Genomic DNA, 128484 nt, shown 5'->3' on the forward strand with positions numbered 1-128484 from the left:
ACCCCAGTCAGGCACATGCCTGGGCTGCGGGCCAGGTCCCCCCCGGCTGGGGGCTTGCGGAAGGCAGCTAACTGATGTATCTCTCGCATACATCAATGTTTCTCTTCCTCCCTTCCCCTCTCTCTAAAATCAAGTGAATAAAATCTTTTAAAAACCCCAACATTTTACAAAAGGGAAGGAAGTGGGTAGATATGCATTTGAACGCAGGTCCGTCCAACCACTTGCCCCAAACCACATCCTTTATTACCCCTGCTAACAGCGATGGAGCGGCTTGGCCAGGCCTCTGGAAGGCAGAGGTGGGGCCAGACCCAGCGCCTCTCGGGGCTCCAGGTACATCCTGGTGGTGAGGCCGGGGCTGTGGTTTCAGTGCCTTTGGGAGGTTGTGATCAGCAGTTCGGACCTGGCTTCTCACAGGCTCTCCCCAGCACCCCTGGAGTGGGTTTGCTCCCAGGCACGGTGTTGGGCCAGCAATTGTGTTGGCTGCTTTGCCTGCCTCCGGCTGGGTTCTGGGAGCACTTGCCCGAGGCCCCCTGCACTGACAGGAACAGCATGCCTGCCTCCGGCCCGGGAGTGGCCAGGATTCCTGGCACAGAGCTTTCCTGTACATGATCTCACTTTATCCTCAGAGTGACTAGGAATGGTCTTCCGGGTGAGGTGAGGAAGTTCAGTCCTGATGAAGACCACCACCCACAGCCTGGTACAGCTGGAGGGTGGCAAAGCCCCTCTGATGGTGGCTCCCAGCGGGGTGTCCTGTGCCAGGCATTTCTGGGTATGTCGGGTGTAGGTGCCGAGGCACTGTTTGGGGGCTCAGACAGACATGAAACTGAACCCCAGGGCTCTTTCTGAGCAATGAGCTCTTGTTCGAATGTTACGTTTTTCTAATCTGGAACAACAGGAGTCCCTTCTGGAAAGTGTGGCTGCAGACGTAAATGATACGAGTTTATCACAGAGGCTGCTGGTATTGGCAAGGCTCATCCCGAGAGCTGCAGCACCCTGGATACACTGTGTCCTGTCTACCAACCGCTTGTTCAAGAGTTCAAATGTTCACCTCTTCCTTGCCCAGCTGACAAAGCCACCGCCTTCTCCTCCCCTGTAAATACCCCTTAAGGACAGGCCCGGGGGGTGCCCCACTCCAGGCTGCTCCAGGGCCCCTGGCAGGGCAGACTCAGCCCAGGCCAGGCCCCTCCCCGCTTAACCAGAGCTCGAGTCTGAGTTGACCACCCCCATCACAGGGCCATTCTGAGAATTAACTAATCCATCACGTGGAGACCTTTGAAGAGCGCCAACATGGCTGATGCTATTGTCGGCCGACTGGAAACGGAGTTCACTGGTTCCCCGGCTTCCAAGACACTGCAGCGGAGCCTTGCCGCTGGACAGCCTCTCCCGCGGACAGATCTCAGCCTGCGCAGGTTGCCTTGGGCTCACCGGCGGTCTGCGCGCCCGCCTGCTGCTGGGCCTTTTTGATCTCTCTTTGTTTCTCGAAGGGACTGGGAGGGTGAGAAGATAAAGGGATCAGGATTCCAGGCACCAGAGCTTTTGTTTGTGTTTCTAATAGAATTGAATACATTACACCGTCCCTCTTGGCTTCAGCCTAGAGACTCAAAAACACAGTTCTGAGATTATACCTTTTGGATTTTGTTTTGTAAATCTCCAAGGTCCCTGGGAGCCTACAGGGGAGTCTTCTACTCTCTGATGTGTGATCTCCCCAATTGAAAAAAAGCAAAACAAAACATAGAAATTCAGTTAGTTCACCACTGGATTTTTATTGAGTCCCTACTGTGTGCTCAGCAGTATGCTAGGAGCTCAGAAGGCTCCTGTGGGAGAAAGAAACCGCCGTAGGTGCGGAGCTACTGAATCCCAGCCTCTGTGAGGCACTTCGATTGCATCATTTCACTTAATTCTCACAATTAGGAAATAGATACTGTTATCCCATTTCATAGGTGAGAAAAGAGACTCAGTTTTCCAAGGTCATGTGTAGGAGGAGCAGGAGCCAGAATTCCCATCCTGGGCAGTCTGACTGAACCATCTGGGTACAGAATATTGGGCAAGAGAAAATGACACAAAGTAGCAGATCATCAAGTCTCAGCTAGTTAGGAGAAGGTGGGGTTTGGGGAGGGAGGGCCCGATAGTCAGGAGGACTTCCTGGAGGAGGCAGCCCAGAGGTGCATTATAAGGACCTGAGGCTCAGGCAGAGGTGGAGGAAGGTGTACCGTGTGATGCTGCTCCTGGGGAAGAATGAATGGAAGGCAGATAGTGGGGACAGCAGGCCCTGAGGTCAGCTGAGTGGGGCCTGGGGCTGAGCAGCGTAAAGCCTGGCAGAACTGCCTGGACCTGGTGAGGTGGCCAACCTCTAGGAGCCAGGGAGGGATGAAAGAAACAGCAATGTCTGGAGAGGATGACTCTGCAGTGCTGGCTGGAAGGAGTGGAGGGGTGGCCTGGAGATGGCAGGGGCCAAGCAGGCGCCTTGGTAAGGGTCCACCCAAGGGGAGTCTAGTCCTCCTGGATGAGGGGGTGGCAGGGGAAGCAGAGACAGAAGCTTCAGGCTTTGGTGGAGGATGCCTTTGAGTGACAAAGGACAAGGAGGAGCACATTCATTACAGATGGCTTTGAAATCCTCAAGTCACATCGTGCCTGTGTTCCCTGCTGTTCAAGGTCGTCTGTGCAAGATTAAGTCCAAATCCCTCAGGCTGTCACTTAAGGCACCTCACAAACTGGCCTCAGGCTGCCTTTTTGGGCTCCTCACCCACACTCTCCTAGATCAGTGCTCCACTCTCCACCACCCGAGTGACTCCCTCCCAGCCTCCACAGCTGCCCACCCTGCTCCACCTCGCCCCACCCTGGTCGCCACAAGCCCACCAGCCAGCCAGCCCCTCTGGGGTGTGCCAAACGGGGCTGTGACAGTCCTTGTGCAGTGGATCGGCTTTGATAGCTCTTCCAACAGTCTGGGGTAATTAGCATTTTATTGTCATTTAACTTTTGTGGTTGGTATCTCCCTAATGCCGCCGTCCTGTCGGGCCAATTTTTCTTTTCATAATAGTTGTCTCAGCTAGGGACGTCAGCACCTGTCTTAGTTTCCTCATCTGCAAAACGGAGCCAGTAATGTTGTCTCCCAGGGCCAGGCCCACAGGAGCCTTCCGTGACTGTTCCAGTTCCTCTCTCCAGCATTGGGGCGGGGGGGGGGGCAGTCCCAGGGATCAGGGGAAGGTGGAGGCCCCAGGACAGGAAAAGGGAGGGCCCGAGATCCCTCTAGTGAGCTACCGGAACGTCTCTTCTACCCATTTGGATCTCTGCATTTCTAAGGGGGACGGCTAGCATCACACTAAGATCTTCTAGAAGGGGTGAGCACAGAAGCCACCTTTAAAAAGCCACAGATGGATTTCTTCAGCAAGTGGAGAAATCTTGCGCTACATATTTAGGACGGCCTTCCTGGACCCGCAATACCCCGCACCCCGCGCCCGCGGGGCTGGAACCCCTCGCAGCACGTGCAGCGCCGCTCCCGAATGTTTACAAAGCGCGGTTCGCTGACCTCCTCTCCTTGAGCACCTATCATGACTCCGCGAGCTCCCTCTCGTCCCCTCCACTTGGCAGAAGACACCGAGGTCCTGGGGGGACAGGACGTGCCTGAAGGGGTCACGGGCTGCGCCCTGCAGCGGGGTCTGCACTCCCTGCGGACGGGGGCGGGACGGGCAGAAAGGGAGGCCCGGGCCACGGGCTGCTCCCGCATCGGCTCTGGAGCCTGGGAGCGCGCGTGGGGAGCGAAGAGCTGAGGCTCTCCGCTACGGCCGGGGCGGGGGAGCAGTCCTCCCCCCGGTCCTCCCTGCCGCTCCGGAGCCACCCCGGCGCGCCCTCGCGGGCGGGTGCGCGCTCCGAGTTCCGCCCGCGATTTCAGAGGCGCGCGCGCCCCCGCCCTCCGTCCCGCGCGCTCCCCGGGCCCGAGGCGCGCGCCCGATCCGCGCTCGCCCCGCCCCCCGCCCCGCCCCGAGCCCGGTCCCGTCGCCGGACCCGAGAGAGAGCACGGGCGCCATCTTAGTTGCTGCCACTGCTCCCAGCGAAGCGCTTCCTCTGCGGACGGGAGGGCGCTCGCGGCCCGAGCGCGCGGCCCAGCGTCGCGGCGGCGGCTCCTCCGCGGACCCTGGTGCTCGCCGCGGCACGAAGCAGCCGGCTCTGGGCCGCCGGAGCCCCGCTCGGCGCCCCGCGCGCCTTCCTGCCGCTCCCGCCTCGGGCCGGCCGTGGCGCCGGGAGCCCGAGAGATGCTGCGCCGCCCTGCGCTCGCGCTAGCCCCGGCCGCCTGGCTGCTGCTGGCCGGGCTGCTGCGCGGCAACGAGGTCGGGGCCGCGCGAGGTAAGTGTCGGGGCCGGGGTCCGGCGCAAGGCCGAGTGCCGGGAGCCGGGTCGGGACGCGGGGGTCCGGGCCAGGCGTCCCGCTCAGGGTCTGGGCGCCTGAGACCGGGGGCGCGCACTGCAGGCGCCGCGGGAAGCCGAACTCTGTCCCGGGTGGGGCACTTGGGCCCCGGCAGCCCCCATCGCAGCCGCGGGTGGCGGCGGCGCGGATTTGGAGGAGGCGCAGACGGGCCGAAGGGTCGGTCCATCTTCCTGGGCAGCGCCCGCGGGCTGGGGCCGCACCCCCAGGGGAGATGCTGTGTACGTGTGTATGTGCTCAGAATGTGCACCGGACGCGGGGTGTATGCACAGATTTTGGTGTGTGCTTGCTTATATAAGAGCCCACTCCTCCGCATCCGTTCCCAAGTTCCCGAGTCTGCACCGCGGACACCGCGTCTTCGCCGCTTTCCTACTCCTCCCAGGGTCCTTTCAGCAAAGGAGCAGAAGCTGGAACTTCTTGCTCCCCTCCGACCTTTTCACCCAAAGGTGAGATTGTGATGAGGTTTACGACCGCGGTCTCACCCTGTGTTTTAGAAGTCTTCGTCCCCTGCGCCCCCGACGCCGTGGTGCACCTTTTCCTGACGGCACTTTAGATCGTGCAAGGTCCCCGATGGTCGCAACAGAAACGAGAGAGCCCTCTTTGATTCCTTAGGGCCGAAATTATTTCGTGGTTACTTGCCAGGAATTATTTCTTAGTGAATTGATGATTTTGTTGTTTCAACCTTCATCCACTTTTAAACGTTACCTGGTTTCTGGTGTTGACTGATCTTGCCAAGGGAAAGCTTACGCATTGCAGATACACGCTTCCGTGTGGGTCTTGGAATCGCAGCCACTTTCCTTGGCCTTGGAGCGAAGTAATCCAGTTGTGGTCTACAGAATACTTGAATCTATTCTTTTGATTCTTTTTAATAATTTTCTTTTCGGGGAGGAAGACTGATGCAAATCCAGATTAATTGGTTCTATTTCACTTTAGCAAGCTTTTAAAAAATTCTCCTTTTCTCTTCCTCTGCATGACACAGGGAGAGAATTACGGTGTGAGCAGATGAAGGGGTAGGAGAGGCAAATGCGTCTCTGGTGACACGTTTCTTTCTCCACAGGACAAGGAGCTTTGGATCCTTCATTTCATTGCCAACGTTCTGTTGACTGTCACGTTCAGACCTTAGTTACTAAATATCTGATTGCTGGCAATTCGGTTTTTAAAAGTTACATTCAACTGGCTTAAGTTTGAAATGTTATTTTTCACATGTGAAGTGGGGGTCTGAAAGGCTAATATATTCAAGCAAAAATGTCAAAATTTTGCTTCTCTTGGGAAGAACACGTTTTTAAAATATGTGCTTGTATTGGTTACTGTGGGGATAGTTCAAGTGTATTTAGTTTAGTCAGTGATAACTTTTCCTGTTAAAATCCGTATTTCCCCCCCCTTTTTTGTTCATTCACCTACATTTGCTGTTAATTATTGAATTAGCAAATGGGCTAATTAGCCCATTGGCATTATTGAGATACTTACTCAGTGTACATTTCAGTGTCAGATATCTTCACTGTGACACATGAACAGGAATTGTACGTGAAAGACGATGAGTCCTTTGTAATTTGCTAACTTTCTCTAAGCTTTTCTTGGGGCACTGATAGTGCTTAGGAATTCTTAGTCTTCAAAATAAAAACACATTTTCCAACACCAGTTATTCTGTTGCTTTTGTTAATTTTTTTTCAGCTTGCAGATTGGAAAGTGCCTCGTGATTATTGCATGAAATAATAAAACAATTTCATTTTGAAATGTCACAAGTGAGTTTTCTGTGTAAATATACAGCTTGTGGAGATGCATTCTGTGGGTTTATTTTAAGATATGATCACTTCACATGGTTTCTTTCACTGCTGTGAGACAGCATGACATCAGGAACCTGCCATTTGTGCCCTGGCTGCCTCCAGTGAATATGAATGGAGTAAAGATCCCATGGGAATTGTTACCAAGAATGTTAGATTTTGTTATCTAAATTACATTTTGACTGTTAATTAGTTGTTTTATGGAAGAACGCTATATTTTCACTTTAATTGTAGCTGTAGTTCTCAAAAAATGTAAAATAAACCAAAATATTAGGAGAGATGTCTTTGGTGTATTTGAGGCTGCCTTCTCTCTCTCTAGTTCATCAATTAAGGAGAAAGAGAAAATTGAAATAGAGAAAATAGAAAGCTTCTATGAACATTAAAAAAAAACAAAACACCCAAGTGCCATCGTGGAACGCGCTGCAACGCCAAATAAATAACACCACGGTTTGTGGGGGCGCTGCTCTGCGAGGCCTCTTCTCCTGTCCTGTTTGGTGTGTTGTCTCCCCACCCCCCACCCGAGTCCTCCTTCCTGCCCCACTGTACCTCTTTGCCCCAGCACTACTCTGACACCCATCCTGATTACTTCATTTATCCTCCGTCTTTCCAGAACGCCTGCCCCAGGGTGGGAGGGCGTTTGGCTCTGGTTTGTTTTGTGGGCAGATGTATCCTGCTTTCACCTGACAGATGCGTACCATACACTGAAAAAAGCATTGCAGACTGTAAACAACTCAGATTCTGCAACATGGGTATCAAAATTCATTAGTAGATGGTTTTTCAGGGACCCTTCTGTCGATTGCAGTGTTGGGGATATTATATCCCCATAAAAACCTGCAGCAGCTTTCGAAGGCTGTAGCTTTGTGGCTGCCACTTTTAGTCCATTTAAAACAACACTGTAATTCTCAGCCTTTTTAGAAAATGGTTTCTTTGTTACCTTGTTCTTCAGCAGCAACTTTCAGGAAAAAAATCACTTGAATATAGATTTCAGTATTATGCTTAATCTAACATTTTTATTAAAATAAATGCCATTTATTTCACACAGGAGGCCTGTAACTGCTGAAGACATAATAAAATATTAATAGTTTTGAATGTGCTCTGATTTAAGAGCTGTGACTGATTTTTTTGAATATTTTATTCATTTTTAGAGAGAGGGGAAGGGAAGGGAAGGAGAAAGAGTGGGAGAGAAACATCCGTGTGTGGTTGTCTCTCATGTGTCCCCTATTGTAGACCTGGTCTGCAACCCAGACACATGCCCTGACTAGGAATCGAACCAGTGACCCTTTGCTTCACAGGCCCGTGCTCAATCCACTGAGCTATACCAGCTAGGGCAAGAGCTGTGACTGATTGACTAGAGTCTTCAGTTAAACAGTCTTCTGCGTAAATGCTGCTTTTAGGAGGAAAAATATAACACCAAGCAGTTGCATAAGAATTCATTTTCAAAGGGAAGTTTTAGGAGTGTGTCAGTACTGTTTATTTTTGAGCAAAAACAAATTTCAGTTTTAGATATGATGAATATGGCCAAAAGGAAATTTTAATGATGTGATTTTATATATAGTTTATTTATCTTTAGAGGGGAAGGGAAGGAGAGAAATATCAATGTATGGTTGTCCCTAGTGCATCCCCTGCTGGGAACTGGCTCACAACCCAGGCATGTGCCCTGACTGGGAATCGAACTGCGATCCTCTGGTTCATAGGCCTGTGCTCAATCCACTGAGCTACACCAGCCAGGGCATGATAATGTTATTTTTGCCTTGAAATTAGAAAATTCTGTAATTCCATTAACTACTTTTGGGACTTAAGGTTAAGTTTATTAAACCAACTTTTAATGTTTAAAATGAAGAACCTGAGGGATGTTAAAATTTCAAGAAGCAAGAAAGGATTGAAATATATGTATTTTAAAGATCTTATTTCTTTGTCTTAGAGGGGAAGGGAAGGAGAGAGAGAGAGAGAAATATCAATGAATGGTTGCCTCTCATTCGTCCCCTGCCAGGAACCGGGAACTGGCCTGCAACCCAGGCATGTGCCCTGACTGGGAATCGAACTGTGATCCTCTGGTTCACAGGCCCGTATTCAATCCACTGAGCTACACCAGCCAGGGCTGGTTCTTTGATTTTTTATTCTTTAATTTACTCTTTGTTACTCATCCAATCTTCATTCATAGTATAAAACACTTAGAAATGTGTCTTTAGCCCTGGCTGGTCTGGCTTAGTGGATTGAATGTTGGCCTGCAAACCAAAGGGTCGCCGGTTCAATTCCCAGTCAGGGCGCATGCCTGGGTTGCAGGCCAGGTCCCCAGTAGGGGGCACTAAAAAGGCAACCACACATTAATGTTTCTCTTCCTCTCTTTCTTCCCCCTCCATCCCCTCTCTAAAAATAAAATAAATAGAATCTTTTAAAAAGAAAGACATATGTCTTTAGATTCTAAGTGAATTTTAAAACTCAGTAGAAATGAATGTCATCTTTGTTTAATACCTACTTAAAGTCTAACAAAGCCATATTCATTCTCTGCTCTTCCTAATGCTGCAGAATTTTTAAAATATAATATAGTACTATCATTTTAAGGACCACCAAGGAAAAAAATGGAATGTCATAGACTTAAATCGAAGTATGTAAGATTTGTATAAGCTTGTCTATGAAGTGGCCTTTAAAGTGCATAATTTATTTCATCTTAAATGCAGAATCCAGCCACATTTAATTTTGCATATTTCAGATGTCGTTAATGATGAGTGTTGATGGCACCAGCTGCATGGTTCGTGGCGCCAAGGGTGCAGGGCCCCGTTGTTCAGAACTTGGGGGTTTCAGGAGGCAGCAGCATTACACGGAGCCACGGGGCTGTCACACCTGGTAGGCCGGCCCTGGGTATGGACGGACTTAATCCTGCAGGGTATTTGCAGTCAGAATGTGGGCCTGGCCCTGAGGTTTTAGCCAGAGCCCTTGGTCCTGGGGGTGGGGGCCCTTCTGGTGAGCCAGCTGATGCCCAGCCCCCTGGGGGCACCCCCCTCACTGGAAGACTCGTATTCTGTGGTGGCCTCAGGGTGGAGGCTGCATCCTCATCTCTGTGCCCTAGCAGCTAATGAGGAAGGAACAGGCAGCGCAGATTCACAGGGGACCGTGCCAGCTGACCCCGTGGGGAGGCAGAGGCTGGCTGCGGAACAGGCTGACTTTTGATTGGGGGATTAAAGCCTTGGCATGGAGCAGGCTATGTTCACCTTTAAAATGCCCTAACTCAAGCCAGTTTCCTATTGCTCATGGAATTAGTAACAAGGATAACAGAACTAATTAAAGTTCTCGATAATCCCCAATTTTTTTTGTCATGCATCTGAAATGTTTATCAGAAGAGCTAGTAAGCAAAATACACTGGCTTGAATTTCATTTTCTCCCTGGTGCCCGTTCACTTTGGCCCTGGTTACTGAAGGAACCGTGCAGGACTGGTCAGTGGGCAGCGGCCATTCTCAGTGTCCAAGCACCAGTTGCCAGTGCCGTGTGGGTGGTAGGCCACCGACCTGGTCTGCAGCCTGGGTTAGAAAGCCCCGAATCGGATTTATGGTTCTGACCTTGCTTCGGAGTGGTTTGTAGCTGTCTGTTCATATCTGCCCAGGATTCCTCAATAAAGCATTTTCATTTGGCAGAAGTTTAAATTGCTAAGTGTATGAAGTCTTGTCTTGCTTAATTAAAAGAAGCAACTAATAAGCACCTTCTAAATATTCAAAGCCTAGGATAGAAAATTACATAAGTGCTTCTTTATATGAAACCTGACATTTTTAAACCTTTAATTACTGGAGGAACAAGTACCAATGAGATAGTTTCTTAATAAAGCTTTCTCCCTAACGATGACTTGTATTAATAAGAACTAACATTAATACTTGTTTGATGAAATGCCAGTGAGTAATACATACTTGCTTTTTCAGTTGATAAACTTTCTTAACCCCACTTATTTCTGGAATTATTATTTCTGAGCATACTATTAGTATTTCTTGAGGTTTTTTTTTTTTTTTTTGACTACTTTAAGAGAGTAATGCATACAGGACGCCTTCATTGAACGTTTTCCTTAGTAGGTGTGTGCGGACATGGTTTCTGGTGCTGATGGGCAGAGCGAGGCCAGAGGGCAGCGAGACGGCAAACACTGGCCACGAGGCCAGATTTTGGTTGGTTGGGCCTGAAGGGAGAAGGCTAGAAGGGTTTCCCGAGGCTTCTGTGTGTGGAGCAGCTCAGCTGAGTGGTGCAGGGGGTTGAAAAGGGGCTGGGGCACAAGCCTCGTCTTGACATAGCACAGCCTTGGCTGTGCCTTCTTATCTGTGGGAGACCCAGCATAGAGGGACAGGTAAACTGAGGCAGGCTGGTGCAGTGGGCAGGGGTGGAACCCCGCCACCTGAGAAGCGCTCCACGGCGGCTAACAGAGTAACCCGGCCCAGCCCTGGTCCTATCGAGGCCTGTTCTCCCGAACGCCCATCGCCTGGGTGGAGTGCGCTCACCCTGATGAGATGGCGATACCACCTCTGCTCAGCTGCCCTAACCCGGCTTTGTCGTGATGACTTGTTTCCTGGGACCCATTTCGGGTTCCCAGGGGACCTGAAAACGCAATTCATATCGATCTATTAAGAATTCAGCTTGGAACTCAAATTGTGTTTTCCCCTGGAAACATTGTTATAAATTGTTTAGGCTCTGAAAGTGATTGTGGGAAACCTACTTAACCCTTAACAAGTGAAAATCAGGCAAATTTGTAATAAACCACAGTACACACCCCATCACTCTGTTAATAATTATACACACCCACAATGAAGTGCTCATTACAGTTTTGGGGTAAGTAGGCCTCGAAGTAGAAAAGCGGCTTTAGAAGATTTGGGGGCACCGGCCACTGTCTGGCACTCCTTGGCTCACGCCTGCAACGAAGGGGCAGGGAGAGCGGGGTTGGGAAGGAGGGAGGAGCCCGTGATTTGGCCTCCGAGTAGCCCAGCCTGAGAGGGGAGGGGCAGTGTGGCGTGTTCACCGTGATCTTGAACAGGAAGGAAGCAGGAGGGAGCAGACGGGGCCAGGTGCCCAGGTGCAGGGAAGTGGGGGCGGGAGGCTGTGCGGCCACCACACGGGGACTGTCCGTCTGGACGGGTCACCCTTTCGCTGAGTACTTCCTCAGGTGCGTTATTCAAGGAACGGCTTGTGGTCCAACGTACTTCATGCTTTTCATCAGAGGAAATCTCACTAGGAATTGCTGTCTAAAACTTGGTTGAATTGTTAAGCTTCTAAGTCTGTGTCCGAGTTGCTCCTCGTGGAGAGGCATCTTGCTGAGGCAGACGGAGGAAGTGTGGTTTGCCCTGCCTTTTGCACCTCGACTGGGTTCACTGAAAGTCGTCTGTGCTAAATGGTGGCACATAGTGATAGTGACTTCACATGGTCACGGGAAGGGCCGTCTGACCGCAGGCCTCCTCTTCGATTGGGTGTCGCAAAGGGTGATGGGTCACTCTCTGAGGCAGTGTTTCCCCACGCGTGGTGCACGGACAGGAGTTACCTGGCGGAAGGGGTCTTGCAGGCACCTGATTTGAGACGCATGCTGAGACAGGTTCCCTTACCCCAGGACTCCGGCGCCTGTGGCGCACAGACGTGCGAGCTGGAGGATTGCCGAGCGGCGGGTAGCCGGCATCTCTGCAACTCACCCAACCCTGGACTCTTCCCACAGTGTCTCGGGCATCCGTGTGCCACGGAACACAGCCCGGGAAGTGCCCCTCCAGGCGTCTCCCTACCTCTTCACCGTGGAAACGGGGAAGTACAACTTAGAGCAAAAATGAGGGCGTTCAGGTGGCCTGGAATACTGCCTCTCGGAGACCACCAGTCTTAACATGTTTGTGTGTGTCTAGATGTTTTTCCAGGGTAGAACAAGAAAAACGTGTCCACGCAGTCAGTTTTAAACAGAAAGAATTCCTTTTATACAGGGCGTTTGTAACGTTCTCGGTGTCATGCACTAATCTTTTGTCCCGGGTGTGGTGGGTGTGATGCTCCATGAGAGGGATGTGGTGGGTTCTGCCGGGCCCCCAGATGGTTTGGTTCCGGGACCCCTGTGCTGTTGGGAGTCACTGAGGGCCTCTGCGAGCTTTGCCTGCGAGGGCTCGGTTAGAGATTAAGCTGAGGCCCTGTTAAAATAGTCATTAGCTTATGTAAAATAGCAGTGATAAGCCCATTCGATGGTAACAGCGTGCTTTAGATGAAAAATAACTGTATTTTCAAAAACAGAAAGCAGTGTAGTAAGAAGACTGTCCTTGTCTTACGTCCCTGCTAAGGTTTAGGGGAAGACAGTGGGGTTCTGTGTTTGGCCTGTTGCACTTCATCTTAGCTAAAAGCCCGAGACACGATCTGTTGTTCGGTTGGAGTAGATGAAGAAAGTTCGGCCTCATACAGATAGGCAGCAGGAAAAGGGAGGGCTCTGTGGACCCCCAGTGGGGCCTTGGGGACCCCCAGAGTCCTCAGACCACACTGGTAGCTGTTGCTGTTGGGCAGAGTAGGTCAGGGGCCGTGTCGTGAGTGATTGGCTTCTAGATGGAGGCTGAAGTAGCAAAAGAAAGCCTGCGTGTGATTTGCTGAAGAAGAAGAGGAGGAGGAAGAAATCTGAGTCCACGACACGTGTCCCAGCTCCCAGTCTAGACCTGGGTCCGCCCCCACGTGCAGCGTACCTCTGCTGCCACCAGGGTGGGGCCCTCGAGGGGGGCAGTGTCCTCCCTGTGTGTCTGCGGGTTATCACTTTTGATTTCCTTCTTCATTTTATTAAAGGGTACATTGTTAGTGGGGAAGAAGGCAGGAGTGGATGAAAAAGCATAGCACATTAAAATCAGGTTTATTTGAGTTTATTCTTTGGTAGCATACACTTCCTGTAGCAGTATTTTCTGTAGCATGAGATCTAGAAAAAAATCAAGCTTTTCCTTTCTTTTCTTTTTTCTTAAGATTACCATCTTTGCTCCCCCCCTTCATAAGATGGCCCTTGTGAGACCTTTGAATGGCCAATTTCATCATAGAGATGCTTTTGGTAACTTCCACAACAAGGGGGAGCCCATACTGCTGTTTGCTTAGTTTTCTCAGAACCGGTGTGAGTCGTGCCTGGGCTGGCACCTGTCCTGTTTGTCTGCGTGGGGAAGGCCTGTGTGTGTCCGTCTGCTCTGCGGCGGTTTGCCGGGGACCCAGCCCTTGGCCCCCTGCGTCCCGCAGCTCCGGTCTCCCCTGGGGAGGCCGCCTCATAACAGCCCTTCTCCCCTTTTGGGGGTGAATCCTTCCCATGCTTTTAGAATCTGGCAGTTTGTCTTCCCCTTAAATAATCTCTGGTTACTTACATGTCATTGCATTAGAACAAGTACTTTTCAAATCCCTAAACTTTAAAAATCTGCTAATCTATCTTTAGAAAACCAGCTTCTGAATGACCTGGCTAGAATTTTAGGAGTGGAAGGGATTTTAGATCCCATTTAGCTCAATAAGCCCATTTACCAAAGAGGAAATGATGAAGTAGTTATTATTGTCAGTATGATATTTTCGTAGCTCAGAATATGGAAAGCAGGAATGCAGCAGAGACCAGCTGAGAGTGTCTTTAACTCTGTGTCTTCTGTAACAAATAATGTTCAGAAACGATAACTTTGGGTGTCTTGTTACAAACCTTTCACACACAGTTGAGTCAGGAAAGATTATAACATCAGAGAGGCGTTTTAAAAGTTCTGGAAAAGGAAACATTGTATTAACATACATGCTTTTTAATCTCGTAGCACTTTTTACCGGGCTGTCTCAGAAAGTGGCACACTGCTCGAGTCCCAGTTTTCCAGATCTGGCAAGAGCTTACCGAAGAGCTAGTGCCGCTCAGGGGTTCCCTCTGCAGGGAGTCTGCGCTCCCTGAGTGCCCTCTGCTGGAGCGCCTCTCATGCGGGACCCCATTCACCTTGCAGGGCGGCCTTCGGTGTCCCCATAGACTCCAGGCTGGCACCGTGGGAGCTGGGTGGGATGGTTAAGAACATGGACTCTGGAGCTGAACCGAGGGTTCAAATCTCAGTTCTGTGTGCTGGTGAACAGGCTACTTAATCTGTGCCTCAGTCTCCCCATCTGTGAAAGGAGAACAGTAGCTGTCTTGTAGGGTTGTCAGGAGGGGCAAACCACTTTTGTAAGTGTTTAGAGCATTATAGTAAACATTATGTGTTTGCTGTTTTATGAACTCAATTCCACACAATCCCCCCCTTTTAGATATTTGAGGTACAATTCACGTTGCACAAAATGGACATAGTTTTTTAAAAATGTAATAAACTTTGTTTTTTTAGAGTGGTTTTAGGGTCATAGCAGAATTGGGTGGAAAGCAGAGTTTCTGTGCATCCCGGCCCCCACACAGGCACAGCCTCCCCCCGCGGGTGACACCCGGCACCGTAGTGGTGCGCCCGTCACGGCTGAGGACCTGCCTCGGCGGCGGTGTCACCGCCGCCCACGGTTCACCTCCACCTCCACTCCTCGTGTCGGACGCTCTCCGGGCTCGGACAGACGTGTGGCGTGCACCCCGCTGCGGTCTCCCACAAGCACTTCCACTGCNGCAGAATTGGGTGGAAAGCAGAGTTTCCGTGCACCCCGGCCCCCACACAGGCACAGCCTCCCCCCGCGGGTGACACCCGGCACCGTAGTGGTGCGCCCGTCACGGCTGAGGACCTGCCTCGGCGGCGGTGTCACCGCCGCCCACGGTTCACCTCCACCTCCACTCCTCGTGTCGGACGCTCTCCGGGCTCGGACAGACGTGTGGCGTGCACCCCGCTGCGGTCTCCCACAAGCACTTCCACTGCCCGAAAACCCCTCTGGTGGCGTCTGCTCACCCCGCCCTCCCCTCTGACCCCTGGCGACCACCGAGCCTTTTACTGTCTCCGTAGTTTCACCTTTTCCAGAACGTCATGCTGTCGGAAGCAGACAGCACATAGCTGGTCAGGCGGCTTCTTCCACTCGGCGGTCTGCGTTCAGGTTCCTGCCGCGGCTCCTCAGGGCTTGACCACTCCTTTCTTTCCATCACTGAGGAACATCCACTGTCTGGGTGGACGGCAGGGTAGCGCTTCGCCTCTGGGAGGTCGTCTTAGTTCCTCCCGGGCGTTGGCAGTATGAGCAGAGCTGCTATAAACATCCATATGCGGATTTCGTGTGGACATACGTTTTCCACCCATGTGGATAAATACAAGGAGCATGATTGCTGGGTTGCATGATAAGAGTCTGTAAGAAACTGCTAAACTGTCTCCTAAAGTGGCTGTGCCGTTCTGCGTTCCCAGGTACCAGCCGTCATTCCACACCTTCCCAGCCTCTGGGGCCGTCCGGGTTTCGGGTTTGGGCTGTTCTGGTAGGGGTGCATGGTATTGCTTTAATGTGCATTTCCCTAAGGACATACAATGTTGAACATTCTTCCATCTGTACTCAAATCTCCCTTTTTCTTTGTCTTTTTTTAAATTCTGGCTCAAGGACATGCTTATTGATTTCAGAGGGAGGGGAAGGGAAGGGAAAAGAGAAGGAGAGAAACATTAATGTGAGAGAGAAACATTGATTGGTGGTCTTTTCGTACATGCCCCAACTGGGAACCGACTTGCAACCCAGGCATGTGCCCTAACCAGGAATTGAACTTGAAACCCGTCAGTTTGCCAAACAACGTCCAATAAACGGAGCCACACTGGCCAGGGCTGTGTATCTCCTTTGATGAGGTGTCTGGTTGCTTTCTGATTGTTGAGTTCTTTGTACGTTTTGGATGACAGTTGTTTATTGGATGTATCTTTTGCAAATATTTTTCTCCCGTTTTATGGTTATCTTCTAATTCACAGGTGGCAAACACAGGCCTGCAGGCTGAGCCCAGCCCTCTACCTTGTTTTATCTGCCTGGCATCTTGTTTCTACCCGCAGCCGTGCCGAGCCCCGTGCCCCTAGTGAAGGAGTAGTTACATTTATACTGTCTTAAATTACATTCGGCCCTTTGAAGGCAGCTGACGTGGCCCCTGGTGAAAACGAGTGTGACACCCCTGCTCTAATTCCTTCTGTAGAGCAGAAATTTTTAGTGTTAATTAAGTCCAGTGTGTCATTTATTTCTTTCACAGATGTGTGCCTTTGGTGTTGCAGGTGAAGTGTCATCACCACACCTGTGGTCAGCTAGGCTGCACCCTAGTCCATCTTCTAGGGTTTGTGTAGTTTGCATTTCACATTTAGGCCTGTGTCCGTTTGGAGCTGATTTTTGTGAGCGGTGCGCGGGCTGTGTCCAGGCCGTCTTTGCACGTGGCTGTCTTTGCATGTGGCCGTCTTTGCACGTGGCCGTCCAGCGTCCAGCACTGCTTGTTGAAGAGACTTTGCTCCTCCTGTCAAAGTCAGTCAACTGCACTTCTTTCTGTGGGTCTGTTTCTGGCCGCTCTGCTCCACTCCAGTGAACTGTGTGTCAGTGCCTCACCGATGACTGCAGCTTCATATAAATTTTGTTCTTGTCCTTTGATACGGAGTTGGAGTTGGCTATTCTGGGTCTTTCGTCTCTAACCCCCCCCACCCCACCCCCCCCNCCCCCCCCCCCCCCCCCCGATCTGCCTGCTGGCCTCAGTCTTTCTCCTGGTGAGCTCCCAGGTTCAGGTAGCGCCTTTTAGATGGGCCGGGGTTTCACTTTCACAGAGTCTCGGTCGCCTGGGGCTGCCACCCCTGCTCTAAGCTTCTGGCCGCCTCATCGGACAGAAGTTGTTTCCCCCGACCCCCCAGGCCCTCCTGCCATGTTGGGGTGGAACCAAGCTTCCCACCTCCTGACCTGAGGCCGTGCCCTAGTGCAGGTCTCGACTTGTCTGTGCTGCTCGTTGTCTCGCCGCCCTTGACCCGCCACTCCATTCCGCCAGGTGGATTTGAGTCCCGACCCCACATCCTGCCTGTTCGTGTCCCCTCCGTTTTGATGTGCAGGTGGAGGAGACCCATCCAAGGCCGAGGCTCCGAAAGGGCAGAAGAGATGCTCCAGGTTGCAGGGCCCAGTATTCGGGGCCCTTTCGGGTGGTCCTTAAATCGATGTAGGTCTCCCGTCCATTTTCCCCCAGCCTCCCTCTCCCTGCCTCGTCGTCACAGGACAGGCAGCGGCACCGCAGTTCAGTGCGCTGCTGATGGAGTCTCACGTGAGCTGTGCTGCGTCGGCTTCTGACCCAGGTGCTGGCGCTTCATAAGTGGCGTGGACGCAGCTTCAGCTTCCCTGTGACTTTCCCAGTTAACCCTCAGGAAAGGAAATGTTTGGGTGTCCTGTTCTCGTGGAGCTGTCACCAGCCTCTGTGATTTCTTCTAAAGGCACGAAAACCAGTCTGGAATTTTGTCCACGGTCAGCGTCAAAATCATGAGTGCCCTTCTCCTTTCCATTCAGAACCTGGCATTAGATGCCTGGCACAGTCCTTGAAGATCGGCCACAGTGCAGGCTGGCAGCTCTGTCCACGTTTTTTCAGTGCCCCGGGGTTCAAACACCCAGAATAACTTCAGAAAATGTGTGCTTTTCTTCTGTCTTCTCATCGTCCCAGCCCTGGACTTCTCCCTCATTGTCATGTTAATTCTCCTCTGTCTTACGTAAGTGTGCTTTCTTAGAAGAAGATTTTATACCCTGGCTGGTGTAGCTCAGTGGATTGAGCGTCGGCTGCAAACCAGAGGGTCACTGGTTCAATTCCCAGTCAGGGCACGTTCCTGTGTTGCGGGCCAGGTCCCCAGTAGGGGCCATGTGAGAGCAAACACACATTGATGTTTCTTTCCCTCTCTTTCTTCTTCCCTTCCCCTCTCTTTTAAAATAAATACATAAATAAATATTTTTAAAAAGATTTATTTATTTATTAACAGAGGGAAAGGGAGGGAGAAAGAAAAGAGAGAAACATCAATGTGTGGTTGCCTCTTGCACACACCCCCTCTTGGGGGCCTGGCCCACAACCCCAGCCTGTGCCCTGACTGGGAATCGAACCAGGGACCCTCTGATTTGCAGGCCGGCACTCAATCCACTGAGCTGCACCAGTCAGGGCTTCTTGAGAGATTCAGTGGCAAAGTAAGAGTGAGCTGTTTCATTTTCATTTGTGTTTATTATAAAAAAAAGTTACAACACTTACCTTATCAGTAGTGTAGGAACTATGTAAATGCATTTGTTTTGCTATTATTCATATTGTAAGAATGTAGGTAATAAAGAAAAAACAGGAGCAAGGACATAGGAGTGCTTTTTCTGACTGGCTGCCGTGGATTTATTAGACAGTTCTCGTGAGCACGTGGCAGCTCTTTGGGTGGCAGCTGCCAGGAACCTCGCGGTGAATATCACCAGGTCTCGAGTGCTGTGTGGCCTTTTCTGAACTAAAGATGATAAAGTTGTCCATTGTGGATGAAGGTCGGCAGACTAAAAACACACACAGAACTTGGAAATTACCACTGGACTATTAGGTTACAATTCAGGACAGCGCCCTGGCCTATTTTAACTCAAGACCAGTGTGTTGATAAAGAAAGAAAAGGGCAAACCTGGCCTGTGTTTTCTGATAACGTTGCAAAATAGGAAATTTCCAGAAACTGTGGCATGTACGTTTTTGCCTAACTGGATTTCTAACTGACTTGCATTGTAAGAGTTTGTTGATAAGTGGACATGTACAGATCAGCAAATTGTCGTGTTCTATTGTGGTTTAGTTCTGTAAAAAACTGCATGAAAACACGTGTACTCTGAATAAATTCCATGCATTCAAGATATGAACTGAGAGGCGTTGAAGGACGAAGTTCCAAAAATACTTCCTTCGCCAGCTTGCAGGGTGCTTGGTTTCTCCTCTTATTTTCTACTTTTACATGGAGTCATTGAAGTCCTTTGTAAAATGCAAGCGTGGGTCCCTTAGGTCGCTCTCCTTCTTCAGTACCCAACTCAGATTGAGCACGGGGCGGGCCAGTCTTAGCGGGGCTGCGAGGAACTGGAAAGGGAGCAGCTGGGAGTGGACTGGGTGCAGAGGAAGGGGCCCGGGAAGCCTGGAGGCCGGTGTGGACTCCAGCTGAGGCTCTGGGAACCTGGTGGCAGCAGGCACAGAGAGGCAGCCAGGTGACGCTGAAGATCCAGCTCGCAGCTTTGCTTTGCTTTGCCTGTGAGCTGTCCTAGGCATTACGTTGCAGACAATGCATGGTCGTGCATGCGACGGTTTCCCTTAAGGGGGCTCTTGTCCTGAAGCAAAAGCCAGGGGCCGGTGGCTGCAGCTGTGCAGCTGAGTCATTAGGAGCGTGAAGCCCAACACGGGCCCCTTCCCGGTGAAGGAGCGCTGCAGGGGCCGCGGCGCGCACACGGGAGGCGGGGAGGTGTGGAAGGGAGCAGCGGTGAAGGTGGCCCGGTTTCTCTTACAGGGGCCTCTCCTGAGGCCTCTGTTTGTGAGCCTTCGGTGACACGTTTGTTCTCCGCGGGCGAGTGTGTCAGGTCTGAAGAACCTTCCGCTCCCGCCTGCCCAGCCCAGCCCAGGTCAGTCTGACCGGCTCAGACTACAGGGTGTGGCCCAGGAGGTGTCCCTGAGGGAAGATGTCTAGAACGTTCTGCTCGCATCCCAGTGACAGACCACTGCTGTGGCAGGTGGATTGGGGCACGTTCTTTGCCCCCTGTGGCGTGATCTGTTAGGATACCAGTTTTAATAATTTTAGTGACGTTTCTCTGGTTGCCTGCGTCTCCTTACACAAACATCTGAATGAGGAGGACACATTCTCCAACTCCATCCCTTTCTCTCCTCTCCCGCTTCACTCCTCCCAGAACTCAACTGTAGGACCCGCCGTCTCAGTGTGCCCACAGGAGCAGCCGCCGCCTGCAGACACAGAACTGTACTCACACTCGGGACCCTCGGGCCTCACCCCAGCGCCCATCCAGTGCCCGTCCACAGTGGGAAGATCCCCCAGGTTCCCTGGGGACCTGCAAACACCACCATCCTCCTGCGGCACCTCTGGGATGTTGTGGGATTCAGACCAAGAGCCGCCTGTTTCCAGGGGTAGTGTCACTAGGGGCTCCCTGGCCGAGTCTGTGTCCCTGGCAGGGGGGCCAGGCTGGCCACAGCGTATTTGTTACCGGGCCTTGGAGAAACCCTGTGAGCTGGGGAGCACCTCCACTGGGACGCCTCCTTCCCAGCGTTGCAGCCAGAGCCTCAGGAAGAGCCCTCTCTTCCTGAGTGTAAGGACCGTCTTCCCTGTGCACCTAGAAGTCCCCACGGAGCCTCTAGAAGAGTCATGCAAGAGCTTCTGCCTTGGAAGTCTTGCAGCTGGACCCACGCTCCCTCCCGTATTAGCAACTGCCCGTCACATCTGTGACTTTAAAGAGAGGCTCTCAGGGGACATGTGAGATTCACAGAACTCAGGAGGCCAAAGTAAATAAGGAGCACAGAGGCCATGAGACTCGCTGGCTGTGTTTCCCCGTGGTGCTCGGCCTGTTAATTTTATGGGGTAGCTCTTCATACTGAGTCAAACAATTGAGTTAGAGAGTGGCTGACTTCTGCCCTTCAGTGCTAGTCAGATGTTTTCATTTGCTCGCTAGAAAAGCTTGTGAATGTGACATTAAGTTGCTTTGGAAAATTTAAGAGTAACTTTGTATAAAATGAGATAATGGGTAACCAAAGGGTAGCCTCTTTAAATGTAAACATTTAAGAAAACATTTGTTGGAGGCTCCTGTTAAAATTTCACATTTTTCCTGACAATAATGAATAAAATAGGCTCACTGTCCTTGATGGCTTAGGATCAGGTGTTAGACTCTCGACCTTGCCCTCCGTAGGTCGCCGCACCGGGGCTTGTCTGCAGTGGGAGACCCTCAGTGTGGGTCCACCCGCTTGCCCACCCAGCCATCTCTCCGCGGGTGTGGTTTCCTTCGGTCTTTCTCTAACAGTGAAGTAACAGTGTTTAACTGTGCAGCTCCGACCACCCATGGAGTTAACTAGTGGAGCAAGGTGGTGGGAAGCAACCCTCTCGGAAGTCGTTTTACTTTTGTTCCCCGTAAAAGCCTGCCATCCTCACTCCCGCTCACCCGTCCCCATTGCTGTACACCGTCACCTCAGCTCACCTGCTCCTCTCCGTTACCCTGACCCTTTCTGTGTCACTAGCCTTCAGTCCTCTAAAAATGCAACAGTGTCGCACCTTATTTGTGTTTCCTCCCTGGTGTGTTCCCCAGGGGCACTGGTGAGAAATTCTCCTCTGTGAACTGTTAGGGTGTTGTGGCCAAACACCATGAGATACGAGTGAAAATTGGGAACCACGCGTGAAAGAAGCCTGGGTTTACAGCTTGATTTCCGGTTCCGCCGAGGAGCCAGATGAAGATGCCCGATTCCTGGGCATCGGCTAACAGTTCACTGTCGGAAATCGTGAGTCTGCCTGGACCGGTGTCCGCAGGGGTCCGAAGGCCCTGAAACTGCTTGCCCAGGGTTTTGTGTTCTCACATTTTGCCCTTCGGAGAGGGTTCAGGAAGAGGTGACGAGCTTTGCTTCCGGGGGTCCCGCCACTTCGTCACAAGGCTCCAGCGATCTGCCCTTCTGGTGTGGGGATGCTGTATTTAAGCCAGATTTAATCTCAGAAATGCTAATTCCATGTGTTTATATTTTAATCCTAATTTTTAAAGGCACACTTGTGATAATCACGCCCTGATTTCTGAAAAGTAGCACTGTGACCTGCCGTCTCTCGGCTGGCTGTGGGGCTGCCCCTTTTGGGCCAGTCTGACTGGTGAGCGAGGCCAACACACTGGGCTGGGGGGCTCAGGGCTCACGAGTGTGTGTTGTGTGTGACGTCCAGTATACAAAACTGGGTATGTGCAAGCCAACTGGATTTTCAGGTCAAAACAATTGAAATATAGTGAGAAAAAAGTTTTAAGTGACAGTCTCAATAGAGCTGTTGAATAAGGAGTCATCGATAAAATACTACGAAATCTAGTCTTACGTTGTTTAAAAAAAAGAACCGCACACCACGACCAAGTAGGATCTTGTCCACGTGCATGTGACTGTTTCAACGTCCGAAGTCAGCTGTCCACCGAATGAAGGTTTTTAAAGGTCGCACAATCCTAGTGACCCATGCAGAAGTAGCATTTGACAAAGTCTGACACCCGTTCACAATGAAAGCTCCTGCCAGTTAGGAGTAGAGGGGAACCCTCCGAACTCCATCCAGAGCAGCTGCGACAGCCCCGTGTGATCGAGAGGGGGCGTCGTGGAAACCACTGGCGTGTTGTTCTTTAAGGCCAGTTGACGGTCTGGAGGTTTTTTTTTTTCAGGACAGCAGAATTCAGCTTGAAATAGCCCTCCCCACCCCCCACACAGGTGTGTTGAGTTAAACTACTTGCTATACCAAAGTGATCGGATAAGTGTGAATCTTGGTGAGATAGTTGTTGCTGTTAAATAGTTGTGGTTTAGGCGACAGTGCCATTCAGGTTAGTTTTAAAGAGTCTTTATCTCTCAGACCATGGAGGGGTGAAGTCGCGTGATGCCTGGAGTGTGTTTCAAATGGCCGAGCCTTGTGGCAGGAATGGGAGCAAGTGGCTCCAACAGCATTGGCCCTGTGCTGACAACTGTAGCGGCTGTACCCTGGGCACACGGGGCCTATTGCTCTATTCTGCCTACTGTTGTGTCTTACATGATACAGACAGATGAAACTACTCAGTGTAACATTGTGGTCACACCCATGGAGTGGCCTCTGTTGAAACCCAGAAAATGCCGCGTCGGGAAGGTGTGGAGACACGGGGATCTGTGCTCGGCTGGTGGGGTGGGAAAATGGGGCCATCGCCGTGGAAGGAAGACGCTGTTGGCAGTTCCTCCAAGGACTGAAAATGGCCCTGCCAAGGGATCCAGCGATTCCACTTCTGAGTGCAGACCCAAAAGAGCTGCAAATGGAGGCTCAGACAGACATTCGCACACCCCTGTTTGTGACAGCATTATGCACAGCAGGCAGGAGGTGGCCGAAACCCCAGTGCCCTCGGCAGGTGAATGGGTAGACAAGATGTGACCCACACACACGCCATGGAGTAAAAGGTGACACATGCCATGGCCTGAAGGGACCTTGAGGACGTTGTCCTGAGTGAAGCGAGCCAGTCACGAAAGGTACCCCCTTACCAGCTGTGGCTGACTACAAGTTCCCTTTTTTGTTAAAAAAAAAGCCAGGTGTTTTGCTTGTCTGCTTTTTGTGTTGCACTTACCAGCATCACTGTGTGATTCCACCTCTCTCTTCTGCGGAACAGAAGGAGTAAAATTAGCCTCTCCAGGGTCTGGGCCGAGAGGGAGTTCCGTCAGCTGTGGTTTGTGTTGAAGAAGATGATGGGGAGGTTGTCATGGGAACGCCTCCTGAGTCTCCCCAACTCCAGTCAGCCTGCTCTGACAGTTTTTCCTAAAACATGGCTCCTGCTTAAGATGAATTTATCAACACAGATTTGTCGAGCACCTGTGTGGCCAGCACAGCGTGGGCTCTTCACTCACATCGATAATCCTCAAAACAGGGATGTGGGCAGAAGTCCCATTCCCGACTTACAGTGTGGAAGTAGGCTGCATCCTGCGCTCAGGAACCCAACCCTAGTTAGAGGGAGCTGGAGACGGTTCATCAACGCGCTGGGTTCCTGCCTCCCCTACAATGTGCTCTCCGGCTCTTCCATCAGCTGCTTGCTGTCTGTTGAATTGAGGGGCCTCACCCTAAATTAAAGCCCCGCTCTAGCTACACCTTCTTGTACGTACATTTATCCCAGTGTTGTTAGTCCCAGAACGAGCCATAGATTTTTCTATGGCTTTTCTTTGTACCTTTGTATGTTTTTCTGCCTACAAACATGCCCTTGGAAGGATATTCCCTTTTAGCTCATCCTTGGGAGACCTCCACTTGGGCTTGTGATGGTTCCGAGGTGAGCTCATCTATTTCCTGCTCTCCCAGGAACATTCCAGAAATGCACTTCCCCACCCGGTGCATGTGGGTGGAGCCATGGACCTGGTTCTGGCCCACGAGTGGGGAGCCAGGGTGAGTTGTGTCCCTTCTGGGTGGAAAGTCTAGCTCCCACTGGGAGGGACTCCCTACTGGGAGGGCTCGCTCCTTCCCCGGCAAGGGGCTTGGCTGCTTGCCTGCGTCTGAGGTGGAGGCCGTGTGCCTGCTGTCCCCCCGTCTCTGTGTCTGCCACACTTCTGCACCCTGTGACCACAGCCACATCGTTTCAGGGTGTGGGTGGCCGTCAACACGTTTGTGTTCTCTGGAGATGGGGACTTGCGGTACGTGCTCCGGGAAGACTGCTGGGTCCTTCAGCCTCTGAACATACCGGAGGTTCATGGCCATGGGGGCCAAGAGGACCTTTGATGTGAAGCTCCCTTGAAGGCTCAGCAATGGTCTGGTCTAAATAGGAATTTGTGACTGGGGACAGTGCTTAGAGTCCAAAGAACATATGTCTTTTTATATTTTTATTTTGGAACTAATATGAATAATTTACTCATTTTAGATGTTTTTTGAGAAAAAAGAATCGGCTGGATATTTTATACTTACATGGTTTAAGACATTTTTATATGCATATTACCTAGCACGAGGGATCTGCTAACACAATTACCTTTTGTTCCTTTAGCAAGTTAGGAACTAGGTTTTTAAATTAGAGCCCGGGCATTCGCAGCAGGTAATCCAAGGTACTTATCGCCACCTAGTGGCAATGCTTCTTAATTGCATATTCTTTTGGTGGACCAAGGTTAACCATTGAATCTGCGAACAAAATATGTAATGTTATCTGAGATGTACTGGTAAAATGCCTACAGTCTCTTAAAACATATAGCTGTCATTATTTATGATGTTGTTGTTATTCGGTCAATACTACCAATGTAGATGTTCTGGAATGAGAAGGTACGCACCAGATTCGTTTTTGGAAAGAGTGGATTTCTCTTTGTAAATGAACTTAGGAGATGGGAACTCTGGTGCCGGGTTGGTGCTGTGGCTGCCACACTTGGAACCACCTTGTTGAGGGTCCGCGACTGGCGTGACCTGGGCAAGGTATCAACCTCTCTTTTGCCCAGAGTTGAGATATGCTAGGAAGGTGTACATTTTTATGTTTACAGTTAACCCAGCCTTGGCTGGTGTGGCTCAGTGGATTGAGTGCCAGCCTGTGAACCACAGTGTTACTGGTTCAATTCCCAGTCAGGGCACATGCCTGGGTTGTGGGCCAGGCCCCCAGTTGGGGACGCATGAGAGGCAACCACGCATTGACATTTCTCTCTCTCTCTGATCCTGTCTGTCTAGGAATAAATAAATAAAATCTTTTTTTAAAAAGTTAATCTTGAAGTTGACTATGGTATTCTTTGCACTTTGTTATTAAACCAGTGGCAATTTCGTAACCACAAAAACCTGGCCGTCCCTTAGACGTGCACCGGGACGTGGCCTGGGTCTGCAGGGGGTCGGGTTGATTGTGGCCCGGCCAGTTCCTGGGTTCAGTTAAGACTGTGCCGTTCAAGGCCATGTCAGCTTTTCTGTGATCCGCTACTTGACGGCGTGAGCCAGACTTTCAGCTCGGGTGACCTGATCCTGGACCTACAGCTGGCAGTCTCTTGCCTTTATTTGTGGGTTCTTTTGGAAGGTTATAGAAACATCAGTCACTTGTTTCCATAAATATTTGATACTGCCAATTGATTGTGATGAAATATTGAAAATACCATTATTAAATATTTACAAGTTCAGTCTTTGGAACTGGCCAGATCTCTTTATGCTACTGCCAGCCCAAAGGAGCAGTTTAGGAAATTTGAATTGTAAAATTAGAATACTGGGGGGAAAATAGAAGAACTGGGAGTGTCACTATAAAATGGTTTTTTGCTTTGAACCGGTCAGTGATTTTCGGCTGGAGCCTTCCCGGTCGAGTGGCAGGAGCGCATGTTCTACCGCCGCCTCTCTATGCTCTCTGCAGTTTGCCTGGTGTTCGGACTGGGACTCACAGGGTGGAGTACTCTTCCCTTCTATTTGCTATGCTTATAATTCTATTAGTAAAGTCTTAACTGTGAAAATAAATTGGAATGGACTGTTGCCCTCAGTGGTACATTATTAGCAGTTAATTAAATTAATAGCTTCTGTGTTTTGAAAGGAGAGATCGGTGACGGACAGTGGAGGTTTGGGACGCTTTCCTTACAATGGCCCCGTTACCTGCATCACCCCTGCAGGGCGACAGCGTCCCAGCCCGAGTTACAGCACCAGGTCAGCGGGCTTTCTGGAGCGGACAGGGTGTCAGCCACAAGGAAAAGCATTCAACCTGACTGTTGTTTTCTGTGCTCAGTGGCCCTCGAAGCCTGAAGGCTGCAGCCAGCTCGGGGCCCATGCACAGCACTGCACCCATGTTTCTGGACGAGAAGGGCAGATGCACCATAGCTTCTGACCTCCCTTCTTTGTCAAGCGCCTCATCCCAGGAGCGGCCTGTGTGCAGGGAACTGTTCTCCAAAGGCACTTCAGATCTCGGCCTCTGTGGTCTGGGTTTGGGGGCGCAGCAGGTTCCTCTGTAATCTCAGCACAGACCCCAGGGCCTGCTGTGCATGGGCCCCCAGATTCTCTCGTCTCCTTTGCTCAGGACATCCACCTGCCAGAAACAAGAAATTACACCTTGCCAGTGTTTAAACCACTGAATCATAGCTGTGTTCCAGTTCTCAGCCCAAACCGTCGACTCCATGAGAGAACTTACAAACCAGGACACTGATTCCATTTGTGCTGCGTGTGCGGTTCCCTCTGCACTTGCTCATTGGCCAGATAGTTCTGAGCGATGAGACACTAAGCAGCAGACGATGAAAGGTCGCCCCCTCCTGGAATCTGTTTGCGTCTGAGGGGAGGGGGAGAAGGTCACGACACAGCACCTTGTGGCGTTTACTGTGTGTGACACTGTCCCCTGCCTGTCATGTGTGGTAGGTTTAACCACACAGCAGCCTGTGAGGTGGGCGCTACTCCTGTCCTCAGTGTGCAGGAAATGGAGGCTGTGGCCAAAGCCAGGTCCCAGGCCGAGGCCCCAGGCCGGCTCCACTGCCTGGTCTGTGCCCTGGTGGCCAGGAGCAGAGGAGTGTGTGGGCAGCAGAAAGGAGGGGGAGGTGGGGGCCAGAGCTGCAGGCACTGACCTAGTTGGATGAGGGTGTATTTGAACAGAGACCTCAAGCAAGGTGACGAGTCCCTGAGACCCTGGCAGGGGACTCGAGAGGTCAAAGCTATTTTAATAATATTAAGATGGGACTTCCGGCCAAGATGAAGGTGTAGGTAGACACGCTGTGCCTCCTCAAACAACCAAAATTAAAGACAAAAATTTAGAAACAAAAAAAAAAACCCCACCAAAACAGACAGAAAATTGAACTGTACAGAAGTCTGACAGCAACGAACCATTCATCCAGACCGGTGAGAGGGGTAGAGTCGGTGGCCGGCAGAGAGGGGTTGCAGCAGGAAAAAGCGGTGGCTGGTGACCCGGGTGCGTGCGGCTGCGGTTGGCAGAACCCAGTCTTGGGGTAGCAATGAGCAGGCCCAGTGAGGCATGCAAGGTGGCTGGCTGACCAAGGTCACACATTCACACACAAATAAACCAGGCCAAAAATGGGCAGTGAGACAGACTGCGCAGCCCAGGGCCCCAGCGACAAGAAATCAAGCCTAAAAGCACCAATTGAAAAACACTTGTGGTGGTTGAGTTGCCGGGAGAGATTCCTAGCTTCATAGGAGAGTTTGTTGGAGAGATCAACAGGGTCCTAGAATGTACACAAGCCCACCCACCCAGGAACCAGAAACAGAAGGGCCCAATTTGCTTGTGGGAAGCGGCAGAGGGGACCGAAATCCAAGAGAGAGCGGAGCAAATGCCTTTGCCCCTCTCTGACCCCGCCCCCACATACAGCATCACAACCCAGCGACTGGGTCGCCCTGCCCTGGTGAACACCTAAGGTGCCACCAAAAAAAAAAAAGGCTCAAACAGAAGAACAGATCAAAGTCCCAGAGCCAATACGTCTAAGCGACCAAGAGATAGCCAACCTATCAGATGCATAGTTCAAAGCACTGGTGATCAGGATGCTCACAGAACTGGTTGATTGTGTTTGCAAATTAGATGAACAAATGAAGGCTACACTAAGTGAAATGAAGGAAAAATGCACAGGGAACCAATAGTGATGGAAAGAAAACTGGGACTCAAATCAATGAAGAGGACCAGAAGGAAGAAAGAAACAACCAAACGGGAAAGAAGGAATAAACAAGAATTCAAAAAAATGAGGAGAGGCTTAGGAACCTCCAGAACATCTTTAAACATTCCAGCATCTGAATTATAGAGGTACTAGAAGGGGAAGAGGAAGAGCAATAAGTGGAAAAGTTATTTGAATAAATAACAAAGGAGAACTTCCCCAATCTGGCAAAGGAAATAGACTTCCAGGAAGTCCAGGAAGCTCAGAGAGTCCTAAAGAAGGTGGACCCAAAGAGGAACACACCAAGGCACATCATAATTACATTAGCCAAGATTAAAATGAAGGAGAGAATTCTAGAAGCAGCAAGAGATAAAGGGACAGTCACCTACAAAGGTGACTGTCAGACTGCCCATCAGACTGCCAGCTGATTTCTCAAAAAAGAGACCTTGCAGGCAAGAAGGGGCTGGAAAGAAGTATTCTAAGTCATGAAAGGCAAGGACCTACAGCCAAGATTGCTCTATCCAGCAAAGCTTTCATTTAGAATGGGAGGACAGATAAAGTGCTTCTCAGATAAAATCAAATTCAAGTTCTCATCACCAAGCCCTTATTATATGAAATGTTAAAGGGACTTATCTAAGAAAAAGAAGATAAAAAATATGAACAGTGAAAAGACAGCAAACTCACAGATATTAACAACCACACTGAAAACAAAAGCAAACTAAGAGGACAGCTAGATCAGGAGCGGAGCCACAGAAATGGAGATCACATGGAGGGTTAGCAACAGGGGAGTAGGAGGAGGAGAAGGTACAGAGAATAAGTAGCATAGACGGTAGGTAGAAAATAGACAGGGGAGGGTAAGAACAGTGTGGGAAATGTAGAAGCTAAGTTGTGACCCATGGATATGAACTAAAGGTGGGGGTGTGAGTGGAGGGGAATGAAGGGGGGAATGGGACAACTGTAATGGCATAATAAAATATGTTTAAAAATATTAAGATGGTAACCTAATATTATTCTTCCTAAGGACAGGTAGGTAGATAGGCAGGTCAGTCCCACATGAATGAAAGCTGCTGCGCCCTCATTAACTCTGGTGTGAACGGCGTGCATGAGGCACAAATTTGAGGACACCGTTTGGGGTAGACCCTTGAGGCTGCTGTGTGAAGAGTCATCGGGAGGGCCAGGGTGGGGGTGGTCACTTGGCCGAGCCGCAGGCATGGGAGAAGTGGCTGCGTCTGGTTTTGTGTGGTTTTCAGTGCGTGTGACCAAGTTTCCCCGCTGTGACTGTGTTAATTGTGCAGCTCAGTGGTGTTAACTTCATTCACTCACATTGTATTCAGCTTGCCCCCAGGCCCCTTCTCCTCCCGTAAACAGGTTCTGCGCCTGGCGAACTTGTCCCGGGGGTCTGGGCTGACCTTGGACGTGGAGGCCCAGGGCCCGCTGTGGGTGCGGCGTGGCGTGCACGGATGGCCGGCCGACGCATCCTTCATTGGAGAGCTGGTGGTTTGTTGCCCATCCAGGCACCAGCCCCCGTGCATGGCCCCGTCCAGCCGCCATGCCCACGAGTGCATGGCCCCTCTGAGCTGCAAGGAGTGAATGCAGGTGGCATTCTCCCGTCATTCTCTAACGGTTGTCATGGAGGCAGAGAAGTAGTGCCTCGCCACGGTGACACGCCGTGCCAGAGATGGATGCGCATTTCCATTTAGCTTCAGAGGCTTCTGAACTGATTTGCACTCAACAGCAGAGAGTTGGGGCAGTTTGTTCAGCAGATGGGCACTGGCTACCTGGGGGTGAGGTTCCAAACCTGTCCCCCCCCCATCTGCTCAGCTGAAAACATCTCAAGGTGTAACATGAGGTGGCAGCACTGGAGGTGACAGAGTTCCAGCTGTGACATGGAGCCCAGAAGGCGCTGGGGGAGCTGGGCGCTCAGGGTGGACGTGGTGGCTTTAATGGGGATGGGGACAGAGCCAGGCCCGGGCAGAACAGGAGAGGCTGGAACTCCAAACTGATGGTACCAGGCAAGCTCCTGCCAGAACCGCACAGGTCTTGCCTTGGAAACAGAAGCGACAGGTATAGTGCCTGTCGGGGAGACATTGCCTCTCCAGTTATGCCTGGCCGGCCCTTTGGGAGGGCGAGGCCTAGTTTGCACACTAGGAAATGGAAGTTGGGGGTCTGTTAGGAGCTGAAGAAAGAGGGAGCCAGGTCTGACCCCCCCAGTCAGCCTGACTCTGGGTCAGGTGTCTTCGGAAATGGACTTTCGGGGTCTTGTTTTGATGCCTCACGTTTGTGATCTTACATTCCTCAGCCTCCTCAGTTTTGCATCTTTGCTGTGCATTTTTGTTTGTGATGCTGAGTTTAAATATCATACTGTCAGGGAGACGTAATGTCCTTCTTGGTGACTTTCCTGTGCCCGAGTGTGTCTGCCGGCCATCAGCTCTTTCCCTGGAATCTGTGGAGTGGAGTCCGGCTCCTCCCGGACTCGGGTGGTCTCTCTGTTACTTGCTCCAGAATGTGGGGCCTCGTCCCACTGGGGTCTGGACACCAGACTCCACAACAGAAGATACAAGAGCTGCCTCCCGACCAGCGGGAGTTGTGCTGTCTTAGCAGGTGTGTGTCTTCAGAAATAGCCGTTCTGACCTGCCGCACTCCCCTTTCTGTCTTAAAACACAGCTAACAAGCACAAGCCGTGGCTTGAGCCCACCTATCACGGCATAGTGACCGAAAACGACAACACCGTGCTCCTCGACCCCCCACTGATTGCCCTGGACAAAGATGCTCCGCTGCGGTTCGCAGGTAGGCACGGGCTTGTCATTTGCTCCTGGTGCCCTGGGCGGGGCGGGCTGGGCGGGAGGCATCAGGGTCGTTTCTCAGCCTTTCTCAGGGTGGCTTCGTGGCCATGGGCGGTTTGTGGCTCCCGGGCACCGTGCTTCCCTGTTTGTTTTAATAGTTGGGGCCACCTGGCCAGCAGCCTGTCCCTGTGATTGAAAGCAGGGTGTTTCATCGCATCATCATATCCCTCATCCTGACGTCGTTGGAGACCTAACTCTGGGCCAGTGCGTCTCAGACGTCACATGCACTCGTTGCACCTGAGGGTTGTGTCGTTGCGGATTTAGATGCAGAGGGGCGGGGGCGGGCGGGACCAGAGATTCTGTTGTTCTAACCTTCGGGGGCTGCGGGGCTGCGGGGACTGTGGGGACTGTGGGCACTGTGGGGACTCCAGGCTCATGAGAGGCGAGCACCTGGGTGATTACAGCTCAAGGTCTCCCTTGCACGACGACCTCGGTTTCAGTTACCTGCAAAGATGTATTTGAAAATGTCAAGCAGTCTTTATAGAGAAATCCTTTAGCTTAGATTTTACTTTTTTTTATTTTAAGATTTTTTAAAAAGATTTTGTTTGTTTATTTTTAGAGGGAAGGGAAAGAAAGAGAGGGAGAGAAACATTAATGCGTGGTTGCCTGTCACGTGCCCCCTACTGGGGACCTGGCCCGCAGGACCCAGGCACGTGCCCTGACTGGGAATTGAACCAGCGACCCTCTGATTCACAGGCCCACACTCAATCTACTGAGCTACGCCAGCCAGGGCAGATTTTACTTTCAATAAATTTTTAAAGTGGAGGTATTTCATAATATTGAAATCTGATGGTAGCGACAGGTCTGGGGCCACTTGGAGATTCGCTGCCCCACTGATGCGTGATAGCACATTGCCCATCAGAGCGGCTCTCGCTTTAGTTGTGCCCATAGCAGCTTCCCCGATGGGCAGGGAACTGGGCCCTGTCCCCACTTCTTTGCCTCAGAGTCACGGTTGACATTGTGAAGTTGACTTTTTTAAAAAGTATTTATTACTTTTTTTAGAGAGGGGGGAGGGAGCGAGAAAGTGAGGGAGAGAAACATTGATTGGTTGCCTGTTGCACACACCCCGACTGGGGACCAAAGCTGTGACCCAGGCGTGCGCCCGAGTCCACCGGGAGTCGAACCTGAGACCCTTAGCTTTGCGGGAAGACGCTTAACCAGCCAAGCCACACCCGTCAGGGTGTGAGTTGATTTTTAGAGAGCGGTTGTTACATGATAGTTTCCCAGGACAAAACTTCTCGTGTTACTGTGTGCTGTTTGCCTAGGGACCAATAAGAAAAATTCAATTAACCCATATAGATCAGATGGCCCATTAATTTTACTGCGTGTAAATGGAGGGAAATGAGTGTGTTTCTGAAGAGCTGTTTAAGCAATAAATTCGTTCTTCATTCCCTTGAAGTGCCACAGCCCGTTGTCAGGGAACCAGCAGGGAACGAGCTTGAGCTGCAGGGGCAGCGGTTCCACCTGGCCGTGGGTTTTTGGAGAGAGCTCCAATCGGGCAGGCCGTGGAGCGCTCTGGGCCGGGAGCACACCTGTGGTTGTCCCGCAGCCGAGGGGGTTTCCTGATGTTCCCTCCTTCCTCCAAATGTGAGGTCGTTTTTAGCATTGCATGTGGGTTTCCACTGCAACAAACCAGATTTCTGAGTGTTTGTGTGTATACCCCCTGCCCCCCCACACTCACACCATGTCCTGAGTTTAGTCGTCACCTATGTTCCTCTCTGTGGGAGGGACAGTGTTGTGTGAGTCACTTGACTAGGATTATCAGCTTATGTTTGGGAGCAACATACACATTCCCTGCATTTTGGGCATTTTCGGGTCTGTGGTCCTGGGGTTTGTGCCAAGGCCAGTGCCTGGGACTGGTGGATACCCCATGGATGTTGTCCAAGGAACGAACAAGTGGCTCAAGATCATACAGCTCACAGGTGGGGAGGGGGGCCCGTCCTGCCCAGGCGGTCCAACTCCAGCCTCGATTCGGAGGTTTGCTGGGTCAGCTCTCGTGATGTCATCTTCAAAACATCACAGACATCCATCCTGGCTGGCAGTCTCACCCCATCCTGGGGGTGTGTGGCCAACCACCGGAGACTGCTTGTCAGACTTCTGGAATAAATACATGGGTGATGTTGGCCGCTTAGTCACCTAAGTACGTTGCAGACTGTCACTCATCAGCCCAGCGTGGTGAAGGCACGGGGCCTCATCCAGATTGTTTTCTCGGGGTGAAATAGGAGAACAGAGTCTTGGTATTTGTCAAGTAGTTTAGGAAATTAAAATGACTAGATTTCTTTTTAAGATTTTATTTATTTTCAGAGAGAGGGGAGGGAGGGAGAAAGAGGGAGAGAAACACTGACGTGTGAGAGAAACATTATTTGGTTGCTTCTCACACGTCCCCAGCCAGGGACCTGGTCTGCAGCCCAGGCCTGCGCCCGGACTGGGAATGGAACAGGTGAGCTTTTGGTTCACAGGCCGGTGCTCAATCCACTGAGCCACACCAGCCAGGGAAAAATGACTAGAATTCTTATTCAGCCCTTTCCCTTAATCGCCAAAAGCCTGGGTGGAGGTGGGTAGGAAAGTGTGTTGTGTATGTTTGACGGGGAGTGAAAAGCCTGAAGCCCTTCCAGGGGCCGTGTTGCCACCTGTTTTGACCACCGTCCCTTCCTTGTTGCCCGTGTCAGATGCCGAGCACTCCGCCTTGTCATGCCCCCTTTTTAGGCTCTTCTTTTCGGAAGGTGGTTTTATCCCAGCATCCTTTTCTGCTTTCCTAGACCGAGTACAGAGACTTTCTTTGTAAGATTAGCTCAACAGTTGCAGTAGAAATAAACTCCAAGAAATCCCAGGGCACGACTGGGAACGTCATTCTCGTTGCCATTCACTTAGAACTAACTCCCGTCTAGGACCCTTTTCCCCAAGTGCTTTGTAGTGTGTGTGGCTGGGGCCCTGTGGGTAGCCAGTGGGGCCCACGCCTGCACACCACCGTCACCCCCAGTGTTGGCTTTTCCGTGGGCAGCACCAATGCTGGGTACAGATCCCCGGGGCTCATATACCTAGTGCGGATTCTGGGTCGGGGCTAAGAAACCCAGAGCAGCCTGCAGCCTGCCCGCACCAGGGCCCTGCCAGGCAGCACTGGTTAGAAACACAGACGGCGGGGCGTCCTGGTGAACCACACATGCTTCCCAGGCAGCTCTTGGCGCTGAACTTGGAGAGCCAGTGCTGCAGTCAGTGAGGAGCCGGGGGCGTTGTAGCCCCTGGGTTGTGGCGCGGAGGCTGTGAGTGTGCACCCCACAGGGGTGTGTGCTTTGCTACCATGAGGCTTCCATGCTCGAGAGACTGTGCTGCTGAGAGCCATCTGTGAGCTGTCCCCAAACCAGCGTGGACCAGTCACCAGGAATAAGCCTTAGCCTGAGGTCCAGCTGGCGAGTGTGGGCGCCAAGGCTGAGTAAAGGGGAGTGGGTTGGGGATGAGGGCCGGCTTAGAAGGGACTGGTGTCCTGGCTGCTTGCTGCTCAGCGGGTGTCGGTTCTCCCTGGATCCAGATTGGTGGGTCTGTGACCCAGGCCGCGCCAACCAGGAACGTTCTCCCTGGATGTGAGTGTTGAACAGAGAGACGGGCGCTGAGGCCGGCCGAGGTTGCATCTCGTCTGTCTGGGCCAGATTGCTTGGGGCCTGTGGTGGCCCCTAGATCCTGGTTGCTGGAGCTGCCTCCGGTTCTGGCTGTTTCCAGGCCCCTCCTCTGGCCTGCAGTCAATTCCACCAGTTCGGGGTGGCCTTTCCGTGATGTCCCTTTGGCCCGGGTGAGCTGAAATGCCTCTCTATTTGCAGCCAGAGCACCTAATGCCTGAGCCGGCCCAGGGACCTTTTCTAGGAGTGCAGCACGGGGCAGGGCATCCTGAGGGCGACTGTAGGCTTGGTGGCAGAGGCTCCCCTTGCTTTTGGAGAAGAGCAGTGTAGTTGGAGGTCATTTTCAGGTTTGGAAGAGGCTTAGAAAGGTGCCAAACCAGCCTGAAGCCCAGGCTTCTCAGAGGGACAGGCGAGGAAAGTGAGGCTAGACCCTGTCAACCGAGAGCCCTGGACGTGACTTTGGGTGTCAAGAAGTCAAATCTGTGCCGTGTTGGGTTCATCGTGATTACGGTTTTATGTTTTGCTTTTTGAAACGTTGTAGCGAAGTTCCTCTGACTGTGAGTGTCTCCGGTGACCCTAGGAGGGAATGAGGGGAAAGATGGGAAAGGTTTGGTCCGTTCCAGGGCTCCACGTAGCTGGAGAGGTCGTCCGGGAGCCCTGGGGGGTGTTCCCCATATGGTGGGAGAGGGCTCTAGGTGGGCTTTCCTAGCAGAGCAGGCACCAGTGGTCCACACTGAGTGGGAAGGGCCGGGCAGGAAGAGAGCAGAGTGACGGGTGGCGTTGAGTCTAGGTGGGGGCTGAGGACGCACCCCCACAGGCAGGGAGTCGCCGAGCCATGACCCCGTGTCACTGATACGTGTGGCTGCACGCACAGAAGCGGCCTGCGTATGTGACTGTGGGTCGGGGATGGGAGAGAGAGGGAAGAGGGATGAGTCAGTGACAGCTGTGAAGTTTGAAAATCAACTCCTAGGACAAGGGGGCGATACTGACAGAAATGGGCCTCTGCTCTGGGGGAGGAGGAGCAGAGCTTGTCGTTGGAGAGGCCAGAGGAACTGCCTAGGAACGCGTCCGAGGAACCGTTGGGAAGGCCGTCGGCCGTGCACTCAGGTTGAAGAACTCACCTTTCCCCATCAGAGGTGCCCAGTGAATTCCGCACAATGAGACATTTGATGTCTGCCTTCGGACTGTTCTAGAAGCAAGACATTGGACAGGCGAAGCAGACTCCGACCCCGCCTTCCTCCCAACCTCTCTCTCTGTGCCTCATCCCCCCGAGCGGCCACTGGCCAAAGGCCAGGGTGCCGCTCCTGGCGCTCTCCCTCCCCCGACCTGGTTGGGTACGAAACCCTGCTCCTCCCCACAAAGGTCCCCTATCGTCTCTGAGGAGCTGCCTCGGTTCAGCTGCCTCGGGCTTCGCCTCACCCCCTGCCCTGGCTGCGCTTGGAGTCACTTCCTGCTTTCACGTCGGGGGCCTGGGTGGGGTGACGAGATGGGCCCTCGACAGGGGTGCTCTTGGCCGGTTTGCAGGTGACGGCGCAGTGGCTCCTAAGGGCCCAGCCTGCCTGGGGATGGAACCAGTGCCTGTGGACGTGAGGCCCCCGAACCTGTGGTGCAGCCCATCTGCCGAGCCAGCCTCCGTGTGGTCAGGGACGTGTGGGGAAAAACACCAGTGTGTTCCCACCGTTCTCATCATTAAACGGACCCAGGCTTCCAGAGAGTCGTCTGGAAATACATACAATGAGGGTCCATATAATGTATATTCTTCTTTTAAGTCCTCACTCAGATGTTTTAGAAGTTGATTTTTAGAGAGGGGGGTAGGGAGAGAGGTAAAGAGAGAAACATCGATGTGAAAGAGAAGACTCTGGATTACCTCCCATTTGTGCCCCACTGGGAGTGGAACCCCCAACCTGGTGGCGTATAGAATGACACTCCAGCCAACCGAGCCACTTGGCCAGGGCCAAAAAGTTTGTGTTCTCATACTTGATGGCACGTTTGAGGCACCATTCCTTCCAAAGTTGTAGTACAGATGCAGGTCCCAAACTACGGGACAGATCCCCCTCCTCCCTCCAGACCTTTCTCCCCAAGGTTCTCCCAGTTGGGCCCAAGGCAGCTTCACCCTCGCGGTTTTTCACTCACCACCCCACAGCCTGGGCCTGACGTTCAACACACGGCCCTCAACATGCGGCCCGGATCTGATCTCATCTGCACCTCCGTTCTGGCCTGCAGCGTCTTGTGCTGGGCTCCCCCCAGTGGCCGTCTTGGCCGTCTGGGAGGCTGATTCTCAGCACGGCGGCCAGGTGGGGTCTTTCAGGATGTAAGATGAGTGTGTGCTTTTTTGCCCAGAACTCCCCAGTCATTTCCTGCTCAGCTGGAGGACAGATGCAGTTCTTGCAGCAGCTGGGGCAGGGTCAGCTCAGGTCTCCGACCTCGCCCCTGCCCTCCCCTTGGCTTGGCCGGGCCTCCTCCTTCAGCCCCGCTGCCTCCAGGCCTTCGCACTCCCTGTCCCCTCTCCAAAATTCTACGCTGGTGACCGTGTTTCCTTAGTTTCTCCTCGTTTCTACTCGGGTGCCATCTTTTCCGTCAGCCCTTCCTGGAACACCCGAAGTGCAAAAGCCAAGCGTGCTGCCTCCTCCCCACATTCCACGTCTTCCCCTTCCCCTCCCAGGACTAGACCTCAAAGGAGAGACGTGGGGAGTCTAGTCTTTCAGCGAAGGGTTCCCTCCTCAAAGAAACACCTCAAGGCCACTGCCTGAGTGACGAGTGTCATTAGCCCCTCACTTGGCAACAGCGGCACCACCATGGCGCGCAGTGGCCCTTGTCAGGAGAGCCCTCTCGGGTCACGCGACTGCCTCACCGTGCCCTTCTCAGAGCAGTCACCTCTGAGGTGACACTGAGGTTTTCTCCGAGTCGGAGATGAGCGACTTGACTTATTTTGAGATGTGTCGTGCAGTGCTGTTCGGGCGCGTAAGCGCAACACAGTGAACCAGCACGTTCTGGGGGCCCGTCGGGCCAGTCCGCACCCAGCCGTTCGCTCGTAGGTGTGTCTCCAGAGCTGTGCTCAGCAGACTTCTGGGGGGGGCAGTAGGGGTTCTGGGCTCTGAGGCCCCCACGGTCTCTTTAGCAGCGAGAGACGCCCTTTGCCACCGTCTTGGGGAAGCAGCCTCGACAGCACATAACCCAGCAGCATCGGGGTTCCAGGGAAACTTTGCTCACGGACCCTGAGATTTGTACTTCGTATAATTTTTCTGTGCCACCATGTAATATTTAAAAAATAAAAGTAATTGTTAGCATGCAGGTTGTTCAAAAATGTGACATGGGTGGAGCTGGCCTGCAGGCCCTGGGCAGCCGGCCCAACGAGGGTGGCGCTGTCCATCTGCCCAACCACAGTCCCGGGCCACAGCGCCTGCTGCGACGGTGGGGAGGTCCGGTGTCTGCATCCTCCCCGCGGGAGTTCCTGGGCACGTGTGGCTGCTGAGAGGCAGCCAGAGCGACGAAGGAACTGGATTTTTAGTATTTAATGTTAACGTGAGTTTTAATTAATTAGACACAGCCCCATGTGGCTGGTGGCTTCGGCGGTGGCCGGCACAGATTCAGAGAGACACTGCGGGTGCAGCAGGACCATGAGCAGAGTGACCCATCACGGCTCGTTCACAGACAGCAGAGACTGGCACTGTGGTGTTGTCACAGGGGGGCGGGGTGGCCGTGGCCACAGCAGATGCCATTGAGGGTCATTCCCACTCAGGTTCATTCCCACTCAGGTCACAGAGAAGCAACTGCACCATTGTTGGCTGGGATTCAGGATGACGACTGGTCTTAGACACACAGGTTGGGTGAGAAGGCAGGACGCAAAAATTTTATACCAGGTGATTGTGTTTTTCAAGCAACACTATTCAGGATATACAAATATATGGTAAAACTATTTTTTTAAAAAAGCTAAGGGATTCAGGCTGTGATGCCTCTGGTGGGGAGAAGGTGCCCTGGGCGGCCACACTGAGGGGGGGCAGCCAGGCTCCTGACCGCTGTGCAGCCCCGCCCCTTGGGAGTGGTCCTGGGCCAGGCGAGCAGGGCCCGGCGGGCACGGCAGGCTGGTGTTTCCACGCAGTAACGACGGGGGCCGTTGTGGCGTTGCTGCCGTTGGCGTTGAGTCTGGTTTCAGTTCCTCCTTATGCAGATGTTCTGTTGGAAGAGCTGTTTCTGCGTGTTGCCTGGGTCCCGTTAGAGCCAAGATTAGATTTGAAAACACTAAAATTTATTCAGCTTGAGAACAAATGATTAAAATGAAACCCATTGCTCCAACTGTTTGTATCATTAATCTGATGATGAACTGAATGTTACCAGCCTCTAACCACGAGAACTGATACTGAAAAGGAAAACCTGAAAACTGTGAAGAACAAATGGGTGCCCGTCCAGATTATTATCACTAAAGTGTTCGTTTAACGCCCTAACACACCTGAGGGGTCACCAAACCATAGCAGCGTCTCGAGGGCAGGTCCGTGTGGTTTCGGAAGTCTCGGGGCAGGCGGCGGTAAGTAGGAGCGGGAGGGGTTTTGCAGCTGGAGGTCCAGGTGTGCGGCCGCAGTGCCAGCGGGTGGCTCTGGAGCCGACTGTTGGATTGTGCCCAGCTTCTCCGTGTGACGCGTGCACCTGTGACTTCTCTCCTATTGTTCTGTCTGCATCACTGACACGGGTTTGTCTTTTCTCCTTTTAGAGAGTTTTGAGGTGACAGTCACCGCAGAAGGTGATAAGGGGTTCTTTCTATCCCTCTTATGAATATTAACCCACTAACTTTGTCTGTAAAATTGGGAATCAGCTCGTAAACAGAAGAAGCTGTCATGCTCTTTTGCCCCCTTTTGTTCTCCTCCTTCATTTCTATTTTTAAATATATTGATAGAAATTGTATGTAACCAAACCCCTGGCTAGAAATATCTGGAAATCAGACATCCATTTGAACTATATGGATAAGGTTGTACATTGTTTCTTAATTGAACTGAAGAGATTCATTCAGTAACCATTTTCTCTCAGCTATAAATAAATCTGGAAGAGTTCCATCGTATTTTTATGTGGAATACATTTTGTGAAGTTTTCTGTGCACATCAGAATGCTTTTACACTCGTTCTCCCACGGGCAAGAGCAGAAACTCAGATTTCCCCTCCTCGCGGAGCCGGCGAGCCAGTGTAGAGGCAGGCACGTTCCCAGGCAGGCTCCCTTCCCGGGTCTGGCAGGGTCGAGTCTGAGACGAGGGCAGTCCAGCAGATCCCTCCTCGTACAGGACACCGCATCTTCCTGGTAGATAGACGCTAGCTGTTGAAATGGATGCCTGAAAAGTTGGTATTTCTACCTCTTGTTCAGTAGTTTGCTTTGATTCCCTAATTTTAGCCAGGCTCATTGCACAGGAAGACTTGTTTCTCCCGATTTTTTTTGACAGACTTTCTCTAATTTTGGTGCTGAACTTGTATCTCACGCTGCTTCTTCTCTCGACACCTAACTGTGCACTTTGTAGCCCCTGCTCTGGTCCAAACCAGAATAGCCGCCCGGCTCTCCACAGTGGCTGGGGCAGTCTCTCGGCGTGGCCAGGCCTGGGCTGCGTGCTAACGAGCTCACTTTGACCCTGGAGCTGTCCTAAGTTCTCCTGTGAAATGCCTGTCTATACTTCCTCTTTCTCTCTTTTGTGCTCCTGCATGAATGGATGCAAAGTTAAACAAGTTGCTTGGAAAGCCAAAATGTGCTTCTTTTTACTAAAGCCCCAGAACTGACCCTGTTACAAAGCCCAGCGCCCCCGCATTGTCCACAGACCCTCTGAACCCCTGGCTGCCGAATGGTTGTCCTTGGTTTTCTTTGGGGGACAGAGGGCGGGAACCAACTCTGCAGACAGGGCCTGTGGCAGCCATTCTAACCTGCTCTGCTCCGGCTCCCCAGGTGAGATTTGCGGGTTTAAAATCCACGGGCAGAATGTCCCCTTCGATGCAGTGGTGGTGGACAAGTCCACGGGCGAGGGACTGCTTCGCTCCAGAGAGAAGCTGGACTGTGAGCTGCAGAAAGACTACACGTTCTCCATCCAGGCCTACGACTGCGGGAGGGGGCCTGGCAGTGGCGCGAACGTGAAGAAGTCCCACAAGTAAGTAAGCCAGCTGGGTGGAGGGCCGGCGTGAGGATGGTCCCAGCGACCCTGAGGCGCCGTCCCCAGGGCCTCGAGTGCTCTTGAAATAGAAGATAGCTCTGCCCAGCCCATCCTTCTGCCCAGGAAGCAGTTGGACTGGAGACCCTCGTCTCCGGCTGCCAGCCAGGCCCGGGCACGTAGCAGTTGCCGGGTAACTGAATTCGAGTAGTTTTATCCCACCAGATGCACTAGTCAAGGAACCCAGGCCCCACAGTGAGAATACGAGAAGCCTGCTTTGTCCCTAGGAACATATTTTCTAGTTACGTTTATCTTTTGTCTGTAAATGCTGGGGGCGCGAAATTCGCGGGAGCTGGTGGAGGAAAGCGGAGGGTGGTGCCCCACCAGATGCTTGGGTCCGGCCGCCGGGGAGGACCGCCGGCGAAATGGGGGCGGCTCTGGGCAAGGCAGGGTCAGGAGCGCCCGTCTGCCCCTGCCCTGCCCTTTGGCATCAGGCAGATTTAACTTTGTCAAGTCTCAGTTTGTACGGGGACTTGGGAAAGAGGGGCACGTGGGTGAGACGATGTCACGTTGCCATTGTGAGGGTCTGGGTGGCCGGCGGCGGGGGGCAGAGGGTCTCGGTGAGCATTGGGGTGCCGAGTGCCAGTGAGACACTGCTCGTACCTTGTACGCACCGCACCGCTGTCCTTGCCAAAGGTCTGCCTTCAGTCAGGGACCTTGTCCAGTGCACACCACGCCCTGACCAGCAGCCCCTGAGGCCAGCAGTTTTCTGTCTCGGGAGCCTGGTCCGATGATGCCTTCGTTTTCTCACCCCCGAGCTGGGGGGTGGAACCGGGCAGGGCAGCGCTGAGGTCCCGAGTCGTTGGATCGGCACTGGCCGAGTCCCCGCCATGGGTCCCTGGCAGTCTCTGTCCCTGGAGGCAGGACAGGACTGGTTCCTGTCTCTCTTCTCTCTTCCTCACCCCTTCTCTTGGCTCTAGTGCTTCCAAAGTCTGCAACAAAGTCTTTCCACCTTCGTGACCAGGCAGCTCGCAGGTGTTCGGTGTCGTTTATCTCCCTGCTTTGCGGCATGTCCCACGTTGTCAGGAAACCCCGAGATTCTCTGACTTCATGTGGCTGCGCTCTTACCTGCTGCCTTATTCCTAGGACCTCGGAGAATCGACCCAAATTCCTCTTTTAACGTCTGTCATCTCCACGTTCAATTAAAAACAGCAAATTGTTTAATTTTATCTTCATCATAAGTTTTAATGAAAGGTATACCAGAAAAACGGCAGATTTTTGGGGGGCCCCTTGTCGTCCTCCAGAGCCACGGTCCACATCCAGGTGAGCGACGTGAACGAGTACGCACCTGTGTTCAAGGAGAAATCCTACCAGGCGACCACGGTGGAGGGCAGGCGGCGTGAGAGTGTCCTGAGGGTGGAGGCCGTGGACGCAGACTGCTCGCCTCAGTTCAGCCAGATCTGCAGCTACGAGATTGTCACTCCGAACGTGCCGTTCACCATCGACAAGGACGGTGAGGACAGGGCCCAGGGCCTCTAACCCAGGGCGGTCCGGGTAGGCCGTCCTGCAGATGGGCAACTCGGGCCAGCCGGGCAGCTAGGACAGAATGCCCCCGGCTGGGCACCTCCAACAACAGACGCTTACAGCTCATAGTTCTGGGGCCTGGGGAGGCCGAGATCCGGGTGCCGGCCCCTTCAGGGTCCCTCGAGGGCCGCCTCCTGGCTCTCTGCGTCCTCACGTGGCAGGGAGACAGGCCACTTCGGTCTCCAGCTCTCCTAATGAGGACACTAGTGCCGGTGTGGGCCTCCCCTCACCGCTTCACCTACACCTAAGTTCCTCTGCGGCCCCACTGCCTCAGACCGTCACTCTGAGGGTGAGGGCCACAGCACCTGAGCATGGGGCCCAGGAGTACTACGCCCAGAGCGGGGCCTGACGGGGAGTGTGTTTCACGGTCAAGTTGCCCTCTGCCCCTGGAGGCCTGTGTGTTCGGGTGGGATGGTCCATCTCCCCTTCCCATCAAACTAAGAATTCCTGCCTCACCTGTTGCTTCTCCCCGCCTCGCCCTCCGTCAGGGTGCATCCGGCGAGGGCAGGCCTTTCCTTGGTCCTGCTCTCTGGTCTCTCTTAGACTTAGGTCCTCTGCCTGTTCTTGAAGGTGAAGGTTTATGCCAGTCCCCCATCCTCCTCAGCAATGGGACAGCATCTAGAGTGTGACTCCGTGAGGGTACAGCTTCACGGTGATACAGTCTCCATCATTAACACACAGTCCAGGGTCTTTGCTAAAGAGATTTTTGTCTTTGCTAAAATCGTGTTCATGGTCAAAAGCAGGCTTCTCTTCCAGTAGGTGGGGGTAGGAAATCTCTGTCCAGTAAAGTGAATCTTCTAGCAAGAAGTATTTAATACAGCTTGATCTTGTATTTACTACTTGAAGAACTTGAATTATTTTGCCTTTTTTATTCTTTTATTATGTACATCTTAAAATAAATATAGAAACAGAAAACACCTGTAAGAGTAAGTGGAGCCGGACCGTGTGGGCCCTTGGAGATGGGGCCGGTGTTGTGTGTGCCTGGGAAGGCAGCTTGCTGCTGCCCCAGGTGCAGGCTGGTTCCCCGGCCAGGGCGCACTTCGTGTTTTGGCAGAGGACAGCGGCGGTGTGGGCCAGCACGGGCTGGGGTTCTCACGGTTGTTTCCCCCCGGGAAGGTTATATAAAGAACACGGAGAAGCTGAAGTTCGGGAAGGAGCACGAGTACAAGCTGACGGTCACCGCCTATGACTGTGGGAAGAAGAGAGCAGCCGAGGATGTGCTAGTGAAGATCAGCGTTACGCCCACCTGCACCCCTGGCTGGCACGGTGAGCTCCGTCCTCATCTTTGTGCTCGCCCTGTTCTCAGAACCCATGCAGCACAGCCACCTAACGCGTGCATTTCCTCCGTCCCTCCCATGGACTTGTGGGCTCTGCAGGATGGAGCGACAGGGTGGAGTACGAGCCGGGCACGGGCGCGCTGGCCCTCTTCCCCAGCCTGCGTCTGGAGACGTGCGATGAGTCGGTGGTCTCCGTGCAGGCGACGGTGGAGCTGGAGACCAGCCACATAGGGAAGGGCTGTGACCGCGACACATACTCGGAGAAGTCCCTGCACCGGCTCTGCGGTAAGGAGGCCTGCAGTCCTCGGGGAAGTGTGTGCGCGTGCCGGTGCGTGGTCATTAACCAGGACAGACTCCAGTATTCGGATGTGGCCGCTGCTGCGGCACTGGGGAAGTTTCACACCGGCTGGGTTTCAGGGGGTACACGGCCCCATGAAAGTCTTCAAAACGTTATGTGTATGTGGCCCTGGCTGGTGTGGCTCAGCAGGTTGAGCGCCGGCCTGTGAACTAAAAGGTCGCAGGTTCGATTCCTAGTCAGGGCACGTGCATGGGTTGCGGGCCAGGTCCCCAGCTGGGGGCATGTGAGAAGCAGCCAGTCAATGTTTTTCTCTTACATATCGATGTTTCTCTGCTTTTCTTCCTCCCTCCCTTCCTTTCTCTCTAAAAAAGTAAAATAAAATCTTTTTTTTAAAAGAACCACTGATTTGAAGACAGTATTTCTGAGATACACCGAGAATCATCAAAATAAAAATTATCTACATGGAGGGAGTTTTAAATGAAACAAGATGTCTTTTAAGGACTGAAGGGAAAACTGTGGGATTTGTCTGTAGCCGGAAATCATTATGTTGTGAGGAAGTGAAAGGGGCAAAGCACATTCTCTGTGGGCTCGTCCCGGCGATGAGCACGCTCGGGTGTCTCCTGACGCCCGATCTTCTGGACGTGGTCCAGATCTGGGTGAGTGCACACCTGGCCCATGTGAGTAAGGTCTGGTGTGTTTGCCGTTTTAGGTGTAATGTAGAAAACTTACTTTCTCATAATGCCATTTTTATGATATTAAATGGACATTTTCTTGGCAGAGCAGTGTAAGGGCAGGAAGAGCGGGAAGAACTCCATGTCCCAGTGCTCACTGTGACAGTCCTTCCTCCTGGGCTGTCTCACGTAATCTTCCCACCAGGCCTGCAGAGGAGGTGGTGTCGGCCTGTTTTTACCGAGGGGCCAGTGGAGACCGGGGGAGGCTGAGTCACTCACCCAAGGCCACACTTGGAGGAAGCAGCAGAGCTGGGATCTGGGTCAAGGTCGGATGTTACTTGAGAGACCAGGTCGTTCTAGCTAACACACCACTCCTGGGAATCGAGATGTCAAGGACCAGCAACTAGGACAGCTCACAAAGTTTTCTGCAGACAAAAAAAATTTTTTATCCTCACCCAAGGACATGCTTATTGATTCTAGAGAGAGGGGAAGGGAGGGGGAGAAACATCGATGTGAGAGAGAAACATCAGTCAGTGGCCTCTCATACGTGCCCCAACTGGGGAACGACCTGCAACCCAGGCACATGCCCTGACTGGGAATCAAACCTGTGATCTTTTGGTTTACAGAACAATGCCCAACCAACTGAGCCACACCAGCCAGGGGTGACAAGTTTTTTTAAAAAGTGTGCTTTGCATTATGTAAGAGAGTTGTAAATTTTTTGTGTTTTTAAAAAAGATTCTATTTATCTTTAGAGGGGAAGGGAAGGAGAGAGGGAGAGAAATATCAATGTATGCTTGCCTCTCATGTGTCCCCCGCTGGGAACTAGCCTGCAACCCAGGCATGTGCCCTGACTGGGAATCGAACCTCGATCCTCTGGTTCACAGGCCCGCACTGAGCCCACTGAGCTACACCAGCCAGGGGCTGTGCTTTTCTTTTTGGCATAGTAATCGCATTTCTTGGAATTTGTTCTGCGGGAATAACCACGCAGACATGCAAAGGTGCTCCTCAAGGCAAGGTTTGTCCTGGCAGAGAGGGCAGGAGGGCCTCAGCCCCCGGGGGGGAAGCTCAGTAAGCAAGGGTGGGTTGGCGTGGCGAGGTGGGCGTGTTCAGCTGTGCTGTGGAAGAGTGTGCGTGGAGCGTGTGTGCGCATGTGCCCAGGGCTCCCCTTGTGTAATGTGTGTGTTCCTAAAGGACTGGAAGTGCTCACACGCAGGTGTTAATCTCAGATTACAGGTAACACTTCTTTTTCTCTTCCTAGCTTTTTAAAAAAACTCATGCTTATTATTTAGGAGTTTTCCTGGTTAAAAAAAAAACCTTCTTTTGTGAAAAGTGAAGTGGATCTTGCAAACTGTGAGCTCGAAGACAAGGACCGTGTGTGGGCATGATTGTGCAAGGCTGCTGTGCCCTCCACGCTCTTCGCACACCGCCTACCGAGTGTCACTGTGCTGTTTCAGGTGCCGAGGCCGGCACTACCGAGCTTCTCCCGTCCCCGAGCGGCCCCCTGAACTGGACCGTCGGCCTGCCCACTGACAACGGCCATGACAGTGACCAGGTCTTTGAGTTCAATGGCACACAGGCCGTCAGGGTCCCCGACGGCGTCGTTTCCATCGACCCAAAAGAGCCGTTCACAGTCTCTGTGTGGATGAGGCACGGGCCCTCTGGCAGGAGGAAGGAGACGATTCTGTGCAGCTCGGACAGGACAGGTTGGCACTGCTTGGAGGGGTGGGTGCTTCTGCTGCCCCTGCCGTGGTCGATGGAGGGGGGCACCTCCTTCCCTCAAAGGCTCCCAGGGCCTCACAGTGCGTTGTTCTGTGTTCTGCACCAGGGCGCCCTGCCCTTGACCTATCGTCCTGATCTTTGGGCTTTTGAGTAAAAAACCCAAGCGTATTTGTTTCTAACTCTGCATTGGCCCAGCTAGGGAGTTTGTTAATGCTGATAAAGCCATGTCTTCAAAATCCATTGAAGATTTTAGTTCTCCTTTAAGGTCTTAAGTTGGCAATTTACTAGTTGCATTTCTCTTTGCAGATATGAACCGGCACCATTATTCCCTGTTTGTCCACGGCTGCCGATTCGTTTTCCTCCTCCGTCAGGACCCTTCGGGAGAGAAGATGTACACACCTGCAGAATTCCACTGGAAGTTGACTCAGGTGAGTGAGGACGAGACTCCCCGATTCTGCTCTTCTCAGAGAGACGAACGACGTGGGGTGACCTTGCACAGGCCTGGTGGCTTCTGGGCAGCATATACTTTTTTTTTTTACTTTTTAAAAGTTGCTGACACTATTACAGATGCCCCCAACTCCCCCCTGTTTTCTCCCCTCCACCACCCCTGCGCCGGGCAAAATATACTTGTGATTTTATGGTTTCTGTGTCTGTGGGTCTTAGGATAGCAAACTAAATCCATTGAACTTCTTCCCACTGAAAGCTTAAGGCATTTTTTTTTTATGTATATGTCTTTTATACATAAAACACTCCTATAAAAAGTTGTATATTTACATTCAAAAGACTGTTACAACTTCCTGAAGAAGCAGCCTTTGCTTAAAAACTGGGATTGAGGCCCTTGCATTCACTGACTCGTTATTCAAGGCTTCCCAGACGGGGCCCAGGAGCCCCAAGGGCCTTGGCCAGTGCAGGGGTGGCGCCGAGGGGTGGCTGATAGTTTCCAGGAACCAGCGATCTGGACCTCCTTCGGACAGCACGGGCGCCGCGAGCTCGAGGGAGGTCGCAGTTTTAATACCCCGCACGTGACGTGCCTTTTGACAAAGTCATGTCTTTGCAACACGGCCTTCCCAGCAGTTGCTGTGAGGAAAAGCAAGTATCACATGAACAAAATGGATTTGTTACAGGAAGTGAGGGGACGCGGAAGACGGAGAAAGCCTTTTCATTAACGTCTCAGTGGATTGTTTCTTGTCTTGGTTTGGGGTGGGGACAAGAAGGAAACCTTTGGCCTTAGCTTAGTTTTTCTGCCTCATGGAGCAAGTGGGCAAGAACAAACCTGTGCCTGCAGTTGACGTCTGGACAGTGACGTCTGGAACGGTCCCAAGGTGGACAAACAAGAGCGTGAATGAGAAAGGAAAGCCCGTGGTCATGGAGAGCGGGAGGGACCCATCCGGTTGGCTGAATTCGTCTCTCACGGAGGAAATTTCTGTTTACCTGGGCCGTTTCTTTCTTAGAAACTTTCGTCCTAAAATTTTTCAAGAAACTAAAGAAAGGTATGGCTCAGAAGAAAGTTGTTTCACCCCACAGGTAAACACTGCAGGTGCAGTTCCTTGGTAGCAACCGTAGTCTGCACTTGTGAATTTAGTGCGGTCCCAGTTTTTAGAGCTTCATTGTGGGAAGTGCTGGGCACGTCAGACGGGGATGGACGAGGGTGAGGAGCGGCCCGCACACCATGGCGGCTGCCAGCTCTCGGCCGGGCTCGTCTCATTGTCCCCTGCCCCCTGCTAGCAGCTGTCCTCGCCCCCCAGACAGCTGCTTAGTGGATTCCGAGCGAACCCCAGCACGACATTGGACTCCATGTAGAGGTAGCAAACTGTGTGTCTCCGAATGATGAGCATAATCACAGTACTTTTTCGTACCTTAAAAGTCTAAACAATGCTTTCAGATAGAGAAACAAATATGATTTCACTGTTTGTATGATCTAAAAATATATAAACAAACAATAAACTCATAAAGAGAACATTTTGATGGTTGCCAGATGGGAGGGAGATGGATACAAAAGGGGAAGGAATGAAGACGTGCAAGTCGCCACTTGGAAAAACAGTCACGGGTGGGGAGTACAGCAGAGAGGATGACGGTCGCTGGTGCTGAAATGACCATGTGCTGTGAGGTCGGTGCTGGGCCTACTGGGGCGACCACTTCCCAAGTTAATGCTTTGTGTCGATGTCTAATCACTGTGTTATACACCTGAAACTAGCACAGTACAGAATGCCAGCTGTCACTGAGAAATTAAAAATCATTAAAGAAAATTAACAGCTCACCCTGGCTGGTGTGGCTCAGTGGGTTGATCGCCGGCCTACAAACTGAAAGGTTGCTGGTTCGATTCCCAGTCAGGGCACATGCCTGGGTTGCTAGCCAGGCCCCCAGTTGGGGGTGTGCAAGAGAGAACCTATCCATGTTTCTGTTCCTCTCTGTCTCCCCTCCCCCTCTCTCTAAAACCAAATAAATAATTAAAAAATTAATAGCTCCCTAATCATTGGATATCCAGTGTTCAAATTTCAGACCATCTTTTATGTGGTTTTGTGTTTATAATTTGTTGGTTTGAATCGGTATCCAGATAAGGGGTCACACATTGTGATTGGTTGATATGCCTTTGGAGTTGATTTTAATTTACAGAATTTTCTTTTCCTTCTTGGAATTTATTTGGTGACAGAATCGGGCTTTTGTCCTGTAGTTGCCAACAGTTTGGGTTTGGCAAAGTGCATCCCTGCGGTGCTGTTTATCATGCCCTCTGCCCGTGTGCCTGTACCATGATGGCGGGACCTGACAGCCAACAGGACTTGGCTGGCGTGTCCCTGGCCTGTGACATCTGTGTGTGGTCGCTGCTCTTCCTGCAGTGTAAGCAGGCGGATGCTCAGTGCCACCAGCTCCCTGGCACTTTATGTCTCTGGTCCTGGGCTTGCAGAAGGTGTGTTCCCAGGACGGGGTCACAGGGACAAGAATTCCTGAGTTCTTACATGTCATCTGAATAGTTTGTCCGTGGCTTTTACACTAAAGGTCAGTTTAGCTAGGTATAAAATCTCTGGCTCACATTTAAGATGTCAAAGAACAGAAAGCCTTTCTGTTGTCTTCTGACATAAAATGTCGGTATGATTGAGCGCAGGCCTGCGAACTACACGATCACTGATTCCCAGTCAGGGCACATGCCTGGGTTGCAGGCCAGTTCCCAGTGGGGGACTCACGAGAGGCAACCACACATTGATATTTCTCTCCTTCCCTCTAAAGATAAATAAATAAATAAAATCTTTTTAAAAAAGAAGCCAAAATAGATACTGGTTGATGTCTTCTCCTGTTTAAAAAAAAATGTTTTAAAAATGTCGCTATGAAGATCTGGCAACAGTCTGATTTTCTTTCCCTTATAAACGCTTGGTCTTTTGTTTGCATGACCACAGGTAGTCTTTCTTTCCTAAGTCAGTTTTATGCATGTGTCTTGGTGTTTCATGCATGTGTTTTGGGTCTGTTTTCCCAGACATGTGGTATGTTCTTATTGTACCTACTTGGAGACATTTTGGTCTTTCAAGAAAGCTGTCGTTACTGTTAAAGTTTCAGTTTTCTCTTCCATTGTGGCGGTTTGCTTCTCCCCTTTTATTGGTGCCCTTGACCTGCTTTCTCTGTCTGCCCCTTTCTGTTTGAGTCATTCCTGGGTGTTGTCAGCTCATTTCTGACCTGCTCTACTTAGGAACTATGTTCATTTATATTTTGTGTCATTTCCTTCACGTCTTTTATTTATACTTTTTTAATGATTTTATTTCTTTATTATTAGAGAAAGGTGAAGGGAGGGAAAAAGGGAGAAAAACACTGATCAGTTGCCTCTTGCACGCCCCCAGCCGAGCCGCCCAGTCCAGGCTTCCTGAGGTTTTAGGGCTCTGACTATGCCGTCCTTTCATCTCTGTGGGCCTGCCTTCCAGGTGCGCTTCCGTTATCCAAATGGAACGGGGCCTCGGGGCTCACAGACCCCTGTCCTCACCGACAGCTGGGAGGTACACTGGAGACGCGCATTCACGACAGGAAAGGAACTCAGGGCGCCGTCCGTGTTCACACCCCTGTTTATGTGGACCATCAGCTTGGAATTGGGAAGAAAATGCATGTAGTGCCGTGTGCTACCTTCTGAGAATGGAGGTGTTTGTGGTTCGATTCAGAAAAGGAAAGAAAAGGCCAGCTGGCAGGCCGCAGCAGAGAGCCCGCAGCTCGGGGTGGGGCGGCCCTGTCCTGCGATGAGTGGGTGGTGTGCCCTCTGGCCTGAAATGCCCTTTTGGGTGGGATGTATTTTGCTGTTAGATATCCTTTTTTAGAAGTCTTTTCCTTTCTAGGGAGACGCGTGTTCCTTATGGGCGACTTGCTCTCCATGTCTGGCTGTCCTGCCATCATCGGTCTCTGGACCGTCAGGTTCCTAACCCTCCCTCCGCCTCCCATAGGTCTGCGACGAGGAATGGCATCACTATGTCCTCAACGTGGAAATCCCGACGGTCACTCTCTATGTGGACGGGGTTTCCCACGAGCCCTTCTCTGTGACTGAGGATCGCCCACTTCATCCATCCAAGATCGACACTCAGCTCGTGGTCGGGGCTTGCTGGCAAGGTACCTGTCATGGACACCGCTCCCCACACCCCCAGGCTCAGGGATTAAACGATGCCCGTCTCCTCAGTGCCTCCCCCTCCTTCCCTTTACCTTGTCTCTGTTCCTGGGCAGAGCCATTCTAGGGACATGGCCAAAGCGTTGGGGGGGGGCTACGGCGGAGGGCGTAGCGCTTGACAGCCCAGTGCGGACCTCTCTGGCAGGTTGGGGGCGGTCCGTGGGCCTGTCTGCTGAAAGACCAGGGACGGCTGCCATGACAGTGACAGCTCCCAGAGCGACAGTGACATTCACGTGTGCTTTTTAAGTTCTGGTTCCCCTGCACATTTATCTCATTAACTCTTATCTGGAGTCTGCAGGTAGAAACTACTTCTGTTCCTGTTTCACAGTGGAGGACGCAAGGCTCCGAAAAGCAGTGAGCCTTGTTCCTGGCTGGGCCACAGCGGCCAGCATGCCCAGGGCCTGAGCCCTGACCGCCCAGAGCAGGGGTTTTAGCCTCTGCGCCTCTGAGCTCTCCCCAGGATAATTCCTTACTAATTGATAAAATAAAATATGTAGGGTTTCAAGGTAACCAATTAAATTGCAGTATAGTTAGCACAGTTCGGACAGACTGCATGTGAAGTGGTAACACCTGTGCTGCTTTGGCAACGAATGAAGAGCAGGCACCCTGATGGGTGGGGCTCAGCGGGTTGGGCATCGTCCTGCATGTGAAAGTGAAAGGTCGCCAGTTCAATTCCTGGTCAGGGCACAGGCCTGGGTTGTGGGTTTAGTACCCGGTCGGGGCCCATGTGAGGGGTAACGGGACAGTGTTTCTCTCACATTGATGTTTCTCTCTCTTTGTCTGTCTCTTCTCTTCTCTCTAAAAACATAAATAATAAAATCTTAAAAAAAAAGAAAACAAAATCAAAGAGCAGTCTTTAGCAGCCAGTCTACTACCTGCCATGACATCAGAGCAGCAAGGGACTCTGTGGCGATTCTGGTGACGTCTGCAACAGTGTGACATGATAGGAAAATATCGGCAACCTCTCTTGGTGACAAAGTCACAGTTTCTGCTAATACCATTGTGGGCTGTGGCTGACCATTTACAATCAACGGAAAACTAAATTTCAGAAGTTAGTGGAGCCCTGGCTAGCGTAGCTCAGTGGATTGAGCATGGGCCTGCGAACCAGATGATCGCGGTTCGATTCCCAGTCAGGGCACATGCCTGGGTTGCAGGCCAGTTCCCAGCAGGGGACCCATGAGAGGCAACCATACATTGATAAAAAGAAAATTTTAAAAATAAGTTAGTGGAAATAAGCATGTAATTTTTCCCATCCAAGTTCAGGGACCCCTTAGTCCACTCTCGAGGTCCATGGGCCCCATGTTCGCCTTTGCACTTTACCTGTGGTGGGTCACTTCAGGGTGCCACCATCACTACAGGGACCTGCTCAATAGATCTTCTATTTCCTCTCTATTGGGAACATTGCACCATGGATCAGATGAAAATTTGTGAAAGAGCCGTAATTCCTAAGACAGCTTTGCTTCTTTTAGGAGAATTTGAATTTCATAGTTTTCCTGTAGATCTTTTGAAATTTTATTTTATTTTTGACTTTTAGAGAGAAGGGAGGGAGAAAGAGAGAGAGAGAAATCAGTCAGTTACCTTGAGTGTGCCCAACCAGGGGACTGAACCTGCAACCCCAACATGTGCCCTGACCAGGAATCGAACCGGAGGCCTTTTGGTTTGTGGGACGAAGTCCAACAACTGAGTCACTCTAGCTGGGCTCCTGAAGATCCTTTCAAAGTGACAGTGATTTAGAGTGATTCTCTTCGGCTGATTTCCGCATTTCATTTTGGTGACAGTTCATCTGTGAGGAAGTAGAATGTAGAGACCAAGGGATGAGGGAGGAATTATTAGGGATGAAGGAACATTTCAGTTGCTGTTCTTACATTTTCAGTTCAAATTTGCTTCCCAAATTGAAAAAATTTTCTAATATTACTTTTAAAGTGAAAATATAAGTGCAAGCCTAAATGTTGTTTTACGTTGGTGGCTCAGGTTAAAATAGACCCTGTGGCCCACCCTGCCTGCCTTGGTCCCCATCCACGTCACAGTGCTTCTGCCATCGAAGGGCAGTTTCCACCTCAGTCCTCAACATCCTCAGGCAGAAAAATCGGCCTCAGTCCCCAGACCAAACACAAACGTGGTTGGCAGGGAGGAAGGTCTGTGTCCTCCCTTTCGGAGGATTTGAAGCCCTTGTCCTTTGAGACGCCGCGTGGAGAACCTGGGCCAGGGGTGGCATTGTCCCAGGAGCCTGCAGTGCTCCGGGCCTCCCTGGCTCCCACCGCCCAGCCCCCAGCACCTTCCCAGCCCACGCCCACAGGGGCAGGGCCTGTGGGGGGGCAGGGCCCTGAGGGCTGGCTCCCTCCGCAGGATGCTTAGGCCCCCAGACCCAGAGCTCCTGGAGCTGTGGCTGGTTGGAGCCCCCGGCTGGCCACACGGGGTGGCCTGTCTCTCGGGGGAATTCCTGAACCTCGGACTCCCCCTTCCTGGCAGGAGAAGGGGGTTGAAAATGCCTTCTTTTCCCTGTCACTTAGAGGTCGAAGTCTAGACTGACGTGAACTTTGTTTTGAGCTTTCAAAAAAGACATGCTTTTTCAAGCTTGCTGTCCTCCAGCCTGTGGCCACGTACTTGTCCCCGTCAGGAAGGACATTGCTGGGGGTCCGGGCCGGGAGGTCCCCGCACCTGGTCCCTCTGTGCGGTAGTGCGAGCACCTCCCTGGGATGTCTGGCTGGGGGCCAGGGTTGAGGAGACGAGTTAACGCACCTGCTTTGATTCATTTTATTTCAAATCCAACCTGCATTCGGCCAGGAGGACATGAGCAGGTGGGGCAGAGGAGGTGAGGTGGTGAAGACCCTCCTGGGGAAGCTCAAGGACAGGCTTGCTTCCAGGTGGAGCGTGTCCCCTAGCGGGACACAAGGGGAACTTTTCTCTCTGTGTTCTGTAGTTGGTAGCTTTTCAGGACTAACGTTCAAGGTCCAATTCAAAAAGCCTAATAACCTCGTGGTCCTTCTCTGTTGTCTTTGTCTTGCTTCCCTACAGAGAACTCAGGAGTCGAAAGTGACAATGAAACCGAGCCTCTGCCTGTGGCCTCGGCAGGTCGCTGGATTTTTCCCTACGGGTCACTGTTGCGCTTTCTTTACATATGAGACCCCGGTTCATCCCATGTTTTGCATGAAAGGCCCAAATTGCATTTTGGTCCCTGACACCATCTCAGCTGCTGCTTTGCATTAGTCACCCCCATCCCCATTGCTTCATGGGATTTCCCTTTCCTGTCTGTCCCGATCCCGACCGAAGTGAGCAAGTGACACCTCGCTGCGGTGCGCTGTCGTGACTTTATTTCTCTCATAGAGTTTTACCCTACGCCCACTGCCTGAGGCTCGCTGCCGAAATCTCCTGGGCTGGGGCGGGGGCATCCCCTGATGCTCAGGTGGCTGAACCACGAGGCAGGAGAAGATTCGGTCCCAGATACTCTTAACATGACTGCCGCTAAATTTGAAACGTGTTTCTTAGAAGTCTCCATCCATAGGGGTGATTTGTAGTGTCTAGTGTCCTCCTCAGGAGTGAGAGCTGATGCCCAAATTCCGCCTCGTACCCCTCGTCAGCGTGAGGGCAGGGTGCAGTTTCACGTGGGCTGCGGCCTGTCAGGGCCCTGTTCCGGGTTTCTGTGCCCCTTCTAACACCTCACGTCCCAGGCACCCTCCGTAGTAGGCGATGGGCATGACAGCTGGGTGGGGGTTTGGGAGCGTCCCCCCTTTCTCTGGCCAGTCATGCTATGTAGGTTCCCCCCAAGTTTGTGCACCTCCCTGGTCATGCTCGGGAAAAGCAGCCCAGGGTGTGAACCAGCTGGCTGATAAGACAGGAGCTGAAGAGGCTGTATGTTATGTCACTTGTGCCCCATGGTGACAGGTGTGGGCTAGGCCATTCTCGCCAGTGAGTGGCTAAATGTGTGTGGACACTCGTGGGACCTCTTGGCTTGCAGGCTTTGGGTGAGGGACCCCCGAGTCCTCTTCCCTCCAGGCCACATGCATGATCACAGACAATTTAATTTCTTCATTGCGCTCCCACGTAGACTTCCAGGCTAACGGGGTCAGTGTGAACTAACCTGCATGTCCATCCATCGAGCTGTCACCCCCAGTAACACTGGGTTGAGGAGTGAAGCGGGGCTCTGGGCTGCACCCCTAACCACCTGCCTTCTCCCTCCTGCCGTGTTCCAAAGGTGGTGACCTGCACATGACCCAGTTTTTCCGAGGTGACCTGGCTGGCCTGACGATCCGTTCGGGGAAGCTCACAGACAAGAAGGTGATCGACTGTCTGTATACCTGCAAGGAGGGGCTGGACCTGCCGGTCCCTGAAGATGGTGGCAGAGGCGTAAAGGTAACGCTGGCATCCACTGTGCAGCATTCGAGGAGCCGGGCTGCGGGCTTGGGGTTGACCTGTGACTTCTCCTGAGCTGCCTTCACTCCCGAAACCTCTGACACAGAATGCGTGGGGTTTTCCTTTCACGCCAGCCCGTCCCCCAGCTCTCTGGACACCAGCCCTTCAGGAGCCCCACAGTTCAGTTCTGATGCCACCCCGATCCAGCTTCAGACCCCGCAGGTCGAGGGCTCAGTCCCACCATGCCGCGGTCACTTCAGGGGGCAGCTGCAAGAATCCGGGCCCTGGGTTACCTGCTCTTCTGTAGGACTTGGCTGTGAAGTCGGGATTCCCGTGATCTTCACACTCTCCCTCTTTTTAGGAGCAACAATTTACTAGAACTGCTCAGAAAACACTTCACTTACTACCACCAGTTTGTTATAAAGGAGAGCCCTCAGGAAAAACTGAATGGAGGAGACGCACAGGACAGGGCACGGGCTCGGGGGCTGGCGCTTCGTCGCCCTGTCTAGGCACACTGCCCTCCCAGCCCCGCCCATCTTCACCAGCTGGACCGCCCAAGTGCTGTGGTTCAGGGTTTTTACGGAGGTCTCATGTCGGTGTGATTGGTTAAGTTATTGGCCATTGGTGATCAGCTCCACCTCCAGCCCCTCTCCTTGTCCCCGTAGCTCAGGGATGGGGCTGGGAGTTCTAACGCTGGTCACAGGGTTGGTTCCTCTGGCAACCAGCTCCCACCCTAAAACTGTCTAGGAACCCCCCCCGCCCCCCCCAAGAGTCCCCTCATTCACCCAACTCTGGGGCGGGTGCAAGGGACTTACTGTGAGTAGTAAAAGAAGCTGGCCGCCCCGTCACTCAGGAAATTCCCTGGGCTGTAGGAGCTCTGGGCCGGAAGCCAGGGGCCGGGACCGAAGGCGCCTTTCTTACACCGCAGATACGTTTGCACCTCCCAGTTGCCGTCGCAGGAAGAGGGCCTCGGCCCCAGAATTACGTGCATTTTCTTCTCTGTGTCACAACTCAGACCAATCCCCAGCTCACGTCCTCTTTGCCAAAGTGTTTGTGATTCCAGCCTCTCGCAGTCGGAACCTTACCCCTCCCCTCTCCCCGTTGGGCACGATTTTAGGTCCACGCCAACCCCAGCCAGTCGGTGTTGACCTTGGAGGGAGAGGACGTGGGGGAGGTGGAGAAGGCCCTGCAGCACGTCGCCTACCTGAACTCCCGGCAGTTCCCCACCCCCGGGGTCCGGAGGCTCAGACTCTCCAGCGTGGTCAGGTACGTGGGGTCCTGCACGGTGAGCCCGTCTGTGCTCACTGACCCCTGGGAGAAAACGTGTGCATTTAGCTTTCTCAGGCAGCCCCGCCTCCCGCTGAGGAAAAGTGAGCCAGAAAGTTAGAATGATGTTTGTTAATGCTGCTCGGCAGCACGTCTCAGGAGTGGCTGCTGTCCTGTGTGTTGGTGGTGTCCCTTGCATGTGCCACCCCCACGTGCCTCTCAGAGCCCCGGCCTTCCGATCCCTCCCCTGTCGGCAGGTGTGGCAACGAGGCCGCCTGCATCGCAGTCCCCCCGGTCGATGGCTCCGTGGTGGTTTTGCAGCCGGAGGAGCCCAAGATCAGCCTGAGCGGTGTCCACCACTTTGCGCGAGCAGCGTCCGAGTTCGAGAGCTCGGAGGGGGTTTTCCTCTTCCCTGAGCTGCGGATCATCAGCACCATCACGAGAGAGGTGGAGCCTGACGGGGAGGGGGACGAGGACCCCACAGGTAACAGCCCCTCTGCCTGGGATGGCCACCTTGCCTTGGCTCAGCCCGGCAGCAGATAGAGACCTCTGCTGTTGCCCACATCCTAGGCCCTCCCCTCGGGCAGTTTGGGAGGTTTGAGTGTTTGGATACTTCTGGAATCTGTCCCAAGGGCAGAGCTCATTACGATGTTTAAAAACCCACCGGGAGGGTCCTTCTGCTTTCTAGCGTGGAATCCAAATCGCACTGCACCCTGAGCAGGTGGTGAGGGTGGGTGCTGCTGCAGGGGGCGCTGTCAGTCTGCTGTGCCTGGGCCATCCCTCTGCTGGCTGGTCACCCTGACAGGACAGGCCTTCCTGGTGGCTGGTCCTCCTCGACACACAAAGTACCCCCTTCCTTGGAAGTGCCTCTCCTGTGCCCCTGTCATTGGTCCTGCAAGGACTCTGAGTTGGAGGGTGGACCTGCAAACCGAGTATCGTGACCCCGTGTTGGGCCCCACAGCCGCTGCGATTTCTGGTTGGGTGGTTTTTGCAGTTCAAGAGTCCCTGGTGTCTGAGGAGATTGTGCATGACCTGGACACCTGCGAGGTGACGGTGGAGGGGGAGGAGCTGAACCCCGAGCAGGAGAGCCTGGAGGTGGACGCGGCCCGCCTGCAGCCCAAGGGCATGGAAGTGAGCCACTCCGACTTAGGCGTGACCTTCACAGGTGAGTGGTTGCAGCACCCCGTGGGGTGAGTGGGGTGGGCTGGCGGGAGCCTGAGCCGTTCCTCTGCCCTTGCCTTGTGCCCCAGGACCTGGATCATGTCCTGGAGAAGGTGGTGGGAAAGGGGCCCGTTCCCAGGGTCACATGAGGAAGTGCAGGCACTCCCTGCCTTCTGTCCTGTGCTTGGGAGGGGGCACAGGTCAGGCAAGTGGCATGTCCCCTTCAGAGGGAAAATACCCTGCATACCTGGCGTCCACTCCTGCAATTGGAAAGCCAGAATGCGTGGCCGCTGGCTCTGCTGGCCCCTGGCCCCTGGCCCCGGACTCCAGCCTGCCTCTGCCCGGGCCCTGCCTGTGTTCCCAGCTTCAGCCTCCGGCCCTGTTCTCACCCCCACCCTGCAGGCGTGGACACCATGGCCAGCTATGAGGAGGCCTTGCGCCTCCTGCGCTATCGCAACTGGCACTCCAGGTCCTTGCTCGACCGGAAGTTCAAGCTCATCTGCTCCGAGCTGAATGGACGCTACGTCAGCAACGAGTTTCAGGTGGAGGTGAGTGCCAGGCTCTGGTGGTAAAGGGCCGCCTTCCTGGCCCCAGCTGTGGCAAATGCCGGTTTTTTTTAGCATCTGTGGTAGCAATGACTTGGGCTTACCCCATAGTATAGCCTTACCCAGCTGGGGCTGCTGCTGGTTAGACCGACGCAGAGTCGAGACACAGGTCACATGGGGTGGCTAGGGTGCTCCCCCGACATGGGCTGCCTCAGCCTGAGGCAGGGGGTCTTTGGAGGGAGGCGGTGTGGAGTGCAAGGCAGTAAATGCCCAGGGAGAGGGCTGCTGGCACAGGGGCCAGCACTGGGCAGGCCTGCTATCACCAAGCCTGGTGGTGGTGACTCAAGCCATAGTGGCCCAAGGATCTTGCCCTCCTCCGAGTCTTCTAGGACCTACAGAGCAGCCCTTATCACTTGGGGCTTCTGCCGTCTGGACAAACAGACCCAGAGTCATTCTGACACTCAACGGCTCACATCCACCGGGTCTCCTGGCGACAGGAGGTTCGGCTCCTGTGAAGGAGAATCAGTGAGTGTTTTGTCTGAGCCAGAGGGCAACAAAGTAAATGGTTACGATGGGCGCTCTCCCTCTCACACGCGGCTGTGAGTCCGGGGAAGAGCAGCCACTGCCTCGGCCACAGCTGCTCAGACGACCCGTGGGGAGGGCCCAGAGCTGTCCCCTGGTTCCTCCCCAGCCTGCTGTGTGTAGGTTCTCTGATAAAATCCAGTAAAGATGAACTATTCTAACAGCAGTGTATTCCTCAGGTGTGCGACAGTGTCGCATTGTCACAACAGTTTCTAGGTGTTTGCCCTTGGTTGTTTCTGTCCTCCCCTCATCCGCTCACCAGTGTGGTGCCCCCATCACACCAGCCCCTGGCCAGCCAGCCCGGCGCGCAGACACCTGCAGGCTGCCGCTCTCTCCCTGCCGCAGGTGAACGTGATCCACACGGCCAACCCCGCGGAGCACGCCAGCCACATGGCTGCACAGCCGCAGTTCGTCCACCCCGAGCACCGCTCCTTCGTCGACCTCTCCGGGCACAACCTGGCCAACCCCCACCCGTTCGCAGGTAGGACTGGGGCCCCCCTCTCCCTGCGGCAGCCAGAGCAGCGAGAGCAGCCGCTGCTGGTCTGGCCACCCAGGAGATGGAAGCACTGGCCGGGCGTGAGTCCAGCTGCAGCCCCAGGGTTTGAAAGCCATACTAAGTTTTCATAACGTTTCCTCGGGCTCTCCGGGGTCTGACGAAGTTTCCAGTGTCTGTGGAGGAAGCCTGGCCCTCTGGGCTAGGGTTCGCCATCATGGCCCCCTGCTGTGTGTCTCGTTGCAGTTGTCCCCAGCACAGCCACCGTCGTCATTGTGGTGTGCGTCAGCTTCCTGGTGTTCATGATCATTCTGGGTGTGTTCCGGATCCGGGCTGCTCACCAGCGTGCTGTGCGGGACCAGGACGCTGGCAAGGAGAACGAGATGGACTGGGACGACTCCGCCCTGACCATCACCGTGAACCCCATGGAGGTAGGCGCAGTGGGCAGCCCCACGCATGAGCGCCCCGCTGGCCAGGCCTGAGCTGGGCTCACCTCAGGAGCAGCGTGGCCACGGCACATGTGATCTGCGCGGTGGCTCTCTGAGGTACAGGTGTCCAGTTTCCCAGGTGGGTAAACTGAGGCCCAGGGAGGCCTTGCTCGAGGTTATGCCACCCAGTGCGTGTAGAGATGCTCCGTCCCCGTGTGCAGTCCCTGCAGAGGGTGACCGGAGCTCTCATCCTTGTCTTGTCTGTGACGGGGCGGCTCCAGTGCAGTCCAGCCCGTCCTGCTGTGGAGTGAAGGAGGGACACACGGTCCCTCCTTCCGGCTTCCTGGACATGAACCCACGTTGGACAGTTGGGTCCTGAGCTGGGGTGGAGGCCAGCAGCCAGACTTCTGTGGCTTTCTCTTTGTCAGACCTACGAGGACCAACACAGTGAGGAAGAGGAAGAGGAGGAGGAGGAGGAAGAGAGTGAGGAAGGTGAGGAGGATGATGTCACCAGCGCAGAGTCGGAGAGCAGCGAGGAGGAGGAGGGGGAGCACGGAGACCCTCGAACCGGGAACAGGCAGCAGCAGCTGGAGTGGGACGACTCCACCCTCAGCTACTGAGCCCCGGCTTCGCCCTCTCCCTGCATCACGCGGCTCTGCTGGCATCTCCACACCAGTCCTGAGGGTCCACGGTGTACAAAGTCCTTCTGGCCAGTAGGTCTGCCGGCCGTCCCCGTCGCCCGTGCTTGGTGTGCAGGACCCCAGGCTCCCTCCCTGCCCCTCCCCCGCCTGGATCTCTGTCACGTGAGGAGCTGACACACGTGCCCTCCTCCTGTCACCTCGCTCTGCGTGGCCACTCACACCTCCAGAAACACCAAGTGACTGGATTCAGTGACAAAGGGTTAAAATCTCTCATTCCCACCTGGTAATCCTTCTGTTCATCTTTTTTTTTTTTAATTTTGTTTTTCCAAACTAGTGCATGTATAAAATGGCAGAACTGGGGTTAATATGTAGATGACAAACTGACTTTTTAATATTTTGTAAATAAATTGGGATTCCTCACGTCCTCTGTGCTAGTTAACCCAGGACCAGAGTGCAAAGTGCGAGACACTGAGTGTGGAGACCCCCTTCCCCCTGTGGGGCTCCTGCTCCCCCTGACAAGGAGAAAGGGGCCTGCCCCCCTCAGGCACCCAGGACTGTCCCCGCCTCAGGTCTCCGTTCCCCAGGTGGGGCCAGGCCAGTTGCGAGCAAGGATTTGGTGCACTGCTTGGTGGGAGGGGACCCTGTGTAGAGGCTGGAAATGGCCGAGGCCGTCTTTGGGATTCCCTGTCTCATGTGGCAGAGGGCTGGGCAGTGGGGCCCCTGGCCCTCTGTGCTCAGAGCGCCTGTGCGGGAATCTGGACTCGCACGCGGTCCTGGGGCTCACACTTGGATGCGCTTTCACACTCCCAGGCCTTAGAGACAGCGTGGGCCGTGGCCCCAGCCAGACTCCGACTCCCGGCAGCAGCCTGTGCCCTGCTCTCCCGCCCGGGGCCCGAGGGAGGTGGGGGAGGGGGCTTCTTGGAGGAGGGGGCCCTGCTGCTGCTGCTGCTGCTCCTCCTCTGGGAGGGAGAGGGGGTGAGTCAGGAGCTAAAGCCCCTGTAGCACTTTGTTCTTAATTTACATGTAAAGTTCTAGATTTCTAAAATGGGGGAGAGATAATTTTGAACTGTTCTGTAACCCGCTGCCGCTGTCCCGTGTCCTTGTGGCGGTCCCTCCCTCTGTGCGCTGTCACTGTAGCCGCTCCGTGTAGACCACGGACAGACGCCAGTGCGGAAGCTAGCGCCCTCGCTGTCGCCGCTGCCGTGGCCCTGCCCCCCCCCTACTGTGTAACTGACGACAGGCCAGACAGTGTCTCCGCTGCAATAAAGTTCTGGTTCTAACTCCAGCGGGACAGTGTGTGTTTTTTCGTGGGCGTTCCCGTCTCCTCCGAGAACAGGCTGTAAAAGACTTTATTCCTTGTCACCTTTCGCCTCTCGTTGCAAGGTTTCACCGCGTGCCAGCCTCTAGCCCGCATCTGCTGTGCTGGACTCACCTTCCCCACCAGGAACATGTCTTGATTTTAAAAAGTAGACGGTTTTCTTCTCACCAGGCACACAGGCTGTGCACCCAAATTAGACGTTGCCATGTAAACGTGAAGGGAACACACAGACCCCTTTAAATAAATAAGAGACACACGGCTTTTCTATATCCAAACAGGTGACTGGGCCTAAGGAGTGCAGCACGTAGCTGGGAACTGGTGTGGTCAGGGTGCTCTGCGGCATACTGATCACTCCCAGGCTGCTCCTCTCACGGCAGCTGCTGGTGGCAAAAGGAAGTTGGCCCTGGGCTGTTGGGCCTTACAAGGCCTTTGTGAGATCAGCAGTCTCACCTCGTGGGTCCCTGTGGGTTCTCCAGGCCCGGGTTCCTGACCCCATCCCCACGACCAGCTTCAGAAGGCTGGCAGCTGCTCAGATCTGCCCAAGGCTACCTGTCAAGCGAAATACCAATGGGGTGTTTCCTCCACACCCCTAACACCCTGGGACCTGATTGCTTGCAGCAGGTTCTTGAAGGTGAGAGTCCTGAAAGAGCGCAAGTCCTTCCTTAAAACCTGCTTTAAAAGGAAGCTCCCAGCCCTGGCTGGTGTAGCTCAGTGGATTGAGCTCAGGCCTGCGAACCAGAGGATCGCGGTTCGATTCCCAGTCAGGGCACATGCCTGGGTTGCAGGCCAACTCCCAGCAGGGGACACACCAAAGGCAACCATACATTGATGTTTCTCTCCCTCTCTCCTTCCCATCTAAAGATAAATAAATAAAATCTAATAAAAGGAAGCTCCCAGCCCTGGCCAGTGTAGTCCAGTGGATTGAGCGTGGGCTGTGAAACATGAGGGTTGTGGGTTTGATACCCAGTCAGCACACATGCCTAGCTGGTGGGCCAGGTCCCCATTGGGGACCATGTGAGAGGCAACCACACATTGATGTTACTCTCCCTCTTCCTCCCTTGCCCTCTCTAGAAATAAATAAAATCTTTTTAAAAAGGAGGAAGCTCACAGATAATTGCACTAAGTACTCTGATCTGCTTTCCCCTTGACCCATGACCAGAATGAGCTAAATCAAGCTCAGATTTTTTTAATACGTCTTGAGGACCAGCATGTGTCACCATACTTTACCAGGCTGAGGCTGTTCTCCCCAGCCGTAGAGGTTCAATGTTTGGATACGTTGTTTCTTACCCGCAAACAAAAATCACTTTACAGCAGAGAGTTGAGGATTCCCGTACCCAAGAGTCACTTAAAAAGTGGAAAGCAAGCATCCCTGAATCGAGAGGACAGAGAACTCAGTCCAGAGAGCGCGTGGGTGGAGGGGTGAACGGAGGCGTGGGCGCCGAGTCTGCACAGCAGGCACCAGGTAATCGACGTGGGCGCCGAGCCCCGTGGAGCCCCGTGCAGCCCCCGGAGCCCTGGGAAGAAGGCGGCTCCCCGGTGGGGTTGAGAGTCTTCCGGGTCTACATTCACCTGCTGGGGTAGCCGCGTTATGACCCTCTACCGTGTGGTCCCGGGGCCCTACTTACAGTGTCTCCTCACTCAAGCCCAGGGCTCTGATGGGGGCACTGATGACAGCGCCCCTCCCCTGCACAAAGGATGCATTTCCGTTTATGGCTATTTAGTTCCTGAAACATTTCAAGTCATTAATAAATAACCAGTGTAAACAAAAGGCGGCTGTGAGAGTTCTTTCCCTTCGCGTGCAGCTTGGGCTCGCGGAGCCCAGTTTCCCAGGCCGACGGTCTGCTCGCGTCCGGTCCGGGGCGCGCGGGGCGGGGTCCGGTGCCGCGTGGAGACGCTGCTACTGCCTGTTGTCTTTGGACACGTTGTGGGCCAGCCAATTCACTTTGGTCTTCCAGCTCTCGCGGAGGGCTTCGTTGAACTTCACGCGAAAGTGCTTCAGAGCCTCCTCCTCCGTCTTCCCCAGCGCCAGCGAGTCCTGAGGCCGAACCACGAAAGCACTGAGGCGCCAGGGCTCCGCTCCCCGAGGCAAGCCCGCCCGCCTCCCCGGACTTGCTCCCTCTCTGCGCGGTTCAAGCACCCCCCTGAAAGGACCGTGGGAAGACAGAGCCACCGACGTCTCCCTTGGGAAGAGAGCTCTTTACGCTAAATAGCTCCCAGACCAACCCGCGAAATCCGGTGCTCACCCGTAACAGAACCGGGCTACCTCCGGCCGCGCCCCCCTGCGCCCACCGCCGGGCCCCGACGCCGCGTGGGGGCCCCCATGCTCTGGAGGAGGGGCCCCTGGGCTCCCCGGGCTGCGGCTGGCACGCCCGCCCCGGCCTTCACCTTGAGGTACTGGATGTCTTTGGAGCAGCTGAGCTCGGGCAGGCCCGCCGCGCGCATCAGGGCGAAGAGGTGCAGGAAGAGCGGCCCGTGGCGTCTCAGGATGGTGTAGGCTCTCTCGCAGTAGCCGCGGAACCTGCGGGTGACGCGGACCCTGGGTCCTCCCAGCCGCGCCCCCACCAGGCCCCGGGAGACAGCGCCCCAGCCAGCCTCCTCCCGCCCGTCTCCGCAACCTCCGCCCCCGGCCCCCTCCAGGCCGGCCGACAGCGCCCCCTCTGCACCCGGTCCGCGGCGCCGGGGCCCAGGGGCATTCGGGGCGTCCGAGGCACCCTCACCTTTCAAATTTCTCACTATTACTAGTCTTTCCCTGCTGAATCACGTGGACAAAGTCATAGGTGAGGATGAACGGGACTCGCTCACGGTTGATTCCAAACTTGGTCTTGAAGTTCCCCAGAAAATGGCCAAAATCAATGTGGAACAGCTAAGGGAAGGGAAGGGAAGGGAAAGGCAAAGGCTGAGGAGTGGGAGAGGCTTGGAGCGGCTCCGCCCAGAGCTGGGCGCCGAGCGGAAAAGCCGAGGGCGGGGCCAGAAGGCAGGCACCGCCCCTACCTGCCCGTTCTCGCGGATCATGATGTTGTCGCTGTGCCGATCGCCGATGCCCAGCACGTACGTGGCCACACAATAGCCGGCGCAGGACAGGGTGAACTCCTCAATGGCTCTGTCCAGGGCCTCCCTGGGTAGGGGGAGGGGGGATTAGAGACCACCGCCTTCCACGCCTTGCAGCTCTGAGCCTTCCCCGCTACAATGAGAGGCCACCCGCAGAGCGAGGCGTGGCTGCCTGCCAGCCAGCCAGTACCAGGGCCCCAAACAGGCCGTCCTCCAGCCCAATCCAGCTACCAGACGCCAGCGACCGTGTATGGGATCCCAGCAGAAGACCCATTCGGCTGCGCCAGCTCCAGTGGCAGATTCTGAGCCGATAATAAGTGAGGATGTTTTTAAGTCCCTAAGTTCAGGGTGGCTGCTTGCATGGGGGAACAGAGACATACTTCAGGAAGCCACAGAGACTGTCACAGGCCGCTCCTTCACCTTTGACTCCCACACCTCACCTCTATGAACGCAGGAGGCATCTGTCCCCCAGGCCTTCTGAAACCTACCCGGGGTTCTTGGACTTGAGCCAGTTGAGCAGGGCGTCCTTGTTGAAAGCGGCTGTGGCTGCCATGTTGCTCTTGTTCAGCTGGATGTTGGCGATGGTGTCGGAGTGCAGCACCACCTCGATGAGGCCCGTGCGGTCCCCGGTGGAGAGGCAGCCGTAAGGGGTCATCCTAGCCAGGTGGGAGGAGGGGCAGGCCATGGTCAAGGGCTGTCCCTGGGGCCGCTCGACCCCCGAAGAGCTCCAGAAACCCAAACTAGCCACAGGAGATGCTACTCAAGGAGCAGAAGAGGAGGAAGACGAGCAGCAGCTGGGGAGGAGGGGCCTGGGGAAGGCTGCTCCCTGTGGTCAGCACCAGCACCCAAGAGGCGGAGAGAAAGGGTGAACACGTGTTCGCTCAGAGGGAAACACCCATGGGGCTCGGGAGACGAGGGGGCAGGAGCCAGGGATGCTCAGAATGAAGGGAACGACGGAGAGACAGGTGCTAAGGCCCGGCTGGCCTCCATCCCCATCCTGTGGCCCTACTGCCCTCTTGGGCCCTAGTGCTAAAGCGATCCCTGCTCTTCTCAGAACAGCCATTGCCCCTGAGGTGGTACTGTCAGCCTTGGCAGAGAACCCCTCAAGGGGACAGGGTCCCAGGCGGGGGGGCCAGCACAGATGGCCAACAGGGGGCTCCTCACCTCAGGTCCAACCCCTCCTGCTTCCAGAGCACGTCCATGAGCTGGATCATCTGCAGGGTCAGCATGTCCTGGCGGAGGTCTGCACCGCCGGCCCCCGGAAGGACAGAGCATGAGTTTCTAGCAGGTCCTGCACCCCCAGCTATGCCCAGGCCCCAACGTTCCTGCACTTCTCCTCAGCTCGCCCTCCAGGGACCCCGAGGGCTGCATGGTGGGGGGAGGCCCGGCCTGCCTGCTCACCGTCCCCGTTCTTAAACATGATGCCCACACTGCCGTTGCTGCCTGCCTCCTCATTGCAGTACATGACCCACAGCGGCTTCATCTTGGAGTCCATGAAGGTGCACTGCTCCACGCTGTCAGGCAGAGGGCAGTCAGCCGGGTCCCCGCGCCGGGCCTCGGGGGGGGAGGGGGTGGCAAGGTGGGGAGGCCCGAGCTGGGGCTCACCAGACTTCAGCCAGCAGGATGCTGGGGTCCAGTGGGGACTGCAGGTGGGAGAGGGCCTCCAGGTAGGTCTCCTGACGCATGCACAGGTGCATCAGCTCCTTGGCCTGGGGCTTGGGGGTCTTCTGGGAGCTCACTTTGACAAAGTCGTTCAGGGCCTTCAGCTTGCTCAGCGCTTCCCCCTGGCCAGGAAAGTGGGAGGGCAGCATGGGCAGGCCAGGAGGGAATCAGGCCAGGCCGGCCCAGGAGATTCTACTGGGGCCTGGCTGACCCTGCCCCAGAGTGGAGCCCAACCTGGGGCGAGGGCATGGGGTCCTGAGCCTCACCTGCTTCATCAGCACCCTCATGTGGTGGGTGCTGCCCCTGCAGTAGGCCTCCATGATGAGGCCGAAGCGCAGGGCCACCGACGGCACATGCATCTCGGAGCTGCAGGGAGGGAGATGTGGCTGAGTCCTTCCTGGCAGGGCCACAAAGCCCCTCTCAGCCCAGTCAGGATACCCAGGCCAGCAGGGGAGATGAGGTCAGCAGGCAAGCGGACCCCTTTTCCCATGGCCTTCCAGGAAGACCAGCTGAGTCCAGCTACCGGAGGTGCCAGAAGAGGAAGTGGCCGATCTTGCGGTTGGCCAGGGCCCGGTCCAGCAGGAACTTGGTCAGCTCGCAGTCGAGGTAGGACTCGTACTTGAGCACCTGCACCAGCTGCAGCAGGTACTGGAAAAGCTCATCATCCCTGCAGGGGCGGGAGGCTGGCTGGGGCCTGGAGCTTCGTGGCTCAGGGCAGGGGTCTGCAGCCGGCCAGGGGGCAGGGCAGGGGATAGAGGCCAGCTTCCCCTGAGCAAGCTCCAGGGAAGGTTCAGTCCCCACCCTGCACCCGCTGCCAGGCAGTCAGGGCAAAGCCACCCTCCCAAGGAGGAGCAGGCGCCCGTGGGACTCACGTCAGTTTCCGCAGGGACTTGATAGCAAAGGAGCCCACATGCCGGTCGGGGAAGCTGGAGTCCAGCAGCTCCAGGGCGCTCAGCACAGGCAGCTCCGGCCAGGAGCACAGCAGGTAGAGCATCTGGGGGAGCTGGTGGTCAGGGGGGAGGCTCTGTCCCCCCCGGCTGCCCTTCCTTCTGGGCCCTAACCGCCCGCCCACCTGGGCCACGTCCTCGTGCTTGTTCCACTTGGTGACCAGCAGCAGCCGGGCCAGCGCCTCGGGGAAGTGCTCCTGGACCTCGTGGCGCATCTTCCACACCAGGTCCTTCTCATGCTCGTACAGTTCCCCAGACCCACGCCGCTCCAGGATCTCCCGAAGCTGCAGCTGCTGGAGGTGCAGGCGGATGAGGCTGCAGCCAGCTGCCCACCAGGCTCCGGGCTCTGCACCCCGCACCCACCACCCATGGCTCCCGCTCACCTCCTCCTCGGTGAAGCGCCCGTGTTCCCCGTGCCGCCCCAGCTCCAGGATCTACAACGAGCATGCCTGCTCTCAGTGGTACCCCTGGGCCTGGGCCAGCCCGCGGGGCCTGGGGGCAGGTGACCACAATGCTGACTCCTGGGCTGGTAACTCTCCGTGGTGGGGACTGTCCTGTGGTGTCGGAGGCCTCCCTGGCCTCCACCCCGGGAAGCTGGGAGCATCCCTCCCACTAGTGACAACCAAAACCGTCTTGGGATATTGCCTGAGGTCCCCTGGGGGCAAAGTGGCCTCAGGGTGGGAACCACTATGCTAGGGCACAGGAGGGTTCCAGAAAGTCGAGGGAACCTCTGAATGTGTGGGGTGGCCCAGCCCTCACCCAGGGCAATGCCCAGGGCCCACCTTCTGGGGAGCCCCGGAGGCCGGGTCAGGAAAATTCACTGAATTCACCCCACAGCCTCTGAGCAGGGTGGGCCCGGACCCCAAGTGGGGAGGGGCCTCACCAACCTTGTCCAGGGCAGGGTAGTACACAGGGTAGGGAGCCACCTCCGGGAGACAGATGACAAGGGCGGCGGCGCTCTCGGTGTTGGGGTTGCTGCATACGGTCCCTGTGGGGTTCAGCAGCTCCCCTTTCTCGTCTGGACACAAGGACAGATGGGGTTACCTGGGGAACGGCCCCCATTCAGGCAACCCCCCACACTCCTCCCTCTCCTAGTCTGGGCCGACCTGGGACGGAGGGCCACATGTAGAGGCAGTATTCACCGGTCTTGAGCTGGTCCTTGTAGTCAAACAGGGTGAGATTGGCCCAGGCGATGGGGCAGTCCTAGGGGGGGCACATGGGCAGTCAGGGCCGGCGCCCGGGTCTCCCCTTGCTCATCTGCCAGGTGGGCCCGGCCTCTAGGCCGGCTCCCCTGCCTGCTCTCAGACTCTCTGGGAGGAGGCCAGCAGGTCAGACCCCCCTGGGCTCCCTTCTGTTCCCCACCCCCAGCTTCTGGAGGAACCCCTAAACCAACCACCTCCACCCCAGAAAGCTGGCTGAGCTCAGCAATGGGGGAGTCAGCACGGCTCAGTGGCCAGTCACATCCTGGGGCCTGTGACGCAGGGCTCCACCACTGCTCATTCCCGCCCGGCCAGCCGCTGACTCAGGCCGCCCTGCTGCCTGTGGGAGAGCGTCTCCTTCCACCCCCTGCAGCTGCCTCCCGGTTCCCACAAGGACCGAGGGCCTGAGCCAGTACTCTGCATCAAGCCCAGGAACCGAGAAGGGCACACAGCAGGGGCAGTGGCTGGGCTGGGAGGGGTGAAAGGATGGGGTTCTCCGGCGGAGTGGCCCTGGGGCTGCAGGACGAGCCCGGGCCGGGCAGGGAGTGCACGGGCCCACCCACCGCCTTCTTGGACTTCTTCTTGGTGGAGCGAGCCTTCTTGGCCTTCTCGATCACGGCGTACAGTGCGAAGCAGAGGCGGGCCATGCGCGGCAGGTCACAGATGTTGATGTCAAACTCCAGGCGCTGCTTCCACACGGGCTCCGAGCACACGCTCACCTCCGAGCTGGACACCGTCTTGCACAGCGTCTCGTTGCCGTGAAAGAGCCCGGCCTGCACCACCAGCTGGTGGAGGTGAGGACATGTTGGTGACAGGTGACAGGTGCCAGGGGCCCGGCCCCCTCTGCTCGCCCCTCCCGAGTCTCCCACCCATCTATGGCCAGAGTCTCCTCCTGAAATGTCTGCACTCCACGTGGGTCTGAAGCCCACGTGCCACGTGAAAGGAGGAGGGACAGAAGAGGGATGGCTGGCTGCCTGGGTGGGACGCGTGGCCATGGGGTCGGGGGAGCGAGAGGGAAAGGTGCCGTGGGCTTTGCATGGGGACTGGTCTTGGCTCCCCAGTGACTCTGTGGGACCCCAGGGTGTGATGCTTCCTGCTCTGGCCTCAGTGTCCCCAGCTGGGCTCAGGACGTCCAGGGGCCTTTCAAGCCTTAACACCCGGGGTCTCCCTCCACCGCTCAGAGTCCTGTGGCTGCTGTGGCTGGGGAAGGATCTAACGCCTCAGGGACTCTGGGCCCCGCCTCCGCCTGCTCTGCCGCAACAGAAAGCGGCCTGCACCCAAACCTCCGTGACTCCGAGGGGAGCCCAGACCTGCCTGCTCACGAAGTTAGTTCAAAAGACTGCTCCCCAGAGACCCAACCCCTGTGGACCCAGGTTTCAGACCCTGCAGACGGGACGATGAAACCGGCACCTAGCAGGCTGTCCCAAGGACCAAGGGCTCGCCCCCAGGGGGCCGGGCACGGACCTCCTCCACCCCACCCCGCCCCCTGGGAACCCCAAAAGGCCCTGAGTCCAACTCGAATGGCTCCTCTTCCAACGCCTGTCACCTCCCTGACTGTGGTTTCCACATCCCTGGGCTGAGCCCGGCCCCACAGTCTCCACCAGAGTCAAGTACCCAGAACTCGCTGGGCCCAGTTTCTACGAATCGGCCTCTCTGGCCCCCAACCCGCTCCCCTCCCCCCTTCCTGTTTTGAAGCAGCTCACAACCACGCTGGGCAGGGATGCTGGGTAATGTGGTCAGCCACACTCGTGTGACCCCTGCTGCTTCCTCTGCCATCCCTCCAAGGCCACAGCCACCTTGTTTGTGCAAAAAACACCTGCCCCCGCAGCCCCAGCCCGGGAACCCCTACCTTCATCCTCTCGTCGGCGTTCACTTTGCTGCCCTGAATCAGCTCGATGCAGAAGGGCCGCTCCAGGGACCACAGGGACACAGAGGAGGGCTGGGTGGGGAGGAGAAGCAGGGCCTCGACAGTGAAGGGACCCAGAGGCTGGAGGGGCTCATGGGGGTGGGTGGGAGGGCTGTAGGGTTGGGATGAGGCTCAGGTAGGCACCTACAGCCAACTCTATCCTTTACCGGGAAACCGAAAACCTGCCAGGCAGGGGGTCTAGGGGCCCCACCCGCCCTGAGCCCTGCAGGGCATGGAGTTCTGCCTGGAGTGCAGGGAGCAGGAGGCGTGTGAGGAGGAAGGCAGCGGGGAGCCAGGCCTGGGGGCTGCCCCAGGAAGCTCAGACAGGCCCCCCCCAGCACAACCAGTCATGTTGGCTGCCCAAGGTGAAAGCCTCAACTCTCAACACTGACCACCAAGGGGCATGAGACCAGGGCCCCCAGAACCCACTGCCAGCCTGGGGCATCGCCCACTAGGCTCTAGGGCCGCACAGCAGGTGGGGTGAAGGGACGGACAGGAGGGTAAGTGGGAGGCCCAGCTCACCTTTTTCATGGGGATGGGGGGTGGTTTGGTACGTGGCTTCTGGACTTGGGGGGCGGGGTTGCTCTGCTCGTCCCGCATGGCGAGGATGGAGGAGGAGTGCACCATGGTCAGGTGAGGGGTCAGCCCGCTGTGCAGGCAGCTGCAGATGTACTGAGATGTGGGGGCAGAGTGAGTGGCTGACGGGCAGTCCCCGCCTGTCCCCAGATCGCTGGCTGTCTGGGGACGCCCCCTGCTGACAGCTGCCTCTCCTGCTGGCTCTTCCTGGCCTCACCCACCTCCTGAAGATGGAGCCTTCCTTTTGTTCACAGGGAGGGTCAGCCAGGCCACAGCAAAAGGACACTCTTTCTGTGACCCCCCCCAAAGGCCGGACTGATCAGGTTCAAGCAGGCCAGGAAACCAGCTCCCCTAACCCTCCCCCAGGCCTCTGTGTGGGCTGTAGGGCACCCGGGAGCCCAGGGCTGCTCAGCCCTCAGCCCTCACCTGGAACTGGCAGAGGGGGTAGCTGCCGTACAGGTACTCGTGCTTCCCGTTCACCTGCAGGGTGTAGTCCTCGGGCTGCTCCACCAGCGGCTGCCGAAACACCGTGGCCTTCTTCCGGAGGGCACAGGCCATCAGGGCCAGGGGCACGTCCTTGGTAGACACCTGGAAGGTGAAGCTTTCCTAGGGGGAGGAGGGAGGGTCAGGCCTCCGCCCTGTGAAGGGACCACGGGGTCCCAGGGCACGGGGGTGGAGTGGCCTATTTGCCATATTAGGCCTGCCCTATCCCTCAAACAGGACTTCCAGGAGGCCAGGGTCTGATGCAGGCACAGGGCTGTGCCCAGGGTACATTTGGTGAATGAACAGACCAATGACCAAAGCCATTTTTCTGCCTCACTAAACTCGCCTGGCGGGGGGATGTTTGGCTGAGCCCCAGGGATGCATGGATATCCCACAAATGCCATCTGATGCAACAGGGCAGAGAGTGAATTTGGGGGGCTGTAGGGTGACTGGGGAGTTTCACAGGGGCAGCATCCCCCCCCATGAACCTGTGGCCCCAGCAGGAGCCATGGCTCACCTCACTGCCCTCGAACTTGACGTTGACCAGGAGGGCCCGGTTGGGGACCCGCAGGGTGCCTGCCCCCCAGGTCCGAGCCGAGGGCTCCAGCTGCAGGGGGAAGCAGTACTGCAGCCAGGCCTCCCAGCCCAGCTGCTGCCGGCGGGCGGCGGCCTCCTCGCAGAACTGTCGCATCTTGACTCGAAAGTCATTCACTTCCGGGTCGCACAAAGAATCGAACTCGTGCAGGCCTGAGAGGCAGGGAGGAGCTGGATCAGCCTGGGGGGTCGGGGGCTGGGCCCCAGGGGGACAAGGCATCCTGGAGCGCATGGCCCTCTCTGGCTGGGTACCTTTGCCAATGAGGAGGCTGATCTGTGAGTTGATGAGCTTCTTCACCCTGTCGCCCTCTCGGGCCACCAGGCGCAGGACCGGCAGGAAGGGCTGGATGTCACAGAGCCGCCGCTGCTCGTCCTCCAGCTCCTGCTGCTCCGCGGTCTGGTTGACGCAGGTGAACACGTAGGCCTCGGGGCCACTGAGCATGTGGAAGAGCGGCTCATACTGCGCGCGGTGCCACAGCGCCTGAGAGGACAGCCACCGGTCAGCCCCTCCAGCCTGGGAGGGCGGGGCCCGCCCTGCACAACCCCTACAGGAAGGCAATAAAGGCAAGATGCCAAGACCACCGCCCTCTCCAGACCCCTGGGGCTCTGACCATGCAGGGCACTAGGAGTGCCCCTCACCGCCCTGCTGTGAAGGGCACCAGGTATGCCCTCACACCTGGAGCTGAGTGGTGGGTCCCAGTCTCCCCTGTAGGTTATTGGGTCTGAGAGGTGGCCAGCCGGATGGGACCCTCAGGCACCCCCAGCTAATCACCCTGGGGCTCATCGCCCCAATTTGTAAACGCTGCAGCCAGTTCAGAAACATCTCACTCACCGGGGAGCCACCCAACAGGCCAGCTTCCATGCCATGGTGTCCACCACCAGTCTCGGGGAGGACCACAAGGAAAGAACAGCCTGAGTTTTCACGTGGGGCGGTGGGCAGCCATGGCCCACAGCACAAACAGCTGGCACAGGGGTGGGACCCGGGTCTAGCCACAGAGCACTCCAGGACACATGAGTGAGAGGAAAACAGCCAGAGCTGTACAACAGCAGAGGCAATTCCGACCCGTTGCATAAATCAGCAATAATAAACATTAATTACATAGATCAGGGTTCGGCGAAACACCAGGTTACCGGAAGACAGCCATGCCTCCCATTTCCATACTGTCTAAGGAAGCCTTCGCTGCACAAGGCAGAGTCGATAGTTGCAACAACGGGCAAAACTTAGAACGCCGACCCTCTGGCTGCATAAATAACATATGAAGCAACTGTAGGAGAATTGGATTGGGAGGGGAAGGCTGCTGGGACCCACGCGTTTGAAGTTTGTGCCGTGTTCGAACCTGCATAACACGCGTGTATAGCTCTGTATGCAGAAAGATAAGGTTAATCTTAAAACGCTATCTACCTAAAGTTAACAACATGAAAAAGATGTCATCATGTTAACTATGAAATAAAAGGACATAAAAGTTCATAAACAGGATTTATCACACAAAAAATACTACACTGTACAGAAAACAGAAAACAAGACAGCGAAAAGTGCTGACTGCGGTCCTCTGGCACAGCTGGGTCACCGATTGTTGTTTCCTCCTTTTTCTTAGGTTGCTAAATTCCAATGTGTCCATATTACTTTTGAAATAGAAAAAAGAAATGTAATTTTTAAAGAAATCTCCCAGAAAGAGAAGGTAAAAAAAAAAAACACAAAAACTCACGGAAGGTCCATTGTTTGTCTCTCTTTTTTCCCTCCTCCTAAGCATAGCTTTTAAAATTCGGAGCTAAGGCCTCGCACTGTGGCACGACCCATTAAATTTCGCACACTGCACGTGGAACAAGCTGGTCACTGCCAAATACCATCCAGGTGTCTAATCTCTTGACTTAGTCATTTACCCTGGAAATTATTCAACAATGTGGAGAGCAAGGCCCATAAAATGAAATTGGTCCAGTCAAGATGGCGTCAAGTCTACGAAACCCAGTGGGGTCACTCAGGTCAACTAAAACGCATGTCAGTCAGCTGTGACACCTTGGTGCAAGAGGTAAAACACCTAAGTCAGGGCAGACACCTCTGGCAAGGAGACACACCTAAGGTCCCTGCCCACGTGGTCAGCACAGCCGTGTCCGCAGAGTGGGACCACCCATGCACAGGCTCCTGGGGACATTGCATACTTGGCATCAAGGGGGCCAAGACGTTTGCTGAAAAGACCCAGAAGGGTGGAGTCCACACGCTCAAGGTATAACTGAGGCACACTCCAGACCACTGCTGAGACCGCCGAGCTCCGCACGCCCGAGTGCCGCTCTGTGCCGGTCTCCCTTGGCATTGGCTGCCGGAGGCTCTGCCCTGCTGGACTGAGCCCTCGTCTGCCCTGCTGCCCACCCAGCTCCAGAGATCCTTCCTTGCAAGATGCTGACAGCTCCCTTGCCCACTGTGCTGTCTCCCGGACCTGCAGACTGAGACTCTGGGACTCGGGTTCACTGCCCTCATTGATTGCTGTTTTGTGTGTGTGTGTGTGATTTTCTCTTGGATTGTTAGAGTGTGAGCAGGATATTCATGTGTGTTGACGTTCTACTCTGAGTGAACCTGCATTCGATAAAAGCCGAGCGAAGAGCAGAGTTACTGTGTGTGCCTTTGTCGATTCCTTGAAGCCAGGCTGCTCAGCAGGCTGCAAGCTGAGCCGTTGCCCGGCTGCCTTATAGGAAAGACTACATCACGAACCAACATTCATGCCATACAAAACCAAAAACGATTTCCAAAGATGTTTACCAGGGCAACAGCCCTAAAGACAGAAAACCAGCAAAACTCTCCGGTGACACGGATGGCGTGTGCTCACCATGAGAACGCAAGGCCACAGGGAACCCCACCCTGAGCTTGTACTTGGGGCGCGGGCACTGTACGGGGAAGCTGAATTGGGAATGCCGGCCAGACTCTGACTACAAGGGATTTTGTTTGTTTGTTTTTTTGATTTTTTAAAACTGCATTTAGAAAGGAGAGGAGAGAGAGAAAGAGAAACATCGATGTGAGAGAGAAATACAGGTTGGTCACCTTCTGCCTTCTCCTCCTTTGGGGAGCCGAGCACGAACCTGCAGCCCAGGCATGTGCCCCGATTGGGAATCAAACCAGTGACCTTTTGGTTTGCAGGACGACATCCAACCAACTGAGCCATGCCAGCCAGGTCTAACTGCAAGTTTTTATTAATTCTTGGATATTACTGATAGCACTGAAAATTCGTATCTGGGTCTCTCAACTCTGAGAAACGAGGAGTGTGAGTGAGTGTCTGTCTTGTTTTCTGTTTTCTATACAGTGTAGTATTTTGGGGGTGACAAATTCTGTTTATGAACTTTTATGTCCTTTTATTTCATAGTTAACATGATGACATCGTGTGAGAAACGAGGAGTGTGAGTGAGTGTCTGTCTTTCCAAGTTTCAAGCTCTAAGGAGCAGTTTTAAGGTCAAGATCATACCTTCTTGATGGTGCTGAGGTTGGCATTTCGGGACACAGAGAAGTTCAGATAGACCCCCGTGGGGAGCAGAAAGTCAACTGCCACGTTCTGATTCTCCTCGCTGGCCCAGAATTCCATGGGGCAGTCCACCCCCGGGGGCATCCTGGTTTTTCACTTCTCGGACACCGGTTGTCCTGAAAAGGAAGTGAAGGCAAAATGAGCCACCGCAGGTGTGTGGGGTGAGTCCCTTCAAAGGACCCTTTGGAAACAGGGTGTCAGGACCTTTGTCCTGCTGGGGTAGCTTGTGGCTCCTACTGCCCCAGGTCACTGGCTCGGCCCAGTGGCCTGTCATCACAGTGGTTACTCTGTCTGCGTCCCCCACAGCAGTGGCCCAAGTTCAAGACACCAACATATCCATTCCAGGTCACTTCCTCTCAGGCACACACACGTGGGAGACCTCTGCCATGGCCACTGACTGGTGAAGGAGCCCAACGGCAGGTCCTGCTCAGACCCCCCAGGACTGGAGAAGGACCCAAGGCTACAGTGCTCTGAAACATTCTAACCAGAAACCAGGTGGCCTAAAACTGGCTTTGAGCCGTCCAACAATTTGTTGAAACACCTCAGTCATACCAACCTCCCCACCCCTCCCCGCCAGTCTTAGCCCCGGTAAGTAACAAAGTGTTACAGACACAATTAAAGGTCCCCCCGTGTCTACCCACCCCAACTTCAGGTTACCACCACCTGCATTCTGGTTGTTTATAATATCCACCAATTTTTTAAAAATCCTTACCCAAGGATATGCTTATTGATTTGAGAGAGAGAGAGGAACACTGAGGTGAGAGGGAAACGTCGGTCGGTTGCCTCCCGCATGCACCCCAACTGGGGATCAAACCCGCAACCTACGTATACGCCTTGACCGGTTACTGAAGCCTCCACCTTCTAGCTTACCTGCCACCTTTCCGTGTACAGGACGACGCTCCAACCCACTGAGCCCCCTGGCCAGGGCTCCACGGATGTGTTTGTACTTGTATGCTACTAATATGCATCCACAAACAATTCCTAATATTTTTGCAGCTTTAAAACTTTGTATGAATAGTGAGCCTTCTGCGACTTGCTTACATACTTTAGATTTATCCATTTTGACATGTGTAGCTCCAGTTCATTCACTTTAACTGTTGTGGTATTTCACTGTGTAAATAAACCACAATTAATTTACCCCTTGTTGATGAACCTCCAGGCCTGTTTCTACTGTTTGGTTATTACAAACAGTGCTACAATGTATATTCTTGCTCATGTCTCCTGGTGTGTGAATGACAGGTGAGTGTTCTTCAGGAGAAATATAATGTGAACCTCGTGTGGAATGTCAAAGTTACCGGCAGCCATTTTTAAAAAAAGACACAGACAAAATTAACATATTTGATTTAACCTACTATATCCAAAATATAGTCATTTCGATGTTATCAATATAGAAAAATTATTAAGGAGATATTTTCCATTCTTTTTTCTGCTGCTATTTTGAAGTCTTGTGTGTATTCTGCAATTCAGACAATAGATTTCCATCTCTCAGTGGATTTCATACAACTGCCAGGTGAAAAAGAGACGCAAATTGCCCCAAATATACTTCCAAAAGTTTTCAAGTAAATGAATTCAATTCTTAAATTTAAATGAATTATATTTAAATAAAATTTTTAAAAGTTCCATTCCTTAGTCCTCCACTCCCGAGTTAGGTGGTCCTGACCAAGACATGGCTGGCTGGCTGGCGGGCGGCCACTGGGGGTGGAATGCAGCCAGACTCAGGGTGGAACTGTCAGGTCAGAGGTACAACAACTGTGGCAGGTGCAACCACAGTATCAACTTTACCAAAGTAAAGTGGCGACGCCCATTAGCAATAGCAACCCTTAATCCTCCTCTCTTGCCAACACTTGGAATTGTCAGACTCACTTGTTTATGCCAACTAGGCAGCCAGCTGGTGGTTCTTATTATTTTAATTGGCATTTCCCTGCTTTTCCAAAAAAAGGTTTGTCTTCTCCAAAGAGCCTGCTTATAAACTTCGCCCATTTTTCTGTGGAGTTACTTGTCTTTTTCTTATTAGCTTGTAGAGTTACTTTGTATACTCCAGATTGAATTATTTTGTTGAGTAAGTGAGTTGGAAATGTCTCCTAGTTCCAGTCAGCTTTTCACTTGTTGATAGTGGGGTGTTTTTTTTTGATGAGTAGAAGTTTTTACTGTTGATGCAGCAAACATTTCCCTTTATGTTTTATGATTTTTACTTTTTTTTTAATCCTCACCCAAGGACATGTTTTCATTGCTTTTAGAGAAAGAGGAAGGAGGGGAAAGGGGAGAGAGAGAAACGTGGATGTGAGAGAGAAATGTTGATTGGTTGCCTTCTCATATGCACCCCGACCAGGGACCGAACCCGCAGCCTGGGTATGTGCCCTTCCCAGGAATAGAACCCACAACCTTTTGGTCTGCGAGACGATGTTCCAACCAACCGAGCCACACCAGCCAGGGTTGATTTTTATCCTTTAGAAAAATACTTCCCTAACCTAAAATACTTTCCTCACATCCTTCTAGATTTAAATGACGTGTAAAACCAGTTGAAAGGAAATGCCGAGTGGGGGACAGACACCCCAGTGTCAGATGGGCCACGCCTCGCCCTGGGCTGCACGGAGAGCTGCTGGGAGCCACCTGGTGTGCACACCACCCACCACCACCCTGACACCGCCAGCGAGATCCCCGTCCTCTGATGGTAAAACCACATCCTACTTCGCGTTCCTCTTTCTCAGAATGGCCAGGCCGAAGGCTTTCTTTTGATTCAAAATATTGGGGCTCGTTGGGGACCCTGGAGAACCCACGTACAATCCTGCCTGTGCTTTGGCTGAGCTCGAGAAGTCAGGAGCACCCCTCCCTCCCCTGCCCCTCAGCACCACGGAAATGCAGCCTTCAACCACTCTCGTCCATCTGGAGTGCCGGGAAGCACTTGGACGTAAAAAACTTGTTCCTAAAAGGGGAAGAGACTCGGGACAGTGTGAGCAGCTCATAACCAACTGCAGACACGAGACAGGAGAAAGTGGGAACTCCTTCCCTCTCTGGGGGCCCAGGACCCAGGGTGTAGCCCCAACTACCCATGAAGTCCAGGCTTGTTGCCCTGCAGTGTGTGGGGGCCCTGAGGCCAGGTAATCTGGGGATGTTGGAATTGCTCCAAGAATGCAAACTGGCACAACCACTTTGGGGAGCCATATGACAGCATCAGCTATGCCCTATGACCCTGCAATTCCCTCCTGGGGATGCACCTAACAGACATACAAGAATGTGTACCAAAACCAAGTCTAAATGTGTCTGAAGGACCTCTACTCATCACAGCCCACACTGGAAGCATCCCAAATGCATATCAGCAGTCAAATGGAACAATAAATTGTATCCGCTCCCAATGGAATGTTATAGAGCAATCAGAGTGATCTACAAATACGCCCAACACTATAAATGAATCTCACAAACACAAAGCTGAGCAAAAGGAGTCAGGTGCAGAAGAATATGCACTCTGGAATATGCATTATTCAATTACATGGAGAACAGGCTCGGGCAGGACTAAATCTATGCTAGCAGAAGAGATAGGGCTAACCCCTAGGGGAGAGTAGTTACCCCAGAGGAAAGGGGCTTGAGAGACTTCTGGGTTCTGGAAATTGCAGCTTTCTTGATCTGGAAGCTGAAGACTTTTCACCAACTCAACACATTCTCAGCCCAAGTGGTTCAGTTGACTTTACTCCTGGCCTGAGACCCAGGCCCAGCCAATCAGAGCCCTGAATTCCCCGCCCCCCCCCCACACACACACCCTGCATGGGGATTGGACTACAAATGGGAATGGCACTTAGGCCCAGCCAATCATCGTGTGTCATCTTTACAGATTCCAGGATGTACATGTGAATGTCAAATCAGTACAATGGGTTTTGACATCTGGACTTCCTCTTGGGGTAGCAGAAAACATAGAGTAACAGCCTAGAGCCCCCCTGACCATCAGCTGCCCTTAAGGGGCGGGACCTGAGAAGGACCAACGGGAAGGGAAGGGAAGCAGAGTTCCGTGCGGAGAGTACAAGAGGACCCTGAGGGCAGTCTTTGAGTCCCTGGACCCAGCCATGCCAGAAGCTAGGCTCTGTCTCTGGACTTGTTCTATCACCAGCCAATAAATGCTCTCTGCTTCTTTTCTTTTTTAACTTAGAGCAGTTTGAGTTGGGTTTTTTGTCACTTATCGCTGGAATGATCTATTTCCATTAATGCAACAACACATTCCACTTCGGGAAGCTTCTAGTGTTTAGAAAGTTCTTTCCTTGGCCATTGACCTGTCTCCAGGAATCACCCCCATCTTTTGTTCTGCCCTTGAGACACATGGGTTGTCATCTGATGGCTCTCTGCTGGATGGTGGCCCTGGGACCGCTGACTGTTCTCCCCACAACAGGGTTTTCACACTCTTCTGGCCAAAGCCCAGCGCTCCCAGCTAACAAGATGCCCCAGATGGGGTCTGATCGGCCAGCTGCAGAAGGATGTTCTGGGCACCAAGCTCCCATTTGCTCAGCCCCAAAGGGTATCAGGCTCCCCCACCGCACCCCCAGAAAGTTTTTCTGGGGGCCATATCATTGGGCTCGCTGGCTGCCAACCTTCTCGACGCTTCTCAGAGTAAGCCAGGTTCTCCCAGCCTGTGTGGAAACACAGTTCCTCAATCTGAAGAAACTTCTGGAGGCACATGGCTTGTTGTACTCCTGCTAACTCCACCTCCCGAAATAATCGATGGTCCCGCATGACTGGATTGGGTATTTTATACATATCTCGCATCTGAGATGTATTAGTTTATTCAACTGGTATTTATTAAGCGGCAGGAATCACTTACTCTCGGGAGGGGAGACACACAGGGACACGGGAGGGAGGGTGACCACGTAGTGACGCGGCAGAGGGGCCACTCCAGGACCACTGGGTAGGGACGGGGAGGGGAGGGTGTGGATCAGATGACCTGAAGAGGTCGGCAGGAGCCAAGTCCTGCAGGGCCTTCAGAACAGGGGAGACGCCCAGCGTCCACTGTAACAGCGAAGGGCAGCCCTGGAGGTAAGTTTTAGGTGGGGAGTCACGAGACCTGGTTCGTGTCTGACCCGATGCTGCAGGCTGCGTGGGGGGGCCCGGGGAGAGGCCACATGAAGTGTCGTGGGGCGGGGAGGTGCATGCCACCGATGGAGTGGCAGCATCAGAACCCAAGAGGGGATTCAAGGGACACTTGGGCGCTTGGGCGGATCAGAGAGGGGACAGGGAGGAGGAGGTAATGGCGACAGCCAGGTTTGGGCCTGGGAGATTGCGTGGGTGGTGGAAAGTTCCTGAAGTGGAGAAGTATAAGGGAGAGACAGTTTCTGGAGGCAATAAAACAACAAGAGCCATGTTTTGCATGTACTGAACCTGAGCTGCTTATTGAACACCCCGGTGAAGACAGCCAAAGGTAAGGTCCCTTGTTTGGAGCTCAGGGGAGAGGTCCTGGGGTCACAGAGACATAATTTGGGGTTAGTAGGTGACACACAGATGTGGATCCATGAGGACAGGTGAGATGGCCTAGAAACAGAGGGCAAGGAAGGCCCGGGACCACCCCCAAGGCACTGGGGATCCTTGCTCCGAGTTGTCCAGAATCTGGACGCAGAGGTCGTCTGTCCACACCTGAACCATTAATAAAATGCCAAAAGGAAACTGGACAGGAAGGAGCCCAGTTCCTTTCACCTTCCACTTCTGGCCAGCACAGTGCGCAGAAACAGCTGTGTGAGAGCAGAGCAGAGCAGAGCAGAGCAGAGTGGGCTACGGGTCCCCGTCACGGGAGCCGCCATCCCTGTGCAAGCCGTTCTCAGTGAGACGCACTTTCCCTGGCTGAGGCTGAAGCCCAGGTTCTCCAGCTGAGAGCATCTGAGGGGCCTGACCTGAATCCTGAGCAGCCTGCATGTTCCTCCCAATCTCTCAGTGGAAGCACTCGGGGGGGCCTCCACCGCCCTCCCTGCCAGCAGCCCCAGGGGCCTGGGTGTGTTTCTGAGAAGGATGCAGTAGCCCTGAGTCACAGGCACTCCCCCCAGACGGGGGACGAGGCTGCAGCCCATCTGCAGTCCCCTGGGCTGGCAGACCCGCTGGCCAGTGGCTTGTCCAAAGCTCAGAACTGCTAAAGAAACCCTCTCGTCCCTTTGGAAACGCCGCAGGCCCGGGGCTCTGTGGTGGCGTCTCCCGAGTCCAGCGGCCAATGTGGCTGATACCGGCACAGGGGGGCTGCTGGCCAACCTTTGTCAACGCAGAGACGGGTTTCTGGTGCCCCAGTCACATGTCCTGGGGAACAGCTTACCAAGGGAACACATGAGTCACATACTCAGCAGGCTCCGAGCAGGGGACAGGCGGCAGGGAAAGGGGAAGGGTGCGCTGCTGACTTTCCTGAGGACGCCCTCGGCAAGTCCTGCCACGTGCCTCCAGAAGTTACTCCAGGGCTAGGATGTAAAGCCCCCCCTCCCTGCTGCCCCCTCCATCATTCCTATGCATGTCTGTAGAGGGATGCTCATTGGTCCTGGGACAATACGTCTGCCCAATGCCTGAAAGTGACAACTCCAAAAGCCCAAAAGAAGGAGCCTGAGAAACTTCTAGAAGGGGGCCATACACATAGTCCAAGTATGTACCATACACACAGGCTGGGAGGACACAAGACCAGCAGCCATCGTGACAAGAGACAGGGACCATGGTGCTGTATTGGGCCTCCTGACCTGGGTTTATTTTCAGGTACTTCTCAGCCTCAAACAGTCCTTCTAACCAAGTGTTCTGTGTCCCCGGCCGCCTCCTACGGAGAACGAACGGGACACTCCTCCGATGGCCCAACTCACGTGACAACAGGATCCAAAGTGGGCGCTTCAGAAACAGAGTCGAAGGTGGCTTGCCAGCGCACCCACTTCCCAGTGGGGCTCCTGCACCTGCACCCCAAGAAGCATTCTAGAAACCAACCCCCTGCTCTGGCTGCCAGGAAAAGCCCAGAGACCCTGCAACCCTCAGAGCCACCTTGAGACCCTGGGGGCAAAGAACATGAAGGGGCCCCTGGCTGTCCCAGAGGCTGCGGGCCCCGAGTCCCGGTCGTTTGTTCATCCATCCACTCAGCAAACACTGACCTGAGCATCAGGAAAGATGCCGGCCCCATCCCTACTCTCATGGAGTTTCGAGTCCAACAGGGGTTTTCAGAAAGTGGAAAAGGATGATGAACACACTGGGCGATTTTGGAGAGTGAAAGGGCTGGGGTGTGAGAACAGCGAGCTGGCAGGGAGGGACCCCCATCCCCCCCAGTCACTCAAGGGCCACAAGGGAGATCACACTGGAGCCAAGGCCTCTATGAGGAGAAAGATCCTATAAAGCTGACACAGGGTTCCAGGCAGCTGGAATGCGAATTGCTAAGGCCCTGAGACCAGGGAAGCAGAATCAAGACTGGGGGGTTTCGGGGACGGCGAGGAGGTCACAGGGAGGAGCAGGTGTTGCTGTCACTGAGGTGGGAATTCCTCGGAACGTGTTAAGCAGGAGGTGGACACAGCCTGACCATAAACTTGACACAGAAGACGCTCCCGCTGCTATGCGGAAAATGGGAGGGAGGGCGGCAGGAATGGGAGTGGGAAAGGCAGGACAGAAGAAGGGTAGGGGGGTGGGGAGCGAAGGGGGAGAACACAACAGGGAGCCAGAGCCGGAGCCGGAGCCAGACCAGAGCCAGAGCCGGAGCCGGAGCCGGAGCCAGACCAGAGCCAGAGCCGGAGCTGGAGCCAGCTCTGCCTTGGCCCCTCGGGCTCCTATCTACCCACATCTGCCTTCCTGCTGGCTTTTCAAATTTTTTTCTTCTTTTCAAAAGTTTTACTCTCCCCCACTTTAAATGTGTCTCTCAAGGCCACAGTTTTCAATAGGACAGTAACTTTTCTTTTTAATTTTAAGGACAGTAACTTCTAGATTGAATATTTAAAAAGGAAAAGGGATCTCCAGTGGGCGGGGGGACCAAGACAGACGTCAGAGGTGAGAGGTGTGGGTCTCTGGAAAGTCTGTTCTATAGGGGTGGTAGTTATGGGGGGGTGGTCTCTGACTGCGGCTGCTCTCGGGAACAGCGGGCAGACCACCCTGCCCAAACGGCTGTCCCAGCACTCCCCTCCGACGTTCAGTTCGTGGCCCACCCGAGTGGAGCCCCTGGAACATCAAAATCAATAGCGAAACCCATGGTCTCATGTCTGGTAATTTGGGCAATAAGGAGCGGTCATAAAGAAGCAATTCAAAATGTTTAAAAAACAGCTACATGCACCAAGATAGTCCATGCGGTATTGTTTGTCAAACTGGTAAATCTAAAACAACACGGAAACGGTTGAGTCAATGAGCGCACATTAACTGTCACCCAACGACATTTTTTCTCCTGTTGTTTTTAGAGAGAGAGGAAGGGAGAGAGAGAAACATCAATCCGGTCCTGGGACAGGGGATCGAACCCACAACCCTTCGGTCATGAGGGGACGCTCCGACCCACTGAGCTGCACTGGCCAGGGCTGGCCACACGTTAACTTGAAGAGCGAACACGGTCACTACATGGATGCCCATGCGCACGGTGCGGCACTGCAAACACTCCCTCGTGGAGCGTCACCAACACGCACATACACTGTCACGGCAACATGCCTGTGGGCCACGCACTTCGGGAAGTACGGAGGACACGGAAACGGTGGTACCACGGGTGCCTACGGGTGCCACAATAAGGACATTTAAGCTTTACTATCTATGGAAATTATTCAACCAGATTGATTTTTAAAATCACTTAAAACTAAAGTGCTAGCAGCGAAAAAAAGTCTCCTGACCCCCACAGGCAAATACACTACCTTCAACTTTAGTTGTTTCTTTGGGTATTTATCTCTACATTTCTAAATTATAGGTTTATGCTGATATTTCTGGATTTTCAGCTTTGAACTTACCATAGGAGGTGGGCGGGGCTTCCTGACATCCACGTGCACATCCCCTCCCCCAGCTTCTGAATGCAGCCAGGGGTCATTGTTCACTCATCAAACGTTGGCACTTACGTTATTATGACTATGTAAATATTGTTCAACGCTAGGCCACATAGTATATTGGGATTTCCTTTCTTTTCTTTTTTTCCTTTTTTTTTAAGATTTTATTTATTTATCTTAGAGGGGAAGGAAAGGAGAGAGAGAGAGAGAAGCGTCAATGTATGGTTGCCTCTCATTCGTCCCCTGCTGGGAGCCGGGAACTGGCCTGCAACCCAGGCATGTGCCCTGACTGGGAATCGAACCGCGATCGTGTGGTTCGCAGGCCCGTCCTTTCTTTTCTTGTTCAACACTCTATTATTCCTGTAGTTGACAGTTGCTTCACTTTTCATATTCTTGTTTTTCTGTGTCCGAATGTGTAATTCCTCCCCAAACTCTCCACCAGAACTCCAGAACTCCCCCGGATGCGGCAGGGACAGCAGATAACCTGGTGGCTCCATCTTTTCCCTTGAAGCTGCTTCCCCAGGGCCCTCAATCATCCTCCCCAAGTGGGGCTGCCTGCTCTCAGACCAGCCACACGGCTACAGTAGCGGGACATCCCTCCGCCATCTTGCCTGTCACCATCTCTCCACCAGGCAGGGTGCTTGGCTGCGATAGAAGAGGCCACCTCTCGCTGGTTAAGCAGGAAGAAGCTGATGGAGTACGACATTTGCTGCACTGTGAGGAGTTCACAGGTCTGTTGGAGAGTTTGAGGAAGGATGAGTGATTACAAAGCAAATAAAAGGCTGAAGCCACTGTCAAGTCCGGGAAAAACAGAAAGTTGGCTAAGAAAGGAAACGTAACTGTGGTCCACTATGTGGACTCTATAGATCTGATGGTGAGACGGCTTCTATCGCCACTTGGTACTGGGCGTCGGTTCATACCTCTGCTGCTTCTGTGTCGAGACCTTGACCTTGCAGCCCGTCACTGCTGCATGGGTATAGTCCACCATCACCTCTCTCTTCTCTGTCAAAAACATGACATCCGTGCAGCTCACACACGGAGCCCAGGTCACAGGTCCCGGCTACAGGGAGACTCGGAAGTGAGTGCTTTTCAGTTCCTCTGGTGGGGTAGGTGTGTGTTTCTCTTCTCTCCCCACTCCCCAGACTCAAAGTAAAGTAACAGCTGAAAGACAGAGAGCTGTCTGGCAACTGAGCCAAATGAGAACAAGAGACAACCGCGCATTGGACCACTTGTTCCTCTTTCTCGGGTTATTTTCTCATTTTAGCGGAGCGCACCCTCCCAGTATCTTCCTTGAAAGGAGATACAAAGAAAGGAGGGTGGGTCTGGGAAATTCATGTCTAAAAAATATCTTTATGCTATAACTTTGCCTGAATGACCAGTACAGAATTCTGAGTTGGGAATTGACTTCCCGTGGAGATTTGAGAGTGGCTCCGTCGTCCTGCGGCCTCCAGCACCGCTTTTGCAGAGACCAGCGCGTCCTGTTCTCCGATCTCCTGTATGAGGTCTCTTTGTTGGCTCTTTGTAACTTTTCTCTATCTCTAGAGGGTTAAAAGTTCATGATGATGTCCCGTAGTACATCTCGTTCTTTTACGTGGTGTTTCTTTTATTACTCATTGTGCTGAGCACCACTCGGAGGCACCTCCTGCAGGGACCCCTTCTGCTCTGGGATTTTCTCCTGTAGTTGCTTTGATGACTTCCCCTCCTCCATGTCTTCCCCCCTTTTCTCTTGAGCTCCTATGAGATGGATATTGGGCCTCCCAAAGTGATTCTCCAGTTTTCTTATCTTTTCTAGAGATCTATTTTTCAAACTTTCAGCTCTATCCTCTTGAAATTTTTACTGTTAACATCATAGTTTTATATCTAAGAGCTTATTCCTATTTTATGAATATTTCTTTTTTAAAAACAACCAAACCAGGTTGATGACTTCGGACCCCTCTTTCCTGCTGTTTGGGTCTCTCTCGCTCCCGGCAAGAGAGAGGCCTCCATCCCGTGTGCTGATCTGCCACTGCCCATGCAAACTGACACGCCAGGCACCCAACCCTGTCTGGGCACAGGTAGGGCTCATTGCTAACAGGTGTCACTGTGAAGTGACAAAGTAGCAATATAGCTTTTCCACAGGGTCCCCCTCAATCAATGTGAGCATCCGAGGGTCATTTTTCTCATAAGGTCAATTTTCTCAGAAAGAAGTTCAAGGCCCGGCCTGGAGGGTGGGGGTAATAAGTCAGGCTGCCACGTTCTGGGCACCCCCCAGGAAAGGGTGCCTCTGCTCAGCATGCCAGCTGGCACTGGGTCCCCCTGTCCTCAGTCTAGTGCCTCCTCCCAGAGTCCCCTGCCCCGGGCTGGTCCTGGGCAGCTCTGGTCCAAGGCGCCTGCAGAAAACCCAGCATCTTCTGCTGGGGTGCAGCCAGGAGCCGCCTGGCTCCGAGGACTCAGCAAGGGTCTGTCGTTCTAACATACTTTTTCAACCAGTCTTCCCACTTCCCGCCACCCTTTTCCCCAACATTGGCAAGATCCTCGGTAGCCCCTAATTCTTGTGCCTGAGGGGGCAGTCCTGTGGACATATCAGCTTGCTTTCCCCACAGTGTGGGACACTCGGTGCCCTGCTTGGCTTCTTTCTCCCCCACCTGTTTTCTATTGTTCAACATTTTTTTGCTCATACCTCTCTTCCTCTCTCATCCTTTCCGTTTTCTTAAGGATTCACCCCTTTACTCTCATTTTAGTGGGCTTTTGAAACAGAGCAGAAACAAGCATATCATTTAATCAGTTATGTTTATGTGGAAGTCGGTAATACTCTTTAACAATAAATGAGAATCAGGTGTCCAGAGATGATACACACAGAAGACCCTCTGGTGGGCGGGGGGTGTTATTCCCGCTATTCCCACAAGGAAACAACAGCTGAGGGGTGGAGTTAAAGGAGAGTTACACTCACGATTTCTTTTCGCATTTTGCAAATTTTGACAGTGAATAGGTATTCTTACAAATAAAACCATATGAGGGTTAAAATTATCATGAAAAGACATCTCCTAGAACAAGAATCAAGACGGCGTAAACAAATGTGCAGAAGGAACTCTAATCAACAGGACAGGTCAACAGGAGCCAAGGACTGGCTTCTGCTCCAGGGCTCCGGGCTCGCACAGAAGTGGCCAAGGTCTCCAGAGGGCGGCGGGGCTGGGAGAGGGGCTGGGGGCAGGGCGTTCACGCCAGTCTCTTTGCCACGACGGCTGTCTGCTTTTACCTGCTTTATGGGTCAGCATTCTGCTGAACATTTTGATCTCTTAGAAGAGATCCACATGTAACCAAAAAGTCTGGAAAGTACCAAGGAAGATCTAAAGAAAATGAGGTTCACGGAGTGGGGGGCCTCCCAGGATGACCCCGTGCTATCACCCCAACCCCCTTCTGAAATGACATCATTCTGAAATGACGGTGGCTATTCAAGGGTCTGGATAAGGAGGAAATAGGCTGTGAGCCCACAGAAGACAGATGTGCCCACAGAACTTGTGAAGGGGGCTGCTGGCCTATGGACCCAGGGACTACCAGAGGCCAAAGAGGGGAGCTGAGCCGATGGCCAGCCAATGTCAGTCTCTGGCCTCAGTTTCTTCATTTGCACGATGAAGGGACTGCATTCATCTCCCAGGCTAATGTTCTAGAAGCTCCAAGGAACATTCTCTTACTGATACAGGGACTGCCAAGTTTCCGGAGAAACAGAATGTCCCCAGTGAGGGCTCCTCGAGAGGCAAGGATACCGAGTTATCAAAACTCAGCCCACTTCCTTTGGGAGAAGATCTTGCTTTTTCTCTCCCCAACTAGGCCAGCCCAACACCACCACAACCAGAGCGAGTTAAATACCAAATGTTGCAGCTTCACAGTGGGCTGCAGGGCTCCTTGGAGCAGAGTCAGCCCTTCCTTTCCCAAGCAGAGGCATCCCTCCTGTGGGAAGCTGGCTGAGGTCTAGTTCACTTCCCGCTCATAGGCTCCCAGCACAAATTTGGGTCATTCTCTTCCTTCTGGCTTTAGTCCTACAGATAGGTCCTCCTTTGGCTGAATGGCCAGGGAGGGCAGGGGACCACATTCAGATTTCCACCTATCTACAAAATGGCATCTCTTCCCCTCCCAGCACCCCACTGGTCTCTTTTGCCCAGCCTACCTCTCTGGAATGGTCCGAGAAAGACCAGCAGCAAAGGCCCCACCACCTGGCAGATTAAAGATGCTTTGGAATCAGTGAGCGTCATTCCGCCCTTGCTTGACTCTGAGAGCTCCTTATCTGTCTGGAAAAAAGAAAGGAAAAAAAAAAAAGAGTCTCAGAGACCTTCCGTGCATTCTCTTACAGAACTTTAGCTCAAGAGCAACTCTTTCACCCAGGCTCTGTTTTTGCAAACCAATCACATTCTGTCGGACGGGCCCCGTTCACCCTCTGTGGCAAAGCAGCCCGGCTCCCTTTGGTGGCACTGAAGCGAACCGCGCAGGGGCGCTCCCAGGCCCTGAGGCAGGAACGTATAGCTATGCGGATGACTCAGATCATTTTTTGAGATGTTTGTTGGTTTTGTTTGTTTTTCTGAAAGCGAAGTAAGTGATGGGAGCCCAGCTAGGGTTGGAGTCCCATTCAACGGCTGCAAAAAGCAGGTTCCTGAACTTGAGGACCCCATTCAAGACCCTAATTGCATCATAAAGGAAGATCCATCCCAGATCCTGGAGATGAAAAGGTAGTTTGGGGAGGGGGCAGCCCACAGAGGGCATCTGTGGGCCACTCCTGGAAATAAGAGGAAGTAGGACCAGCCCCTTCACCTAAGCCAGAACTCTGGGCACTGCTACCGCCACGGAAGGGAGTCTCTTGCCTGGAGCCCACTGGGCGTGGCTGGGGAGGGGTCCTGAGAAGCATGAAACCCCTCCTGCTTCTAAACACCAGTTTCTCCAGGAGACAAAAAGTCCAGTGCTAGGAAGCCACTGAAGGAGGCATCCATTCCAAGAATACAGTTCCCAAGGACAAGCTGAAACTCCTCCTGCTGTCCGCCTGCTCCAGGAAGGATTTATCCCCACGGACCCGGCTGCAGCAGCCCAGGAACGGGGGCGGGGACGGTCCCTTCACCCGGCATCCAGGGGACGATGGCAAGGACTTCCCAAGGCACTGCCACCAGAGAAATGAGAGGTCAGCGCCAAGAGCGCTGAGGAAGAAATAACTTCCATTGATGATCAATGGAATTAACAAGAGACCAAAAAACAAACAAACAAAACCCAGCAGCCCAGTCATAGGGAAATGAGACACGATCGTGGAGAAAGCACTTTCAAATCGAGGAGAGACAAAGAAAGCAGCAGGCATGATGGAGCCGAGAGAGGGAAGAGTTAGAGAAGGCGAGGAAGAAGCCCGTCCTCAGGAATCCAGGTCAGGAAGTAGGAGCCGGGACTGAATTCACAAGAGGGCCGCCAAGGAGGAGGATCTTCCCCGGGAGAAAGGTGGGTCTTCTGCTCCGGCTCTCTCGCTTGCCAGGACCTTAGCACCTGGGTCTGCCGCCCTCTAGCCCTTCGGGTTCAAGGGCAAAGCTTGGGAGGCGACGCTAGGAATGGACCGAGAGCAGGATGCTCCGTCCAGAATCGGGGGCAGGGGGAGGGGAGGACGCGCGTAGCAACTGCTGGGTCCCTGACAAGTAAACAGCTTGCCCTGAACGGCTCAGGGCCCTGCTCATCCCATCAAGGGCGACAGCGGGACACCCCGATTCCAGGCCCTTCCCGGGGCAGGAAAGGGATGCAGTGAGACTGAGAGAGGAGCGCGTGAAGCAGCCCACACCGGAGCGCGGCCCCCTGCCCTGGCCTCCCCGGTAGAGCCAAGTCAGCCCCCGGAACGCGCCCGCCTCCCCAGCGCCCACGCCCCTGGACCCCTGGCCGCCCCACTCGGACAAAGCCCCGCGCCGGGAGGGGCGGGGCGTGCGGCCGGGGTGGGGGCACTGAGACCCCGCAGGCGCGCACACAGGTGGGCTCCGTACCGGGTGTCGGTGCCGGGGGCGGGGCCCGATCTCCCTGGAGACGGTTGCCCAGGGGACACGGCGGGCGGGTCCCGGAGCAGCGGGAGGACTCGAGTCTCCGGGTGGCGGCGCGGAGCCCGCGGGGGCCTCAGGGCAGGCCCGCGGCGCGGAGCCGGTTAGCGGGGCTTCGGCGGAGGGGCGCGGCCCGGGGCGGGGCCCGGACATCAGCGGGCGCGGGCGGCGCCAGGGGGCGGGGCGTCCCCGGGGCCCGGGCGGGGCCAGGACCTGCCGCCGCGCGGGCACCGTCACCAAATTCTCACAGCCCCAGCCAGGCGAAGCGCAGGCGCGCCAGCCGCAGCCGAGCGCGGAGCGGCGGCGGAGGCAAATCCTCCCCGAGCCCGGCTGCACCTGCCGGGCCGGATCCCGGAGCCTCTGCGCCGCCGCTGGGCCCCGGGCGGCATGCGCACGCTGCCCTTTGCCGCCCTCCCGCCTTGGAACCGGAGGATATAAAGTGTCATTTGCAGGATGAGCGAGGACTGGTCGTCTGCCAAGCCGCTTCCGCTCCCGGGTTCCCAGGGAATCGCCAGAAAGGGCGGGGCCCTGGACCCTGTCACTGATCCAGAGCCGGGGTCACGCGAGTGACTGGCCTTCCCGGGCTCTGGGCTCAAACCCAGGGTGAGGGCTGCCTCCCAGCCTCCAGGCCTTCCTTTCCATCGGGGTTCCCCTTACAAGTCGGATTTAGAAAATAAACAGGTTTCCCCGGGACTTTCACTAACGCATCCTTTCATTACAGCGAGCTGCGTGCGAGCTGGCCCACCGCCGAGCACTAATGCGGTCGCGCTGCATTTACTCCGGCGTCGCCGCTGCCACCCCGGCGGCGCCCTGCGCCGCGGGTCTCGGGCTCCCTAAGGCTGTAAGTGAGGAAACCGAGGCTCCGCGGCCAAGGACTGAGCCTTCCTTGCACTCACGCACACGCAGGCACGCCCGCCTGAGGACGAGCGCGCTGCCTCCTAGCGGCAGAGAATGGGAACTGCTTCGGTTTGGACCGGACCCGCAGGAGTCCTGCGGGCAGCGTCCCACGTCCCCTCAAAAGGGGCTTTCGGGTTACAGCCCTGGATGTAAACCCTTGCCACAGTGGACAGCGAGAGGAGGGAGGGGGAGCGTGAGATTCAGAGCCACCCCAGCAGCGTCCCTTCGGGCAGAGCAGACGTGGGTGGAAGAAAGTAGTTGGAGGTCCAATTAACTCGCGCGGCTCCACCAGCACTCAGGTGTTCCGGTGAGGCGCCCAAGGCAAGACCCGCCCTTCCAAGCCCCCAGGAGCCTCCGCCGGCCCCAAGGTAGCCCAGAGCCTAGCAGGGAGGACAAGGAGCAAAGCTCTGCCAGAAGCGTGAGAGGAGGACCAGGTTGCCGGGTCCTGGGGGATCCCATACTCCCAGTACCCAGGAACCCTTAGGGCTGGGGTCCCAGCAGCCCGGGCATCATGATAAATAAAAGGGGGGTATCAGGGCCGGAGGAAGCAACCAACGATGTACCTCCTCCCCAGAGGCCAGACACACACTGAATGTGTATGCGTGTGATCGCATACACGTTCACACACAGGCACCGTTGTGGAAACTGACACGGCGACACAGTCACGTACTCCTCACACGCACTCAGCCACAGAGACCAAAGACAAACGGATGGACACTTCCACAAAGACACAACCACACACACACAATTTTGTAAACTGACACATAATGTCACATTCACCAAGACCACACACCCCCTTGAGCACATCCACAGGCTGAATCTCATCCGCCCACACAGCGGGGCGGGACTGTGGCCTCCGGAGAAGGCGGGGCCCAGGCCGGCAGGTGGGAACAGCGGGATGAGACGCAGAGGCCTAGGGTCCAACCCAGGGCTCAGCCTGTAGGCATGCTCCGACCTCCCCTTCACTCCTCCTGTCCCCAGCCTAGGAAGGGGACTGGTGCAGCTGAGGGCCCCTGACCCAGTGGGGTGGAATAATTGCTGGGCCGCCCTTGGCCGGCAGGGTGGGGCTTCTCAGGATGAGAAATAAGCCGCTGGGATTCCCAGCTGGACTTTGCATGGGCGGAGAGAAGCCGAGAATTCTCCGACAGCGCCCTGGCTGGGGGAGGCCGGGTGCATCTCTAACAACCCCCAGCCAAGAAAGGATAATAAACTACAGTATCAGGACACCAAAAAGATTTTTCAAGGAGCAGACAGGCTTCGGTGGGTCCACTCCCCCCACCCCAGCCATGTGTGGCCTTCTCCCTAGCGGCCCAATCCTTTGGACTTCCCTTTCTCTCCAGCGTGACTCTGCAGGGAAGCCAAGCTCGAAGGCAAGGCCCTCCTCGGCAAGGGGACCCGGTGACCTGGCATGGGGCTCTCCGGGTCTGGTTCCTCTGGAGCCCAGAGAAAAACCTAAGATTCTTTGGAACGCCCAAAGTCATCAAAAGCCGCCCTGCAGCCGTATCCTGGAACCGCACTGACAGTTCCAGAAAGACATCACATCTGTTGCAGGGAGAAAATTAAGTGAATTACCAACAGATAGAAAGTCTAGTGCCTGGTGCACACAGTAGATGCTGAGCATTTGCTGTCACACATGAGAAACAGGCACAAAAAGGTCCAGTGACCTACCATCACACAGCTAGTTAGCGCCAGAGACAGAACAGAGAAAAATGTCCTGCCCTGACAGGTGTGGCCCAGGTGGGCATCAGCCCGCAAAGCGAGAGGTCACCGGTTTGATTCCTGGGCAGGGCACGTGCTTGGGTTGTGGGTTCAGTCTCTGAAAGGGGTGCATAGGAGATGGCTGTTTCCCTCCTTTCCCCAATCTCTCAAAATAAACAAGTAAATAAAAATGCAAACTAAGAAACCAACTATTAGGCGGAATCACCACTACCTGGAAGAAATGCTACGTGGGACCATCACCACCTCTTGTCACTGTACAAGGTATAGCCCCTTGTGTGGGCTGGCGGAGATTTACATGTAATATATAGAAATGGCGGTAACTGTGAGAACTTCGTCGATGGAGAAATGAAACCGAACAAACAAACAAAAAAACCAACCTGTCAACCAGTATATCTTTTTTACAGTGGTTGATTGATTCATCGATGGAGAAATGAAACCAAACACAAAAACACCAACTGCCAAGCAGTTTATCTTTCTTTTATCTTTTCTTATGGCAAAATTGTCTCATGGCCAGTATTGGTTATTGGTAAACAAGTGTGCAGCAAAAAATGCTTGTGGCAACGATGTTTACGGGGAAAGTGCCTAGAACCAGAGGGGATGCGGTGGGCAGAGGGATGATTCACATCCCAGGTGGGGTGGGATTTCATCCTGCTACTCAAAAGGGCGTGCCATTGAAAATTTATGAGCTGTTTATTTCTAGAACTTTCCATTTAAAGTTTTTCAGACTGAGGTCGACCGTGGGTAATTGAAACCGTGGATAAGGTGGAGGGAGAACTACTGTTTGCTGTGTAAATTCGTTTCTCCGCTGTGAGAAAATCAGAGTAAATAGAAACATTAAAATCCTCCCCCCGCCCTGGCTGGTGTAGCTCAGTGGATTGAGCACGGGCCTGCGAACCAGAGGATCGCGGTTCGATTCCCAATCAGGGCACATGCCTGGGTTGCAGGCCAGTTCCCGGCAGGGGACACATGATACATTGTGTGTCCTCGGCAGAGGCAACCATACATTGATATTTCTCTCCCTCTCTCCTTCCCTTCCCCTCTAAAGATAAATAAATAAAATATTTAACCCCCCCCCCCATCACCGCTCAATGGGACAGAGCCTTAAGTCCCCCAGCGTGAGGTGGGGAGCCAGAGGAGCCTGCCCCCACCCCCGAGAGCCCTTGCTACATTCAACAAGGAAAAGGGAGGTCTGCTTCCTTCAGCTGCCACCCCTCCCTCCCCTGACACCCCCAGGCACTCCCTGTGAGGACATGCCAGTTTCTCCCAGCTGCCTGTCAGTATCCCAACCACCGGCCGTCCTGGGGTTGGTTGGCTCTTTCTGTTCAAGTCTGGCACTCAGCACTGTAGGGGTTCCGAGTACGTCACCCCAAAAGATGGCGCGGTGGGGTGGCCTATTATTTTGAATTAAAAGTAGTTGGGAAACAGCCAGCGCAAGAAGGACCTCTGAGCCTCCTTTGTCCCCCTAAAAGCAGGAGACCAACGTCCCAGGCGAAGGTGCCCTCCCCACACCAGGAGGGTGGACTCCATCCTCACCAGAGACAGGAAACCGAGGGCCAGGACACTGGGCAAGCAAACCGTGTTACTTCCACTTTCCTGCCCCAGCTCAGGCCCATCGGTCTCACCACCCCTTCGCACAGTTATCGTCTCTTTGTCTGAAAAGTATAAATGCTTCCTGCTCCGGTCATGTCCTTGACTCTCATCTCTGTGGGGCTCCGGTACTTTCGTATGTAAATAAATCTTTTTTGCTTCCATTTCTCTGTCTTTTCATTATAGGAGGGTTTCGGCCAAGAACCTAGAGGTAGAGGGGAAATTATTCCTCCCCTCCAGCGTTTTTGGGTGTGGTCAGATAAGACACTGAGTGGGGACAAGACTAGGAAAGCTATAGGAAGAAAAAAACAACATAAAAAACAATAGTCACATGTTTGCTGTTCATTCTATTCGGAAAAACAGGAGGACTCTGGGAACTAAGCTCCCTCAAAGAGCAGAGACAGGTTCTGTAGTTAGACACACAATCCGCCTTGAGCTTCCCACTCTCGGGCACGAGGACAGGGAGCCCGAGGACAGGGAGCCCAACGACGGAGCGCCTGGCCCGATCGTTTCCCTGCCGCCTGTGCATGTGCTCATGGACCTTGAGCCACCCACCCCCAGTTAACTCAAAAAGGGGCTCATCTGTGGTTGAAAAGCAATGGTAATTAGAATCTGGAGCTCGCTCTCCTCCCCTCCCCTTTTCCTTCCTTCCTTCCTTCCTTCCACCAATTTCCCCAGCTTAGACCCAAAGTCTGCCTCAATGGAAGTTTCTGGAGTTTGTGACTTGGGAGGGGGCAGAGAAAAAGAAAAACAAAACAATGCTTCTGTTGTGACTCCTGCTTGTAAGTGCCAACCTCAAAGCCTCCACGGCTGCGGGCACCCTCCCAGGCAAGGCTGGCTGGGTTGGGAGCCCGGAGTCAGACAGAGCCAGTCCGGATTGCCCCAGAGCAGAGCTGCCTCCTGAGAGAGGGGCCAGTGCTCCGGCCGGAAGTGCGGGGAAGGGGCGGTCGGGCAGACGGCTGCCCACGGGGATTGCCCGGCCGACCCCTAGTTACACGCGGGTCCTGCCACCGCCTCCCGGGAGCCTTAGGTTTCTGGCTCTGGTGTGTGACCCTCGTGGGAAGGCACCGTGGCTTAGATCTCTTTGTGTCTCCCATAGAATGAAAGATATCCCTCTGTTTGCAGAAAAGATGTTTTGTGAATACTTATTGGGAGAAAATTATAGGAAGGGGAGAAATAGGGTGCCCAGAACAACAGGGCATTGCCCTTGAAAGATACCCTGGAAACTCACAAAACGGACCTTCCAGAACCTCCTGTGAAACCTCTCCATGTGTGTGAGAAGCCACGTAGGGCCAGAAAATTGAACTGAGGACCAGGACACCTTTTTGAGTTGGGGCCAGATTGGAAACAGGTGAGAATGGACTCGACAGTATTAAACTCAACATGCTCGCAGAGCTGATCCCCACAGATCATTTAGTCAGGACGGGGCCAGGGGCTTCCTGGGGTCCCCCAGGTGGACACGGCACCCTCAGTCTCCGGGCGCTAAGAATCGGTACCTGAGAGAGCCTGAAACCAGCTAACGACCAGCACAGCGGCAGTGCAGGGAGCAGCCGCTGACGCTTTCTGGCCCCAGACCGAATGGAGGGCAGTCGTCATGTTAAATGCTTCACGTTCCTTGTGCACGTTTTAAAGCATGGTGGCCAATTCTTTAACATTCGGCCCATTGAGAGGTGTCATTTATGTCCCTCTCTTTATATCTGGCAGACTTTCTTTTGACTTCTGAGAGAGAGAGAGAGAGAGTGAGAGAGAGAGAGAGAGTGAGAGAGAGAGAGAGAAGTAGGAGTGGTGCTGAGTGACTTGAGAAGTTAGGCCATAGAAGACCATGCAGGTCCCCTCTCCTGCGGAACTGAGCTCTCCCAGCTCCGCCCATCAAGAAGGAACTGTGACTACCTGAAGCCCCCACTCAGTGACAAAGGCCCAGCCGGAAAGAGAGGCGAGGCGTCGGCACTCAGGTGGACAGTCCCATCTGAGCCCAGCCTCTGAGCCATCCTCACCCAGGCAGCTAGACTTGAACGAAGAAATCTCTAGATGATCCCAACCCTCCAACTCTTCCGGTTATTGGCAGCCCTTCGAGAGTCTCCCCGGCCAACAGGGGACAGTCTGCTGGCCCACGGCCAGGCTGTGCCTCCAAGCCCTGTCTCCGTTCCTGGCCCCGAGGACCTGTGAGCAAAGCAGTGTTGCTCCGCGCCTCTAAGTTTGATGTGGTTTTTAAAGCGGCAATAAATACCTGGAACTTAGCAACACCTTAATAAATCCTCAAAACAGCCCCCTGGGGGTTATTATCACCATCTCCACAAGGAAACTGAGGCCCACGATGTCCCCAAAGCCACACAGTTAGTGGCAGAAACAGATGAGACCCACTTTCCACCACCACCAAAAACTGCTTCTAACAACAGGTCTTTAGTGCAGGAGGCCCAGTTTTTAATGCACGGTTTATGACCATTTTATGAAGACCCGAGCCTGCCCCTGCAGACAGTCTCACGGACCACCCAGGAAGGGAGGGGTCTCTGGTGCCTTCTGTTAGGAAGTGTGACCCAGGCGGGAAGGGTCATGTCCACCAGGACGAGTCCTGGGCCTGTTCTGGTCAACATCTTTCCTGACACCACCAGTGAAAGGAACTCCAAGAACCGGCTGTTTCATTGGGTAGAAATGCAAATAGACTTCACAGCTACCTGGAGGAATCATCTGTAAAAATTATCCTACCAGAGCGGGGCAAATCTGGTGGCACCAAGTGGAAGGCAGTGTGTGTAATTACACGCCAACTTCCTTAATTACGGAGTGGGGGCAGGTGGAACCAGAGAAGTCTCAGCCCAAGGCTCATCCCCCGTTTTTTAATCTTCACCCAAGGATATGTGTACTGATTTTAGAGAGGAAGGGGGAGACACAGAGAGAGAAACACTGATGCGAGAGAGAAACATTAATCGGTTGCCTCCCGTATACCCCTTGATGGGATCAAATTCGCAGCCTAGGTATGTGCCCTGACCGGGAATCAAACCCGCAACCTTCTGGTGTACAGGACAATGCTCCAACCGAGCCACCTGGTCAGGGCAAGGGTCATCCCTTACGACCGATTTGGCTGGGTACCAGGTATCACAAGGGCTACGCCCTGTGGGAAACTATGTCCAATCACGGCGCCCCTCCTGACAGTCACACCTTAGCACTAAGGTGTAAGGGCACCAGGTGCGGTGTGCTCGGTACCAGCCTGTCTCATTGGCAAAAGGGGTTTTGCACACTCATCTTTCAGGAGGCCCTGCCTCGTCTGAAGACGCCTGGGGTCCAACACTGGAGCCTGGACGTGGCTCTGCCTTCCCATGTTCCATAGACAATTCTACCCGCCCAGGACTTACACCAGCGCTCACAGGAGGGCTTTCTATCTGCCCAAGACAAAGCCCTTCACAGAGAAGGGGGAGGCCACAAAACCACAGGATGCAGCTCTCCCAAAGGATGCAGGGAAGACAGTCCTCGCCGAATGCACCACAAAAGGGTCCAAGTGTCAGGACAAAGAAACGGATTTAACTGGCATAGAGTAAACTTGAACATGGTACTTGAGAGGTGGATAGGACCCCAAACAGAAACTGCTTCAAAGCAAACTTTGAACAAGCTGCCGGGTGAGCACGTCTTCCAAGGCCCCAGCGGCTCGGAATCTGGCGCCCCTGTCCTGCCTTTGAGGTTGGTTTTGGAGTCGGAATCTCAGTGCAGAGAAACCAGCGGTGGGACCCCAACAGCCCTTTGGTGCACCCCTCCAGTCTGGGGTGAACCCAGGGGACACCCGGAACCAGTGGAACTACTTGTAAGAGGGTCCTCACAGACAGGGCAGGTCCTGGGGGGCGGTTCCTGTGGGGAGGGACCCTGATTTTCAGCAGCTCTTCATAAGGACTTGAAATCTGAATAAACTTAGGAACCACCAGGTGGCAGGGTTCTGGGGTAGGTGGATAAATGGGGGCCCTGGGCCCAATTCTAACCTGGGGGGGATTCCCCACCAACAACAAACAATTCTGGGACACCAGTGGGAAGCTCAAGAATTCAACTCAATTTTGACGCTATCTACCTAGAGCTAATACCATATTCCACAGGTTAAGGGTTCAGTCCTACAAGATGGACCTACACACACACACACACTCATGATGGCCACGGAGAGGGGACCCATCACAAGGTCTTTGTTACCTGGCAGGTTCCTCCAGGTCTGCTCTGCAGAGAACCACCCACCCAGGCACCTAGCCGGGGCCTTGCTTACACGTCCGCCCTCTCCTTCCCTCATGAAACCGGGATCAGCAGACATGCTCTCAGCACCGGGATGACAGCATCCTCTGGACAGCTCTCTGTCGCCTGTCGTCTGGCCAGTCTGTCTTTGGCAGGTGCCGCCACACCCCGTCCTTCCACTGCCCTGCCACTGAGCACCCGCTGCAGGATTTAGGGGCCTCACGTCCACGTTCCACTGGATCAGCATGGCGAGCCCCAAAGACAGGCCTTCCGTTTATGAAGGGGAGAGTGGGGCCCCCGGAGCTTCCAGCCACACAGCCAGTCAAGGGAGAGGCCGACTGGAACCCGGGTGACTCCTGAACCCTGTCCCTGCCCTACTGTGCCACGTTGCCTCTCCCAGGCCGGGGCGAAGGAGCCAGGTTCCGGCCACTGGCCCAGCGGACACCCAAGTCCTGCTGCTCCGATTGTGTCACCCGCCAGCTCAAGAACCCTTCGTCGATTTCCTGTAAAAGTTTTGAGAGTTGGGCAAGGAGGTGATTGAGATTTCCGGGGCCAGGCCCTGCTTCGTCTGGACAGAGGGCGCACGTGGGCACCATTCTGTGCCGACCATGGCTGCACCAGGGACAGGACTGCTTCCTCCTGGCCCCTCCCGCTGCAGAGGGACCGTGCCCAGGAAGCCAACTTCAACCAGGGACGAAGGACCAGGGAGAACAGGGAAGATGCCCTGGGACAGAGGCCCGGGTGGGGACGGAGCTGGGAAGCCCTCTGTGCAGCCAACGGACTCGCTGCTCCTCCTGCCTGGGCTTATGGTCCCCAGGCCCCAATTCCATGCCTCCTCCTGGGAAACAAGGGGCCACACGTGGAGACAGCACAGGACAGTGGCCAGACGCAGGCTCTGCCGCTTGCCTGTTGGGTCACACGCGGTAAGTGACTAAGCCTCAGTTGCCTCTTCCGTAAAACGGGGATCGCAGTAACACTCATCACATACTGTTGAATAAATTTTTAAAAATTTTATTGATTGATTTGAGAGAGAGGGAAATATTGATGTGTTGTTCCACTCATTTATGTATTCATTGGTTGCTTCTTGTACGTGTCCTGGCCAGGGATTGAACCCAAAACCTTGATATATTGGGACGATGCTTTAACCAACTGAGCTAGCTGCCCAGCCGGGGCTGTTGGCTAAATTTGTGTTTCCAAAGTGCCCAAACATTGCCTAGCACACAGTGGATGCTACAAAGTGTCTGTCATTGTTGCTGTTGTTATTATTATTATTGTCATCATTAAACAAAAAAAGAGCAAGCTAGACTAACGAAGGTGGCGATCCGAGCTGGCTAAGAGCAAAGCTCCTAAGCATTGCTCCTAAGCGCTGCTGACGGGGCCACAGGCGAAGAAGCTGGGCTGGTGCCCGCCTTGGGCCCTGCCTCGTTTACCCTCAGAGCCAGGCCCCATGTGGTGTAGACCGCAGTCCTAAGTCAGACCCGCCTCTGGCCCCGGCTCTGTGACTCCTGCGTCTTAACTGACCTCTAACTGGCAGAATCAGGGGTGAATCGTCCTCCCACTCCCTCTTCAAAACATCCCGACCAGAGGTCTCAGCGTGCTGAGCGAGGGGCCAGCAGGCTACCCCTCGGGCTGCCAGGATGCCAGGCCCCTGCGGGCTAACACGAGTCCTCCTTGCTTCTTCCCAAACGTGCCCATGCCAGTTGTGCACCTTGGCAATTACACAACATAGTAAAGTAAGTAGATAAGTGGACGAAATATGGGTGTGGGCCCTGGCTGGGTAGCTCAGTTGGTTAGAGCATCGTCTGATACCGCAGGGCCGCAGGTTCCATCCCCAGTCAGGGCCCGTACGAGAAACAACCAATGTATGCATGAATAAGCAGAACAGCGAATCAGTCTCTCTCTCTCCCTCTCTCCTTCCCTCTCTTTTTCTAAAACCAATAAATTTAAAAAACAACATTAAAAGAAAAAGAAACATGGACATGAAAAGAAAGAGCTGGTGCCAAAGCCCGGGGCCCGGCCCAGGGGGGGGCCTGCCTCAGCCCCCAAACTGCGCGGAGGAGCACCTGGGTGCCATCAGCACGGGAGGACTCGCAGAGAGGAATTCTGGACTCAACCATTAGCAGGTCTTTATGTCCTGTTTCCACGGGGATCACTGGGGGACAGGGTCCTGGGGACCTGAAGAGTCCCCACGGCCTGTCACAGCCTCCCTTCGCCCCTCAGGAGAAGCATCACCCAGTGTCAGTTCATTCGCTTGTCGCAGGGAGACCGGCGCCCGGATCCAGCCAGACAGCCAAAGGCGTGGTCCGTCTCCCCCCTCCACCCCCTCCTGCCAGGATCGGCAACCTCTAGAGCAGAAAAGTCGATCCGTGCTTCACCTCAGTCCCTTCTGCTGAGTGTGAAACGGTTCTCCTTGTTCCAACAAGACGAATGTTGAGGGTGAATGGAGACTTGTTAGATTAAATGATGATATTAACAGTGACAGCTAATATTTACTAAGTATCAACTAGGTGATGTCCATCATCTAGTTTATTGCATTTGATTCTTAAGACAACCTTAGGAATGGCTCCATTAGCTTCCTTTTGTAGAAGAGGACACCAAGGGTCAGAGAAGGTGAGAATTCCACTCCAGGTCACACAGCTAGGACGTGGGGAAGCTACAGTGTGACTCTGAACTCACCCAATTCCAAAGTTCAAGGGCTTGCATGCTGCAAACCTCCTTCTACCCATACAGCCAGCAACCGGAAAGAACACTATTTAACCTTGTTGTTAGCAATCAAAGAAACACATGCAAGATGACTACCCTTTAGCCCTGGCTGGCGTGGTTCAGTGGCCTGAGCACCAGCCTGTGAACTGAAAGGTCACCCATTTGGTTCTGAGTCAAGGCACATGCCTGGGCTGTGGGCCAGGTCCCCCGCTGGGGGTGTGCAAGAATCGATATTTCTCTCTCGCATCTGTGTTTCTCTCCCTCTCTTTGTCCCTCCCTTCCCCTCTCTCTAAAAATAAATAAAATCTTTAAAAAAGAGGACCACCTTTTAGACCTATTAGTAAAACACTTTTTCAATATTATTCAATGCTGAAAAAAGTGTTGCGAAAGTGCTGTACACAATGAATCGGTCCGATCTTTCCTGGAAGACCACTGAGCTCTCAGAGATAGAAATACGTTCGCTGCCTTCGGTGTGGTCATTTTGGATTGCGGAAAAAGCCACACGCCTGGAAATGGCGCTTACAGTATTTTGGGAGTGGTGTGTGCGCCCCTGTGAGCATGGAAGAAAACAAATGTCCACTAACAGGGGGTGCTCGAGAAAACGAGGGGGACCTCTTTAGGACACTTATGCTGCCGCTACAAAGATGGCTAGGTTATGAAGCAACGTGGAAAACGTTAAGGAGCCAACGTTCCGGAAAAAAGCGAGTTTCACGAAGGGGACTAACAAGTACAAACGGCCAGGTACACAGACAGTCATGGCGATGTCAAGTACAGCACAGGGGACACAGCCAGAAACGCTGCATGTGCACCATATTGATGGGAGGGTCGCCTCATAAGGTATTAAGATGTCCAGTCACCGCAGTGCACACCTGAACTAATATGATATTGCAGGTTGGCTGCAGGGTCCCACACAAAACAATGCCTTTTTAAAAATCACACAATTTTTAAAAAGATTTTATTTATTTATCTTTAGAGGGGGAGGGAAGGAGAGAGGAACAGAAATATCAATGTATGGTTGGCTCTCGTGCGTCCCCTGCTGGGAACTGGCCTGCAACCCAGGCACGTGCTCTGACTGGGAATCGAACCAGGATCCTCTGGTCCTCAGGCCTGCACTCAATCCACCGAGCTACACCAGCCAGGGCAAATTACACAATCTTTTATTACAAAATCACAAGCATATAATTCTGTAACATTTCCACATCACACTCAAGCATAGCATATGATATTTTAGGTAAAATGATCAAATTAAAACTATAAGTTATCACACCCATATTATTACCCTACCAACCACACTCAAGCAGATGTTACTTCTGCCGGACCCGGTATAATTTAACAATAAATGGCAAAAGAAGTGAGTTACCAAAGCATACGCCTCACTCCTCAGAGAATTATACATAGCATTACCACATGATCCAGCAATTCCACTCCCAAGTATACACACAACAGAATTCAAAGCCAGGAAGGGAACTGATGTGTGCACACCTGTGTCCACAGTGCATTAGTCACAGGAGCCAGAATGTGGGAGCAACGCAAGTGCCCACTGACCTGGGGACGGGTGAACAAAATGTGCTCCATGGGGACAGCAGAATATTTATTATTTGGCCTTAAAAAGCAAGGAAACTGAGCCCCCTGCTACCACACGGATGGAACTTGAGGACATCACGCTAAGCGAAATAAATGATCCGCTGAAGGGCAAATACTGTGGGACTCCACTTATGTAATTACCAAGAGTAGTCCAATTCAGGGAGATGGGAAGTAGAGCCGTGGCTTCGGGAGTGGGGGGCTGGGGAGAGGGGAGAGGGGAGTGAGTGCCTGACGGGTGAAGATGACAACGTTCCAGAGATGAGACGCTCTGGAGCCGAGGCAGAGGTGGCCTCAGCCACAACAGTGTGAAGACACTAAATACCATGGATACAATACTGACAAATGGTAAATTTGGTTATGTGTGTTTTATCACAAGGGAAACGTAAAATTTAAGATAAGAAAGCACACACCTACCAGTCACATGGAAATTAAAAATGCAGAAAAAATGGGAAAGATGCCCAAACTGGCCGTGGCTATGTCAGGATGGTGGGATAATAAAATGTTACTTGTGGGCCCCCACGACCTCCAAGCCCCTCCACAGACACTGCATGTCCTGCCATGTGCCAGGCACCTCCCACAGGACAAGATAGGAGACCTGAGGCCTGGCAGTGGGCATTGTTGCTCCAAGGGCGCCACTGAGGGTCTGAAGCTCGCTTGGGTAAGAGAGTTGCCAAAGGTCACTGAGCAGATAAAAAGCGGCTGAGATTAAGGCCTAATCTGGCTGCCCCCAATGACACTCCTGTGTCTCCTGAGTGACAACCCCTGGGTCTCCACTCTGTACCCCCCTGCCCCACCCCCACCCCTGCAAATGACTTTTCACAGTGTCAATAACTGGGCTTCGATCTTGCTTCCCTATTGATAAGAAAGCACTTCTCCCAGATTTCACATCAAAGCAGAAAAAAAAAAAATCGATGCCCCCTCCCTAGGGGCATCTTCTCTGTTATGGGGACCCTGGGGGTGGGGAGGCTGCTACTGGCCAAGCTGGCTGCTAAGGTGGCAGCTGACTCCCGGGCAAAGTGGGAGAAAGGGAAGCAGGATTGAGGACAGGGAGACTAGAGACGATGGGACAGCAGAGACCTCTGGGACATCCTTGCGCAAGGTCCCCAGGGGAAACAGTGGCCGGACCAGAGGCCCGGAGCATTTGGTTCCCTGCAGACGTGACTGTGCACAACGGCTTCCCCAGAAAGTTCCAGAAGGAACACAGTCCTGTCCGTATCCCGAAAAGATACACCCACGCCTCACCCCCCAGACCCAACCAGTGAATTGTACTTGAAAACATAATTTTTTTGGAAAAGGGTCTTTGCAGATGTGGTGAGGTTAAGGGTCTTGAGATGAGTTAGTTCATCCTGGATTATACCAATCATGGGGCCCCCCACCCGATGACAGGTGCCTTGATGAGAGGCGAAGAGGACAGACGCTGGCATGTGACAGCGGAGGCAGAGATGAGGCATGGGCTGCCACAGGCCCAGGGGCCCCTGGAGCCCCCAGAGGCGGGAGGGGCCAGGAAGGATCCTTCCCCAGGCCGCTGGAGGGAGCAGGGCCTGCTCACACCTTGGTTTTGAACTTCTGGCCTCCAGAACTGTGAGGGAAGACGCTTCTGCTGTTTTAAGCCACAAGATGCATGGTAATTCGCTTCCGCGGCCACAGGGAAGGAACACAGCAGGACTCCAGGATGGAAAATCCCGAGCCAGGCAGCTTGCCTTCTTTCCTTCTGCGGCTCCCCCCGCCTCCCCCAGCGTCTGTCTCCTGGCACTTCTTCTGAGTGGAAGGCAATTTCCCCCAAGGAGAGAGAAACAGAAGCTGACTGAAATGGCATTTTACAAACGCCACACCCATCCCTCCAATCACTCTCCCTCCGGGGCTCGGAGAGTAAGCAGCCTTGGAAAGCACCCATTTCTGGAAGCAGCCCTGACCTCGTCTGAGGGGTGAACTCACTACTCCTGGGGGGCGTGTGGTTCTCACACACAGGAGGCCAGCACTGCTGTGGGGGGCGGTCACGGCGAGGCTCTGAGGAGGACCAGTGGCTGCAGTTTGGGACAAACCACAGAAAAACAGTGTTTGTCTGCAAGGAAAGAGCGAGGAGGGAGGTTCCCGGGTTTTAGGTTTGTTTTTTTTTTTTTCCATCTTGAAACTGGCAGCATTTTTGATATGATTGCGGGGGATTTCCACCAACCAAAGTAATGAAAATTCCGTTTTAACAGTTCACTGCCAGGAGAGAAGGAGTCTTGCAACCTTTGTTATTTAATGACAAGAATGTTTGTCTCCCTCCCAACAAGGCGGGCAGTCCTGCCGCTGGCTGGCTGGCTGGCTGGCTGGCTGGCTCTCAGTCCACCAGAAGTCCCTGGGTCCTGGGACAGGGACAGGGACAGGGACGGGCTAGGGCGTGTCCCCCAGGAGCAGGACGTGTTTGACCCCCGGGGAGGGGCTGAGAGAGCTGTGCTAAGGAAGGAAGCATTTGGAGGGGCCCCAAGCCCCAGCGTCAGGCCCACAGAAGCAGCTGGCCTCAGGGAGGGGGAAACTGCTCTCTAAACAAAAATGGTTTTGAAAAATCAGCCGGCCAAAGGGGAATTGCTTCATAAGTTGCACATTCACTTCTCCCTTTAACTGTGCAATTGAAGAAAAACAAGGTGAAGCAGGAACTGATCCGTCACCACCCCCCCATTTACACCCCCCCCAAAATTCCCTCCCCACAACCGTGCTGGGCTGCGGGGCGCAGAAACTAATGGGTCTGCGGGGCGCAGAAACTAATGGGTCTGCGGCTGGTCTCCGATTCCGTGTAGACCGTGTGCCTTGCAGGCTCCCGCCCCACGCTCCCCCCCAACCCGACCCCCCCCCACCCGCAGGAATAGGCGCCCGTCGGGTCTCAGCACAGCCCGGGGCTCCCAGTGAGACCTCGGTAAACACTCGCCACACCTAGTAAAGCTATAGAAAGGAAGGCGCCCACAGGCCGCTGCAGGCTTCATGCACCTGGACCGGAGCTGCAGAAAAGCAGCCTGGGCTGCTGCGTCGGCGCGCCCAGGAGCACCTCCGGGCCACTTGCCCTGATTCCAGAAACATCTACACTCTCGGAGAGGCCAGTGCTGTTTCTAACCACGGGCAGAGGAGGTGTGGGTAACGCGCCTGCGAAGGAGGTTGTCTTCGCCGCAGGCAGCTGCGGGCTAGGTTTTAGGAGCACTCAGCCCCGCATGTCGCTGCACCCTCCGCTACTCCGGGAAGTCCGTGAAAGCACCAAAAAGGAATCGACCCGCGGAGGCCCCAGGCTGTGCCCGCCCCCCTCCCCGCCCACCCAGCCAGGGCGGCCCGATCCTGAAGTGGAGAAGCCACCCGACGGCAGCACTCGGAAATGTAGGAAGTCTGCAATTTCTGCCCTAGAGAGGGCAGAAGAAAGGTCTACGTGTTTGGTGCCAGCTTGGTAAATCAGAAGCTCCTTCACCCCCCACTCAACCCCACCCATTAAACCTGGTGGCCGATTAGAGGGGTGCGTTCACAGCCAGCGAGTCTCCCCCCACCCCCGCCGCCAGAGACGGGTCAGGAAATAAGCTGCTAATTTGCACGGGCAGTGCCTCCAGCTGGTAACCGCTTTGGCATCTGAACCAGCCGGGACCCTGGAGGGCTGCTTGCACACCGTGTGGGTTGGCCAGGTAACTGTTCTGAGCCCGAGACCACTGGAACCTCGAGGCCGCACCATTCATCCCTTGGTTAGCCGAGAACACTGGTGTGAAAAAAGGATCGACTGGAGGGGGGCGGGGAGCTCCCTCTGGGATCACTCACTGGACAAGAACCCCGGGGCACTGTCAGGCTCTCCCGGGAGTCAGCGCGGGTTTGGGTTCTCGGCTTGAAGGGCCCTTTGGAGCACTGAGACTTCAGAGAGAGGGCTCCCCGTGCGCGCCCAGAAAGAAACACCCGCTCCGCATACACGCGCGACTGTGCAGAGCGTTTCTGAGGGTGGCGCCCGAGGGGGCTCCTCCGCAGAGGCCCGGGTGAAGAAGCCCCACTTGGCAGTGTGGCGAGGTCCCAGGCCCGCCGGCGCCCCCTCCAAGGGGACACCTGAGCCAAGGGAAGGCTGCCCCATCACCAGAGGGGTACAGAGCGCTTCCTCCGTACCGCACACTGGGCAGATCCCAAGGGAGCCGCGCCTGGACCTGGCGCGTGGGCCGCCCCAGGGAGTCCCCCACCCCCGACCTGGGAAACCCCATCCTGACCCTCTTCCACTTGAGGGAACGCGCCTTTCGAGGCCTCCCAGCAGCCCTCTCTCAGCCTTCGGGATCCCTCTCTTCCCACCAGGGCAGAGCGCAGCCTGGACACAGTGCCCCCCATCCTGGTCGCCACGAAAGGTTTTCCTGTTCCCCTCGCCAGGATTTCGAAATAAAGACGCGCAGAGGAGGAAGCCTAAATAAAAACAGGAAACTCGGGTTTTTTTTTTTTTTTAAGCCTCATTCAGGCTGAATTACGGGTAAGGGTATTAAAAAGAAGAAGAAGAAGAGAGTCCGGAAATGCAAAGCCGAAGGCGGTCTTGCCGCTGTAACCCGGGACCCGCCGCAGATCAGGGGGCTGATTTCGGCGCCGCTGCAGTGAACACGCGGCGCGGCGGGCCCGGCCAGAGACAGACCTGGCCGCACGTCCACGAGCCCTGAGCGAGCGCCCGGCACAGCTCAACCCGGCCCTCTCACGCCAGGGAGGGCGTGCAAGGTCCGGGCGCCGGGACAGAGTGCGTTCCCCTCTCCCCGCGCTTCCGCCGGAGCCCGGGGGTCGGCGCTACGCGTGCGAACGCAGCCCGCAGCCTGCCTGGGGCAGCCCCTCGTCCGGCTCGCCTCTCCTCAAGACAGGGCGCACTCGGCTGAGCGCTCCCCACCTCCCGCGCCTCGGAGGGTGCACGCGAGGCCGCCCCAGCGCTGAAAACGGAGCCGAGACTCTGCCGCCGAGCCGGGGAGCTGTTTGCACCCCTCTAGGAGAGCGCACCGGGGGCGGCCCCGGGGCCCCTAGTTCAGCTCCCGCCCAGGTCCCAGCAGCCCTTCCACGGGGCGCCCCTTGCCGGGCTCGCTGGACGCGGGGATGCGCACTGGGCAGGGTATACCCCGGCTGTGCGCACGGGAAGACCCTGAGAGCTGGCCCCACGGCTCCACGAGGCTCCCTGAAGCCCGTGGCCCCAGTGCTCTCCCCCACCTCCCCAGCCGCAGCCGGAGGCAAGCGCTTACCGGTCCTGGTGCAGCTGACTGGGCTGGGATGGCTCGGCCCAGCGGCCGCCTTGAGCGAGGGCGCTGGGCACGAGTGAGCCTCGAGGGAGGGGGCGGGGCGTGATGGAGGCGCCCCGCCTGCTGACAGCCCGCACACCCCACTTCCCACTTTGTTTCCTTTTTACTTGCAACAGGAAAAACAACAGGTCCTCCTGCTGCCTCATCTGCTCCCCTGACCACCCCACTTCCCCACCCCACCCCGACTTCGGCTGGAGGGTGTCACCCCGTGTGCCTCTGGAAGCTGCACCTTGCTCTTCTTCAAAACAAGTTTTTCTTCGTATATATATAAATATATACGAAGGAAAACAACCATATAAAGGTCATGGAGCCCATACCAGCCCCCCAGGCACTGTGGGTTTTACACACCCAAGAACTTCAACAGTGGCCAGAGAAAGGCGGGGGGGGGGGGGGGGGGGGGGGGGGGGGCTGGGGGGGGGGGNGTGTGAGGAAGGGCAGGCTAGGCCAGGAGCAGGGTGAGGGCTCCAAGTCCACCCAACTCAGCCCCCCCCCCTCCCCCGGGGAGTGGTGGCCTCTAAGCTTTGGTGAGCAGAGGGTGGGAGGGGCCTAGCTCCCCTCAAGGCCTTAACAGTGACTTCACATCACTCTGGGATATGGGGGTGGGTTGGGTAAGCTGGTCAATCGATTGGTCTCTCAATGTAAGAAAGGTCCCCTGTAGAGAATTTTTGAAAGCAAACCCGGTGTGGTTCAGTGGGTTGGCCATCGTCTGGCAAACCGAAAGGTCGCCAGTTCAATTCCTGGTCAGGGCACATGCCTGTGTTCCAGGTTCGATCCCTGTCATCTGGGCACCTTTGAGAGGCAGCCGGTTGATGTTTCTCTCTCGCATTGATGTGTCTCTTCCTCTCTTTCCCCCTCCTTTCCCCTCCCTCTAAAAATGAATACATAAAATCTTAAAAATAGTTAGTTTATTGGAGCCGAACTGCAGACAGACGCTGGGAGCAAGATCTCAGATGCCCCACAGAATACCAGCCCCACGGTCTCTTGGAGGCATTTGGAACCGAGGCGGGAACCTAGGATTGGGTTTCCAAAGGTGCGTGAACCTGAATGCACAAGGCTTGCTCAAGACGCAGGGAAGCCTTTTAGTAAAGACGTTGTAGGCCTGGGGCATGCACGACTCCCCACTGTGACTGGCGCAGTTAGGAATTTATGATCAGACCACGCTGTGAGGTGACTTTCCATTGAATACACCCCCTTCTTTCCACTCGCAACCAGGTCTGGGAGGTGGAGCAGCTATTTTGTTTCCTTGGACAGAGGGGGAAACCGAAGCTTGGAGAGAGGCTCTTTCCACCCAAGGCTGGCCTTCGGGCACCAGCTTGGGCCCAGCAGTGGCAGCAGCCAGTGGAGGTACACAGACGCTTCTGTTCTTAGCCAGGAAGAGGGAGAGAGCTTGAGCACCGTGAGTGAGTTTCAACTGGTCCCAGTTTGCTGGCTCCAGACCCCCCACTGGATACCTGTGGGGGAGCCAGGAGGGTTGACAGGTCCCTTCGGGGAAGAAGGTTGGGTCTGTCACCAGAAGTGTACCCTAACGTCCTTCTCACAGAACATCTGAGGCTCCAGCCTCACCCCGACCACAGGCCTGGATCACCGGTCCTTTGCAGGGGTCTCCAGCCCCCTCCAGGGAGATCCTGCCAGAAGCCAGGGGAGAAATGGACATGTTCAGACCTGGTGGCAGGGTGGGTAGCCTTCCCCAGGATTTCCCAACGCCTGTCCTGGCCCTGCTTTGGCAAGGCTGCAGTTTAAACACTAGTCCCTGGTTGTCAGCGCTCATTGGAAGAAACAGCCAGAGGAAGAATATTTCCACATCATCCAAAAGAAATCGTCCTGGAATAGGTATCTGCTGACCGCCATTCGAGCCGTGCTCTGGGACACGCCCCAGCTCAGCAAGGTAAAGCTTATCATTCGCCCTGGATGGATGAGAACAGTGAGGTGGAGCGAGGCTGAATCACGGTGGAGGGAGCCACAGCAGTGTCTGACAGCTTCCAGATCCGCGCTCCTTTGAAAGTTTCACTTTCCCGAAAACCTGATGCACTTCCTTTTTGAAACCACACATTCGGGCAGCCTCCTCTTTGGGGGGTCGGGGGGGGCAGGAAACTGGGGCTAACTGTAATGTCAGGTCGGCACCTTTCCTCCCCCAGCTGCTCTTCTCCCCCAGGTTCCTGATAGACTCGCCTCCTTCCTTCCTCTATGGTTTCTGACGGCTCTTGCTCACTTTACTTTTAACTGCTGTCCTGTGTGCTTTGGAGGAAGCTACTTCACGTTCCCTTCGAATTTTAAGTGAAGCGGACCAGTGAGGAACCGAGAGCAGCCCCGGAGGAAAAGACGCCCCTCGCTGTAAGGATGGCACCCTGTGTACGCCCGCCTGAGCTCCTGCCTGGGGAATCCTTCGGCCCCGTTTTATGAGAAAGGAAAGCAGGTCTTGGCTGTGAGAGGGCAGAGGACCAGGCTGCAGGCCACAGGGAGGAGCACGCCCAGCCCTCCATGCTGCTTCCTTCTTCCCCGCCACCCACTCCTGCGGAACGTCCCCCTCTGAGAGCCAGCAAGCCTCCGAGGCCGCTCGCAGTTAGCAGCTCTGCTTCGTTCAGCCTCCAGCGGCTTCACCACTGACACCCACGCACGCTTACAAGCAGGGTTATCTCAGGGCAGCCAGAGGCAAGCTGAGCACCCGGGTACTGGGGTGCTAGCTGGGGGAGGCACTTCCTCAGCGCCTTCATGAACAAACCACTCCAGACACCTGGCTCCATGCGCCGTCCTGGCAGGAAGCCAGGACTTTGCTGCCTGTCCTTTCCTTCCAGGCAGAGCAAAACGTACCCAGCTCAAAGCCTTGTCCTTTTGCCTTGGCTAAGAAAAGTGCAGTGAAGCTTCAGGGTTAAGGGCTTCTTCCCTGCAGCCAGACTGCCCGACCTGCCATGGCGGGGCTGTGTGGCCTCAGGCATGTGGCTTAACTTCTCTGTGCCTCACTCTCTTCATCTGAAAAACAGGGACACTGATAATGGCTCTCAGCTCTTAGAATTGCTGCTGAGATCGAACAGCACCTGGCACAGGGTGCGCCCCCCCCCCGAATGTTATTTTTTCTAGAACAAAGTCTTTGTGCTTTGCAGGACTGGTGTTTCCACTCAGGACCAGAATTTTCCAACAGTGGGAACAGCAGGCTGTGACATGTTAACACATCGGCGTACTGCACATCCATTCGGCGGGTCAAGGTCACGATAACGGAGCAGAATCGGAAATAGCCAGCTACATTCTGGGTGGTCAGAGTGGGTCTCGCTCCCCGAGGCCTCCGTCCCAAGTCGAGGCTGGTGCGAGGGCGCATTAAGTCAAATGCGTGTCCTATTGCAGCTCCCGGTGGGCACAGCCGGAAAGCCGCTGCCTGACCAGGTCAGGGTGGTGGCGACCACTGGGGAGCGTGGCAGACAGTGAGAGGCTCCTGGGATACAGGAGGATACAAAGTCAGGGCTCAAGGTACATTTCGCCGCTGTGCTGCACACCTGAAACTAATACCAAGTAATATGGAAGGCCAATAGTAATTGAAAAATAATTTAATTAAAAAAAAGAAAAGAAAAAGGTCAAAACTGGAAAGATTAAGTGCATCAGATAAAACAAAGGAGGAGCTATTAGACCACAAACAAATAGATGAAGAAGCAGCAGCTGGCTTTTAAACAAACCCTCTCAGGTTCTTCCTGCTGTGGGGCGGAGGGACTGTGGACAGGGGGGTGGAGGAGCAGGGTTTGGGGTCCTGAGGCTGGCTCCGCCCTCAGCTTCCGTACCCTGGGGGCGACCCAGGCTTTGCAACACTGACTCAGCCCCCACGCTGTGCTGCCCAGCTCCAGGCTCTCGGTACAGCCCTGTATAAGCCAAAGACCCGCCCTCCCCTCCTGGAGCTTACGCTCCGGTGGGGAAAGAAACTATGAAGAATAGAAACAAGATACAGTGTCATAAAGTAGTAAGTACTGCAAAGAAACATCAGACAGGTTAGAAGGGGAGGGAGAGGCAGGGGAGGGGACCACGGAGTCCGGAAGGCCTCTCTGAGGTCAGGGCATGAATGAGGTGAGAGAGGAACCCTGCCTGCAGATGTTGAGAAAAGAGCATCCCAGGCGGAGGGAGCAGCTAGTGCAGAGGCGCTGGGCAGTGGCAGGTCAGAGGGGTAGCTGGCAGACCAGGGAGGCTGGGGGGTGGGGGTGGGGGGTGTGGAAAGAGCGTGAAGGTGGACCTGGGGCAGGGGCAGCTGGGAAGGTGGGGTTTGGCTGAAAGAGTTTCCAGAAGCAGAAGGTGGGCTCTAACCTGAGCCGGGGTGGGCTGGGCTGTGATTGACACGTGGAAAAGTCCGCAGGAGGCACAGGTACATTCCCTCGCTCTGCCAATCCCAGTGTCCTAGAAACAGCAACACCAAGCAGCAGTAAGTGTATGCCCAGCACTTGGACCTAGGTTTCTTTCTCTTTAAAAAAAATTTTTTTATGTATTTAAATTCAGAGAGAGGAAAAGGGAGGGAGAGAATCACTGACTGGTTGCCTCTCACACACACACACCTGCAGCCCAGGCATGTGCCCTGACCGGGAATCAAACCGGCGACCTTTTGGTTCTCAGGCCAGCACTCGTTCCACTGAGCCACACCAGCCAGGGTGAGACCCGGGTTTCTATCCCACTCTCCTCTGTGAAAGCAGCTAGGTCTCCTTGGAGAAATGGCAGATTCTAGGATGGGGGCAGGAAGTGCCAGATGCCACCAAGAAGGGAGGCCTGTCCAAGGGACACAGTGGTGACATGGACAAGTTTCCAAGGGCCGGATCTGGGACCGCTGGAGCAACAAGGCAGCGCTGGATTGGAACCCAAGACAGGAAGTAAGTATTTGTGAGTCCAGATAGATGGAAACAAATGGACAGGTGAGGGAGACCAGGCAGGTCTCCCGTCCGGAAGAATGCCAAGTCAGTTGTGTGGGAGCCTCACCCGCCCTCAGGGCAGCGAAGCTCCAAGTCCCCGCTCCTTCCATGCGGGCTATGCCCTGACTTCCTTCCAAGGAGGACGGCGTGAAAAGGGGACAACGAGAAACTTTCTGGTGAGGACACGGGGCAAACGCCGCCTCAGCCAGGTGGCCGAGGTTGACGTCAGCAGGGACAGGTCATGCTGACAGCAGGCAGCCTCGGTCTGGTATGAGGAGAGTGACAGTTCGGTTCTGCAGGCGTCTCGGTGGGAGCCCACAAACACAAGTCCCGCGGGGCAGAACACGCACAGAAACGGGGAGGCCTGCAGAAGCCCTGGCCACAGCCCCTTCTAGGCTGGCGAGGGATCAGAGATGAGGAAAGAAACTGTCCCGGCCCAGAGGGGCCCAAGGAGACCTGGCCACTCAGTGCTGTGCTGGGCGGGCTCCTGGGACACGGGAAGGCCGTGAGGGGCAAGCCCAGGTGAGCTGAAGGAAGGGCGGACTTGACTGAACAATCACACACCGATGCCGGTCCATCGGCCGTGGCAGGGGCCCCCGGGGATGCAGGGCGGCAGCGGACAGAGAAACTGGATGTGGGGAGCAAAGGCTCTGCACTGCCTTTGTGTCTCCCCTGTAAATCTAAACCCTGTCTAAAATTGGAAGTTTATTTAAGGAAAAAATGTCAGAACGGCCGTGGTGGCGAGGGAGGCGGGACCTGGCCAGTCCCCGGGAGCCGAGAGGGGTGCGCAGGGAGTGGGGCCTCAGGTTGAAAGCTTGGAACACCGTGGTTGGGGAATGCAGGGTCCCAGGAGGTGGGGGGGGGGGTGCAGTGAGAAGGCCAGGCCTATTCTCTGGCCCTGGGGAGCCTGCTCTTGGACTCTGATGGGGTGGGGATGGGGGGTGGTTTCGAATCTTCTCCCCTGGGGACCCTGAGACCCAGCTCTGCCCCCACACCCTGCAGTCTATCCCCTCCTGTACAAAAGGGGGTTCGTTCCTTCACCCACAGTGTGAAAACTGAACAGCCAGTGGGTGGGCGGGGGTTCCTGAACCACGGGCACCTAAGCCATAGCTTCGCCACTGGCTGGTGGCCTTCCTAGACCCTGCAGTCAGGTGACAGGAAGGGTCTGGGGTCGACTGGACAAGCAAGAGCAGCCAGTTGGCTCATGAACCGAAGACGAGAGGAAGAAAATGCGTCCCTTTTGCACTGTGGAGGGCGTGCTTTGTCTCCTGGCCACTGCTGTCCAGAGAGCGTCAGGGACCCCCCCCCCCAGTTCATGGAATAGGACGCAGCCATGGCAAAGGCAAAGGTGGTTCTGGAGCCCTGAGTGTCATGGGAAACGGCCACGCTGCGTGTTGCACACGTGCCCCCAGGACCCAGAGCAGTGAAAGCTGTGTGGGAGAGGCTGTGGGTGTTTTCTTCCCACCTTTTCCTGTCTGCCCTCAGCTGATGGGAGCTCCAGGCAGGAAAGTGACCTGCGGTGAGAGCACAGGACCCCTGGGGCAGACGCCCAGCTCCCTCTGGGTAATGCTCCTCGACCCCCCTAGGGCCCGTGGTGACACCAGCCAACAGTCTCGGCTTACCTGTGTCTGCCTTTGGGCCTGTCCAGCCAGGGAGGTCACCTGCCCCAGGTGAGCCAATCAGCGATTATCCCCAGGACTACGGAATCAGGACCAGGAGAACAGTCACTTTTCGGGTACCTGGAGCCTGGGCCCTGGGCCAGCAAGCTGAGGGACTGGGGGGCCCTTGGTCTACCCAGAGAACTAAAGAAAGTGGAGAAGCTGCTGTAGAGGGAGAGGCTGAGAGGAAACCAGGAGGCAGAGGCGCAGAGAGGGAGAGAGGGTCACAGACTAGAGACCGGCTTTTGGGCAGCCTTTCGGCTCTTGGTCCTTATACCTCAGTGAGGTTCCCTGGCATCCGTGCCCAGGGTTTCTTCTTTTTTTTAAATATTTAATTTATTTATTTTTAGAGAGAGGGGACGGGAAGGAGAGAGGGAGAGAAACATTAATGTGTGTTTGCCTCTAATGTGTCCCCCACTGGAGACTGGGCCTGCGACTCAGGCATGCGCCCTGACTGGGAATCGAACCCGCGACCCTTTGCTTCACAGGCCCGCTCTCAGTCCACTGAGCTACACCAGCCAGGGCCCAGGGTTTCTTCTGAAAGGTCCCCCACACCCTTACGCCTTATCCCCCTGTTCTGCTTGAAATTTGTGTCAGTTTCTGGGAGCTGCTGAGACAGATCCCGGTGGCTCAAAAACAACAGATACGTGTTCTCTCGGTTCCAGAGGCCGTAAGCCATCAGTCCGGGCGTCGGCAGGGATGTCTCCCTCCGGAAGCTCTCGGGAAGAATCTGTCGCGTGCCTGTCTCCTTGGCCTGGCTGCCTGCCGTCCACAGAGTTCAAGGGCTTGGGGATGTCTCCCTCTAGTTTTAGAGAGACAACAGTCAACCCAGTAGAAACCCTCTTGAGTTGGTTTATGTTATTTGAAACAAACAAACAAACCCCAGTGAATGCATATAAATTGGTATCAGAAGTGGGCTGTCGGAAGAGACGGTTTTTCAAAAAAAGTATTGAAACTAGATGTCTTTCAACAGAGGGAGAGGCATTGAATACTCCTTATTCCTGGCAGGACACTGGCAGTTCCTGCCCCGTGGCAACAGACCAGTTAAAACTATGTCCAGCCCTGGCTGGTGTGACTCAGTGGATTGAGTGTGGGCCTGTGAACCAAAGGGTCACCGGTTCGACTCCCAGTCAGGGCACCTGCCTGGGTTGCCAGCCAGGTTCCCAGTGGGGTGCGCGCAGGAGGCAACCACATACTGATGTTTCTCTCCCACTCTTTCTCCCTCTTTTTTTTTCTTTCTAAAAATAAATAAATAAATAAATAAATAAATTTTTTTTTAAAAAGACAGAAAGAAACTTGGTAGCAAAACGTCCAGGATACAGGTTGTGTGCGTTACTCCCAGCAGCCTTCAGACGGTGCTGTGAGTTGAGCTTTGTTTCAATTCTGCTCAAGATCAGGAAAAAGCGGGGCAAATATCTGACTTCGTCGGGAGAAACTCTTTTTCCCCCCGAGCCCATAACTACCAGGCATCGGATTGTTACACCCCTGCTAAACGGCAGTGGCATGCTCCCTGTCACGCTGTGTTTGTCATGCTAAGGCGGGCGCATGCTGAACGGAACGTCTTCGAACTCCGGAGTCGGAATGGGGTTGCCTGGGACGAGCCGAGGCGGGGACAACCCTTCCCCTGCAGCGCCTGTGCTTAGGCGGCCTGAGGGCGGCTGGGGGCAGCATTCTCAGAGAGAGGCGAGAGAAAGTCCTCCTCCCACCCCAAGTCAGATGATGGGCTTCTTTCTCACCCAGGAGAGAAAACTCCACCCTGGGGCATGGCCCGGTCCAAGGCTGAGTGTTGAACTGGACAGGATGTCACAAGGTTGGTTATTGGTAAGTGACATGACCCAAAGGAAAACTGACAGGCAATCTGCTAGGGTTTGATGGGGGTTGAAACTCCAGGACTCCCCCCTGCAAAAAACCTGGAAACTGGAGTTGGAAATGCTCACCCTCCAGTGATTCCTGAGCCCACGTACGGCACGTACAAGAAGCTGGCTGGCCTTGGCCAGGGTGGCTTAGTTGGTTGGGCATGGTCCTGTATACCAAAAGGTCGCCGGTTTGATTCCCAGTCAGGGCAACTTGCCTGGGTTGTGGGTTTGGTTCCCCGTATAGGCCTGTACAGGAGACAACCAATCAGTGTTTCTCTCTCACATTGATGTTCCTCTCTCTCTTTCTCTCCCTTACCCTCTCAAAAAAAAAAATATCAAGGAACATGTCCTCAAATGAGAATTTTTAAAAGTTAATTAATTAATTTTAAACAATTAGCAGGCTGACGAGACAGCTTCGTCCTCTCCCAGCAAAAGCCTTCCCAAGATCCCCTCGAGGGTGGGCCTGGAAGACTAGAGAGGGCTCCATCCCCAGTGGGCAGCCCTGGGGGCAGCCACGTTTGCCAACCGAGGAGCCGAGGGAGGGAACGCGCAAAGGGAGCGCCCTCGGCTAGCGGGTCCTGCGTGTGTGCAATCCACTCCGCCGGCCTAGCAGATGGCGGGGCTCCCCTTTCCGAGGACCAAGTATGGCAGGTCCTTCTTGTACTGGCCACCTAACTTGTCGGCTGAGCGGGTCCCAAGGAGACACTGTAGAGGAGATTCAACAGGACAGAGGGGGTGGGGGTCCGCTGGACATAGCGGCTTCGGGGTGGAGCCCTGGACACAACAGTGTGGCCTGAGTCGGACTGCCTCTCCTCCGGAGAAGGGAGAGGAGTCCGTGGCTGACGCGGTGGCATAACCGTCTAGGCGAGAACCGGTGGGATGGAGGTCTCTGGGAGAAGCCAAAGGAGTGAGTGCAGTAAGGGCCGGTGTGTCAGGCAGGAGCGAACAGGATGGGTGACTTGTCGGGGGTGCTATCGTCTTTAGGCCACTAAGCTGTGCCTCTGGGCCCCTTTCCTGGTAATGCCGCCTGGTGTGGGCGTGAGGGCACGCGCTCCGCAGGCTGATCTGACCACTTAGCCGTAACTGGTGGAGTCAGAAAGGAGAACCTGGTCCCAGAGAGAACGGTCAGCTCCTTCCCAGGAAGTTGGGCTTGGGCCTGGAAGCAGTTCCCTTGGGTGAAAGGATCCAGGATCCATCAGCCTCGCTGGTGAGCTGGGCTGCGCCTCTCGGTTCCAAGGGCGCAGACCGTCCGCTTGCTGTAAACTCCCCACTTCCTGTCTCAGCTACCGGGTCTGATTTCCGATTCTCAGAACCACTCCTACGCTGGGCCAGAGCCCTAGACTATGGTGTGTAGTGGGACCACGTGAGGCTTGGGAACAAGGCGAGAATTTGATTATCAAGGGAACTGACCCAGCTAGCTCCCGGGGCTACCCCCCAGCTCTTCCCCACACCCCTCCATGCGGCAGTGCCAGCCCTGACTCACAGCTCCAAGACTCCCCGGCTCGAGCTCTGACCCTGGGCCTTTGCACACGCTGGGGCCTTTGCCTGGAGTGCCCTTCCCAACTCTTCCTTCTGCCCTGAATACTCAGCCCAGATATTACCCTCCTGGCTGCCTTGTACATGGGTCCTTACTCCAGGCTGTGCCGCCCCCACAGTCTGCTCCGCCATGACTGTCCATGCCCCCGGCTGCCCTGGGGAACAGGGATGCTGTGGGGTCTGGGCCGACACCCTGGCCCGGAGCTCTGGGCTGGGCACCCAGAGACTGTTATAAGTGAGTCTGTAGAAATGCTGAATGAGCGAGCGAGTGAATGAGTGGGTGATGTCATCACGGCAGGACAAGCTTTGCCCAGGGGAGGGTCTGAGGTCTGTAGCCAAGGGGCAGGAAGGGGCCTAGCCAGTGTGGGAACAACGCCTTCATACCCTTCCTGGGGGTGCCGCAGACCCAGGCAATCTGCAGCAGGATGCTCAGGGAGGCAGGGACGCTGGGCTCACCTTTCAGGGTGTCCCGCCACCACTCCTATCAGCAGATATGAGCCCGGCTCAGTCCATTGCTAGGCGCCCCACCTCAAGCCTAGGACAAAACACCACTCCCAGACTGAGGACACGAACAAGGGCCCCTCTGCTCCTCGTTCAGTCAGGCAGCCCCCCAGCCTCCCCAACCAGCCTCTCCAACCAGCTCCTCATCCCCTGCTCCAGGTGGAGACCACAGAGTCTGGACTGTGGCAGCTGGTCCAGCTGCTCCCCTCCCAGCTTCCTGATGCCCGCCCCCCTTTCCCAGGTTCCCTGCCCAAACAGCCACCGCCTTCACCTCATCACCCCCAGCTCTTGGTGATGAAAGCGCCTGGTGAAAAATTCGTTGGGGAGAAAAACAGGAAGTGGCCCCGAGAGCCTAGCTGCAGGGCAGCCGAGACAGTGGCAGCCTTACAGGAAAGTGGTGAGGGGGCAGCCCCGGCCTGGGCTGCGGGGGCGTCGGGGGCGGCGAGGGGAGAGTCCAGCATGGGACCCTTTGGCCGTATGGGGCTTTATTTTTAGACCACACACCACACCTGCATCCTGCATTTTATATCTGCTCTTACCTTCTCCCAGCAGCGCCCCAAGGTTCATACAATGGCCCCATTGTACAGAGGAGCAAACAGACGCAGAGAAGTTCAGGGCTGAGGCTGAAGCCACACAACCTTTTTCCCACGGCCGGGTCGTGGCTTCTCGATTCGTTCTCAGACTTTGATTTCTATTTGCGGTGTGTTTTTGTTCTGGGCCTGTGCGCGCACAGTGGGTGGGGGAGTGCGGGGGGGGGGGGCATGCTGTTTCTGGCTCCTTCATCTCAGCACATCTGAGCTGGTGGAAAGGGGACCAGGCACAGCTGAGGGCCCGTCCCCTAAGCTCCCTCCCGGAATGTGTGTCCTGGAAGGACCAAGGGCCCCGACCCCTCGTGAGAGGACAGGGGAAGAGGTAGGGAAGGCGCCGACCCCTCCCCCCCAGTACAAATCCGGCATTTATGACCCCACGTGGCTGATGGGCCAAAGGACTCAGAACTTCAGGTAAGCTCAGAACCCGCCTTTCCTCTCAGGCCTGGAACTCGAGGTCACCCTAGTCCCATAGCTTTGTGCCTGAGAGGCAGCAACAAAATGAGACCCCAAAAAGAGGTAGGACTCCAGGTGCACTGGTCAGAGAGCCCCCCACCAAAGGCCACTGCCCCCAAGCCCATGCCATTGCCTGGACCCCAGCTCCCCCCCCACTCCCACCCCTGGCCGAACCCACTTGCCCCAGGACTGGTCACAGCACGCACAAGACAGGGCTTGGTGACTCTCCCCACAGTGGGCCACCACGAGCCTCTCCGTGCCCAGGCTGCTGGAGACCTGAGACCTTCTGTGGGGCAAGAGACATGTGTCACCCTTACTGCCCAGGTTGCTCTCAGTCCTTGGCCCGAGGGGTCTGTCCTGTGCTCCAGCTCCGCTTAGCCACCCACACCTACTTGCTGACACCCACCTCTTCATCTCCAGGGACCTCTGGGTGTCCCCCTGACTTTCCAGAGGGCTCTCCCAGGCCCCATTCCCTGCAGAAGGCCCCTCCCACGTGATCCCTGAGGCTGCCACCACCGGGTCAGGCTGTGGTCTCTCCTTACCAGGCACTGTGTCCTACTGCAGCCGAGACAGGCCACCTTTCTTACAAGCCCCTGGGGACTGTCAGACGGCGGCAGCAGCAGCCAGGTGGGGGCAGGTTGGGAGGCACTGTCCACTGCCGTCCGTGGTGGGCCGTCTCCCTCTGCTCTCTCTCGCAGTGGGCTGCTGGGAGGCAGGACCAGAAACAAAAGCCATCCCCGCCTCCCACCACCCTGTGTGGGTAGCAGTCCCCTCAGCACTAAGCAGTACCCAGGGGCCAGCAGGAAGGTGGACACCATGGTGAGGGGCTGTCCTCCCTTCCTTTATGTGGAGGAGACTCGGCCCCTAGTCCTAGCCACTCTCCTGTGAAAGTGAACTTTAAAAAATGAGGTTATATAAGCCCCCTGATGTGGCTCAGTGGATTGAGCGCCAGCCTGCAACTCACCGGGTCACTGGTTCTATTCCCAGTCAGGATACATGCCTGGGTTGCAGGTCAGGTCCCCAGTGGGCTGCACGCAGGAGGCAACCACATATTGATGTTTCTTTCCCTCTCTTTCCCCCTCCCTTCCCCTTTGTCTAGAAATAAATAAAATATTTTTTTAAATGAAGTTAATATAATAAAATTAAAAAAGTAAATACACAAAATTTTTACAAAATAAAAATAAATAAAAATGAGCTGATATAGCTTAAGTGCTTAGAGCAAGGCCTGACCCTTAGTGAGGGGTCAATACCTGTTTCTCATCATCATGTAATTTAATGCTTACAACAACCCTGTGAAGTCAGCAATATGCTCCCATTTTACAGGTGAGAAAACTGACGCAGAGAGAGGCGGAGCCACATGCCGAAGTTTACACAGCACTAGTGGATGAACACGGGTTTGAACCGAGTCTGTTGAAAACTTGTTCTCTCAGTCATGGGGCATGATTTCCAGTCTCTGGTTTAGGGGCCAGCTTTGGACGGACACAAACGCACACACACGCACACACACACCCGTATTGAGTGGAATGAGAGGCGGCACCCCGAAAAAGAGGCGGAGTCCCAGGGCTGGGGATCCTTCCCACCACGCAGACCACCTTCTCCCCCGCAACTCCTTATCCCCTAGCATCTGGGGCCTCCCGGTTGAGCTTCAGGAGCACGGGCGCCACCTGGTGGCGACAGAGGGTAAATGCCACCGCTGTCTCAGCCGCGCAACTAACATGGCGCTCTGCGCATGCTCCCTGCTGCTGGGTTGGCTAAGGTGTGCGGTGATGCCACGAAACTGGTGATGTACAGAGCGCGAATTCACTTTCCGTCCTGCCCAGTTCCTCCAGGGATGGGGAAATGAGCGTGCACCCTCGTGTTGCTGTGCTAGGGCTCCTGGTGAGTGAGCGCAGATACTGAAACAGCAAGCTCACGTTGCTGAAAATATATTGTATGTTCCCCCAAACTTCCTGCAAGAGGAGGATTATTCCAGAGCCGCTTTCCCCGATTGGCTTGGCGGTGGCTGCTCGGCCCAGCTCAGCTCCACCCCGCCCCAGGCTGCACCTCCCTCCGGGCTTTGCTCCCAAGCTTCTCACCGCGTTCAGGGGCCACCCACCGAGGCATTTGGCAGTCCCCACCAGGGCGTCCGCCCCCAACCCAACGCCCAACCTGCCCGCTCCTCCACTTCCTTTCCGCTTTAGTGAAAGCTGTCCGTCTTCCCCGCTGTGGCCAAAGCAGACACCGGCCTCCCGGTTCACTTCTCTCTTCTCGGCCACCACTCGCAGGTGTCGCCAAGCCTCACTGCCTATGCCTCCCTCAAAGGGGTGTGGGGGAGGCTGCAGGTCTCACTCACTCATTCCACAGAGCCGTCAAATGCCGCCGGACACTGTCCTATGCCCTCAGGATGCAGCGGTGACCCAAGTCCCTGCCTCCAGGACATTCCAGTATGGGAGAGGGGCAGGGATCAGACGGCCGGCAAACAAGAAACAAGTCCGTTCCTGACTCCCTGCACCGCGATCTGTGCCAGGGGATCTGTGCCAGGGAGAAGGAGGACGCGGGGAGCGGGCCACTCACCAGACCCCCGTGCCCTCCTCACCTTCCTGGCGCCCACACCCCACATCAGGTGGCCACCGTCCTCACTCTTGTGTTGCCTTCCTCTGGGCTTGGACCTCGTGCAACGCTCCCTCCCCCCCTCCCCGCCCCCTCCCCCATGCCATGTTCTGATACCTCCCACCAGGTGCCCGCTTAGGGGTTCCTGCCTCACCTGGCTGGGGATCCAAGCCCAACACCTGGCCACCAGGGCAACTGTCACTTGGTCTGAACCCCCACCCCCGCCCATCCCTCTTGGGTGGAATTGTTAAAGAAGAAAAGGGAAGGACTAAAAGGGAGAGAGGGAGAAGGCGGACCCTCAACTTGATATTTTGAAGTTTCAAACGCTTCAAAAAGCTGAAAGCGTTGTTCAGTGGACGCCGCCTGCCCTAACTAAAGACACCTTATGATGGGAGGAGACAGCCTGGCTGAGACCTACTGGGGGCTCTGCTTGGAGGAAAATCACCCCCCCCCGCCGCCCCCCCCGCCCCGGGCCCAGAGGAGGGGGCGGGGCCTGGAGGGGAAGGGGTGTGGTCAGGTGCTGGGACAAGGGCCCACCTTGGAAACGTAGAAGGGCAGAGGACAGGGGACAGCTGTTCCAGGGCTGGTAGAGATAACGGGGGAGCACGTGGACCTCGGAGTTTTGTATGTTTTCCCCTGTTAATTAGGAAGCAACTGATCAGCTGGGAGAGAAGAGGGAGGAGGGGCGCAGGCAGGAAGTGGAGGAGTGACAGTTCCTCCAGGGCCCCCCAGGAGTGGAACTGTTGGGCAGCAGAAGGCCCTCAAGGTGCTGTGGTCATGCAGCTAAAGAGGGACCCATGGCCACAGCTGGGTCCCCTGCCCACCACGTCACCCGTGGAGCTCCCTGGTCTCTGGTGTCGGGGTCTAGAGGAGGGGCGCTGGGCAGCCGAGGTCCCTCCTTCAGTGCTGACAGGCTCAGGGAGGCGTGGTGGAGGGAGGCCTCAGGCCTCTCCCTCCGAAGCTGGTGTGAGTTCCTCTGCTTTGTCACCCGGAGTCGCTTCTGACTCCAGCCTCTTCCCTCTACTGTCTGCCCAGAGCCCTGGCATGCAGTGCCTGAGCTCACCCAAGTGACAGGGGACAGAGATGGGATCTGAATGGAAATTTGACTGTGACCCCAAGTAGCAACACCAACTGATTGTTCTCACTGGTCCACACCATGGACCTACTGGGCATGGCCCCTGGCAGGCACTGTGTCTAAGCCCCGCCCCACACTGGACCATCCCCCATCCCTCATCCCAACTCTTGGGGCCTGGTGGGTTTTCCACTTTGGAGCGTTGAGGTTTTAGAGGCCAACAGACCCTCACCTCATGTCACAGCCGGCATCAAACCCACAAGCAGCTCCACAGAAACTGTGCGACTTCCATGCAAAGCAAGAGGAAATGGAGATTGTAGCCTTGCAGGGGGTCAGCCCAGAAATTCCGCCAAGCGAGTCTGTGCCAAACTTAAACACTTTCTCTTTTCAGAGCTCTGGGGCTTTGGAACTGACAATAAAAGACTGTGGATTGAGACCTGGCTGATGTGGCTCAGTGGACTCAGTGGACTGAACCAAAGGGTAGCTGGTTTGATTCCCGGTCGGGGCACATGCCTGGGTTGCAGGCCAGGTCCCCAGTAGGGGGCACTCCAGAGGCAATCACACACTGAGGTTTCTCTCCCTCTCTTTCTCCCACCTTTGCCCTCTTTCTAAAAATAAAATCTTAAAAAAAGATCGTGGATTGATTGGTACCATCCCCATTTTTGGAGGACGGAACCAGGCCCAGCAGGACAAAATGAAGGGTCCACCTTACTGGGAAGTGGCTGAGCTGGGATTTAAAACAGGCGGTGCTGTTAACCTCTGCTCTCTGCCCTTCGGCCCCCAGTCATAGTTACTATGTAACAAGCAGCTGCTACTGGTGTTTCGCACCAAACACCTTTAACCCACTCGTTTAATCTTAGAGCAGTCCTGAGAGGTACAAAACAGGCAGGCCCCAGTTTTCCCCAGGAGGAAACCGAGTCTCAGAAGAGCAAACAATTCATCCAAAACGAGCAGTTTGGCAACCTACGGCGGAGGCAGAACCCCAGCCTGTTCTGCCCACACCGAGTCCGCATGCTTTGCAGTGGGCAGCTGAGTCTCGTCCGGGCATCTCCTCTTGTGTTCTGGGTATGAACACACGCACACATACACATGTTACGAGCTGTAAGCGCTTGTCAACATGTGTACCGCACACAGGGCATAAGAAACCCTCGCCTGCTTTCACTCCTCCCCGCCCCATCTCCCAGGGTGATTATTGCCCACAGCCGGGGACTGCTCCCTTCAGGGCAGGGCGAGCTCTGCAGTTTGGGAGGCCCGGCGCCACCTGAAAGTGTGCGGCCACTTTGGAGAGGCAGGGAGCACTCCCAGACAGGGACAGCGGAGCCCTGAGCCCAGTGGACCTCGGGGCCTTTCCGAACCCTGGAGGGGGCGCTGTGCACCACGTGGGTCTCACGCCTGGGAGGCCGGCCCTGCTTCCTGGTTTGCTTCCGAGACTCATAAATGTGTGGGGGCCTATAAGTGCCAAGTTAGTGTAACGGGACTCCCAAGTTCTGCGAGTCGTTTGTTTAAATGGATGTTTTATTTGAGCCCAGATTTAGACTCACGGAGAAGAGTACGGGGCTCCTGTGCGCAGCCCGCGGCCGGCTGCTCCGTGGCTACCATCTTGGTTACCACGGCAGCCGTCACAAGGACTCACAATGGACTGAGTACTGTTGGCAAAGTGCCACAGTGAGCTTCTGGCCCCACTAGGATGGTAGTTAGGAAATTCATACTAATCGCATACATTGTAATAATTTTCTGTGAGTGTTTGGGGGGAGAAGTTCAAGAAAACGTGTTTAAAAGCAACTTCAGGCTGCTTACTCCGTCTCTTCCTACACGGCTCGATTGTGCCAGGGGTCACTTGGGGACATGTACACAGGCCCTTTTGGACAGTCACCAGCAAACACAGTGGCTAGTTTGAGTGAAGGGGGCCAAACCACCATGAAATACTGAAGCGAACTCCTCCCCTTTACTGGTTATAAGGTCAAGTTAGAGACCCCTTGTCCTTATGCCTGATCACAATGAATTTGGAAGCTGCAAGTTCATGGCAAGCTGCCAGCGTCTCTGGGGGAGAAAAAAAACCCACCCAAATTTCCAGACAAAATGCCAGCTCAGCAGGCCTCTCCGCGCTGCGGGGAAGACTTGAGGTCATGGAGCGCCCTGCCCCGGAATGGCCGTTCCGTACCAGACTTTGCCGTGAAATCAACTTTGGAAAACCACGCACTCCCCCTCAACTCTGTAATTCCCCCTTCGCTAGGGCAACAGCGTGGGTGTCCAGCTCATTTTCACCCCGGGGGCGGGGGTGGGCACATCAGCCTCATGGTTGCCTTCAAAGGGCCGAATGTAATGTTAGGACTGTGTAAATGTAACTACTCTGTAACAGTTCAGTGAGAGCTCGGCCACCCCTGGGTAGAAATGAGGTGAGGGGCCAGGTTCTCCTAAAATTGAGTAACTTTTTATTTGTACAAACACACACCAGAAAACTCTTTCTACCTTCAGAATCAAGGGGTGCAATAAGAGGACCCCCATAGATTCTCACCTGCACCCTCATCTCTGAGCAGTTGGGCTCCTTCACGCTCTGAGCTGGGCAGGTGGATCCCAGGACCTCACACCCTGATCACTTTCTATGAACTCAAAGCCTGCAGAGGCGGTGGCTCCGTCTCTGCCGCAGGGGGCGCTGTCTTTGACATCAAATGTGCTTTTTCTGGGCAGCAAGAGCAGTTTTGATGACTTGAGGTTTCCCCAAACCCCAGAGCTTTCCCTGGGGAACCAGCCGGCCCCCCTCAGAGCTGCGGCCTGTGCACAACCCACTCCTTAGCATCACTAATGGTCGTCGTTTGTTTTGGGGGCTGGACAATACCCCAAAGGCTCAGCTGCAGCTTCAGCCTGGTTCTGTTCAGGTCCTTAGTAAGGGGCCATCCCTGCTGCCCACGGTCATTGGTGCCCCTGAGGCCAAAGGTGATGGCCAAGGCCACAACCTTGCCCCACTCCACTTCCCTCCCGATGACCAGTGTGGACCATCACCCCTACGCACTTCTTCCCTCGGGCCCTCAGATCCAGCCTCACCTTCTTGCCTTTGTTAGGGTCACAGCAGGGGCAGGACAGTGGGGCCAGGCCCAGCAGGACATTTGAGAATGCCCACCTCCACTCCCTCCCAAGACTCCTGCACCCGACCCCTAGCCTAGCCTTAAACCAAGAGGCTGCTTCACCCCTGAGTGTGGGTGACAGGCTTCTTTCCCTAAATGGGTCCAGAAAGACAAAGGGGCAAAAATCAGACCCGTTCCCCAGTGACCCCAATGTGAGACCGAAGGTGCACTGCAATGCAGGGCCACCCCCCACCGGCCGGCCCTCTGGCACCCTGTTTCAGCCCACAGGAGGTCAGAGCTTGTGTCTCTCAGGCCTTTGCAAGCTAAAGTGCTACAAACCCCAGGAGCCCTTCTCTGGGATCCAGCCTCTGCTACTTTCTGCCCCCACCCCCAGCCACCTCCTCACCCACTGAAGGGCCCTGGCTTCTCAGGAGGGGGCTTTGGATGGCTCCTGGCCCCTGCTGTCCTACACAGTGTTCCCTTAAGACAGTAGTGATTCATTGTTTGCGGCTGCTCCTTTCATTCTAATGGACATTTTGTTCATTTTTTCATTCGACAATATTTAATGAGCCTCAAGTGGGAGCCAAGGTCTCTACTCTGGTGGAAATCACATTCTACAGCAGGAGGCAGCTGAGTGAGTCACGAGGGGACAGCCGCTGATTTTAACTGAATGGAAGTAATCGTGGGCAATTGAGGGAAAAAATAATGGGGCACCTGTCCAGAAGGCCTCTCAAAGGTGGTGGGTGCACCTGTAGGGCGGGGACTGAGGCTGGGCACTTAGGGGAGGGGTCTCCCGGCAGGGGCACAGTGGCAGAAGCGTGAGTCCCATCAGCTACCTCCAGGGCGCCCAAGGTGTGTGCACAAAGCGGAAGTCACTAGTCACAGTAGAGACCCAGGCTCCACCTTGACACCCACCTCCGACTGCCAAGTCGGGTGGCTTGCTCTGGAACCCGAAGGTGTCGCTCCACTGCCATCCTGTCCTCCTGGTCATCTTCTCTCTCCTGAATCCTGAAGCCACCTCCACGCCGACCTACCTTCCTGTTTCACTGGTTTTCTTTCAACCCAGTCTTCACATTCCACTGAGATCTTTCAGACATGCACACTTCCTCCCGACACTCCTTTGCTTACACTCCACACTGGCTTTGTCCTTGGAGTGAAATCTAAGATCCTCACTGTGGCCTTCACAGGGGACCCCTGCTCCCGTGGGCTCACCGTGAGCCATGCTCTCCCTGGGTGGTTGTCACAGGAACCATTCAATTCTCTTTAGCCAGCCCCGGGTCTTTGCATAAGCACTTACTGCATCTTAAAGTTGCATCCCTCTTCTTGCCTTCAAGTTTCACCTCCAACTTCCTGATTCTTCACAACACTTCACAGCGCTTTCAGGTGCGATTATGTAATGACTTGGGTGCCCATCTGAGACTGCTCTGCCCCTTCCAGTCAGGGGCATCTCTATTTTGGTCACCATTGTGGCCTATGCCCAGCACAGCCTGGGACACACCAGGACAGCACCAACCATGCTGGTGACCCAGGAAGGAATGCACTGTGGAAACCCTGGCTCTCTCCCTCCCTCCACTGTGACTCCGCTCACTTGCACTCTGTGAACAGGGGCCGGACACTCAAGCCGGCCACGGCGTGGAGACCTCCGTGCGGGCCCTGGAGCTGAGTGGGCTGTGCTCGGCTCCTCAGGGATGGGGAACAGCTCTCCCTGCTCGGTG

At 54.7% G+C, this 128484-nt stretch overlaps 2 protein-coding genes and 1 long non-coding RNA gene across 11 annotated transcripts; 2 read left to right on the plus strand and 1 right to left on the minus strand.

Annotated features, from left to right (window-relative positions):
• The first annotated feature begins 3998 nt into the window (after positions 1–3998).
• On the plus strand, positions 3999–61735 carry CLSTN1 (calsyntenin 1). 4 transcript variants are annotated; one of them, XM_037045293.1, is made up of 19 exons: positions 3999–4341; positions 30904–31026; positions 39399–39428; positions 40607–40805; positions 42110–42318; positions 43506–43655; positions 43766–43951; positions 46090–46338; positions 46661–46782; positions 50767–50929; positions 54000–54056; positions 55177–55334; positions 56452–56600; positions 56858–57084; positions 57595–57765; positions 58164–58309; positions 59234–59369; positions 59628–59812; positions 60238–61735. In XM_037045293.1, the coding sequence occupies exons 1-19, from the start codon at positions 4251–4253 to the stop codon at positions 60427–60429; spliced, it is 2943 nt and encodes a 980-aa protein (XP_036901188.1). In that variant the 5' UTR covers positions 3999–4250; the 3' UTR covers positions 60430–61735. The 4 variants fall into 4 exon arrangements, with proteins under 4 accessions (XP_036901188.1, XP_036901190.1, XP_036901189.1 ...); XM_037045295.1 differs by lacking the exon at positions 54000–54056; XM_037045294.1 differs by lacking the exon at positions 39399–39428.
• A 1203-nt stretch (positions 61736–62938) lies between these two features.
• PIK3CD (phosphatidylinositol-4,5-bisphosphate 3-kinase catalytic subunit delta) lies at positions 62939–108609 on the minus strand. Of its 6 annotated transcripts, none has more exons than XM_037045303.1 (24): positions 108525–108609; positions 88758–88878; positions 75633–75805; positions 72436–72664; positions 72107–72336; positions 71587–71712; positions 71053–71202; positions 70474–70563; positions 69188–69409; positions 68532–68628; positions 68313–68443; positions 67809–67859; positions 67551–67718; positions 67351–67472; positions 67002–67145; positions 66745–66844; positions 66422–66600; positions 66218–66330; positions 65981–66059; positions 65305–65472; positions 64760–64883; positions 64486–64631; positions 64154–64286; positions 62939–63803 (listed from the first exon to the last, which is right to left on the minus strand). In XM_037045303.1, the coding sequence occupies exons 3-24, from the start codon at positions 75771–75773 to the stop codon at positions 63666–63668; spliced, it is 3081 nt and encodes a 1026-aa protein (XP_036901198.1). In that variant the 5' UTR covers positions 75774–75805; positions 88758–88878; positions 108525–108609; the 3' UTR covers positions 62939–63665. The 6 variants fall into 6 exon arrangements, with proteins under 6 accessions (XP_036901198.1, XP_036901195.1, XP_036901194.1 ...); XM_037045300.1 differs by having other exon boundaries at positions 68352–68443; positions 71533–71712; XM_037045299.1 differs by having other exon boundaries at positions 67551–67715; positions 71533–71712.
• Positions 108610–110040: 1431 nt separating this feature from the next.
• Positions 110041–111803, plus strand: LOC118986376 (uncharacterized). Its single transcript, XR_005066360.1, has 2 exons — positions 110041–110912; positions 111680–111803. It is a non-coding gene; the product is annotated as an uncharacterized LOC118986376 (long non-coding RNA).
• The last annotated feature ends 16681 nt before the right edge of the window (positions 111804–128484 follow it).

The sequence above is a fragment of the Sturnira hondurensis genome, unplaced genomic scaffold (assembly GCF_014824575.4).
Source record: "Sturnira hondurensis isolate 20B ecotype Veracruz unplaced genomic scaffold, ASM1482457v3 Scaffold0004257, whole genome shotgun sequence".
NCBI lineage: Eukaryota > Metazoa > Chordata > Mammalia > Chiroptera > Phyllostomidae > Sturnira > Sturnira hondurensis.

Bases quoted from the DNA above. Each gene is read 5' to 3' on its own strand.
- CLSTN1 (XM_037045293.1), top strand. From the start codon at position 4,251: ATGCTGCGCCGCCCTGCGCTCGCGCTAGCCCCGGCCGCCTGGCTGCTG. The intron at 43,656-43,765 runs GTGAGCTCCGTC...TGGGCTCTGCAG, and splicing joins CTGCACCCCTGGCTGGCACG to GATGGAGCGACAGGGTGGAG. The intron at 56,601-56,857 runs GTACGTGGGGTC...CCCTGTCGGCAG, and splicing joins AGACTCTCCAGCGTGGTCAG to GTGTGGCAACGAGGCCGCCT.
- PIK3CD (XM_037045297.1), bottom strand. From the start codon at position 75,773: ATGCCCCCGGGGGTGGACTGCCCCATGGAATTCTGGGCCAGCGAGGAG. The intron at 71,713-72,106 runs GTGAGCCATGGC...TCCTCCCCCTAG, and splicing joins TCAAGTTCGAGGGCAGTGAG to GAAAGCTTCACCTTCCAGGT. The intron at 67,473-67,550 runs GTGGGCGGGCGG...CAGCTCCCCCAG, and splicing joins AGCACGAGGACGTGGCCCAG to ATGCTCTACCTGCTGTGCTC.